The sequence below is a fragment of the Schistocerca serialis genome, chromosome 7 (assembly GCF_023864345.2).
Source record: "Schistocerca serialis cubense isolate TAMUIC-IGC-003099 chromosome 7, iqSchSeri2.2, whole genome shotgun sequence".
NCBI lineage: Eukaryota > Metazoa > Arthropoda > Insecta > Orthoptera > Acrididae > Schistocerca > Schistocerca serialis.
Window position 1 is genome coordinate 314,213,029 of NC_064644.1, and position 144,179 is coordinate 314,357,207.

At 42.2% G+C, this 144,179-nt stretch overlaps 1 protein-coding gene and 1 non-coding gene across 2 annotated transcripts; one reads left to right on the plus strand and one right to left on the minus strand.

The window, feature by feature from the left end:
• Nucleotides 1-10,336: 10,336 nt before the first annotated feature.
• Nucleotides 10,337-68,469, minus strand: LOC126412248 (epoxide hydrolase 4-like). The gene is made up of 6 exons (XM_050081746.1): nt 68,249-68,469; nt 34,489-34,613; nt 32,534-32,646; nt 25,199-25,367; nt 24,946-25,097; nt 10,337-10,977 (listed from the first exon to the last, which is right to left on the minus strand). Exons 1-6 carry the CDS (start codon nt 68,444-68,446, stop codon nt 10,703-10,705), a joined length of 1,032 nt encoding a protein of 343 aa, XP_049937703.1. The 5' UTR covers nt 68,447-68,469; the 3' UTR covers nt 10,337-10,702.
• Nucleotides 68,470-90,614: 22,145 nt separating this feature from the next.
• Trnat-ugu (transfer RNA threonine (anticodon UGU)) lies at nt 90,615-90,688 on the plus strand. Its single transcript has one exon. It is a non-coding gene; the product is annotated as a tRNA-Thr (tRNA).
• The last annotated feature ends 53,491 nt before the right edge of the window (nt 90,689-144,179 follow it).

Sequence of the window (144,179 nt, forward strand, 5' to 3'; positions counted from 1 at the left end):
GTTGGCTTCAGTCCTGAGACTGGTTTGATGCAGCTCTCCATGCTACACTATCCTGTGCAAGCTTCTTCATATCTCAGTACCTACTGCAACCTACATCCTTCTGAATCTGTTTAGTGTATTCATCTCTTGGTCTCCCTCTACGATTTTTACCCTCCACGCTGCTTACTAGAACAAGCAAAGTAACAATCACCAAATAAAGCCACTTGGACATATAATCCTCGTTTTACTTTCAAATTTCCACCCTGTATCCCTCTTTTCTGTCCAATCACACAGTCGCTCGTTCACCTGACGTCCTTACTTCAGCAATGTCTCCGACCGCTCCGCTTGTTGTCATACCCAGTGATTTTTAATACAATACTTTATCCAGTGAACATTTAATTGCTTATCAACCTTGTACGATCTCTGCTTTAATCCTTGCATTTATACCCAGCAAATTCCGAATTCAACAGTGACACTAGAACTGCTAAATACTAGGTTTTGATGAACTGTCTGTGAGGGATCGGCTGATGTCAATTTCTTTACCGCTAAGCCGTCAGTTCTGTTGGTATCTTGCTCCCATATGGTGAAATTTCTACGACAGCATCCGAAAGAATGCCTGGTAAGCTCTCAAGCAGGCAACGTTGGGAAAACCTCTAACAGTACATATATTTCTTATGTGATTGTGTTTGTTGCTAATTATCGGTCTAGTAATCTTTTAATCCAGAATTCGGAAATACAGAAATACAAGACACTTAGGAATTAAATAAATAGGAAGTGCAGGGAAGCTAAGGCGAAATGAATAAATCGAATAAGAAATGAAGAAGTGACTGTCGGAAAGACTGACTCAGCACATAGAAAAGTCAAAACAACCTTCGGTGGCCAGAATGAAACTTTCTCTCTGCAGCGAAGTGTGCGCTGATACACAACTTCCTGGCTGATTAAAACTGTGTGCCGGACCGAGACTCGAGCTCGGGACCTATGCCATTCAGGGGAAAGTTCCCTAGAGTTCGAGTCTCGGTCTGGCACACAGTTTTAATCTGCCAGGAAGTTTCAACCCTTGGTGAAACTGAAAGCAAGGGTGGTAACACAGAGAGTGAAATAGGAATTCCACAGTTAAATGCAGAGGAGAGCGCGGATAGGTGGAAAGAATACACTGAAGGCCTTTATGAGGAGGGAAGACTTGTCTGATGTGAAGAAAATCAAGAAGAAACAGGGGTATAACAGAGATAGGGGGTCCAGTGTTAGAATTTAAAAGCGCTTTGAAATACTTAAGATCAAATAATAGAGAAGTGATAGATAACATTCCATCAGAATTTCTAAAATCACTGGGGAAATTGGCAACAAAACCACCATTCACGTTCGTGTGTAGAATGTATGGTTCAAAAATGGTTCAAATGGCTCTGAGCACTATGGGACTCAACTGCTGAGGTCATTAGTCCCCTAGAACTTAGAACTAGTTAAACCTAACTAACCTAAGGACATCACAAACATCCATGCCCGAGGCAGGATTCGAACCTGAGACCGTAGCGGTCTTGCGGTTCCTGACTGCAGCGCCTTTAACCGAACGGCCCATTCGGCCGGCGTAGAATGTATGACTCTGGCGATATACCATCTCATTTTTGGAAAAATGTCATCCACACAATTCATAAGACTGCAAGAGCTGACAAGTCCGAGAATCCTCGAAGAATCAGTTTCACAGCTCATGTATCCAAGTTGCTGACAAGAACAATATAGAGAAGAATGGAAACGAAAACGAAGATTTGTTAGGTGACGATCAGCTTAGCTTCAGGAAAGGTAAAGGCACCAGACAGGCAATTATGAGGTTGCGGTTGATAAGCAAAACTAAAGAAAAATCAAGACACGTTCATAGGACTTGTCGATCTGGTTTCGAAATTCTGAGGAAAATAGGGGTAAGCTGTAGGGAGAGACGGGTAATATACAACATGTACGAGAACTAAGAGGAAATAATAAGAATGGAAGACAAAGAACGAAGTACTCGGATTAAAAAGGGTGTAAGAGAGAGATGTAGCCTTTCGCCCTACTGTTCAATCAATACATCTAAGAAGCAATGACGGCAGTAAAAGAAAGGTTGAAGAGTTGAATTTAAATTCAAGGCGAAAGGATGTCAGTGGCTAAATTCACTGATGACATTGCTGTTTTCAATGAAAGAGAAGAAGAATTACAGGATCTGTTGAATGGAATGAACGGTCGAATGAGTAAAGAGGATAGATTGAGAGTAAATCGAAGAAAGACGAAAGTAATTAGAAATAACAGAAATGGGAAATGCAAGACAGTTAACATCAGAATTGATGGTCATGATGCAGTGAAGTTAAGGAATTCTGCTTCCTAGGCAGCAAAGCAACCCATGACAGACGGAGCAAGGGGAACATCTAAAGCAGGCTAGCGCTGACAAAACGGGCATTCCTGGTCAGGAGCAAGGACATCAAAAGCAAGCTAGAATTGGAAAAAAAGGCGTTTCTGGTTAAGACCAGCCTCGTAGTATCAAAAATTGCCCTTAACTTGAGGAAGAAATTTTTGAAAACGTACGTTTGCAGCACAGAATTAAATGGCAGTAAAACATGCACCATGGGAAAAACATAACAGAAGAGAATCGAAGCATTTGAGATGTGGTGCTACAAACGAATGTTGAAAATTAGGTGGACTGATAAAATAAGGAATGAAGAGGTATTGCGCAGAATCGAAGAGAAAAGGAATATAATCGTATGGAAAGCACCACTTGTTAGCACTAGAGGGAGCTGTAGAGAGTGAAAACTGTAGAGGAAGACAGAGGTTGGACTGCATCCAGCAAATAACGGAGGATGTAGGTTGCTAATGCTGCTCTGAGATGAAGAGGTTGGCACAGGAGAGTTAGAAGACTAATGGTTTGATTCTATGTAGGTCTCCATAGTTATTATTTCTACTCACATAACATGGAGCAGAAAGTAATTGGCAGTATTAGATGGTTGCTCACTTCCCGAGTGTTCGTACTGCTGTATACATAGTCAGTAGAAAACTTATGTTGGTTCTTTTCCCAGAGTATGATGATGGTAAAACGTTAAGTAGTGAGACTAAAACACCAAATTTTCTTTTACTGATTAATATCTAATGATACGATTAGTACTACTGGTCTAGGACGAAGTGAGCTGCAGTAGTTCGCAGCATAGCGATTAGACCTCAGAATCCTTATAGCACCATCTACAGCTTGCCTTTTGATACTCGTACACTGTGCCATGTAATCAAAATCTTTAATTGGCAGAGACCGTTAGTTACGCGAATTAGTTACCAGTTACTTAGCAAACACTTCACATGAAACTACAGTGCGTCCCATGGAACACTGCCTCGTTTTTTAAATAGCAATACACAAATTATTGTTCCCATCACAGAAATTTCAGAGTTGTCTGTGAAAGAATAGTCGCTTAACAGCGTGCAGTATATTTGGTGAACTAAAGTAATATAGATTTTCTGGCGAGAAAATTGTCTAAAAGGCATGTAATTAATATCTAACACTGGTTAAAACTAGAACGCTAAAACCGTTGTATAATAAACAAAAATTCTGTTGTATAGGATAAATAGAATGTAAAACATTAGACACGTTTAGGCAGGGTTGCCATAAGAGTGAAACTACCCTTATAGAGCAAAAAAAGCCACTAGGGGCTTGCCTTCTATGTTTTCTATTTTAAAATTTTGTGACTAAAGCTTTATCGCTTGGTATTTATTTTATACGTGGCATGCCAATTAAATGTTTAATTTCTGAGGAAGGTACTCTTAGTAGTGACCAAAACCTAGGTGAAAAAGACTTCATTTTTGCGACAGAGGGCTGTTATTGTTTTTATTTTATTTTGATATATGTAATGTTTATATTTTGACTCTACTGTACAGTAGCTATAGTACGACCCTTTTTCCGATAGGTATACAAATGGTCTCTATGCCAGGAGCTATCCAAAACACTTGACCCCTTATCTCTGTGATCAATGGAACCCGATATATGATTCCCTGATAAATAATACTTTCGCACGCGGTTTTTTGGAACGGGGAAATCACAAAATTCTCATTGAGCGCATAGTTTATTTTATTTGTAGTGTTCTATTACCTTTAAATCTATGATGTTATGTACACTATGTGATCAAACGTATCCGGACAGTCCCCAAAAAATACGTTTTACATATTAGGTGCATTGTGCAGTCAACTACTGCCAGGTACTCCATATCAGCGACCTCAGTAGTCATTAACCATAGTGAGAGAGCAGAATGGGGCGCTCCGCGGAACTCACGGACTTCTAACGTGGTCACGTGATTGGGTGTCACTTGTGTCATACGTCTGTAAGCGAGATTTCCATACTCCTAAACATCCTTAGGTCCACCGTTTCCGATGTGATAGTGAAGTGGAAACGTGAAGGGACACGTGCAGCACAAATGCGTACAGGCCGACCTCGTCTGTTGACTGACAGAGACCGCCGACAGTTGAAGAGGGTCGTAATGTGTAATAGGCAGACATCTATCCAGACCATCCGACAGGAATTCCAAACGGCATCAGGATCCACTGCAATTACTATGACAGTTAGGTGGGAGGTGAGAAAACGTGGATTTCATGGTCGAGCGGCTGCTCATAAGCCACACATCACGCCGGTAAATGCCTCGCTTGGTGTAAGGAGCGTCAAAATTGGACGACTGAACAGTGGAAAAAGGTTGTGTGGAGTGACGAATCACGGTACACAATGTAACCATCAGATGGGCGGGTGTGGGTATGGCAAATGCCCAGTGAATTACATCTGCCAGCCTGCGTAGTGCCAATAGTAAAATATGGAGGCGGTGGTGTTTGGTGTGGTCGTGTTTTTAATGGAAGGGGCTTGCACCCCTTGTTGTTTTGCGTGGCACTATCACAGCACAGGCCTACACTGATGTTTTAAGCACCTTCTTGCTTCCCACTATTGGTGAGCAATCCGGGTATGGCGATTGAAAATTACAACACGATCGAGCACCTGGGGCGGAGTGGTTACAGGACAATAACGTCCCCTGCACAGAGACCTGACCTGAATCCCATAGAACACCGTTGGGATGTTTTGGGACCCCGACTTCGTGCCAGGCCTCACCGACCGACATCGATACCTCTCCTCAGTGCAGCAGTCTACGTAGAATGGGCTGCCATTTCTCAAGAAACCTTCCAGCACCTGATTAGACGTATGCCTGATAGAGTGGAAGCTGTCATCAAGGCTAAGGGTGTGCCAACACCATACTGAATTCCAACATTACCGATGGAGGGCGCCACGAACTTGTAAGTCATTTTCAGTCAGGTGTCCGGACACTTTTCATCACATAGTGCACACACATATCATATTCCAGTACATGTTTTTAGCGGAGATTTGTATACAGTGTGGTCCATTGATCGTGACCGGGCCAAATATCTCACGAAATAAGGGTCAAATGAAAAAACAACAAAGAACGAAACTTTTCTAACTTGAAGAGGGAAACCAGATGGCACTATAGTTGGCCCGCTAGACGGCGCTGCCATAGGTCAAATGGATATCAACTGCGTTTTTTTAAATAGGAACCCACATTTTTATTACATATTCCTGTAGTACGTAAAGAAATATGAATGTTTTAGTTGGACCACTTTCTTCGCTTTGTGATAGGTGGCGCTGTAATAGTCACAAACATATGGCTCACAATTTTAGACGAACCGTTGGTAACAGCTAGGTTTTTTTGTGATACATGTAGCTTTGTGAACATATCTTTTCTAAGAACGCCTGCTGTTACAGCGATATTACCTGTAGATACTACATTAATGCAATAAATGCTCAAAATGATGCCCGTCAACCTCAGAGCATTTGGCAATACGTGTAACGACATTCCTCTTAACAGCGAGAAGTTTGCCTCCCGTAATGTTCGCACACGCATTGACAATGCGCTGACGCATGTTGTCAGCAAAGATCCTTCAACTTTCCCCACAGAAATAAATCCGGGGACGTCAGATCCGGTGAACGTGCAGGCCATGGTATGGTGCTTTGAAGACCGATCCAACTGTTATGAAATATGGTTACCAATACCGCTTCAAGCGCACGCGAGCTGTGTGCTGGACATCCATTATATTGGAAGTACATCGTCATTCGGTCATGCAGTGAAACATCTTGTAGTAACATCGGTAGAATATTATGTAGGGAATAAGCATAGATTGCCATCGATAAAATGGGGGCTAATTATCCTTCCTCCCATAATGCCGCAGCATACATTAACCCGCCAAGGTCACTGATGTTTCACTTGTCGCAGCCATCGTGGATTTTCCGTTGCCCAATAGCGCATATTATGCTGGTTTACGTTACCGCTGTTAGTGAATGACGCTTCGTCGCTAAATAGAACGCGTGCAAAAAATCTGTCATCGTCCCGTAATTTCTCTTGTACCCAGTGACAGAACGTTTTTGAGATTCCCGATTCTCGCGCAATTTGTCTGCTACTGATGTGCGGATTAGCCGCGACAGCTGCTAAAACACCTACTTGGGCATCATCATGTGTTACAGGTCGTGGTTGGCGTTTCACATGTGGCTGAACACTTCCTGTTTCCTTAAATAACGTAGCTATCCGGCCAACGGTCCAGACACTTGGATGATGTCGTCCAGGACACCGAGCAGCATACATAGAACACGCCCGTTGGGCATTTCGATCACAATAGCCATACATCAACACGATATCGACATTTTCCGCAATTGGTAAACGGTCCATTTTAACACGGGTAATGTATCACGAAGCAAATACCGTCCGCACTGGCAGAATGTTACGTGATACGACGTACTTATACGTTTGTGACTATTACAACTGCATCTATCACAAGGCGAAAACAGTGGTCTAACTATAACATTCATATTTCTTTACGTACTAGACGAATATGTAATAAAAATGGGCCTTCCTATTTTAAAAAAACGCAGTTGATATCCGTTTGACCTATGGCAACGGCATCTAGCGGGCGAACCATAGCGCCATCTGGTTTACCCCTTAAAGCTAGATGAGTTTCGTTCTTTGTAGTTTTTCCGTTTGATTCTTGTTTCGTGAGATATTTGGATCAATGGACCACCCTGCATAAATTAGTTCTTTCTTGACACAGGTTTCAGGTTGACATCAAAGGAATGGAACTGAAAATTGTTTTGGATCGATTCTGGCTTTACTGTCGATGCGCCAGTATACAGGGTGTTACAAAAAGGTACGGCCAAACTTTCAGGAAACATTCCTCACACACACATAAAGAAAAGATGTTATGTGGACATGTGTCCGGAAACGCTTAATTTCCATGTTAGAGCTCATTTTAGTTTCGTCAGTATGTACTGTACTTCCTCGATTCACCGCCATGGTTTCATACGGGATACTCTACCTGTGCTGCTAGAACATGTGCCTTTACAAGTACGACACAACATGTGGTTCAAGCACGATGGAGCTCCTGCACATTTCAGTCGAAGTGTTCGTACGCTTCTCAACAACAGATTCGGTGACTGATGGATTGGTAGAGGCGGACCAATTCCATGGCCTCCACGCTCTCCTGACCTCAACCCTCTTGACTTTCATTTATGGGGACATTTGAAAGCTCTTGTCTACGCAACCCCGGTACCAAATGTGGAGACTCTTCGTGCTCGTATTGTGGACGGTTGTGATACAATACGCCATTCTCCAGGGCTGCATCAGCGCATCAGGGATTCCACGCGACGGAGGGTGGGTGCATGTATCCTCACTAACGGAGGACATTTTGAACATTTCCTGTAAGAAAGTGTTTGAAGTCACGCTGGTACGTTCTATTGCTGTGTGTTTCTATTCCATGATTAATGTGATTTGAAGAGAAGTAATAAAATGAGCTCTAACGTGGAAAGTAAGCGTTTCTGGACACATGTCCACGTAACATATTTCCTTTCTTTGTGTGTGAGAAATGTTTCCTGAAAGTTTGGCCGTACCTTTTTGTAACACCCTGTATGTGTCTGTGAAAGAAATTATTTCAAGTCATTCCATGAACAAAATGTGTACTATTGTTTACAACAATACGATTTAAAGCTAGTACTGTGACCTCAATCATTACGTGATTTAATCTGATGTAAAATCAGAACAGCAATAGATAAAAAATAAGACGAATTGAAATGACGGGGAGTGGTAAACTGTTGTTATTGAATGTGTGTGCCGAGCATTTCATGACATTTGTATAACAAAAACTAATAGGTAACCGACGAATTCGTGGTTTTCAGTTTGACTACTATGTACAGATTGACCGTAAAAACAATTTTTGACGAATAAAATGGAGCATGTATCAGTCGAAGCAACAGAGTGATCGAAAAACCGTGTCACCTACCAGAATACTGAACAGTGTGAAATGTGGTTGTTGGTATAACCGGCAACACATTCAGTGTGCTGGGGATCCTTGTCTGTATAATATTAATAACTATGGCACCTAAGACAGTGTAAAGATGGTACTGGAGAAAGGAATTTTACCAGAACCTCTTAACATTATGTAGACTATAAAAATTACACTGCAAGACCTCTTTGTGAAAAATTCACGTAGCCTACATAGTTCCTGGTATTCTGTTTTGCAAGGTTCTAGCGTTGTGAAGTTCACTTCCTGTATCTTGGACCCTCATTGCAGGCAATGACAGGATATATGTGCATGGAAAGAAAAGGAAAGAAAAAGTGTCTGTCATACTGAAAACACTAGTCCTTAACGAGAGTCCTGTTTCGATAATATGTAAAAGCAGAATTTCAAAGCTGTATAATTACTAACATTTTGTGAATCACATTCTCAACCCTGATGGGTTTTCTCCGTTTTGGAACGTGTGAAACGTGGTTTTAAGGAAGATATATCAATTACTGTTTAAAATCTCGTCGCTTTGGAGATCTTTAAAATGCACTAGTCGGATGGTCGATATCGTAGCAAGAAAGAGGCCGTGGTCTGCTCGGAAACGAACCTGGCATTAGGTTGGAGTGTCTTATGATAAGTCAAGATGGGGGTTTTAACCGTTGTCTTCTGGAAATCGAGCCCAAACCATAAATGGATCACTTCTGCTCTATGTCATGTAACTTTGTGCGCTCAACTATGTAACAACCAAACCTATACAGAGTACTTTCCATCGTTAAGTAGTGGTCGTGTTGCTCCCATGTTGAGTTACTGTAATTATCTGTATACTGACAAGTGCTTATGCTGTAACCTACTGTCAGTTTCACTGTGATTATGGCATCAGCTGCCAGGGTACACCACACCGCTTCTTTGCGGTAATATACAATGCACTAGCCAACATAATTTTGGTAACGCTGAAAAGACGATTCATCCCAGTAATCCAGACAACGTCCCGAGAAGATGTTACAAAATTTAAAAACCTGCCCTCATTATTTTTTACTGTAGAATGTATCCAGATTAAATTACTTACCTATCACTAACATATGTTTCTAATTTGCTTGTCGCCAAATATATTCATCTCATTGTTTTAGGCATCTTCAATGGCATAAAACAGATATTGTATTATTGCTGTCATCATCTGCTCCTCACTTTACGCAGATAAACACGCTCTTCACATAAAAGAATCGTAAATATGTATTTAGAATGATATTATTATAATATGCACTTGGTGTTAATCAAATCAATTCCATGATACAGAAGAATGCTACTAATTATGACTATGTACATGAAGAATCTGAATTGACCCACCAGGGTAGCCGAGAGCATTAATGCGCTGCTTCCTGGACTCGGAAGTCCCATAGTGCTCAGAGTCATTTGAACCTGGAATCGGGTAGCGCGCTGCCCCAGATCGAATGCGCTCGGCGGATTAGCGCATGCTGGCCAGCCTGGATGTGGTTTTCAGGCGGTTTTCCACATCCTGATAGGTGAATACCGGGCTGGTCCCCACGTTCCGCCTCAGTCACACAACCCACAGATATGTGCAAACATTCTCAGTATTTCATAGCTTACACTAGACGCAGACAGCTGGGGGTACACTACTTATGTCTCATGGGGTTCAGGGTGGCGGCAGGAATGGCACCCGGCCACCCTCTGCCAGTAACACTGCCAAATCCGTCCTAACACGGCTGACCCCGCATTGAAGCGGGACAGGGGCCGAAAGAAAGAAAAAATATATGAAGGATCTGAATTCTGCTATTGTTGTGGCAATGTTTATATGTACACCACTGAAGACGGCTAAAATCATAGTTGAAGCAGCTGTAACTAAAAAAAATCTTTATCATATACATGTAGAACAATTACATTTACAAGGAAAAAAGTTATTTGGGGAATCTCTCTCTTTCTCCCCCTTCCCTCTTTCTCTCTGTCCCCATCTCTTTTATTTTGTTTTCAGTGAAAAGTGAGGAAGGTCGCAATATTCAGGCAAAGAATAATAAACAATAACTAGACCACCAAGACAACATACAGATACTATTTTATGAGAAGATATAAAAATTGAAATTGGTCATTTATATCTACCTGGGTTGTACACTGCCAGCATACAGTGAAAAGTGAACATTATGTAGCCATGTGCAGTACATCATTGTCTGAAAACGTTGTTTTATACTAACGAAAACTTTATGATTGTTTTTATTATGTGCGTTCACAATAATACTCAGCACAGTCACCCCATAATCACAAGGATCAGACAAAGACGACACGTCTCTCCATCAGTCTTAATTCGCAGTGTCCCTGCTGTACTGAGGCACAGATCTTTCCTGCTTTAATGGCACTGAAAAGGGAAACCTTTTGTAGGTGCATGTGCGAGACGTCAGCGAGCTCCCTGGCCGGACAGGAAGTCCCTGATGAGCCTGTTGACTTCCTCTGGGTTTTCCTGCTGCACGAAGTGTCCAGCCTCCTTGACGATGGCGGTGGGGACTCCTATCTGGTCCCTGGCGTGAGACAGGAAGTCGAAGGAGAGCGCGAACTCCTTCTCGCCGAAAAGGAAGAGTCCAGGGGGCAGCGGCTTTCCTCTCGGCGGTGACGGCTGGTGCCATGGCGCCTCCATAAGGGCCCGGTAGTAGTTGATGGGCGGCGTCAGCGCTCCTGAAAGTCACAGACAGTAACAGCACAGTACTGCACACAGCGTCACCGATAGGCGACGGCACGAGGATGACGTGTGTGTTCGAAGATAACTGGCCGAATCAAAAGCGATCCATACGTTCAGTGCATCCGTTAAGTAGTGGAAGATCTCATTAAAGTTCCTGATTCAACGGTCGTACTAATGCAAAAATGGCTGATATCCATGTGCCGGGGACGGAGAGGGGAGAGGGATATGAGAAACCAAATAAGAAATTCAGCACTGAGCAAGCGACTAATCTTAGGAGACAGACTGTAGAAAGGCAAATCTACTTTGTACGAGGTTCGCCCAGAAAGTAATGCACCACACTTTTTTTCTTCAACAGTTCGTTATCGAACATAGTGAGAATTACACACACGAAAGAATGCTGTTTTATCTACACGACCTATTTTTAAATGTAGTCTCCATGCCGGCCGCTGTGACCGAGCGGTTCTAGGCGCTACAGTACGGACCGCGCTGCTGCTACGGTCGCAGGTTCGAATCCTGCCTCGGGCATGGATGTGTGTGATGTCCTTAGGTTAGTTACGTTTGCGTAGTTCTAAATCTAGGGGACTGATGACCTCAGATGTTAAGTCCCATAGTGCTTAGAGCCATTTGAACCATTTTTGTGATCTCCATCCCGTTCTACGGCCTTCCTCCAGCTCAAAACAACGGCGTGTATGCCCTGTCGGTGCCAATTTTCGTCCTGGTGGCGGAGCCAGGGCTTCACTGTGTAAATCACCTCCTCATCGTTCTCAAAATGTCTTCCAGGAATGGAAAACTTTGAACATAGCTGCTAAGGTTGAGTGACCGTGTCAGAATTATATTAGAACAAATAAGCCCTCAGTCACAAATATTAAGTCAAATGTGACCAGTTTTCGACGCTACTATGAGCGTCGTCTTCAGAATTAAACTAACTGTTCTAAAACATATTAGGTATATAATACATTAATAAAATTAAAGTTTGTACTGACTGGAAAGAGATGCAGTACTTACAAGTCACATTTTAAAAAATCTAAGCCGGAAAGGCGACTTGTTCACTCAAGTACGAGCAGCCCTTAGCGGCTCGCCATCTTATTTACAACTATTCATGAAGTCACCTTTCCGGCTTAGATTTTTTAAAATGTGAGTTGTAAGTACTGCATCTCTTTCCAGTCAGTACAAACTTTAATTTTATTAATGTATTATATACCTAATAATGTTTCAGAACAGTTAGTTTAATTCTGAAGACGACGCTCATAGTAGCGTCGAAACCTGGTCAATTTTGACTTAATATTTGTGACCGAGGGCTTATTTGTTCTAATATAATTCCAGGAATGGTATCCTTCAATGGCCCAAGCAGTGCAAGTCCGAAGGCGCTAGGTCAGGGCTGTAGGGTGGACGAGGTAACGGTGTCCAACCCTGTTTCGCTACGTGTTCAGCAGTCCTCAGACTTGTATGGGGACGAGCGTTATCGTGTTGCAGCAAAACACCTCCCCGGTTACTGTGGCGCCGAAGTCGCCAGAATCGCGTATTGAGTTTTGTTAATGTGTTGGCATTTGCTTCTGAATTAATGATGCCGCCTTTTTCCATCACATCAATGAGAATCACACCTTCACAGCCCCAGAACAAGGTGATCATGACCTTACCGGTGGAAGCAATTGCTTTGAATTGTTTCTTCTGTGGGGTCGACTGTCGTTTTGTTTCGGGCTCAAAATGGTAAACCCACGTTTATCACCTGTCACAATCCTGGACAAGAAGGCCTTGCTCTCAGCTTCAAAACTTTGCAACAAATCAAGACAAATGTTTTTTCTGTGCGATATGTGAGCCACCGTTAGACACCGCAGGACCAATCTTGCACACACTTTTGAATATCCAAGAGTGCGGATAATTGTATCCACATTTCCTTTGCTGACTGACAGATGCAGCGTCAACTGCCGAGTCGTACTGCGTCTGTCCCCGCGAATGACATCAGCTCGCTGTAATATGTCAGCTGTGGTCTCCCCGAACGCTGCAAATCGTGGCACGCCGAACCGCCTTCTGATGAAGCACCCACTGTAGGAGCATGGTCACAATGCACTCTAAACTACACAGAACACCGTTATGACCACGTCGGAGACTTGCAGCGTATCGAGGGCATTTCGCAGGTGCCCAGCGAGTGACTGTACTTCTGTCGACAGCAGATAGTCCATAGACTTTGCACAAGCGTTTGTGAATATTTCCCAAAGTTTCATTCTCTGCGGTGAGAAATTCTATGACGACGCGTTGCTTGTAACGCACATCACCTGCAGACGCCATTTTGAAACTGTCCTGCAGCTACGCTATCTGTCGGAAGTGACGGAAACTTGGCGCGCTCACTCAGGAGACTTCAGATAATACAGGGTTATTACAAATGATTGAAGCGATTTCATAAATTCACTGTAGCTCCATTCATTGACATATGGTCACGACACACTACAGATACGTAGAAAAACTCATAAAATTTTGTTCGGCTGAAGCCGCACTTCAGGTTTCTGCCGCCAGAGCGCTCGAGAGCGCAGTGAGACAAAATGGCGACAGGAGCCGAGAAAGCGTATGTCGTGCTTGAAATGCACTCACATCAGTTATAACAGTGCAACGACACTTCAGGACGAAGTTCAACAAAGATCCACCAACTGCTAACTCCATTCGGCGATGGTATGCGCAGTTTAAAGCTTCTGGATGCCCGTGTGAGGGGAAATCAACGGGTCGGCCTGCAGTGAGCGAAGAAACGGTTGAACCCGTGCGGGCAAGTTTCATGCGTAGCCCGCGGAAGTCGACGGATAAAGCAAGCAGGGAGATAAACGTACCACAGCCGACGGTTTGGAAAATCTTACGGAAAAGGCTAAAGCAGAAGCATTTCTTAAACAGGAGATTGGAAAACCGATGGATCGGTCGTGGTGGAGATCATGATCAACAATTCATGTCATGGCCTCCATGCTCTCCCGACTTAACCCCATGCGATTTCTTTCTGTGGGGTTATGTGAAAGATTCAGTGTTTAAACCTCCTCTACCAAGAAACGTGCCAGAACTGCGAGCTCGCATCAACGATGCTTTCGAACTCATTGATTGGGACATGCTGCGCCGAGTGTGGGAGGAACTTTATTATCGGCTTGATGTCTGCCGAATCACTAAAGGGGCACATATCGAACATTTGTGAATGCCTGAAAAAACTTTTTGAATTTTTGTATGTGTGTGCAAAGCATTGTGAAAATATCTCAAATAATAAAGTTATTGTAGAGCTGTGAAATCGCTTCAATCATTTGTAATAACCCTGTACATACGTAGCGTTTCGCATTCGTAGCATTGTTTACGGCTGAGGAAAAAAATGCTGTGCGTTACTTTCAGGGCAACCTTCGTAGTACATGTAGATAGATTTTGACAACGTTGACTGGAATACACTCTTTGAAATTATGAAGGTAGCATAGATAAAATACAAAGAGCAAAAAGTTATCTACAACTTTTACAGACATTTATTTATTTCTCAAGTCAAGCCCTGCTGCCTGTTATTATAGAACAGGTCGCAAATTATACAGACACCAGGTTACTATTACATGGTTGATTTCACAGCAGCACCGTAAAGTTCGTGAGACGCCATGAGCAGAGGTTGTCCGGTAATATCGGCCGACAGTTTGGTCACAGTGTGCTCGATCTCCTTCATCAGTTTTTGGCGGGATCAAGTAGGTTAAGTTAGGATGGAATCTGTTCTATGTATGAAGTAGGTTAGGTTTCAACTGACAAAGGGTGGGAGGGCTATGAGGACGCCTCTACGCTTAGGGGAGAGTACTGCAATGCTGTTTGCTATTAAAAAGACGCTGTATGCATTTGAATGAGCTATGTATGTCTCAAAAAGAACATGGCGAGTACTTTACACAGTCCTCGGTTACTGGAATTAGCAGGCAAGATTTACAAATATACGAGAGGAAGAGAGAAAAGTTGTATGTTGTATTATACGCTCGATGTGATTCGTGGTGACCTTGAAAAACAAGATTACAAACACTTCATGTAATAGAATCACTGCCCTACTGGCATACAAGCCCAGTAAGTAGTAATAATAATTTGTAAACAATGCCCACATACCATAACCCCAAAAGATTCACTACAGTAACTTTAAGCAAAAGATACTCTAGAATTCTCATTTTAGCTAATTATTTTTTGAGGCTATAATTTATTGCGGCTTGCAATAATCCTACAATTCAGTCCATAGATTACGAACTGTATCTCTGTTATGATATTTTTGATTCTTTGGATGCCACAAACTCTTCTGTAACTTCGATTGTCAGTTTCTCACAGAGCATATTTCGTATCGTGTCAGCCGATATGACCTAAGGAAACAAACTGATGTGAATTTCAGCGATTGTCGTCCGAAGTCTGGTGCAAAGAGATTTAATAATGTTGAATTCCGAGACTAACTGTCATACCTCTGATTTTCCATATAATTATCTGGTTTACGGTATCAATTACGTCCAGTTGAAAACAAAAATGAAACATCCAATGCAGTTATATGGGAAATGGGACCTGAAAAAATTCTTTTCTAAAGATTATGTATATTTTGTTGCACTGAATACAATTTTTGCTTTCAACGATTGTACGCATCACTTGAAAGGAAGAGATGTATGTGGTAGAAGGTTTTTTTGGTGCACTGAAATACGACAAAACCTTGATGTTATGCGAATAAGAAATTGTGCGTAAAAGTGTATGGAGGTTCTCAGAAAAAATGAAAGGGCAGAGAAAGCCGGGAAAGAAACCAGACTGGCAAGAAAAATAATCTGGGCCAAATAATTATGGGTAGGGCATGTTTTATAGCGTGTATTTCAATATAATGTTATTTCGTAAATTTTTCTTTAAATGCTTTTGTGCGCGACCAAATTTACCGTGCCTTTTCTCATGTTTTACTTATCAGAATTATATAAAATTTTCAGATTAGCTCATGTTGCTGCCATATGTCACGTAGCGAACGAGTTTTGTGAGATTTGACAGCGCTAAGAGAAAAAAAAATTGAAGGTGAGCAATATCTATTAATAACGTGTTTCTAAAATCATAAAATCAGAATTACTTAAAGAATATTGGTAACAATTTTGTTTAATTGCGCTATGTCTACGAATTTTTCTGACTAAATCTTAAGGGCTACCGTTCTCTTGTTAATTCCTTTTACCAAAGGGACATACGGCAATTCAACGTTCAGAAGCTTAATATTTTGCACTGAATTGTTATTGTTAATTAAGTTCTTATCTTTGTAATATTTGAATGAAGTTCTACAAAAAGTTGTAAGAAAATTTGTGAGATAATTAATCCTAAATGTATTGGAACAGCCGGCCGGTGTGGCCGAGCGGTTCTAGGCGCTACAGTCTGGAACCGCGCGACCACTACGGTCGCAGGTTCGAATCCTGCCTCGGGCATGGATGTGTGTGATGTCCTTAGGTTAGTTAGGTTTAAGTAGTTCTAAGTTCTAGGGGACTGATGACCTCAGATGTTAAGTCCCATAGTGCTCAGAGCCATTTGAACCATTTTTTTGTATTGGAACAGTCATGTTCAGAACTAGATTAATGCCCCCTTAAGTGATACATTCATCACAGTATATTTTTAGCTTGTATTTCTACACACTCTAGCTAAATATATTTTGTTCCAAACTACCTATATATTTCATACGGCTTTAATTAACGTTTCTAGCGTTTTTTTCGATGTTCGTTTGTTTGTAATTTGCAAATGGATGCATGTGACAACATAATGAAATGCTTGCATACGTATATCAGGTTTTTGTTTTATTTAATCTCCTTCCCGGATTTTACTGACAAAGCGGGGCCACGCCGTTTGTATCACAGATTTACTTCAAACTTTGTACACCTTTAGTAGTCCATTAAAACAACATAATGTGCAAGTAGTAAGGTGCACTTCTCGGGCAATTTCGAGAAAATCGCAAGAGAAGTTTTACGTGTATATTGTGTAATGAATGTATCTGTGCCTAGGTGCCCGATGTCAGAGTTCATTGTGGGCAAGTGGTTAGCGTTCAAGCAACGTTAAGACGACCGTGTATGAGGCGACGGTTCGATCCCCGCTATACATTTTTTCATCACTGGTCTTATTATTTAGTTTATGTGACATTTGAGAGGTTATATAATTAAAGAAAACCACGTGTATTTCCCTTAAGTTTTAGGGAATTTCATGTTATTTAACTAATATTTTTAATTAAATTTTATTATTACAACAAACATACACTGTTGTTGTTGTTGTTGTGGTCTTCAGTCCTGAGACTGGTTTGATGCAGCTCTCCATGCTACTCTATCCTGTGCAAGCTTCTTCATCTCCCAGTACCTACTGCAGCCTACATCCTTCTGAATCTGCTTAGTGTATTCATCTCTTGGTCTCCCTCTACGATTTTTACCCTCCACGCTGCCCTCCAGTACTAAATTGGTGATCCCTTGATGCCTCAGAACATGTCCTACGAACCGATCCCTTCTTCTAGTCAAGTTGTGCCACAAACTCCTCTTCTCCCCAATTCTGTTCAATACCTCCTCATTAGTTATGTGATCTACCCATCTAATCTTCAGCATTCTTCTGTAGCACCACATTTCGAAAGCTTCTATTCTCTTCTGGTCTAGACTATTTATCGTCCATGTTTCACTCCCACACAAATACTTTCAGAAACGACTTCCTGACTCTTAAATCCATACTCGATGTTAACAAATTTCTCTTCTTCAGAAACGCTTTCCATGCCAATGCCAGTCTACATTTTATATCCTCTCTACTTCGACCATCATCAGTTATTTTGCTCCCCAAATAGCAAAACTCCTTTACTACTTTAAGTGTCTCTTTTCCTAATTCAATTCCGGCAGCATCACCCGACTTAATTCGACTGCATTCCATTATCCTCGTTTTGCTTTTGTTGATGTTCTTCTTATATCCTCCTTTGAAGACAGTGTCCATTCCTTTCAACTGATCTTCCAAGTCCTTTTCTGTCTCTGACAGAATTACAATGTCATCGGAGAACCTCAAAGTTTTTATTCCTTCTCTTTCGATTTGTATTCCTACTCCGAATTTTTCTTTTGTTTCCTTCACTGCATGCTCAATATACAGATTGAATAACATTGGGGATAGACTACATCTCTGTCTCACTCCCTTTCCAAGCACTGCTTCCGCGCGACCGCTACGGTCGCAGGTTCGAATCCTGCTTCGGGCACGGATGTGTGTGATGTCCATAGGTTAGTTAGGTTGAAGTAGTTCTAAGTTCTAGGGGACTAACGACCTCAGCAGTTAAGTCCCATAGGGCTCAGAGCCATTTGAACAATATGAGCACTGCTTCCCTTTCACGCCCCTCGACTCATAACTGCCATCTGGTTTCTGTACAAATTGTAAATAGCCTTCGCTCCCTGTATTTTACCCCTGCCACCTTCAGAATTTGAAAGAGAGTATTCCAGTCAACATTGTCAAAAGCTTTCTCTAAGTCTGCAAATGCTAGAAACGTAGGTTTGCCTTTCCTTAATCTTTCTTCTAAGATAAGTAGTAGGGTCAGTATTGCCTCACGCGTTCCAAACTGATCTTCCCCGAGGTCGGCTTCTAACAGTTTTTCCATTCGTCTGTAAAGAATTTGCGTTAGTATTTTGCAGCTGTGACTTATTAAACAGATAGTTCGGTAATTTTCACATCCGTCAACACCTGCTTTCTTTATGATTTGAATTATTATATTCTTCTTGGGAATTTCGCCTGTCTCATACATCTTGCTCACCAGATGGTACAGTTTTGTCAGGACTGGCTCTCCCAAGGCTGTCAGTAGTTCTAATGGAATGTTGTCTACTCCCGGGGCCTTGTTTCGACTTAGGTCTTTCAGTGCTCTGTCAAACTCTTCACGCAGTATCATATCTCCCATTTCATCTTCATCTACCTTCTCTTCCATTTCCATATTATTGTCCTCAAGAACATCGCCCCTGTATAGACCCTCTATATACTCCTTCCACCTTTCTGCTTTCCCTTCTTTGCTTAGAACTGGGTTTCCATCTTAGATCTTGATATTCATGCAAGTGGTACTCTTTTCTCGAAAGGTCCCCTATAATTTTCCCGGTTGGTCATGGTTTATGTTCTTCTAGATTATTTTGTTTGTCTAATATTATTTATGAACGTTTAGGTAGACGAAGAATATTAAGGCAGTATCTATCTTACCCCTCATGAGATAAGCCTCTACATCCTTATATTTGTCCTCCAGCCATCCCTGCTTAGCCATTTTGCACTTCCTGTCGATCTCATTTTTGAGACGTTTGTATTCCATTTTGCCTGCTTCACTTGTTGCATTTTTGTATTTTCTCCTTTCATCAATTAAATTCAGTATCTCTTCTGTTACCCAAGGATTTCAACTAGCCCTCGTCTTTTTACCTACTTGATCATCTGCTGCCTTCACTATTTCATTCCTCAAAGCTATCCATTCTTCTTCTACTGTATTTGTTTCCCCCATTCCTGTCAATTGTTCCCTTATGCTCTCACTGGAACTCTGTACAGCCTCTGGTTCTTTCAGTTTGTCCAGGTCCCATCTCCTTAAATTTCCACCTTTTTGCAGTTTCTTCAGTTTTAATCTACAGTTCATAACCAATAGATTGTGGTCAGAATCCACATCTGCCCCTGGAAATGTCTTACAATTTAAAATCTGGTTCCTAAATCTCTGTCTTACCATTATAAAGTCTGTCTGATACCTTTTAGTATCTCCAGGGTTCTTGCATGTATACAACCTTCTTTCATGATTCTTGAACCAAGTGTTAGCTATGATTAAGTCACGAAGCTCTCCTGTTCTGCCCATTCTGCTATTACTATTTGTCGATCCACAGCACACAACTCCCCGCCTCTTATACACTACTGGCCATTAAAATTGCCACACCACGAAGATGACGTGCTACAGACGCGAAATTTAACCGACGGGAAGAAAATGCTGTGATATGCAAATGATTAGCTTTTCAGAACATTCACACAAGGTTGGCGCCGGTGGCGACATCTACAACGTGCTGACATGAGGATAGTTTCCAACCGATTTCTCATACACAAACAGCAGTTGACCGGCGTTGCCTGGTGAAACGTTGTTGTGGTGCCACGTGTAAGGAGGAGAAATGCGTACCATCACGTTTCCGACTTTGATAAAGGTCGGATTGTAGCCTATTGCGATTGCGGTTTATCGTATAGCGACATTGCTGCTCGCGTTGGTCGAGATTAAATGACTGTGGCAGAATATGGAATCCATGGGTTCAGGAGGGTAATACGGAACGCCGTGCTGGATCCCAATGGCCTCGTATCACTATCAGTCGAGGTGACAGGCATGTTATCCGCATGGCTGTAACGGATCGTGCAGCCACATCTCGATCCCTGAGTCAACAGATGGGGTCGTTTGCAAGACGACAACCATCTGCACGAACAGTTCGACGACGTTTGCAGTAGCATCGACTATCAGCTCGGAGACCATGGCTGCGGTTACCCTTGACGCTGCATCACAGACAGGAGCGCCTGCGATGGTGTACTCAACGGCGAACCTGGGTGCACGAATGGCAAAACGTCATTTTTTCGGATGAATCCAGGTTCTGTTTACAGCATAATGATGGTCGCATCCGTGTTTGGCGACATCACAGTGAACGCAGATTGGAAGCGTGTATTCGTCATCGCCATACTGGCGTATCACCCGGCGTGATGGTATGGGGTGCCATTGGTTACACGTCTCGGTCACCTCTTGCTCGCATTGACAGCACTTTGAACAGTGGACGTTACATTTCAGATGTGTTACCATCCGTAGGGGACTGATGACCATTGATGTTAAGTCCCATAGTGCTCAGAGCCAGCCATTGTTACCATCCGTGGCTCTACCCTTCATTCGAATCCTGCGAAACTCTACATTTCAGCAGGATAATGCACGACCGCACGTTGCAGGTCCTGTACGGGCTTTTCTGGATACAGAAAATGTTCGACTGCTGCCCTGGTCAGCACATGCTCCAGATCTCTCACCAACTGAAAACGTCTGGTCAATGGTGGCTTAGCAACTGGCTCGTTACAATACGCCAGTCACTACTCTTGATGAACTGTGGTATCGTGTTGAAGCTGCATGGCCAGCTGTACCTGTACCAGCTATCCAAGCTCTGTTTGACTCTATGCCCATGCGTGTCAAGGCCGTTATTACGGCCAGAGGTGGTTGTTCTGGGTACTGATTTCTCAGGACCTATGCACCCAAATTGCGTGAAAATGTAATCACATGTCAATTCTAGTATAACATATTTGTCCAATGAATGCCCGTTTATCATCTGCATTTCTTCTTGGTGTAGCAATTTTAATGGCCAGTAGTGTATTTATAACTATCGAGAACTAAATGAAGAAACGCACAGAATTTTCCTGGATATGTATGCCTGACGTGATTTGCGAAATCCCTTATACATGCCACCTGGTAGGATAGTCGGAACTACTTTGCACCACGACTCTGCGAGCTGCGGACAGGGAGGCAGGCCTCATTTGGCAGCGTAGCGCTGAGATGCTGCTAATTTGCCAAGAACGAATGGTCTAGTTGCAAATTTTTTGATTATCAATGACTTTACACTTGTACTACATAAATGAAGGTTTGAGCGAGAATCGAACCGCCGCCTCATACACGTTCGTCTGAAGAGACTCGAACGCTATCCACCTGCCCTGCATGAATTCTAACGTCTGGCACCTACGCCAAGATACATCCGTTACATAACTTCTCTTGCGATTTTCTCGGAATTGCCAGAGTAGTGCACCTTACTACTTCCACGTTATGTTGTTTTAATGGCCTACTAAAGGTGTACAAAGTTTTAAGTCAGTTGTGCTCCCAAAGTTGTGGCCTTCCCTTGAGAGACAATTATGTTGCTGGGCCATTGCTGTACGGACCTGATGATCATAGTTTGACTTCTTGCACACCCCAAGAAACCCGAAAACCCAAATAAGAATGTCATGATAATTTAAAGTAGGGAACAGTGTTATCCTGACTGGTACAACAACTTTGACAATAATAGAACACCTTCAAGTTTTGATGAACACCAATTTCAATCATTACTGAGTATGTCATGATATAAAGGTAGAAAGAAAGAAAGGTTATTTTTAATTAGCTATCAAACATTTCAGTAATAACTGAAAATCAGTACCACGTAAGTTAAGTCCAAAGTAATATTTCGGTCAGAGATAACATTTATTGTGAAAGAGAGTTGTAAACGCAGCGAAAAGGAAATTCAATGCGTCTACAATGCTCGATCATGGATATGTTAGTCGCTTGCTAACTTGCTTACTATCGCCGGCCGGGGTGGCCGAGCTGTTCTAGGCGCTGCAGTCTGGAACCGCGCGACCGCTACAATCGCAGGTTCGAATCCTGCCTCGGGCATGGATGTGTGTGATGTCCTTAGGTTAGTTAGGTTTAAGTAGTTCTAAGTTCTAGGGGACTGATGACCTTAAAAGATAAGTCCCATAGTGCTCAGAGCCATTTGAACCATTTGCTTGCTATCAAGTCGAGAGAAAGCACCGTTTGTTACACTACTACAAACGGAACGCTACGAGATTGTTTCTGTTTATTAAAAAAAAGTAATATTGTGTGATAGAGATGCGCGGACTTTGTTCTCAGTTATTCTGACTTGAGAACTTGAACTTGAGTGATCTTCTGATAGTGTACGATGAGTCAATCGAAGGGTTCAATACTTGATTAGCCTGGAGTAGGAAACATTAATACGAACACACGAAGATAATACAATTACGCCGATTGTAAAAGTTATCGTAATTGTCACGATCACCGAATTGAAAAGAATCGTAATTGATCTGATCCATCGGTGTGCGTGTGGTGTGATGATTATAAACTAATTGCTATGAAGGAACAATAAAATTGTTCGTCAGTAATGGCAATCTCAAGTGTTGGCTCCATCAGTAATTGAACTGTGTGATAGTTGATGGTCAAAATTAATTAGCTGTACACATTTTAAATGAAAGAATGACTTGATGAACATTGAGTACTGAAAGGAGTGTTTTGCCGAAATAATATCACGATGCACGAAAGCAAGATAGCATTATAGATTATCTCTGGATTTGCGTCGTGCCTTAGTAAACAATTCTGCCTAGCAACGTAACAACTACTACTGATACTGAACCGCATATGGATTTTTCCTCGCTTCAGTGGTGAGAAACGACGCCGGTGATGAACGATTAACTCAATACTGCAATAACTAACTAACCGGGCATCGCAAATCATCATAAAACCATAACAGACAATTAAAATCAGCAGTTCGCATCGCTGAGAAGACTGTGCGGACTCGCAAACGGACTTTCATACATTACGCGAGGAACAATTTTCTTTAGAGATTTTCAGGTGCTGTTCCACGTTATCCGACGGGTACAACCATCACTGCGAGTCGCGTCTCCATTCCACCTACCGAGCTGTAGCAGTAGCGGGTCAACATCAACAGCGACAACAAAAGGGGAGAGGGGACGTCACAGTTCCAATGAGCATTAAGGGGAAAATGTATCAAGCATTAGAAATAAAATTCTCTGTTACGCACGGTGTGGAAATAATTCTGAGTGAGCTCTTTTTTCGACATGAGTGTTTTACACGTATTGAGAACTGGCCATAACAGTGACGTTCAGTTAAACTACGAGAAATTAGCCCGTCCAAAACCATGATCTGAATCCAGCCCTGTATCTTTAGGAAGAGCCTCAACGATGTTCCTCGGCAGTATTAGATTACTTCGACCTTTTCGTCTCTGAGTGGCTGTTGCACCCTATGTCCATAATTATTTGCAGGATGTGCTACAGATGTTACTCTCTACAGCTACAAACCGTTTGTAGAAAAGCTGCAAATACGGCTGAAGGTAGCACCAAATACAAGTGTGTCGAAACTAAGTGGATAATCATCAAAGAAAGAACACACTTTGATAGCGCCGGCAGTGGTACAAAAATTGCTAGGGCCGTGTGGTGGTTAGTCGATACACAGGGTGTTTCAGATAAAGTGTTTTTCTCTGTAAACTGCAATGTAGAAAGTGAAAGCAATATTTATTTAAATATGTAAAAATTAGAAATGTTACTTTTTCTGCAGAGTTATGAACACGGTTATTTAATTACTTTCCAGAGAGATACAGCACGACTTATAATATTTTTTAAACAGAACATATTTTTTTCAATCATGTAACTGATGTGTTCAAGCCAACTACGTAAAAATCAGTTTTAGTTTGAGAGCTAGAGACATTTAAACGTCGCAACAAAGATGTTTGTCGCTTCGGGACAACTTCACAACTCGCCCGTAGGTTGCTTAGGAGGTACACTAAATTGTGCATACACGAAAATGGGCAGTGGTTTGAACACCAAACTTAAATGAACAAACCGCCACAATATCCACCTGATCAGCGCCAGTTAGAGCGTTTAGAGCGTGTTGCATGTGCCCCTGTAACTTTCAACGTTTCTAGCTGCGTAACTAAAAAAGATAAAATTTTGAAATAAATTGATTTGTACATATTTGTTTTAAATACATGGGCTATGTGATAGAAAAAAAACATTTTATATAAAAAATTATAGCTCGTTGCTGTAACTCTTAGGAAAATAACCAAGTAAACTATGTTCTAACTTCAGCGAAATTTTTTTAAGTTTACCTATCTAAAAATACATTCATTTCCCCCATTATTTTGTTAGTCAGAGAGAAAAACCCCTTACCAGAAACTCCCTGTATATTGGGTGCCGTTTACGTAAAGCACACCATTATTCTGCAACAATTCCAATAAACATTGGAAATTTCAACAGAGAGCTGAGCTAAGAAGTAAATAAAAGTTAAATCCAACTTGTTCACTTATTACTACAATCTGATTACTTTTAAAGTGCTTGGTCATGAACCAGTGTACTGAAGTGACGTTTATAATCAACTAAAACTAATAATTACGTAACGTAAAAAACAATTGTCTTCAGCCTACAAAATTCCAAGTAATTTTAGAAGCAAAGTGACAAAAATGTCAAGTTACCTGGCTTTCCAAAAGTATATTTATATGCTTCAATTTCTTCTTTTTTTATTGGAACCTTGGCATACATGCGAAAAAGCGTATCAAAGATGTCGAAGTCATCCAGGCGTAGAGCGAATTCAGGAAGAAACGGCAGTTGATAGAAAAACACATACCTGTAACGAAATAAGTCTTTGCTATAGTAAAATTTTTTAATGTCATTTAATGATATTTCTGATGTTTTACATTAAATTAAACCATTAAGACTGACACCTACCAAGATTTTAAGAACTGATCCTTGTCCGAAAATACCATATTCGACCAAGCATCTGGGAAAGGAGCGTCGAGGATGATGTAGTTGTTCAGCATGTGGTAGTATTTAAACACAAAAGCCCAGCCAACCACGCCTCCCCAGTCGTGTGCGACGAGGGTGAACTTTTCTCGGCCTGAAACAAAGCCACAATTACATCAGTCCTGGCCGAAGTACCTTTGCCTCCGAACGTGGTACATCCCACTGTGAGCTTCACGCTGCACGCGACTAGCTAGCAGAAAACTAACTGGCATCTTACCTTGCTGACGCACAGTTTGTGCTGAAACCGACCATTCGTATGACGCAGAAACCGCGTGAGGTGTCCCAGGCCTTAGCAATCTCAACACGCATTGCATACGAGTGGGCGTCAACTCACTATCAGGTCATAAACATTCAGATTTCCCCGAGTCGACTAAGGTGAAAGTCGGAATGTTTCTCTTGATGGTGAGGGCATGACTGATATCCTGTTTTTCTGTCATCAATGTTCTGACTGGTTTGAATCGGCTCCCCAACAGTTCCTCTTGTGTCACTGGTCAATCCGAGATAGAGCTCGTTTTATAACAACCCAGTCGTCTATGAGACATTGCTCCATTATCTTCCTTGTTTCTTGCCTGGACCCAGGAATCTCTCTCTGGACGTGATACTACGACTATTACGTAACTTACATAAAGTAGAAACTAAATTTTGAAATATTTTCCATTTATCTATTCAACCTGATCAGATTAGGACCTTCGGAACTTCTCTTACACTAAAGCAGGGTTATTCACATAGAGTACTTACACACCACGGTTACTAAAGAAATGACAGTAATGTTAATGAATAGCAGTAAAATGAAATTAACAGAACAAAAGTGACTGCAGTACAAGCAGAAAAAAACCACATTCGTCACGTCTGTCTTTAGCTCAGAAAGGGGCGAATAGTGCTGCTCCCAATAACGTTCGTTATTTACTCGAGGGTATTAAATGGTTAACTGATGGCAAAGCTAAATTTAAAAGCAATTCCTTCTAGACAATTCCTATTCCACTGGAGAATTTTTATACAGAACTTGTTTCCAGAGCCTTTCTTGACTCTGCAGCAGGGAGTGCGTTGCCTTGAACGCTAGAATTGTGTGCCGGATTGGGACTCGATCCCGCAACCTTTGTTTTCGCGGGCAAATTCTATACCTGCTGAGGTACTATTCACGAAGTTTACAAAGTAGAGGGTCTCGCGGAAGTAAGGCTATGGAGGCGGGTTGTGCCTGGATAGCTCATCCCCAGTAACTCCGCACCCTCCCCTCCCCTCCCCTGAAAAATGTGTTACGGGCAGAATTAATACTAAAGAGGTAATAAATTAAAACCTCACGCCTAATACTATACGAACAGCGAAAATATAAGCGTTAAACCTTGTTTTCCTTTCGTCATTTTGCCGAGGCACATACTTGGTGGTTTACACTAGCACTACGTATACAAAGCGCAAACAGGTTGCTTGTCGTAATATACACTTGATTACAAAGCTCTGATCGTGAATGACAAAATTCGATCTTGCCGCCAGAATGAAATTGCCGGTACTTGTATTATTTGTCAAAATACATAGGATTTCGAGTACAAAACACGCTTGGGACTATCGTCATAGCTTAATGGTTCTGTAGCAATAAAAAGATATTCGCTGATTATGGGTACTACTGATAATCAAAGTACGTATATGATTTTTCTACAACATTACAAAACAAACAAGGTGCTACTGTGGATCCAGCATACAGATTAAAGTGCACTTGACGATTTGAATAGTTCGTTTCTGTCATTTTCTCCTGATAGTGCTGCGTCTACGCTGACTGTATTATTTGCCAAAAAATTTGGCTAATTCTGAGATTAAGGTCATCTGTACATATAACGACCCTCCATGCTAGAGAATAAAATTTATTTTGCAGTACAAAACATATGATGTCTTCTGCTGATAATGCTATGTCTGAATCGTTCATATCATTTGTCAACAAACTGGTCTTAGCTTGGCTAAAAAACAGATATTAAAGCCATCCATACATTATAACAGGTGCAGCAAGTCGCTCCATGCATCGCTATGTTACAGAAAAGTGTCACAAACTACTCAACAATTCACATTCAAGTGCTTGGTATAGGGTTCACAGATGTCTCTCGACGATTCCACTCTTGAACAGCATGTGGGGAGGAAATGAACAAGTTAATCTCCGTGTGAGATCTGATTTCTCTTATTCTATTAAGGTGGCCATTTCTCCGAGTGTATGAGAGAGTAAAATATTTCTATACACAGCCGTAAGTCTGATGGTAAGCTGTAATCACGTATGCACACTAAGACCAAAGAACACATAATAATAACTGAATCTGATCTTTTTTTATTCCAACATCTCGACATAAATTAGGCAAGTTATTGGCACGAATCACTTAGAACTGAAGTGATAATTTACAGTTAATACTGATGGCACTAGCATTTAAGAGAATGGATCACTTCTATTTTTAAACACATTGCGTTATATTTATTTAAGTTCAGGGTCAGCTGAAAGTCCTTCATCGTCTGGTATAATCTTCCAGTGTTATTTACTACAGACAGTAACAACGCTATAACAACTCTTTGACACAAAACTGGGGCTACGTCTACCGATTTCATCCAGTTTTATTTCGCTATGATGTATAGGGAGCTCAAGCATGAATTAGACATGTACACTTGCAGTCTTAATTCGACTAAAACTGACACCATCATTACAGAACCCCCAACACTAGGATAAAAAAAGTGTATATCTTGCAGTACAAAACTTTGTCGTCTTCTGCTAACAATGCTAAGTCGAATTTGTCTGCATTTTTTGTCAAACACCCGTTTTAGCTCGCCTACAAACCGAAAGGTAAGTGTACAAATGTAATTTAGATGTACTGCACATGAAATATGTCGAAATCCGTAGGTTATTAATAAAATTACACGAGAAAATTGTTAAAACCAATTCATCAAGTCATCCTACTGTATTTCTGTTTTGCTTGCCTTAGATACGTGCTTATACACAATAAGACAAATTACAACTGTCTACAGCAGAAGAGAAAATGGTAGATAAAGTGACTAATTTTAGTGTATAGTTCAGCCAGAGTAAAAATGAGTGTATTAAAGAGCAAAATCCTTCTCTGCCATCCCTGATTGCTTCTAAAGTAGCTCTGCACTGTGCTGTCACCTTACAGGAAAATGTACTAATTAGTTCTGGTCCGTGGATGTGACACTAATTGTAAGCAATGTATAATTATTACTATACAGTCGACAATTGACATGAGGATGTAGTCTTAATGGGACTAATTAAATCTGTGCTACAAGTCTAAGCCTAGTGCAATTGTTTTAAGTGACAACTCTGCAGCTCAGGATTGTTTACTGACGTGATGTTCTGTAGTACCTAATTGTTTAATATTAGGTGTGTTGAAGAAAGATGAATTTTAAGAGAATTTCGCTTGACTGTAATCAAAGACGTAGTCTTCCTGTTTGCATGCAGTGCGCGACGACGATGCCGTCAGTAACAAGAGCGTTAGTTGTTCGTCGTTTCGTTGTGATACCGCATGTGCTGGCTGTCAGAATGCTGCACAATGAAGCGTCTCCGCCATCTAGAGTTACGCCGGGCGTTGTCAGACGATGTGCAGCAGTAGCGCCTAGCACAGGAGACTGCAGCGCAGTGTAAAGAAAGGTGCAGCCATCGCAGCTGCAGGCATGATGCATGCTGCAGCATCTAACACCCTCCCTACTACCCCTGGCAGTGTAGAACTTCATTCCATTCATTCCAGAAGCCAAATTATGCACACTCTTCAGTTATGTGAGACAGCATTTCCAACATCTGCTGGTTTTGGTATACAAACGGATGTCATCATTCTTGCACATGGAGAAAAATGTACAGTACTATCCTTCATGTATGTGGCACTGTTATGATCAACTGCGAGTGTGGAGAGAAGGTCAGAAGTCATTCCTTGTACTCCCTACGCATCTAGGCAGAAGATTGGCGGGCGTCTCGATGTGGAGTCAGGTCTGGTAGCATATGGCAGACTGTTACTGCAAAAGTCTGGGGAAAACTGTCACAGCAGACATCTTTGCATGGGGTCAGGGCTGGCAGACATATGGGGAGATTATAGCAGCAGCTGTCTGAGGGAGAATGTCGTGGATAAGGAGGCTGGCGGCAGACCGCAGTTGGGTTCTAACCTCGTAAGGCGTGGACACAACATCTGCAATCTACAGCAGTTGGTGCGGTCTCACAAGATCATTGTAATAACGTAATTGTAAGAACTCTTTTCATGTCTTGTGCGACCTGGAGCATATTTGTAACTTCCTGAAAATTAAGTGCTGCTACATACATGCCCTTAAAGGTGTTATTTGTTAGATTGCATTAAAATGTTCTTAAATGCTTGAATTATTATACCAAGCAACATGCTACTGTTCAAAACACGTCAAAAGAGCTATCTCACAATTTTAAGCTCGGATTTTTCGAAAAATTTGCCGGTATTTTTACACTGGACTATCTCCACTGATACATTATACAGTGCTGTGTTGGTGGATCTATACACAAACCATGGAGGTAGCCATCTTGGTTTGTGAAGTCATAAAGTTCGCCATCTTGGGTTTCATCCTTCTGATCCTGTGAACTTCTACCATCCTTGGATTTATATCTTGGGACAATCTGGCAACCATGCAGCCAAGCCTCGTATCCACAACCTACAGGATCTTTTTTTTTTCTTTTTAGCAATCACACTTACTCATCTGATGCGGACCATCACGAATTCTTCTCGTGTACCAATCGCTATGCCTCAGTGTTGCGCCGTGCCGAGTGGATGTGTGGTTTGAGGCGCCATGTGACGGATTGCGCGGCCCCTCCCGACGGAGGTTCGAGTCCTCCCTGGGGCATGGGTGTGTGTGTCGTTCTTATCATAAGTCAGTTTAAGTTAGTTTAAGTAGTGTGTAAGTCTAGGAACTGATGACTTCAGCAGTTTGGTCACTTAGGAATTCACACAATTGAACATTCAGTGTAGCACTTGCAACCTAAGTCCTCAATTATTTGATGGATGCATTCCAATTTCTGTCCCCCTCTACAGTTTTATGGTTCAAATGGCTCTGAGCACTGGTCATCAGTCCCCTAGAACTTAGAACTACTTAAACGTAACAAACCTAAGAACATCACACACATCCATGCCCGAGGCAGGATTCGAACCTGCAATCGTAACGGTCGCGCGGTTGCAGACTAAAGCGCCTAGAACCGCTCGGCCACACCGGCAGAACTACAGTTTTATGCTCTACAACTCTCTAGTACAATGGAATAATTAACAGATGTCTTATCATCTGTCCCTTCTTCTTGTCAGTGTTTTCCAAAACACTAATTTCCTCCCCGATTCTGTGGAGAACATCCTTATTCCTTCCCCTTTCAGTCTACCTAATTTTCAACATTCGTCTGTAGCACCATATCTCAGATGCTTTGATCCTCTAGTGTTCCGGTTTTCCTACAGTCCATGTTGTACTACTATACAATACTGTGTTGCAAACATACATTCCCAGGAATTTTTTCCTCAAATTAAGGTCTATGTTTGATGCTAGTAGACTTCTCTAGTTCAAGAATGCCCTTTTGCCAGTGCTAATCTGCATTTCACGTCCTCCTTTCTGCGTCCATCATCGTTTATTTTACTGCCTAGGTGGCAGAATTGCTTAACTTTGTCTAATTCAAGACCCCAAATACTGGTATCAAATTTTGCACTGTTAAGGTCGCTGATATTTCTCATTACTTTCGTATTTCTTCGATTTACTCCCGATCCATATTCTGTACACATTAGACTGTTCGTTCCAGTCGACTGTGGATAGCAATGTCATCAGTGAATCTATTCATTGATATCATCTTGAATTTTAATCGCACTCTTGAATCTTTCTTTTCTTCCCATATTTCTTTCATCGATGTATGAGTGTACGGTGAAAGCGAAAGAATACATCCCTGTCTTACACCCTTTTTAATCCGAGCACTTGGTCTTCTACTCTTACTTTTCCCTTTTGGTTCTTGTATGTGCTGTATATTATTCGCCTTTCCCTATAGCTTACCCCCCCCCCCCCCCCTCCTTCTCTCAAAATTTCGATCATCTTGCATAATTTTACATTTTCTAACGAGTTTTCTAGGTCGACAATTCTTAAGAACTTGCCTGATTTTTCCTTTGTGTTCTTCGATTATCAACCACAACATCAGAACTGTGCCTTTGCTACAGCTAAACTAATCGTCATCTAACAGATTCTCAGTTTTCTGTTCGATTCTCTTGTATGTTATTCTTGTCAGCAACTTGGATGCATGAGATGTTAAGCTGATTGTGGGCTAATACTCGCACTTGTCGGTTCTTGATATCTTCGGAATTGTGTAGATGATCTTTTAAACAACAGCCTACTCTTTATCATTACTGGATTGTGATATGAGTCTATATCTGCTACCATGTAACCTTAAAATACAAAATATGAATTCGGAATCAGTGTATGATCATAACGTAATCTAACTGGATGAAACCTAACGGGTACTCCGTCCCGTATCTCCTGACCTTTTCCAAGTATATCTCATCCTCTTGTGATTCTTGAACAGAGTATTCGCTGTTATTACTTGAAATTTGTCGTAGAACTCATTTGGTCTTTCTTCTCTCTCATTTCTACCACCAAGCCCACATTCTTCCGTAGCCCTTTGTTCTTCTCCTTCCCTAACAACCGCATTCCAATTCCCCATGACTACTAGATTTTCATCTGCTTTTACGTACTGCATTACTCGTCAGTGTATCCCTATACTTTTTCTCTCTCTTCTTCTTCTGCTTGCGACGCTGGCACTTATACATGTATACCTGAACTATTGTTGTCGGTGTTGGTTTTCTGTCGATTCTGATGAGAAATGCCGTATAGTATGCTGTGTATCCTTGTTTTGTGCTGGGCAATTAATGTGATAAACATTTCTGTAGACCCTTCAGATATATTGTTGTATCAATGTTATAATGAAATACGTTGAGATTTTTACTCTGCAGAGGAATGTTCGCTGATATGAAACTTCCTGGCAGATTAAAATTGTATGCCGGACCGAGACTCGAACTCGGAATCTTTGCCCGCGAAAGGCAAAGGTTCCGAATTCGAGCCTCTCGGTCCGGCACACAGTTTTAATCTGCCAGGAAGTTTCATTAAATACGTTGTTTGAAGCATTGTTTAGTGCTATCCTGGTAAGGCAAAGAATGAAAGACTTTTCTTACAACTAAAGACACAAGACGACGCAAAAGTAACAGAGGCAATTTGTGACGGCACAGCTTTGGAATAAAAAGCACTCCCATAGCTTACCTAGAGCTTGCACGAGGTTCCTTATATCCTCGACAAGCAGGTCGATCTTATAGTTCTGTTTACCCTCTGGCTTGTCGGAGTCTCCAAACCCTCTCATATCCATTGCAACTGTCCTGTTAGAGAAGAATACGGGGAGATTAGTCAAGAAGAAAACAACCAAAATCAAAGTTGTAGAGTAAAATTGCAAAACAAAATTGCTTTGGCTATTAGTTAAGTATTTCACAAAGAAAATTATATTTCTTGAGATTGTCGTATTTATATCTATTTACAACTAAATATACACACCCAAGGCCACAGTACAGTGCATAGTGGTAGATAAATAGTACTGATATTATCGACTTTCTTTTCTATTCGCATACTCTATGTGTCCTCACGTGTTTCATATTATTCTCATGATTGCTAGCCAGGTATACGACAGTGGCAGCACAATTGTCGCACAGTCTTCTTCAAATACAGGTTCACAAAATTTAGCCAGCAGGTCTTCCGGAGGACTGCGTCGTCTTTCTTTGAAGCATTTCCTCTTCGCTAATACTAATTTTACGTTATCGTCCCATTTTATATAACTTAACAGTATCACGTCTAAATACTTATACCATGTGAAGTGCTCGAGACGTTCACCACTAATCTTGTAATCACATACAGTCGGGTTCTTCCTCTTTGTTGTAGGCACTACCTTAACGGTGTCCAAATCTGATGAGAACTGCCACTGATAACTGTCGAAATTTTGTCCGAGTCTGTCTCCAGTTCCTTGCAATCGTCCAACGACTGCTTTCCTGTACATAACACCTTCGCCAGGAAACATTTAATAGTGCCGCTGATCCTCCCTGACGAATCGTTTGTGTAATTTAAAAATTTAGAGGTCCTATTCCGTTTTCTTGAGGCGCCCCTAATGCTACTTTCGTTTTGAGGGACATTCGCTGTCCAGTGTAACGTTCTGGGTTTCATTACGTAAATGTTCCTCGATCAAATGACACATTTACGAAGATATCCCATACGAGCGTATATTGGTTGGTAACATATAGGTGTGATAAAGTGTCGAAGGCCTTCCGGAAATGTAAGAAGCCGGAATCCATCTGTTCACCTATGTGTCTCGTTTGGAAGGTGTTGTTTACCAATACAAGAAACAGTGTTACGCAAGAGTGGTTTTATCTGAACCCTTGCTGATTGCTTGAGGGTTGCTGGTTTACCTTCCAGGATTCTATAACAGACTGAAGTCTGAGTTACTGTGTAATTCTGTGCGCTGATTTTTCACCCTTTTTGTAAACAGGGTGTGACTTGTCCTCTTTTCCAGTCGCAAAGAGCCGCAGAAAATTCTCAGTGATCTGGGAAGAGAGCTGTTTCTGCGGCGTATTCAACGTAAAATTTTACTGGAATTCCGTCGGGGCCTTGTGCATTGTTCGCTTTAAGTGGTGTGAATGACTTTTCAATACGATTCAAATTCAGTGGAATATCTGATGCAATACGTATTAATGAGGAAATCGATAATAATGTTTGCGTTTCTTACTGTCTAATTAGTCAAAACGAAGGAATTTTAGCAAGAGTTATTTAGAGGTAACTTTGTGTCACGGTTAGAGTAGAGTGGAGTGTCTGGCGATAAGCGCAATGGCTGTTTGGGATATTTCTGTTCTGTATCATAGATAAAGACACGTGCAGCTGATCTTAAGATAATCGTGAAGTATCTCCCCACTTCAGTCAGGTACGATGCACTACTGATACTATCACACACTTTTCTACACTTTTATTGTATTGAGAATAAATATTAGGGTTATTTTTAAAGGAAACTTTTACAGTAACAAGAAAATTCAATTCCTGCCCGTGCCTATAAAACCTTCTTTGATCTTGAACTGATAATACTGATAAACGTTTCTGAAATTCAAGAAGTTTTTCATTAACGTCTCAGGAACAACTCTGCAAAAAAATTCACCTATGGTGTCATAGTGATATTTTCACCTTACCAGTAGTCTCCCGAGAATTCCTTGATCTGATGTCTCCATGAGTACCAAAACTCTGGGTAGCCATGGACGAATAACATCAGCGGGTGCGATTTATCTCCTTTCTCAACGTAATGTATTTTCAAGTCCTGCAAAAGAAGATATTTATCAGCGTAAGAGAGCATCACGGAATAAAGTAGAATTATTAGGAGTTTTACATGTCTCGATCTGGGACGCAAGACAAAGGTATCCATAGTGGATTGTGTATTAAGTTTAGTTGGGAAACGTTTATACCAACTTGTAAGAAAGAATAGAGTGCTCAATATTTGTAGCATATATGTGACACCGTCGATCACGTAATATTCATGAAGGGCGTCATTGAATCGTAATTGTCGTTGTGGATCCAGGATGATGTATTTATGTTGAATCATTTGAAGACAATGGAACCCTATTTCTAAGTACCAATATTCTTGTTACCGTAAACCGGATATACTTCGATAGATTTTCAGATTGCCGGCTGGTGTAGCCGAGCGGTTCTAGGCGCTTCAGTTTGGAACCGCGCGACCGCAACGGTCGCAGGTTCGAATCCTGCCTCGGGCATGGATGTGTGTGATGTCCTTAGGTTAGTTAGGTTTAAGTAGTTCTAAGTTCTAGGGTACTGATGACCTCAGATGTTAAGTCCCATAGTGCTCAGAGCCATTTGAACCATTTGAACCATTTTCAGATTCAACTGTGATTATCGTGACTGTTTTTTTAACTTCTGTGATAGTTATGTTAGTGAACATTGGGGCTTGTGTGAAAGGATTACATACTAATTAATACAACATATTTTCTAAAATTCAGAGAAAGTAATAAAAATTATGGGTGGTCAAAGTTACCATAGATTTGGGGACACGTTGACTGGCCTATACTTTCACCACAAGTGTCAACTACTATTCCATTTGTGATTAATATTTCAAAAGCGTAATGAAACTTCGACCACCCAGAAACGAATATAGTGATCTAAAAATTTGTTAAGTGCTCTATTTAGCCTCATAAAAGCTTTCACCACAATTGTCAACTACGATTCCAATTGCTGTGAATATTTCAAAAACACAATGAAACTTTGAGGACCCAGAAATAAATACATTGATTTAAAATTTTCTTAAGTTCTCTATTAAGCCCCATAAAAGAAAAAAAACCTAGTACAGTACATAAATCAAAGAGTATGATCCATTATCAGAATTATAAGGATAATGAAAGATACTAGTATGGAGTACCACAGACATAGCTCCAATTTTAGTTGAGCATAATACCATCAGTTTCTTCCATCTTAATCCTAAATCCTCGTTTCAAAACATACGGTGCAATTAGAACTAAGGTTAACCATGCTGTACTTAATGAGTCAACATCTGGTTCTTGTGGGCCAAACAAACTTCATCACTTGTTTCTGGAGATATTTGACATTATATGTTATATTTGAATCACAACAGCTTGCAGTTTGAGCAATATATGACTGACATTTGTTTTGCTTAGTTGTAGGCATGTTAACGCTTACAAATGAGCCTTCGTCTGTACACCGACGGTTAATGTTTGTATTCCTTAATTCCACACTCATTAGCATCAACACAGTTTAATAAGCTGAGTATCTGTAATCCTGGGTAACAATGGCCAGTGGTCAAAGTAAGGTCAGAGTAACCCCAAAACAGAAAAATCACGCACATCACCACATAAATTGTAATACAGTGGCAGATATATGCATGCGAACAAATAACTAATCAGTGGTCTACTTTCAAAACTGATCTAGTAACATACGTGATATAGTTGAAAACACCGAAGGCTTTGCAGTTAAATGATATCGGTGCATTTTGCACACCCAAGTTTTAATAGACTGTTTCATGTACAATTTTAAGTCTTAAAACAGGTTCGCCAACTACAGTGCAAGATAATCGGCCCTACATGGAGCCGTCTAGCGTATACTGATGGAACTTTATCACAAATTAAACACCCAACTGAGAGTCACCAGATAGCTGTAAAACCTCTGGTGTATAAGTGGTCAAAGTGACCACGGTGGACAAAGTACACCCTGCTTACGGCACTCTTCTTTCCAAATGAAAATAATTGAAATCTGCTTTCGCAGGACGGAGAGGATCAGGTTATGGTTGTGGAAAAGGACCAAAATCAGTTACTGTTAGTTGCACAAAACACACAAACTTTATTTTCCTAAAAACACTTAATCACACATGCCCTTAAAAGGATTCAAAACAATATGGCTGAAATCCCGAACACAAGCTATTAAAATTGCTTTAAGAAATACATGCGGCTGAGGCCTTTCCTAAAACAAAAAACAGTTACGTAAATACTCGGCTGAAGGCCGCACACTGGATATAGAGCAAAAATTTCTTAAAAAATTAGTTTAAACAAAGAATCTTTAGAATGTGGCTGAAGGCCTTATCTAAAAAAAAATATTTCACGTAAAAGCTCGGCTGAAGACCATATACTGAACACCGAACAACTCAATGCTTAAGGCCTGGATAATAAAGATTTCAAATGGAACGAAATCTCCTTTTTAAAATTACTTTTAAACAAACCAATCTTGAAAGCTTAGTTTAAGTCGGCTGAAGGCCTTATTTTAAAATTAAACCAACTAAATTGATAGGCAGCTGAAGGCCTCGCACAGTACTTGAGACAAAAAAATCACCATCTAAAAACAACAGAACAGTGGTATTCAGAAGTGTTCCAAGGGTCGGCCTGAGGAGGCAGCTCTAACATAAGTTTAAGTGAGACAGGCAGCCAAGAATAAGATTAAGTAATCAGATGGCAACCCGATCCAGGGACGACTGGAGGACCGACCAACAACCTAATAAATTCGCTTCCGCCGACCAACGGCACGAAAACAGAAAATATCAGTCGAGGACGAAGATATTGGCAACACTACGTCTTCAAAATTGGCGTCTAAAAACAGCCAAGACACAGTAACCACTCAAAAATATGAACAACACTAAAGGCTGTCGAACTACTCGCATCAACACGGCGAGGAAAAACACACTGCGGAACACTACGCTAATGACCTCGCTGTGGAGACTTCCTCGCTGCTCTGTCCCAACCTACCGACTGTCTACCCCAGTACGCAGACAGCATTAACATAACTGCTCAGTCGAAATTACACAAGCTAGACACAGTTCCACGAGAACACTTCCACAAGAACTCGAACAATCGTAAAAGCAATCACTGTGTAACAACAAGGGCGAATGACAAGTCGACACACACAGAGAAGCCGAAGCGGTCGGCGACTGAATATACGTCGTCTGATGCGACGACCGACCGAACGATCGAGCAAGGTCGTCGCCACTCAAGTCATGTGTGGCATCAACGGTCGGGCGAGTTTTGGGCTGTCCGGACCTCACTGCAGCTCCATCCCGACTCAACTCCATGTCTGTTCGGAACTCGGAGACACGGCGACTCGGGCACACTGGCTCGGACCCAACGATGCAGAGGGAACACTTGCCTGTTGGCCACCCGTCATCTCTGCACAAGGAAGGAACCGACCCACGTCCGGCAAGACGACCAACTGACGAGGCCCAGAAACGGTAAGAAGACCAAATACACGTCACCCGATGAGACGACCGACCGAACGATCAACCAACGGTCGTTCCCGCTTCAGTCTCCTTCCGTCGGACAGTTCATGTGTGTCGCCAGCGGTCGGCGAGTACCGGCTTTCCGCACCGCACTGGCGCTTCGTCCCGACTCACCTCCCGACACACGACGGGCCGGAAATACTAGCGGCAGTGCTCTTATCGATACGCACTGCTGCTGCCACTCAAGGGCAGGCAAGCCAGAAAATTAGTGACGCCAGTAAATCGAATAAGAAACGAGGCGACAGTTCCGTAAAGACAAGCTGTCAAGCAAGAAACGGCATGAACACGAGCCGCGCACGGCTCGATAATTGCATCTACTGTTCTTATTCTAGGAATCCTCACAGGACTTTCGCGACGTGTACTGCAGCCTACCTAGTACAGACGTTCTTCACTTGGAAAAGGCATGACAAAGTTTCTTACCGATATTTTGAGGTTTATTTCTGCCCTTCTCAAAAATGGCTCTGAGCACTATGGGACTTAACATCTTAGGTCATCAGTCCCCTAGAACTTAGAACTAAGTAAACCTAACTAACCTAAGGACAGCACACAACACCCAGCCATCACGAGGCAGAGAAAATCCCTGACCCCGCCGGGAATCGAACCCGCGAACCCGGGCGTGGGAAACAAGAACGCTACCGCACGACCACGAGATGCGGGCTCTGCCCTTCTCCATTCTTTCTTTGTCGCATTTATGAAAAAGAGTATATTTTCAATGATGCTTTTTTTCCTGAATGTGCGGTTCTGGCTTAATAAATTTACTTTGCTCCGAACCACGGTATGTGGCCATGGTGGTCTAGTGGGTAGCGCACTAGACTCCAGTCCTGGAGGTCCACAGTTCAAACTCGGGTCGGCGGCGGGCATTTTCCCTCGTTCCACTCCCTGCAGTACGGCCTCAGGTCCATTCAGCCTGCTATGAAAATGAATGTGGGGGATGTTTTCCTGGGGAAAACAGAACCGGGAGAGGCACCCGCCACTGCTCCGCCTCCTAGTGCCACGGCGGATATAAGGGCTGCAGTCTGGCTGATACTCTGCTATCACACTTGCGCCACAGACCTCGCCTTTACCTTTCGGGCGACGGCACTACAGGGTGTTTCTCAAATACATGTAAAACATGAGAAGGTCGTAACAGGCAACTATCACATAGCAACCCACGCCCGCAATCTTTAACATGCGGCGTTAGGCGTCATTTAACAGCGTCGCACGCTGCCGGGAAGATAGGCAAACAAGCTGCCATCCCTTTTGACATGGTATGAAGCCTAAAGGCCACCTTCTTCAATTTCTTTGTGACATAAAGGTAAATAGTGAGGTGGGGTTGATGCTTCGTAATATTTATTTGCAAACAAGAAAACTGCTCGAAATTACGCCTTCCTGCTTCAACGCACGCCATGTATTGCCACCTGAGTGATTGTTGCACTCTTTCAAACATCCGTGACGAAGTGGGGATTGCATCAGAGGCTACCATAAATCGCGCTGTCAGCTCTTCATCCGTCTCGATAGGTGTTTAATCAACAAAATACTTCAGGTGTTCCCAGACGAAAAATCAAGGGGCGTCAAGTCGGGGGAACGTGCAGCCTATGCCACCATATCATCGCTCCCTATCCAGTTTTCACCAAAGATCTAATCCAAATGATTTCGCATCGCATATGCGAAGAGCGCATATGCAGCAGCATCTTAGTACCATATGCACTGTCACACATTGAGTGGAATGTGTTCCAGTAACCCTGGCAGTGTTTCCGTTAAGAAGAATAATTTTCTGTTTGGGTTCAGTCGTCCGGGGAGTATCTACGGACCAGTCAGATTACTGCCTACCAAACCAAGCCCTGGCGTTGACTGCGAGGTGTGGATTTTCCGTTGCTCGCGTTTGTTGACTGTAGCTGTTGAACATACCTACCATTGTAAAGGATATGTCATCCGTTAAAGAGGACGACGGTTCAATCCTGCGTCCGGCCATCCTGATTTAGGTTTTCCGTGATTTCCCTAAATCGCTCCAGGCAAATGCCGCGATGGTTCCTTTGAAAGGGCACGGCCGACTTCCTTCCCTAATCCGATGAGACCGATGACCTTGCTGTTTGGTCTCTTCCCCCCAAACAATCCAATCATCCGTTAAAAGTACAAAGTGCAGGAGTGGAATGGCACACTTGTACAAAACCCGTCGGCAGAAGTCAATGCGACGTGGAAAATCTTCTGAGTTCAGGCTGAAGGTGATAAGCGTGCAAATCATCTTCATTTGAATGGCTCACAGCCATTGCTTCAGCAACACTCCGCGAGCTTGTTGAGGGCGCGTTTTGCAGCAGTGCCAACTCGTCCTCTTCAAACTCTGGCGTACGCACTGCGCGTGGACGACCATGTCCGTCCGGTTTTCATAATTATATCACGAAAAAAATGCATCGGTTTTCGACTTCGGCCTTAAATGCACATATGCCTTTACGATACCTTGTCAATGGACAACTCACGCCAACTACACCTGTCTCTCTTATGGATCTGTGGATGGCAGTAAACTTGCATGGATCTGGATCTCGACAATTCGGAAAGCGCTGAACGTACAACCGTTGAGCAGCGAGAGCATTTCCATTCCGCCGCTCCGTCAGCACAGTACATGTCTGACCTTTCCTCCCAAGAAAAGTGCTCCATTTCCCGTTCGCTCCGCACAGTACCAAACAAGTGTGTCTGCGTTTGTTGATACACTGACGCAGAGCGGACCAGACTCTGCAGTGTGCACAGGTGCCGCCCTCTCTCCGACATCGTATCAAAGAGATATTTGCACTGCCGAACATGTTCGAGTCCCAACAAATGCCGGCAGAAACTCCGTGGTGTTCTCCCGCCCGCAATACCTACTACCATTTCAAGTCGGTTGGCACCACGGCCTACCTTCCCGGCGGGGCCGTGACGCTGTTAAATGACGCCTAGTGCCGAATGCTTAGGGATGCAAATATTGGTTTTATATTCATTTTAGGAACATTTTCAAGAATTAATACAGCTGCATCTTATACCATCTGCAAGAAACGATATCAGATTTTATGATGCTGTAACCAAGAGCAACTGTTTTAGCAGTACCAGTACTCTTAGCAGTGGTACTGTAAGTGTGAAGACCAATGTCTGTACAGTGGTTATAGTAACGCTGCGATTAGTATATGAGTGAGCTGAAAAACGGTGAAATGAAATAACTGTATAGCGTCAGTTTTCGGATCCCAGCTTCTCCTTGGGCTGTCATTCAAAACATAGCTCCTCTACCGTGCTCGGTGTAATCCTGTGGTAAATGTCTGCAAAACAGCTTGTACAGATAAATTACTCACTCCCTTGAGACACCTGGATGATAACGTGTATCCTTCGTAAGGCTTCAGTTCAGTGAGTAAGCGAGTCTACATTCACGCCATATATAACTGAAGCCACCATTGATCATTACACACAGTAGACGTTCAAACTGGGGGAACGTTGATTGATAAACTTCACCTCATGTTCCAAATAGTCCCATTTTCTATGGGTAGGGCACGAAAACCTTGGGAAAACGATGACGAGAAAAATAAAGCGAAATTGGCAGTTTTGAACGAAATAGCGAGAAATCATCGATTTTTGCGATATATGAAGAAATCGGCGTTTCTTACGATATATCGCGGAATTTGTCAATTCCTGTCTAAAAACAGTTGTAAATCTGAGGACGCTACTTTACGAATATTCGTAAATAATAGTTATTGACGGAAAAATAAACACCGAATTTGGAAAGAAAAGAACAACGACTTTGGCAAAAAGAAACACAAAATTTGGCTAAAAATACCGAATTTAAAAAAAGGCAATACCGAATTTGGCAAAAAACAATAACAACATGGAATTAAAAAGCAGTACAGCATTTGAAAAAAAAAGAACATCGAATTTGGAAAAAAACAGCACGGAATTTGGCAAAAAACAACACTGAATCTAGGAAAAGGAACACCAAATTTGTCAAAAACAACACCGATTTTTGTAAAAACAAAGCCGAATTTGTGAAGAAACAGTAACTCAGAATTCGGCCAAAAATTGCAAATCAGTATCTGGCAAAAACATAGCACTTGGCAAAAATAAAGGAACTCCGAATTTGGCAATGAGACTAACTGCGAATTTTGGTATAAAAAAAAACAGTAGCTTCGATTTTGGCAGAAATCTGAACTCCGAATCTGGCAAAAAGAGCAACTCAGAAATTGTAGTAAATTCAAATTCGGCAAAAACAGTTGCTCCGAATTCAGCAAAAACAGTAATTCCAAACGCGGCAGAAACAGTAGCATCGAATTTGGTAAAGATATTATAACCGAATTTTGCAATGATATTAACACCAATTTTGGCAAAATTACAAGGCGTACTAGTTTGCTTCCGCCGTTTGCCGTTAGGTGCCGACAACGGTAAGTAGCGGTCGAAAGATCGCAGACGTCAGGCAATTAGCTTGGACCTCGGTCAACATAACCTCATTAAAACGTTAGTCGACCTGCGTCTGCATCATAAAGTTGTTCTTGATTGAAAATGTGAGTTTACGAGCCTAATTCTCGTCATTTGCAGGAGGTGTTACTGTTTTGTTTACATATGAAGAAAACAGCGGTTGAGTCTCATCGAATGGTCTCACGAACGTATGGTAAGGACGCTATTAGTGAAAGAACGTGTCGTAAGTGGTTTCAACGCTTCATGAACAGTGATTTTAACGTCGTAGACCGGCATAGTGGTGGAAGAGAGAATGTTTTCGAAGATGCAGAATTGGAGACATTGCTGAGTGAAGACTCGCGTCAAACTCAAGAAGAACTGTCACGATTAGTGGAAGTGACACAGTAAGCCTTTTCAAAACGTCTCAAGGCTGTGAGCATGATTCAGAACGAAGGAACTTCGGTCCCGTGTGAGCTGAAACCAAAGACGTTGAACGGCCTTTGTGTGTTTGTGAACAATTGCTTCAGAGGCAAAAACAGAAGGGATTTCCGCATCGCATTGTGACCGGGGACGAAAAATGGGTTCATTACGATAACCCTAAACGCAAAAAATCATGTGGATATCCCGGACATGCTTCCACGTCGACGGCCAAACCGAATATTCACGCCTCCAAGATCATGCTCTGCATTTGGTGGGACCAGCTCGGCGTCGTGTACTAAGAGGTGTTAAAACCAAGTGAAACAATCACAGCTGCTCGTTATCGAATGCAACTAATGCGTTTGAGCAGAGCATTAAAAGACAAACGGCCGCAATATAGCGAGAGTCACGATAAAGTTATTTTGCAGCACGACAACGCTCGACCCCACGTTGCAAAAGAGGTCAAAACGTACATGGAAACGTTCAAATGGGAAGTCCTACCCCACCCGCCGTATTCTTCAGACATTGCTCCCTCTGACTATCGCCTGTTTAGATCAATGGCTGACCAATACTTCCGATCTCATGAAGAAGTCACAAATTGGATCGATTCGGATCGCTTCACAAGATGAACAATTTTTTCGATGCGGGATTCGCACACTGCCCAAAAGATGGGAGGAAGCAGTGGCCAGTGATGGAAAATACACTACTGGCCATCAAAACTGCTTCACCAAGAGGAAATGCAGATGATAAACGGGTATTCATTGGACAAATATATTATACAAGAACTGACATGTGTTTACATTTACACCCAATTTGGGTGCATAGAGCCTGAGAAATCAGTACCCACAACAACCACCGCTGGCCGTAATAACGGCCTTGATACGCCTGGGCTTTGAGTCAAACAGAGCTTGGATGGCGTGTACAAGTACAGCTGCCCATGCAGCTTCAACACGATACCACAGATTATCAAGAGTAGTGACTGGCGTATTGTGACGAGCCAGTTGCTCGGCCACCATTGACCAAGCGTTTTCAATTGGTGAGATATGTGGAGAATGTGCTGGCCAGGACAGCAGTCGAACATTTTCTGTATCCAGAAATGCCCGTACAGGACCTACAACATGCGGTCGTGCATTATCCTGCTGAAATGTAATGTTTCGCAGAGATCGAATGAAGGATAGAGCCACGGGTCGTAACACATCTGAAATGTAACGTCCACTGTTCAAAGTGCCGTCAGTGCGAACAAGAGGTGACCGAGACGTGTAGCCAATGGCACCCCATACCATCACGCCGGGTGATACGCCAGAATGGCGATGACGAATACACGCTTCCAATTTACGTACACCGATGTCGCCAAACACGAATGCGACCATCATGATGCTGTAAGCAGAACCTGGATTCATACGAAAAAATGACGTTTTGCCATTCGTGAACCTAGGTTCGTCGTTGAGTACACCATCGCAGGCGCTCCTGCAGCGTCAAGGGTAACCGCAGCCACGGTCTCCGAGCTGATAGTCGATGCTGCTGCAAACATCGTGGAACTGTTCGTGCAGATGGTTGAAGTCTTGCAAACGTCCCCATCTGTTGACTCAGGGATCGAGACGTGGCTGCACGATCCGTTACAGCCATGCTGATAAGATGCCTGTCATCTCGACTGCTAGTGATACGAGGCCGTTGGGATCCAGCACGTCGTTCCGTATTACCCTGCTGAATCCACCGATTCCATATTCTGCTTACAGTCATTGGATCTCGACCAACGCGAGCAGCAATGTCGCGATAAGATAAACCGCAATCGCGATAGGCTACAATCCAATCGCTATCAAAGTCGGAAACGTGATGGTACGCATTTCTCCTCCTTACACGAGGCATCGCAACAACGTTTCACCAGGCAACGCCGGTCAACTGCTGTTTGTGTATGTGAAATCGGTTGCAAACTTTCCTCATGTCCGCGCCCACGTTGTGTGAATGCTCTGAAAAGCTTATCAATTGCATATCACAGCTTCTTCTTCCTGTCGGTTAAATTTCGCGTCTGTAGCACGTCATCTTCGTGCTGTAGCAATTTTAATGGCCAGTAGTGTACTTTGAATAATACATGTGTAACCAATTTGTTTCATTGAAGCCTCAAATGTTGGGGAAGAAACGGCGGAAGCAAAATTGTACACTTTGTAATAACACTTAGTTTGTCATTAAGCCTAACACCCCGACTTTGGGGATAAATTAATATTGAATTTTGCAAGACGAAACATCAAATTTAGCAAAAAATATCACCGAATTCGGCAAAAAATATCACCAAAAGTGGCCATAAAATAAAACTATTGTTTCCCATCCCTGTCTATGGGATTAGGGTGAGGTGATTTCGCGCGCCAGTCGAGGTGCGGTGCGATGCAGCCCTGGAACCACGGCGTTTGGCCTCTTGGGAGACCAGTGTGCCCAAAGCGTTCTCATCATGAAGACGTAAAATAAAGGGCATCACTTAGTCACCGATAACGTCTAAATAAATATTCTGGTTCGTATTCACGATACCCTGAATGAGTGTGTCCATGGTACGCAAAAAATACATCACAGTACTACCTGCGGCCTGAAGTATATGCTCTGCATACTGCGGGATAAATGATTGCCGTCACCTAATGACCAGTTTCTGTGTTGTACGGCCCTTTGAAGACGTGCAGCTTTATGTACCGCCATTGGCAATATCCTTCTGCGAGGCACTCGATTCCAAAAATCCACTGCGTGCAGTTCTGTTCGCGAAGTTCACTTGGAAACTGCGTGAGGCAGACATGCAATCAATGACAGCAGCAGTTATTGTCGAGTTTGAAATCGATTGTCATTGATAAGGCGTGGCATTAGCTTACAGTCTCTGCCATCTACGATTTTTTTGCGACGGTTTTTTCTGTTACCCCGTGTTGGGTGGCTGTGGGTGACACGCTATTCCTTGTATGCACGTTGCAGAATCAGCGTGGATAAACCCACAAATCGTGCAACTTCATTCTCGATGTGTTCGTGAGTACGCAATACACGGTAGCTCGTATCAATCATTATGTCACGCTCCCATGTCGACCCACCGTAGTGTGCTGATTCAATTCAGACGACTGGCACAAACAAATCAATTTACTGCCATGACTTGTGAGCGGTGGAGAACCTCATGTCCGCCTGCTAGCAGTTCTACACTATCTGCTGCGTTCTAAAGCGACCCGTTTGTTCTTTAACCCTATGACTATCATCGGAACATATGGGCACCACGATAGGTTATCAGAGATCAGAGAATCAGTGGCGATTTGCTGCATGTTATTCCTACGTACCTGTGTGACCTCGTAAATGGAAGCCTGTTAATGGTTTGCAGAATTCTTATAATTACAGATTACGCCTGTAGTTTGTGCAGTCCTCAAGTTTCAGTTACCCATCGACTCCGTATTGTTGCATAAAATTAGTTCGCACCTGTAGATAGCCAACCCAATTACTGTCAATGAACTGTAAGCACTCACTGACCTTTGCCACATTACAAAAAAATTGGTTCAAATGGATCTGAGCACTATGGGACTTTATATCTGAGGTTATCAGTCCCCTAGACTTAGAACTACTTTAACCTAACTAACCTAAGGACAACACACACATCCATGTCCGACGCAAGATTCGAACCTGTGAGCGTAGCAGCCGCGTGGTTCCAGACAAGCGCCTAGAACCGCAAGGCCACAGCGGCCGGCTTCCACATTAAAAATGGAGCACATGTAAAGCAATATGAGTTACAGACTCGGACACATGCTCTGTCCACTGACGTATGTCTGTTTTCTTTATGTCCAGTAGTTTTAGCGCGGTCCATCTTCTGAAACCCTGGAGGTACTTACGAAGAATCCTGTATGTCCTATTCCTCCCTGTTTTGCAAAGTGGAACAGTGGGAAATATTCGTTTCGTATTGTTACTTCAGGCTGCGACACGATAAAATAACCGTACATAACATCTTCAGGTTCGAATCCTGCCTCGGGCATGGATGGGTGTGATCTCCTTAGGTTCGTTAGGTTTAAGTAGTTCTAAGTTCTAGGGGACCGATGACCTCAGATGTTAAGTCCTATAGTGCTCAGAGCCTTTTGAACCAACCATTTTCCTTCTCACAATGTCTGTTGTCTGTCAAAAATTTACTCTGAATCAGCCTCTTCTATGATGGTACTTGTAACTGTGTAATACAACATTAGTACTTGAAACAAAATTCCAGTAAATATATTGTAGAGATGCAGGGTATTTTTGAAGAAGAAATTTCAATTTAATATCAAGTTTTAATCAGTTCCGTTTGATTTCAATGTTTGCGTTCTTACCGGACGGTGGACGTAAGGAACAAGGTGTTACAATCTCCAAAATTAATGTTGTCTTATTGTGAAAATATGGAGCTGCAGGGCTTTTGTTGTGTGCTATGTGTACCATCGAAAATTTTTTAAATCTTTTCTTACCCTGCGAAACGTTGAAGGTCATGACGGTATTTAAGTGCTTATGTTAGCTAAAACTTCACTTTCCCGGTTTCAACCAAGTCGTTTCGCTAGGCTTGCCAACAAAAGTTTACAAGCGGGAAGCCATAATGGAGTCAGCATTGGCTTTTCTTACTTTGTGCACAAATACGTGATTGTTGCAAATTCGTTCACTTTGTCTTTTCGAATAACTACAGGTTACACGTGACCGCTTACTCTCCACGGCACAAGACCTGCTTTGCAGGCTGTGTTTATGTAACTGACAACCTACCTTTGTGGACACAACGACGCATTGTTAAGAAACAGTGAGTGAACATTTCTACAGTAACTATCGAATATAGTTCACTCTATAAGACGAACTTTCTTGTTGCCACAAAGCTTTGTGCTAAAATTGGTGTATCAACACAACAATCGGTGAATATTTTCTTTCATTTCTATAAATACTATGTTTCTGCTTCGTTTCTCGTCCTATAGCTCAGCGCCATGTCATGGATCGCGCGGCCCCTCCCGCCGGAGGTTCGAGTACTCCCTCGGGCATGGGTGTGTGTGCTGTTCTTAGCATAAGTTAGTTTAACTAGTGTGTAAGTCTAGGGACCGATGCCTCAGCAGTTTAGTCCCTTCGGAATTCACACACATTTTTATAGCTCAGCACAAAATATAAGACTATTGTTGGATTAATCTACGGGTAATGGTGGTTTAGTTATTCCTAAGGCTTTTCTTTTTTGTGGTTTTCATTCAGAGAAAGTGTATGAATTTCTGGATGCTTGGTCCCTTGGGGGCTTTATGTAATTTCTCGATGAAATTTCCTCTGTTATAATAACTGGTTGGGCTCCCGACAGTAATTTTCCTTTCTCGCGTATTTAGAGATTGGGAAAGTCAACAATGCTTTTAGAGACTAATATTGTTGTAGGGTACTACTAATGTACTTCGCGGAAATGAAACAGAAGCAAGTAGATTTCAATGTCCCTGGCTAGGATACAAGAGGATACAAGATGACTTGGACAGGATTTGTGATTGGTGTAAAGAATGGCAGCTAACTCTAAATATAGATACATGTAAATTAATGCAGATGAATAGGAAAAAGAATCTTGTAATGTTTGAATACTCCATTAGTAGTGTAGCGCTTGACACAGTCACGTCGATTAAATATTTGGGCGTAACACTGCAGAGCGATATGAAGTGGGACAAGCATGTGATGGCAGTTGTGGGGAAGGCGGATAGTCGTCTTCGGTTCATTGGTAGAATTTTGGGAAGATGTGGTTCATCTGTAAAGGAGACCGCTTATAAAACACTAATACGACCTATCCTTGAGTCGTGCTCGAGCGTTTGGGATCCCTATTAGGTCGGATTGAGGGAGGACATAGAAGCAATTCAGAGGCGGGCTGCTAGATTTGTTACTGGTAGGTTTGATCATCACGCGAGTGTTACGGAAATGCTTCAGGAACTCGGGTGGGATTCTCTAAAGGAGGCGCTGTTTTCGTGAATCGCTACTGACGAAATTTAGAGAACCAGCATTTGAGACTGACTGCACTACAATTTTACTGCCGCCAACGTACATTTCGTGGAAAGACCACAATGATAAGAGAGATTAGGGCTCGTACAGAGGCATATAGGCAGTCATTTTTCCCTCGTTCTGTTTGGCAGTGGAACAGGGAGAGAAGATGCTAGTTGTGGTACGAGGTACCCTCCGCCACGCACCGTATAGTGGATTGCGGAGTATGTTTGTAGATGTAGATGTAGATGTACCACTATTTTTATGACAAGACTCTGTCTGCGAAACACTGGTTGGTGAAAAACCATATCCATTTCTTCACTTTCATTTGTCAGTAGTAATGTGTGTCTATAGCACAGATCAATAATCATTACTACCAGTAAAACTAATGTCTGCACTAATGCTAAACCGTGATAAACTCTCTCTTTAACTGGTAATGTTTTGTATTTAAAATTTACAGCATTGTCCTTTCAAGCTTCTTAAATGACTACCATTCCAATTGTATACATATTTTACGGCAAATAGTTGTGAGACATAGTAAGTAAATTTTCACACTGTTCATATGTGGTCTTTAGTAGCTGAAAAATTACCTTCATCTGTTCCTCAAATTAAATTTTTTTCATTTTAGTTGATTTACGGATGGTCAGCTGATACCTATACAAACTGTACTCGAAACGAGCTATGTTGGGAAAATATTTCTACAGCCGCGTAATTCCTGATATCTGTATCAGTTGACACAGATAAATGTGAGATAGCGACTCATACTTTGATATCAACTAGAGGACGTCGTCGAGCTCGAGAATTCTTACACACTTAGTCACAAATGTGTGAAGTCCACCAGCGCATAGGCTCACCTCTACTCACGCAATACTCACACATGATGTCTGTATTGAAGCAAGAATATACCTGACTTATAGCTGGTGTTTCGCTTACATAAATACAGATAAAAGAAAATTTAAAATATCTGATGCATCTCCTTTGTTATTAATCAGTTCCTATTGTCAGAGACCGAAAATCTAATTTCACTGTGGAATCTCGAGGTACTGACTCCGAATGAAATTTTGACGGGTATTAGCAACGTGGTCTTTGAGTATGATGTTGATTTTGTCATTCTAAATGAAAGAAAACCGGTTGACAACTTTCTTTCTAGAGACTGACTTTTTTCATTCTCTTGTTTCCATGGAAAAGGTGAAACAGTTCTTAAAACAATTGTCACACTCATTCTAGTCACTCCGAGATGCGACGAACCTATCTACGGAAGGGAATATGAATGGATCAGAAAATGGACAACGTGACCTATGAAAGCATACGTCTTGTGCGGTGCTTGTTTGCACTGCTACCAGCTGGTAATTATTCTGACTAGTTGTGTGACAACTGGCAAGTATTGTAACTCGAATATTTGAATGAATATCACAGCGAATTTTTCCATTCCTAATAACAACTGACGTGTAGTGGGCTTGGTTACGAAATATCATTTCCGATAACACGAATTTTAGTCTCTTAACAGCGGATGGAAACTACAGAGCCTGGGAATGAAATGAGGCAAAATGATGACTACTAGAAAGTTTGAACTATTTATTTTCGGATCACTGTTCTCTGGCATCTAGTAAGACACTTTTCGTAATTTGAAGTGACCAGTGAATGTGCAGTGCAAATTTTAGAATTTATCCTATGCTGAGAGCGAAAAGACCGTCTGTCATCAGGAAATATGAAAGAATACGACAAGCACTGTGAAAAACTTTCAACGAATATCACATTCAGAAGCAAGTTTCTTTAACCGTCAAGCAATCGAATGATCAAAAACAGCAATGTATTTGAAATGTTTACAATAAAACAGTGCACTTTCTCGATAAAACATAACGCTTATGGTAAATTTCTTTTCTACAAGTTACAGCACACTTAGGGCGAAAGAAAGAAAAATAGTGATTCTTATAGGTACTTCTCTGGAAAATGGCCACCAAAAGAGGATATTAAAGCAAATTGTTTCAGTAGACTGATACTTAGATTTTGGGTACTGCTCTGTCGGAGTTGTTGCCCAGGCAGAAAGAAGAAAAGCATTGGAAATAAACTTATTGTGTCTGTGGCTCAAGGCTTCTATCGCCCAATTTCACCTCTGAGAGTTTCTTGCCAATATCGCAGATTATTTATTCAAGCGGCTCCATATCTGACCACGCGGGACTGTGAGTACTCACTTCCAGAAATATCTGAAGGAATCAGCGGCAGCAGAGCCCGAAGCTCTGCACGAGAAGTAAAGGGACGCTGACTGCTATACGAAGTAACTATCGGCTGCTGCTGGAACAGTGTGTGACTTCAGCGTTCTTCAACCTTTATACAAGCGTTGTCAACAACCGTATCTATTGCGATTATTTTCTGTTTACTTGCGTCCATAGTTGTGCAATATTTTAGAAAAGACAGAATTTACCGCCAGGACCTACATCTGTACTCTTCAAACCGCTGTAAAGTGTTATTACAGTTTCTTCCCCTTCCATTCACGTATGGAGCGCCGGAAGAATGATCCCTTAAATACCTCTGTCCTCACGATCCCTATCTGAGCCATATATCGGGGTTTGTTGGATATTCCTAGAGTCATCAATTATAGGTGGTTCTAGAAACTTTGTAAGTAGGTTTTTTCGGGATAGTTTAGGTCTGAGTCAAGAGTCTGCCTGTTCAGTTCTTTCAGGATATCTGTGACTCTCTCCCACGGGTCAAACACACCTGTGACTGTTCACTGTATACGTTCGCTATCCACTATTAGTCCTATTTGGTACGGGTCGCATACAGTTGAGCAATATTCTAGAATGTATTGCACGAATGATTTGTAGGCAGTCCCTTTCGTAGACAGATTGCATTTCCCCAGTATTCCACCAATAAACGGAAGTATACCATCTGTTTTACCTGCACTGTTATTTCAGCCTATTATGCCATTATCACGTGACAACTTACTATGAAGTGCGTCAATGTCAATGCATATGGTTCCTTTTAAGAGGACGCTTAGCTTGTGTCAGACACACTTATACACTGCATGTTTGTAAAGAAAGGCTTCTTCTTCGTTTATATAACGTAAGTAAAAAGAGATGTGGGGTGAGATATGTACAGAAAGGGATGCTAATGTTAAATTCAGTATAGCCTACAGTAAATTTGTGTCGATATTTGAGATTAGCTTTATAAAATGTTATCCAGAACGTCGATTAAAATAGGCAAGCAATGGATAACGAAAACAATTGAAATTCCATGTAAGAGGGAGAGGGAAATTTAAATAAAGGCCAGAATAAGCCAAGGTCCAACGTTACTGGCTTTCTGCAAAAAAATAATGTAATGTTTTAAGGAAATTGATTCAAATGTCCAAAATACGCACGTCCTGACGAAAAATGAATAACTGCTTCATGTGTGGATCCACAGTCCGACGCAGTTTGTAAATGATGAATTCATTAAAAAAAAACAGTAGGCTGTCAAATTCTGTTATGCAAGATGATCTATTTTGCACCGTTTATATATTATAGGACATTGCTGGACGGTTTCCGCCTGTGGCCGTTTTCAAATATATTTGTGTGGGAGCGTCAGCGATGTTTGCGTCATATTTAAAACCTGTCTAGTGCTACATGCGAACAAACACTTGTTCCCTTCCCCTCACATACGTGGAAACTCTATATATATATATGGCCTTGCTCGTCGACTGCTTATAAGCACTCACTTTATAACCCACAAATAAACAAAATACTCTTAAGAAAAATGGTTCAAATGGCTCTGAGCACTATGGGACTCAACTTCTGAGGTCATTAGTCCCCAAGAACTTAGAACTAGTTAAACCTAACTAACCTAAGGACATCACAAGCATCCATGCCCGAGGCAGGATTCGAACCTGCGACCGTAGCAGTCTTGCGGTTCCAGACTGCAGCGCCTTTAACCGCACGGCCACTTCGGCCGGCATACTCTTAAGAAGCGACTGCCAAGTTGTTGTCAAATGCATATGTTGTGTATCACAGTGTGGTTTACCGTTGAAATTCAGAGAGCGTACGTGTCTGGAAGGGTCAGTTAATCTTCTCTACACATATCTCGCCAAAAGATCTTGAAATTAAAATTTGAGCGACTCAGTTTCTCTCGGTGGCTTACTGACACTCGTTCTTCGCATGCAGCATTCGGGACTGGGACAGATAATGGTGGAAGTGACAGTGGTATGCAAAGTACCCTCCGCCATACATCATAAGGTGGCTTGCAGAGGATAAATGTAGATGGTAGAGACGTCCGAACAACGAGCATTGGTTCCCTTAGAGGAGACATCCACACGACATTGTCTTTTACCAAACCCTATCGATTCCTTCAGGGAACATGCAGTATTCGTTCTGAGTATGCTGGACAAGGAAGGCGTGGTGGGAGAACATCAGGTTTTGGGGATGCTGTGATAGAGTGATGCGCCTTCAACCAGTGTGTGTTGTGCGGTATGAGCTAAGGGCACACGCAGCATATCCGTTTGTTAGATATTTCAGCAATAAATTCTATACGTGTACCACTTTAGGTCTGAGCACTAGGACAACCCAATTTTGCGTCAAGCATGGAGTCAATGTCGCGACTTCTGGAGTGAAATTCTGCCAATGGCGTCTTTTAGGTAAGTGTGTTATTCATAGACGATGGTTATTTTAACAGAACTCAGTCACCTGGCAGGGCTGAGAGGACTCACTGAGATTGCTGTTAGATCTCTTCAGTAATGATTTTCGATGAACATTTGGGTGGGAAAAGTTGGTATTCATTTTACAGGACATGTACTTTTGACAGCACGGTTAAATTAAGTGATCATCAGTTTCCAAATGGGGCACTTATGAAGCTTCCAGGTCCCACTAGGGGAACCACGGATATCATCGGACGCCTAAGCTTTTTAGAATTTATTATATTTTTTTGAAAACTATATTGTAAAATTCTTTAAAATAAACAATACTATGAAAAAGTTGCGCAATAAACTTACAAAACTCAAGGTCATATGCATGTACATTCATTAATTTTGTATATTTTTCTAATCTTTGCATTCTGGTCGTTTAAATTTGTGGAGTGTTATATCGAACACGAAACTGCAATGTATAAAAGGTTTTCGTTTCAAACTGTTTTAATTGGGTCGCAAATGGTTGTGTAGTTGAACTTGTCCGTCAGCTCACCTAGTTTGTCAAAGAAGCTGTCAACTTGTTCCTTGCTGAAACTTGCTCCTCACAGCAGACTTTTGTGTTCGGCTGTCTCCAGCCTTAAGTCTTCATATTTTTTCATAAAGTCATAATAAGTCTTTTACCTACTTTCATTTTTGTTTTATTGAACCAATGTTTTATTTCCAGTTGCTCAGTAAATTACGTTTCAGAACTCGTAAGTTACTCAAAGGTACATACTGGCTGTCTAATTTTTAACGTGGTCATATGCTTGTTCATCACTGAATCTGCTCGGAAAAAACTTATTTCCTAAAACAGATTTGATGACAATTTCTTTATTTTCCAGTAAATCTTTAAAGTCTATTACAGCTGTTGCTTCGATATGAATATTTCTCACTCGCTTCCTTGATTCTCATTTCAAAAAGTCTGACTTTTTTTTTAGGGATTCCTTCATATTTATTTCATTCCATTTATGCCCTGTCTTTTCCAACTTCACCTTCTAAAGAAAAAAAAGTAAAAAAGGTGCTATCTTTTTTTTTTCGGTACAACCCAAAATTGCTTTGTTCGATATAATTCGAACGAACTGCTGTACTAGTGTAACATACTCTTTGTTATCAGTTCGGTTAGACGTTGTCACAGCCTACTGTATGGAGAATAATATCAGTTAATCGAAATTTATTTATTTACCCGTGTCAGTAGCTTCAACACCATAATAACAACAAAGGATGGATAAAATTTACAAATGGTAACATCTTGAAACTACAAACTATTTATGAACAAACATGTAGTATGTAATATTATAGACTTAACACTTTAGACCAAAAGGTGACAATGTGCAGCGCATTTAGGGTTGCCTTCATTAGCTCCTCAACAATGCAGGTGTTTGGGTATAGTTCGCATTTCATAAAGAGGGTCGTAGTCTGTTCTCATACAGCACCGTTTGGTCTTATAAACCGCATATATTCGTGTTGCTTCTGGCTCTTTCAACTCCGGAACATACTCTGGTCAAGGTCTCCATATGTTCCACTCCTCTGTGTGTCCTAGGGGAAGTTCTTCCCTTCTAGTCTCGGAGATGGGTTTTTTCTTGCCTCCTTTCTACTCTTGTTTGTTGCGATGATTAGTGAGATTTTCTTTTGTATGTGGGAAACTCCACATCGTTTTAAATTTGCGGCGGGCTGGTTGGCATCCAGAAAGGTGGTGTGCGATGTGCATTCCATTTCGCTTCATATGTAAAGGGGAGCCATACAGCATGGGTAGTGTAGCTTATCAGTTAGTGTTGATCTCAAACAGCCTGTCGTGATACGGCATGTTTCATTGAGTGGTATGTCCACTTGTTTGGCATGGCTAAAGTTACACCACTCAGGACATGCATACTCCGCAGCCGAGTAGCACAAAACTTGGAGTTCTTACTGTCTTGGGTTGCGCTTGCTAGTTTGTACACATTGTTGCCTTTATAGATGCTAATGTGACACCGAAGTATTTTGGGGTTGCTGTATCGCTACGTGTAGTGTCTTTGACACCTGGTTGTTCTTCAGGTAAAAAGCACAGGTGTGAGTATTCGAGGCATTATGTTTGTGTTGGTTTTCCTTGTAGTAGACAACCAGCTGGTTCATGAGCTTCTGATTTTCGATGATATCAGAGTTAAGTGCTTGAGCTGTGAATTAAAGTCTTCTGCGTATATAAAACTTAAAATGCCTTGTGAGAGTGGCTGGTCATGGATGTAGATACTGAAAAAGAACGGAGACAGCACGCTACCCTGCGAGAGGCGCCTCTTTTGTGTTCTCCACCGACTTCATTGCCCTTGAAAATTGACAAAGAATCTTCTGTTTTAGAGGAGATCTCCAATCCTTTGAGCCATGCAATAATCTTAGTGTGTACGCTTTTAAGAATAGCAGTCCTACGTTGACTGTGTCGTAAGAATTTAATAAGTGTGTAAAAACAGTCCCGGTGACATCTCTTTCCTCGATGTGTTGCGTTAATTGCAGTACATGCAATGAGCAACATATGGCTGTTCTGAAACCAGCTTGTTGTGGGATCAAATGAGACTGCCTACTTCTGACTGAGTACCAGTCTTTCGAAAATTTTATAAATATGGCTTAGTAATGAAATGTTAATTACATGTGAACAAAATAAAACACTCGAAAGTTAACTTTGTGCACGGTAAAACTCACAAGGAACTGATACATTGTTGTCTCTTCGAAGCAAAACGGTGTGCGTGGTCCTCTTCCTCCGTAGTTCACAGTACAGTGGTGTTACAGGTGCTGTCACTAGTGGTAGATTTTTGATACACTTCTTACCCGAAACCATCCGCTGTTCAGTACTACCTGACTTTTCCCTAACACTTGCTGTGTGAAAGAAGAACATGACATTTTAGTGCTGATGCAGCACAACTTTGAGGAACACTGGATAGGTGTGGCAGTGTCTGCTGCATGACCATCGCGGTCGCCTGTTTTTGTTTCTTTGATGATTGCTTTGGGAGCATTTCGAGAGTGTAGCGTGCATTTCTCCAATTCTCACTAGAGCTGTGTTGATTGTCCCAATCAGTGGTGCGTTTCGTGACGTCAAACAGGATCCTTGCGTGCTCGACACAGTTTGACACTCGTTGTTTTCGAAAGTATCCAGTATGTCTTATTTATGCACTATTCAGTCACTTCTTGGTAGAACAATTCCATATTTAAGGCTGGATAACAAGCAAACTGGTTTTGTTCCACTGATTTTTGTTTATTTCTAACTAGTTTTCAGACGCAAAGATACAATTCGCTTTCACAGAATGATGTGCACTGAATTTGTTTTTTAACTCTGTAAATTACACTTTACACGCAACGGTCAACATTAAGCACAGTGCATCGTGTATTTTAATCGTGTACTGTGTCCGCCCCGATAGCTGCGTGGTCAGCGTAACGGATTGCCGTCCTACGGGACCAGGTTCGAGTTCCGGCTGGATCAGGGATTTTCTCCTCTCAGGGACTGGGTGTTGTGCTGTCTTCATCATTTCATCCCCATACGGTGCGCAGGTCGCCCAATGTGGCGTACAATGTAATAAGACCTGCACCAAGGGAGGGCCGGACCTGCCCCGCAAGGGGCCTCCCGACCAATGGAGCCAAACGCTCATTTCATTTCATCGTATACTGTGGTTAATATTGTCCTTTGCGTAAGCTGTAATTGACAATGTAAAACAAGTTTGCTGCACAACTTAAATGACTGGTGCCCAATTGGACAGTTCTCAACCAATGTCACGATCTCACAAACTATAACACATCGCCAAATAACCTGTAATATTGTGTAGTTTTTTATCTATTGCGTTTAATATTGTTATTGCGCAAAGTGCAATTTACAACGTTAAAAAACAAGTTTGGTGTACATCATTCTGTAGAAGTGGATTGTATTTTTGCTTATAATGTTTGGTTATGGGTACCTAAGACCTAGAGCCCTTTGCGGAGGATAGTCAGATGTTTCCTGAGGATGGTCCAGAAAACCGAAAACCAGTTAGAAATAAACAAAAATTAGTAAACGAAAAATAGTTCACTTGTTATTCAACCTTAAGCATCCAATATGTAACAAGACTTAGAACAGACATTTTAACACCTATTGTAAATTTTTTGGAGCATCGCTTTAAAATGTAGTTTTCTATATAAGTGTTGCTACCCAGTCTAAGGGTTGTCTCATATACGCAATGCATAAAGGACGAAAAGAGGATGTAGTCACTGAAAAAAGAAAAACTGATTCTCTGCGCTTGACCTGCAGTCCCAAAAGCCTGAGATGCTCAATTATTAAATTGTATTGATTGGCGACTCCATGGCGTGTTGTGTGCACCACGACAAAATAGTGGATAGAAATGGAAGGAAAAGCAGTATTGGCCGCATTTTGTTGTTTTATTGTCAGCAACATCGATTTTCGGTCACTTAGTGACCATCCTCAGTGCTGTAATATACAGTTAAAATTGGTAGGCACTGGTATCAAGCTATAACCACAAGCATAAAGCGATCACAAAACACAAGTCATCGCACATAAACATAAGTTTATGTGATCGCTCTAAGCTTGTGGTTATAGCTTGATACCAGTACCTACCAATTTTAATTGTATATTACAGCACTGAAGATGGTCACTAAGCGACCGACAATCGATTTTGCTGACAATAAAACAACAAAATACGACCAATGCTGACTTTCCTTCCAATTCTATGAATTATCAAATATTCCAGATTCGTAAATGGATTACTCTTGACATTAGCCAATAATTTTAAAAAGGTGGAAATAATAAACATGATTATTTACGCCCTCAGACTAACGAAAATTCTGTTTAAACTCGGGAGAAGTATTGCACAACATTCATGTACATGTATAACAGTCTAATCTGAAGAGCAGATTTTAAAAGACAGTGAGGGTAGGAAAATAAAGTACAGGGTTTTTAAAAATAGGTGTCACATATTCCTACAAGAGGTAATCAAAACTAGAAGTAAAGTTCCTATAATGATAATCCGAAAATCAGTAAGTAAACTGTTGAGATATGAGCCAATCTGTCCTCTCATTGCCATCTGTCTGCTACGTAGACGTATACAACATGTTACGAATTATTACATATGCGTTCCTCGAATCCTGACGAATTCTTCAGAATTTCTTCGCAGTGTATCACACACTTTTTCAAATTCACCTGGCTCAAAGTCGGATTGCGCTACATATGTTGGTCACACGCTACTGTAACGTTTCATATTGTCGGTGGGTTGGGCGTACGCCAATGTCTTTAAATGCTCCCATAGCGAGAAATCAACGGATTCGTGTCCTGTGAACGGCGAGGCCATTCTACCGGGCCTCCTCGATCAATCTGTTGCACAGGAAACGTTGCGGTGAGGTAGTGTCGCAAGATCCGTAGAAAAAAAGAGTGGTATCCTGTGGTGCATAAGCCACAGTCCTTGTCTTCCTGCAAGAGGAACGTTCTCCAGAAGCGCTGGCAATTCATCGCACAGTAACCGGCGATACACAGCACCCCTTAATCTTTTTGCTAAAGTACATGGCCCTGTGAGTCTATCGCCGGTAATTCCTGTCCATGCATTGATACTGAAGTGATCGTTATGACTCACCTACACGACTGCTCCAAGATTTGTACCTGCCCGTATTGTGGTAACTGACTATGCCATCTATTATGACGGCTTACACTACCGAATACTACACATTACTCGTCATATGTAAAACAGTCCACATCTCAACAGGTACAATTTTAGGAACTTTTCGAGCGGTCAAAGGCGCTGCAGTCATGGACTGTGCGGCTGGTCCCGGCGGAGGTTCGAGTCCTCCCTCGGGCATGGTTGTGTGTGTTTGTCCTTAGGATAATTTAGGCTAAGTAGTGTGTAAGCTTAGTGACTGATGACCCTAGCAGTTAAGTCCCATAAGATTTCACACACATTTCTAAAAAGAAAGAAAGAAAAGAAAAAGAAACTTTTCTCCTAGTTTTGACTAAATATTACCTCCTCTAGGAATATGTGGCACTCCTTTTTAACATGCATGTGTTCCACTGCAGAGCATGGAAGACAGGATGACTTGCCTGTAAGGCTTACGGACATGACTGAAGTTTATGCAGTTTCTGTGGCATCCATTCTGTGCATACCGTGACATATGACAGAAAGCTGCCTTTTAAAGCGTACTTCAACCTCATTTCCTCGAAGGGCCGCTAGCGATAACGTAGGAACTGAATCTATTAACAGCGAACTTTGGACTGCTTATCGTTACGGGTAACTCACTGCTCACCAAAGTGCTCTTCAGACCTAGTTCAGAAGCCCAGTTCTGTAAGCTTTTCTTTATGATGACATTTGCTTGAATAACACCTTTGGACTCTGGTTTAGCAGGTACAGCATATCCTGCCAAGACTTATAAAACTTTTTCACTCTGCAGCGGTGTGTGCTCTGATACGAAACTTCCTGGCAGATTGAAACTGTGTGCCGGACCAGGACTCGAAGCCGGGAGCTTTACTTTTCGCTAACAGTTACTCTACCAATATGAAAAAAGAAAGTGGATTTGTCAGACAGTTTACTGTCATGAAAAAGAGACAAAAAAGTTAAATCTATGTAAGTTCTTATAACACTGCTTACCATATGATGCTGTATGTACAAAAGTCAGATGACTTAGAGAGAACGGATGATGAAAAAGATTTTTTCATAGTTTTATAAGTAAAGTAGGCCAACATCCGATGTAAAAGAATATATTAAATAATGAACAAAGAAAAAAAGTAAACGTTAGAAATAAGGAACTTCATTTGTGTTTAATGAATATCACAGGAGTCATGTTTCGGTCCTAAATATTTTTTGTTTCTCTAAAAAAGTTCTACTGCTGCCTTAATAAAATCTATGCGAGAAGCATACACCATCTACGACCGTCATAACTTAGCGAAAGTTCTTTCCGAAAAACCGAGAAAATTGTGGCTCTATTTGTTTATTTGCTATTTTCTTTTAGTCTGTTATCTAGATACAAGAACAGACAAAATGTTGCACATGAATTGGCGTGAATATAGCACATAATATTTTAACGTAACTTCAAATGTGTTAGTGTACCTAAGCGTTATGTTATTATGTTTAAGGGAAAAATCTACATAAAATACCTACATAAAAACAGAAAAAAATCCCTAAGCGGGTCTAAGGCTTCCATGCAGTCATTTTCTGACCAGTCTGGTGTTGGAATAGCTAAAGGAAAGCCGAAGTTTTAAATTTCGCGTTTACGAAATCGTTAACGCAAGAGAATCACACAAACACACCGTCGTTTGGCCGTCGCACAGACTCCCATGTGGAGGTTATAGTAAAAAGCATCGCTGGCATAAAGAAACAACTCAAAGAGTTGAAAGCAAATAAGTCGCCTGGTCCTGATGGACTCCCAATTCGGTTTTGCAAAGAATGCAGTACGGTACTATCACCCTACTTGGCTTTCATTTATCGCGAATCTCTCGCCAATCGCGAAGTCCAGAGTTCTGGAAAAAGTGCAGGTGACTCCTGTACGAAAGAAAGGTAAAAGAACGTAGCAGCAAAATTACAGACAAATATCCTTAACATCGATTTGCTACACAATTCTTGAATATAGTTTCAGTTGGAATGTAATAAATTTCCTTGAGGCGAAAAGTTTCTGGCTGCGAGTCAGCGCGTTTTAGAAAACATCACTCGTGCGAAACTCAACCTGCCCTTTTCTCACACGATGTCCTGCGAGCCATGGATGAAGGGCAGCAGGCAAATTCCACATTCTTAGACTTCCGAAAAGCACTTGAAACTGTTCCCCACTGCATACTGCTAACGAAGGTACGGGCAAAAGGAATAGGTTCCCAGATATGTGCGTGGCTCGAAGACTTCATAAGTAACTGAACCCAGTACGTTGTCTTCGATTGCGAGTGTTAATCAGAGGCAAGGGTAACGTCAGGAGTGCTGCAGGGAAGTCTGATAGGACCGCTGTTACATTCTACAAACATAAATGATCTGGCGGATGATGATGATGCTGTGGTGTACGGGTAGGTGACGAAGTTAACTGGCTGTAGGAAGATACAAGATGACTCAGCAAAATTTCTAGTTGGCGTGATGAATGGCAGTGTGGATGTGTTGTGTTGTAGTGCAAAGTGACATAGCGAAAGATGGCACGTAATTTGTCTCTGTCGGATCCATGATGGGAGTGAAAGTGTCTTCATATGATATACTGCTTCACACCCTAACTAGAAATTCTTCTTTCTCATGGAGATATCAAACTGATATAAATAAAAAAAAGTTACGTGTTTTCCTGTGTAGCGCACAGATTTTCATGTTCTGTAATAATTTACGTAGGTATTGGGTGTGATGAAAAAACACAAGTGGTGCAGTGCTTTATTACTTAAATCATTATCGATACGTTTTCTTGCTTTCAAAAACATCATGTGTGATGGATGAAATTAAGACAGCAAACTGTTTGAGACAGTAAGCAGTTCTGCTGAACCTAACGTTAATTTGGTTCCACATATATTGAAGAAGAGGTAAATCTCCATTTAAAGCATTAAATTTTGTAGATCCACAGAAAGATTTTGACGGTACGAGGAATAAAAGGAGTGGAAGGTTATATGAAACCTGAACGCTTACAGCAGCAATAGGAGTCGAAGTACATGAAAGCGAAGCAGTAGATGAAAGAGGATGGAGGCAGGTTTGGTATCCTCAGTGTTATTCAGGCTGTGCATTAATCAAGCAGAAAAACAAACCAAGGAGAAATGTAAAAAGGGAGTTAAATGTAGCGGAGAATACATTAAAAGTTTGGGGTTTGCCAATGACAATGTAATTTTGTCAGAGACGGCAAAGGACTTGCAAGGACAGTTGAACGGAATGGATGATAACCGGGGAAGAGATGATATGATAAACTTTAACAAAAGTAAAATAAGAATGATGGATGTAGTCGAATTAAATCAGGAGATGCTGAAGGAATTAGATTAGGAAATAAGACACTAAAAGTAGTAGATGAGTTTTGCTATTTGAGCAGCAAGATAACTGATGATGCTAGAAGTAGAGGGGGTATAAAGTGCAGACCGGCAGTAACAAGAAAGGCATTTTTGAAAAGAAAAAGGTAAATTTATTAATATCGAAGATAAATGTAAGTGTAAGGAAATATTTTCTCTAGCTACTTATCTGGAACGTACGGAAGTGAAACGTGGACAATAAACACCACAGACACGAAGAGAATAGAAGCTTTTGAAAAGTAGTGATACACAAGAATGTTGCTGATTGGATGAGTGATGAAATAACTTATGAGAGGGTACTGAATGGCATGGGAGAAAGAAAGAAAAAATTATGGCAGAACTTAGATAAAAGAAAGGATCAGTTTATAGGACACGTCCTGAAGCATCAAGGACTGTCGGTTTCGTAATAGAGGGTGTAAGGTGCCAGGACATGGGCACTTACACGTTAGCTTACCAATATTAGTATTAATAATAAAGGGACTGGTAAGGGCATCAGATCATGGTTCTATTGAATTATGATAAATATGTGGCACTCTCGAGCAGTACTTCCTGCATGTCTGCAGGATTGAGCCATTAACTTAAAGCGTTGGTGAAAAGCGTCGGAAGTTGAGAACTGTGGAATGTAAAGTCTGCAGATGGCCGTAGCTCGCCGGGCCGCCGTGGGCGGCAGGTAGCATTCACCGGAAACGTGGGACAATACGGCGCTTTTGGGAGTAGCCCGGCATCCGGAGCCACCTGTGCTGGGCAACACGTGGCGAAGACGGGAAGTTCGTTTGCCTAGAGCGTTATGACCTACTCGATCGTTGGGTAGGTCTCAGTGGAGGGATTTCGGCGATGATAGAGCGTTCGACATTGGCCGAAACTGCGTATCTTTCCCCGGCCGCGGTGGTTGTGCGGTTCTGGCGCTGCAGTCCGGAACCGCGGGACTACTACGGTCGCAGGTTCGAATCCTGCCTCGGGCATGGGTGTGTGTTATGTCCTTAGGTTAGTTAGGTTTAAGTAGTTCTAAGTTCTAGGGGACTTATGACCTAAGATGTTGAGTCCCATAGTGCTCAGAGCCATTTGAACCATTTTTGAGTATCTTCCGCCGCGTTTTCGTACGCGTGGGAGACGAGAGAATTGTGGAAGGACTTCGCCTTCAGCCATCGAGCGGTACGGACTTGGAGACGGCGTCTTGGCCATCGTCTTCGAAGGGAGATATACGGTCTGTATCGCAGCATTGCACCAACGCGTGTTCCGTGCAGAGTCCTGCGGTTAGAACTCTTTGTGTGCTCAGAAGCGAGATTTTCACCAACGCCTAACCATTTCCAACAACTTGCCCAATGTTCTCGATCTAGAAGCTATCCTTGCGAGGTGCCGAGTATTTATCAACGCAGCTGCCGGTAGTAGGGGCGCGTAATTGGAAATTGTTAATATGCAATTCTCAGGAGTGCGTGGGTGGGCAAAGAGATTCACACTTTTTTTTGTAAATTTTGTCAGTTGTGGGGAATATCAAATTAAAATGCCAATATTACGATCGAATTATCGACTTCATTGTAGCTAGTATTTACCCTGTCCCAGTAAGCTTTAAATGTACTCTAGTCACTGCACAGCTTGCCTGGACGCGAAGGAAAGAAGGTTTGCAGTCTTCTACGTCAGCGGCGGACAGATAAGCTTACAAGGGAAGCATATGGGCTGACGGGGGCGGGGGGGAGGGGAGGGGGGAGCTGAAGTTGTAGAGGGAGACAAAGGCTTGAATACAGCAAGCAGGTTCAAATGAGTGTAGGTTGTAGCAGTTATGTAGAGATGAAGAAGGAAGGGAGATTGCGATTTAGTCCCGTCGAAAACAAGGTTATTAGAGACGAGGCACAAGCTTGGATTGTTTTGTTAGAGAGCAGGAAATTAGCTGTGTGCTTTCAAAGGCATACCAGCTTTTCCCTGAAAGTGATTTGGGGAATTCACGGAAATCCTAAATCTGGACTACCAGATGTGGATTTGAACCGTCGTCCTCCCGAATGTCGTGATGAATAGGCTTACACAGGGTACATTAAAGTGGAGAGCTGCATCATACCAGTCTTCGGACGGAAGACAACGTTCCACAGATGGTGCATGAATTAAATCACAGCCAGTGTGTTTAGTTTTACGCTACAGTCTAATGCAATGCTTATGCAACGGTGGTTATGTTCTCTGGAATTTCTTACTACTATGATTACAAATAGTCTCCCGTGATAAAGTTTTGAGAAACCTTGCGACAGTCTTGTAATGCACGGCTCTTAATTGAATTGACTCTCTTCAGATTAGACTTGGATCTACACTCAACACTTCATTGACGAAAAGAATTATAAACAACGCATTGTATGCACTTGTTGCAATCTCTCTATGAGGATTTGAACCCTGTAAGTTTTCTCCGTTTCAAAACATATTCGTTACCGGATGAGCTACTAGCATACCTACAGGTTGGTCAGAAACAGACTGAAAAGATTATAAGGGTGCTACAGGGTAGATAGTGCTGAGTAATCATTGTTAAGAAAACTATTCGATACGTTGCGCCGCTTCCGAGTTAATTAGCCCTGACATTAGTCGATCAGGACGTTACACGCGCAAATTCAAGCAGCTCGCCATTGTCGGTGACGCCAAAGGTGTTGTTCGTTTGGTTTTCTAAAACCGAACAGCAGAGCGATACAAAAATTAGACATGGGACGGTAGTAAGGCTCGAATCGAAGCCAAAGGCTGAGCAGTCTCGTACTATGAGAACAACTGACCCTTGCTACCTGTATCTCCGGCGGTCCGCTTGAATTTGCGAGCGCATCGACCTGATTGGCTATCTTTACTACTAATTAATTCGGAAACGGTACAATGTATCGAATTTATTTCTTAACAACTGTCTCTCAGCACAACGTACCCTGCAGCAGCCTTACGAGCTTTTCACATTGTTTCTGTTTATACAGTATGTCCCAGGAGGAACGGTCTGTATTCACTGATATGACAGGAACGATCATTCGAAGCAAAAAATGTTTAGAAAACATTGGCTCTAAAATGCATACCTTAAGAGCTATGAACACTTCTCTATCTTCGCTACTGTGAAACACGTCTCTTCTACAGAAAAAGTTCTAGGAGCTCTTAACGTATGCATTTTTGAGACTGTGTTTAGTACACTTTTTTGCTCCGTATGAGCATTCTTGTTATATAGCTGAATATGGACCATTCCTCTTGGGACATACTATGTTTAAGTTACTGCCATCATCATAAGAAATCAGTACTCACAATTAAACATTGTAGTCATTCTTAAATTCCATAGCTATGCGTACCAAGTATAACAGTCTGCAAACTTTTGTGGTGCTTTATTTGCCTTGGCCTCAACTGGCATAAGCAGAATGCTGCGTCAGCGACCCTGAACTAGTCTTCTGTCCATGAAAAGCGAAGATGCAATACCTTCTTTCAGTTTTTTTTTTTTTTTTTTTTTTTTTGTAAAAACGGTTTATTATGATGTAGTAGTATATCGTTCCCCTTCGCTCTGTCAAGAAGCATGGGACTTCATTTACAGCAGTATATTCTAAAAGCTTATTTTTTATAAAACATCACAGAACTTGGCTTATATGAAACATTTAATCATCTACTACCATTGCATTTCGTCCTCGCAGCTAACAGCGTTATGCTATGGAGGCATAATTTATTTCCTCCACACTGCAGACGTCTGCACTACAGAACATCCCTCCTCTACTTTTCATATTCCGTCTAAAGTTGTTCAGAAGAGCCGCCGGCCGCGGTGGCCGAGCGGTTCTAGGCGCTTCAGTCCGGAACCGCGCGACTGCTACGGTCGCAGGTTCGAATCCTGCCTTGGGCTTGGATGTGTGTGATGTCCTTAGGTTAGTTAGGTTTAAGAAGTTATAGGGGACTGATGACCTCGGATGTTAAGTCCCATAGTGCCCAGAGACATTTGAACCATTTGTTCAGAAGAGCCGAGTATATTTTATCTATTTGTACTGACTCTCCTCTCTTTTCCTTTACAGTTGGTGCTGTTGATTCCTATCTCTGCCATGAGTAGTGATTCGTCAGAGGTATTACACAGTATTGCATAACTTGAAAGTATCAGAAGTTTTCGTTGTGGTAAACAGTGTAAAAAATGGTTCAAACGGCTCTGAGCACTATGGGACTTAACATCTGTGGTCATCAGTCCCCTAGAACTTAGAACTACTTAAACCTAACTAACCTAAGGACATCACACACATCCATGCCCGAGGCAGGATTCGAACCTGCGACCGTAGCAGTCGCGCGGTTCCGGACTGCGCGCCTAGAACCGCTAGACCACCGCGGCCGGCGTAAACAGTGTACATATCTGTTATTTGGTCAGCAAGGAGGAAGACTGTTTCGATGCACCGATTTAAATCTGGAATCTCTCTGCACTTCCTCTTAGAATGAATGGGTGTGGCATTGGCAAAGATGATCAGCCCATCTGTGTGAAAACATCAAATTTGTCAGTCCTCTTGTTGCTTTCTGAAAGGAAAGGAACATGTGCTGGCATCAGGCTCCGTTCTCTCTATTTCTTTCACTCCACAAAATTCCAAGTCAACACGAGGACAGCGCCACATTAGATAATGTCTTTTCGTGGCCATATGATAGGAATCGGCACTTATCACTTCATAACATTTCGTCGAGATAACAGCATATCACATGTATATCTTGTCCATGACAGCAATGTGGAATTCCTATATCGTCTCCAATGATCATAACTGACAGAGACAGTGCATTAATTAAGAAACTGGACTTTTATTCACAGTAGTAACAGAAGTAAATGTATATTTGGTTATCCATAGTTTCGTGAGAAGATTTCAAGCTAATGTTGTGATAGTTCATAAAGAAAAGCTGCAGCCAGTTTTTTCATTCATCCTGGTCGAACTGAGTTTGTGCTTCGTATATAGTGACTTCGCTGTCTAGCGACTGCCAAACCCTAACCCGAAGGCATATCATGCTTCCATGAGGCGTATAAGTTGATTTTACTTCGTGTAGCGCTAGAACAATTTACAGTGGCGCCGATTTTTGGAGAATACGGAGGATATCCTTAACATGCCATCATCATTTAGGTATTCTGTGCATTGTCAATGACACTGAACTCGCTAGCTCAGATGATTTCTTCAGTAAGCAGCAAACTCAATCGAGACGAGAATGCCTTCATGAGCAGTTGTCTTGGCCGTTGGGGAAAAATCTGAGCTGTGTGGTCATGATCCATGAAAGTCTTTTGTTCGTGATGTTTTCATCCAGATCTGCGTTGGGCATCATCGTAGGTGCTCCTTATTTGGCTGAGTGTGGTCAGTTTGCAAAACGGCAGAAACATGAGTACCTCTGAAGATGTCCAACACAGCTCTGAACAAGACGTCAGGAGCAAAAAAGTTTCATAGACCACGACCATACTGTCCAGAAGTTCCATTAGCAGTAGTGGTCAACCGCTGGTCTCTTAATTAGGAGCGTTGCGGTTACGCTTTCTATCATTGCTTGGTTCACTTTGTCCATTTATGCTTGTTTGTCTTTTTTGACATCATCAGCAAAATGCTGTTGTGTAGCCTTTCTCCTTTTCTCTTTTCCTATATTTGGAGCTAGTGTCAAATGTTCAGCAGCCACTAGATTGACTGGATGTTAAATTATAACTCTCGTCCCTCCTCCTTTGTCTGACCATTGCACTCCATTTTTCATATTGCACTCCATTTTTCATATTCTGTGTTTTGATTGTCTCCAATTCATGGATGCGACCACATATCTGTCAAGATAATGCTTTGAGCTTCCGCCCGTCAGAGTTTATCAAGTGATAATTGATTGGCATGAGAATTTTTATCAGATAGTTCAAATGATTGTAAAGAGGAAGAAAGCTGCAATTTGGCGTACCTTCAGTTGAGCATAGCGATGCTCCCCGAGGGCGGGGTCGCTGAGCACAGCAGGCGGCGTCGGCCGCTTGGCCACCCTCCAGAAGAAGTTGGTGGGGTTCTTCAGCCAGCGCCAGAGGTTGCGCGCCAGGAAGTGCGCGCCGTACACGCAGGCGATGAGCAAGGTGGCTACCCTGGTCAGCAGCGTGACGAAGTCCATCGCGGCGACTGAGGAAGACGGCGCAACGGGCCCTAGTGCCGGCTGTTATTGCCGCTCGGCGCAGTGGCAGCTGACACACGCGGCGCGTCGGGCTGCGCTCGGCCAAGGTCGCGCGCCTCAGCCAATGGCGAGCCGGCGGCCCATGACGTAGCAGCGCGCCGAGGAGCAAAGGTAACAGCGAGCGGACGTGTTCGCCTCTGCCGCACACAGGAGATTAGTGACCGTGCCATGGAGGTAGAATAAGGGGAGATGGCGCTACAGACTTACGCTGTACGATGTTTTGAAGCCAGTGGGTGGGGCCTGCCGCCATCTTGGATCCCCCAAAACATTAGCAGACGAGTGTTTACAATTCTTTCGTGTTCGTTATTTCTGTCGTGTGCACGCGATATTTATTTTATATAGTAAATGTTACACTGTTTTAGTGAACAACACAGCATAAGGAATGCAACTTCAAACGTTTTTCTGGTCTTAAATGCATATTCGATGCAGTAATACGACACCAAAATATGAAGCTTCTGGCCTCAGTACTGTAATTCCTTTTTGTTTATACAACGAATAACCGAGAAGAGAAGTATTTGCTGTGAAAAGCGTGCTTTCATAATCCATTTCTGTTCACTTTCATTGTGTGTGTGCCGATAATTGATAAAGCCAGAACTCCAAAACAATGATTGATAGTTTACAGGCACCGATTTGTATTCGTTGCATTTTCAAATGTTCAGGTTTGCAAGAAACTTGCCTTATTTCCTTTGGTGTCCCATAGATGTATGCAGGGACGATATAAACAAGCCAGCTGTCATGCCAACAAAGTGAAAGGTTCGTTAAATTACGAAGGAAAAGAATGGAATTTAAGATTGTCAGGCCCATCGTAGTTTACACATCTACTTTGTTTTTAAATTGTACCTACCAAGTGACATTCAGTGTGGCAAATAACAGCAATTTACAGGTTAACACGACAACACAGTGATTAATATAATGATCTAAGTAGCCTGGACATTGATAGGGAACTTTGCTTTAACAAATATGTAAACCTTAAGTACTCATAATTTAACCACTGTAACATGTGTTCCACAGATTTTGCTGAAGATTTAATTAACTACATGAAGTTACACTACTTTTATATTAAATTATCGCATTTTAAAACATTAGTCTACATTTCCAGGATATTTATTGCCAGGACTTTTCATTTACTTGGGAATAACCAAACAATGAAAACCAAGTGTATTGCTCACCTCCAGAGAGTTCTTCGCATTGGACTGATAGGAAATCTAAAGTCAAATCACAGAAATAAAACCATACTGTATTACTTCACAGTGCATCAGAATTTCAAGTATATATAAGAAAATAGCGATTAAATAAGTCCACTTAGGGATGAAATATGATTTGTTTAAACTTTAGACTACAATCAGAACCATTAGTACACCAGTAAGCGACGCAAGCCGGCATTTTTTATCAAAACACTTCACGACTACACGAAATCAAACTACCAGAAGCGAATGTTTTGGGGTAGCTAACATGGCGGATCTTGACTTGGGTCGGCTTCAAGTTTGTGACGTCATGACAACTCCTCTTATTTTTACCTCCATGGACCGTGCACATTTTGTGGCTGGTTATGCTGACGAAACTTTTATTGTGTGGTGAAATGTCTTTAACGGGAGAAGCGGAATGTCGCAATCTATCCTCTTTCAGACACGCGCTTCCACTCGCAAACTTCGCAAGCCGTCGTGCGTTACATTGCGGAGAGCACAGAGCATCTCGTGGTTTCAGTACTGGGGAAGGCTACGAATCTGTTATCAGTGTGGTCAACTATCAAGTGCCGCCGAGTTCTACCGACTTCCTAGTCTTCTGTCCACTTACGGCTCAAAATACGTGTGTTTGGCAGTCGTATCTTACGTACACGTAACGAAAACCTTCAAAATGCACCTCAGTAAGCTGGAAAGACTAGACCAGTGGTTCGCAACCTGGGGAAATTACCCCTTGAGGGGTAAAATGAAATTTTCTGAGGGGTGAAAGCTAAACTATTCGATTCTGTTTCAATCACGGAACTAAATTATTTTCAAAAAATCATTACTATTATCACAATTTAATACTCTAATACTGTTTATTAATAAGTTATCAATAATTACTTATTCTCAATTAGTAGCATTAATGAGATGGAACTTACAGGTTCCTCACACAGTCCACTCACTACGCACACGTTTTTTGTCGTACATCACTGGCGATAAAAGTGATACATATACATAAAAAATGCTAAATATCACAAGAAAATGTCTTCTCCAAGTTGTAGACAGTGCCTACAGAAGTCCACAAATTGCTACATTACTCGCTTCGAAACAGATAAATCAATTAATTGACGGCACAACACAGCAGTAACTACACAAGCAGTAACTACATAATTGCTGAACAGAGTATTAGTATTATTATTTTATTATTACGATTGCTATTAGTGGCTCTGGTCAGACACAAAGAATTAACAGCCTGAAGTCCTCCAATTTTTGTCAGTTCAGAGGTAAGGAGTGCAGCAATCAAGTGATTTACGAACAGTAAGTAAAGTTCTCGCACCTTAATCTGGTTGCGGCAGTGGAGAAGAGTAATGGAGGTGAAGTATGTGTTGTAACAAGTGTCTACCATCACTGTTGATAGTTAACTTTTTTACCTGAAGAGGAGCACTTGCGATGCACCACTAATTCCTTCATCAGTCATTCCAAAACACACGTACACATACACAAACTAAATACCATTCCTCTTTCATCATTTTAAAAATAAAAGTATTCCAAGAAAAGTCTTTCATTCTACTGTTTAGTTAGATGCTAAGGTTGGTGATAATTTGGGGGAATTGGGGGGAGGGCAATAGATGCTGGAGGGGGTAGGCAGGGGTACTAGCTAACGTCTAATTGCGCTCAGGGGTAATTTTGTAAGAAACGTTGGGAACCACTGGACAAAACTGTTTGAGGAAAATGACGCAGCTATTACAAAATGAAATGCACTATGTAAAAAAGAAAATGATGTCTTTATTTGAATCTTTTTGCCGTGAACGACAAAGAGAAACAAAGAAAACTGGTAGTACAGTTTTCCTAAAAGAGATGTTATTTTCGAAAATTTTAGAGCCTACAAATTTCAATAACAATTCGAAATCTGAAGCTTTCGTTAGGGAAATAATTATGTAATAGCCCATGTTCGAATTGAGCTTTCAGGTCACTCAGTAATTTTGTCCCACCTACTGCTCTCTGCTTTTTAAAAGAGACCCACGCCCACCAGCGTCGTTATCTGGTCGCTAGTGCATCTGCGTTCGGCTTCCTAACCACAACAAACGGAGCTAACGCCTGATCTGAAAGGCCGGCCGGAGTGGCCGAGCGGCTCTATACGCTACAGTTTGGAGCCGCGCGACCGCTACGCTAGCAGGTTCGAATCCTGCCTCGGGCATGGATGTGTGTGATGTCCTTAGATTAGTTAGGTTTAGGTAGTTCTAAGTTCTAGGGGATTGATGACCTCGGAAGTTAAGTCCCATAGTGCTCAGAGCCATTTGAACCATTTTGATCTGAAAGCTGAATTCGAATATGGGATACTACATAATTTTCTTCCTAACTAAAGCTCCAGATTTCGAATTGTTATTGAATTTTAGAAGCACTAAAGTTTCCAAACTTTTAGGAGATCTGTTCCTGCTGTAGAAAGTTAGTAGTCGCTCCAAGTTTTATTTCTCTTTGTCATTCACGGCGAAAAGATGCGAATAAAGACACCATTTCTTTCTCACATGCTCCCTACCACTTTCTAATAGCTGAGATATTTCCCTCTAAGAGTCTAGTCTTTCAGTTTGTTCTTATACTCAGTGTGTTTGACTGACAGGTTTTGCTTTTTAATTTAACAGCCAACTAATGCACTTCAAACTGTAAATTCCAGAGTTTCTAATGACGCTCCTGTTAAATCAAATAGCGAAACCAGTCAATAAAACATTGAAAGGTCTCTGTTGGATTCCTTTCATGTTTAATTTCTTAAATCTGTTGTCATTTACGGCATAAATTCCTCTTCTAAATTTACTGTGGCGTTTCTGACTATCTGGGAGGAGACTGAGTAGTGGAACGTGTTACTTTTACACATAAACAAGAACGATCTGTCACACTACTACACTTTAAAACACAGTTTATGTGTAATTCATGTCACACAGTCTCATACGGAACCTACATCCGCTTTCTTTTATATACTGTATACGCTAAGATACTGTCATCCCCCTTCTCTTCTGTGTGAGAGGATGAATGAGCAAATGTATTTCTAGTTGCATGCTTGAGGGTAGCAGACAAGCCTGTCTGCTAAAGAACAGTAGGACCAATGTCGGAACAGGTAGCTACGCTTTCTAAAAGCAGAGAGGTTTCCATTCTTAGTATGGTCCTGTCTGTCCCTTGTCATGTTGGTATAGGAAGCTGCCCCTCTGGCCACTTCCGTTTGTATTTGTGAGGCACCCCTCAGGTAGGAACCACGGCAGTCTGTCCGTGGCGAGCGTCTGAAGTGGTAAGATCTCCGGCTAAGCGCGTGTCTGCTAAGTCCGTAGGACAATGGATTTCTTAAGTTCAGCCTAACTGAAAATTTAATCACTTTTATTTCAGGTTTAGCTCTAAAATATCTAATGTTATCTTAAATTGCAGCGCAGTGTAATTCTCGTGTGAAGTTCAGATTATTTTCCGGTAGTTGCTTTGTCACTACTTTGTGAGTAAAGTGGAACCACGTGTTGATCAGTAACTCTAACTAAGATCAATCTTAAATGCGAATGCTTGTGTGATTATAACGTCTCGTCTTGACAATATTTTTCAATATAGCAACTTTTCTTTATGTTCAACCCACGTGGGGTGTACTTTGCGAGACCAGTACCACGTGCTTATATAACTGTTTGACCCATCAGGTTAATAGTAAGACTTAGTAACCAGTTCGAGGTTTTTCTTTTGTAAATTGCTTTTCGATCTAATTTATTTTAATTATCAAAATTATTGTGGAGTTATACGCTTTGTGTAAACCAAGTTGACCACGTGAAGCATGTGGTGTAATCATCAAAGTAGCCCTCAGCTATTCTTTTTGGGAAGATTTCACAGAGAGTTAGTATGAATTTAGTATACCAGTGTGTGGTAATTACATGACGGACAGGATTGTGCTACGAACGTAATTTCTTTGGGTGAAAATTGAATCGGTTGGTTGTGGTTAATTTCCTCTTGCATATGTTTCAACGTTCTTCGTGTGTTATTTTATGAATGCAGTGTTGTATGCAGTCTCCCAATCTTGGCTCCATATTTGATGTGTTCCGTAAGATTACAATCTCACATTTTCACAGTCCTAAATAAGGCACCAGCTTAGTTATGAATCGAGTTTAATATGCTGAAATTTCAATGATCAATCTTAAAATAAATTTCCAAATATAAACTGATTTCTTTCTTTTTATTTAAATTCTCTTTTTTATATATATATTACCGGTTGTTGTATGACTATTACAAGATTATAATTAATGTTAGTCTGTTTGGGAATTTGGTAAACCTGGACTAGATACCTGGTGAAACAGTTGCACAGTGTTGCACGGTTAACTTCCCCAGACAGCTCACAGCTTTTAACCCGCTTTTATTGTCTATCAGTACCGCTTTCATAGCAAAATAAAGCAACAACCTTACAACATGTTAAGTGCGACTTGTGGCTGTCCTCAAATGCTTAAATACACATCCTTTGTAGAGACATAACAAATCGCTATTGAACTAACGAACGTATGACCTGGCGTTCACACGGAGACGGATCCCTACGTCAAGGAACACCCGACACTCTGTTGTTACCGCAGACCGAACCGCAATCAAGGCTAACCGCTTCATTGGCTCCGATTTGCTGTCCGTACGCACTAAGAATATCTCGACCAATGAAACTGGTGGCTGTCGTTCGTTGGCCTTGTGTGTACGCGCCCTTATCAAGTGAAGGCCGTTATCATGCAAGGAATTTGTTACAACTGAAAGTAGCGACACATGTTTTGTAGCTTTATTTCACTTCGTGAAATTCTCGCTAGGTGGTGGCACTTATTTTACCGTATTCTACCGCACTCTAGAGAGACATCGAGAAACTAAGAAAGTAAGAACTAAGAAAGTAAGAAAACTAAGAAAAGACAGAATTACAAATGCTAGAAACAAAAACAAAAAAGACAAAAAATATACCTTTATCACTACCAAAACAATAAAATTAAGCTTTCATTGATGATACACCAAAGCATAGTAACAGATGAAGAGACAGGGATTCGAGCTTGACGGTTGCAGCAGAACGTGAAACTCACGTGGAAGTTGGAGTGACTCTTCCAGGCTCAGTTAACTGAGGCTTCTGGAAGCCCTTAATAGTTGTAGTCCGTGGAAGCCACGCTTCCAAAACCCTGCTACAAGCAGCTGAGCAGCGTTTCAGTACGCAACATTAGGACTGGCTATTATGTTTGGAAAACATCACTTGATACCAACAGTTCTAAAACCTTTATCATTGTGTAAATCTGCGTGGAAAATATTCGAAAGGTTTCCCGACAATTTAAATTCTGCAGAACGTGACAGCAAAAACATACCAATATTAGCCGCTCCATCTCACATTGCATCTGCCGTAAAAAGAGAAGAAAAATATTTACCTCTGGCAGGCAGGACCCGTGCTTTGGGGTCATTTCTGTGTGGAGGGGGGGGGGGGCACTTTAAGGACAGAAGGAAAAAAGGAAGTGGGGAGAGGAATAGTGAGGGAGGAGGTGGGAGAGGAAGAAGAACAAGAAAGATTGGCGGAGACTAAAGTAGGGAGGGGGGGGGGGGGAGATGTATAAAGGATAATCATGGGGAGACGGATTGGACTGTGTTGGGCAACGGTTGCATACGATCTGGTACAGAGGCGCTTATTTCTTGCCTCAGGATATTATACGGGGGCACTCTCGTTGTTCCAAGTAAGCCAACGCAACGAAGGCGTAGACAGAATATGATATTTCAGTTTGTTACGCCCTTGTATTGATCGGTAATGTATCACTGGAAGAGGAATCCCGTTATTATTTCAAACAATGAGTTGTTCCATCTTTTATTTGTGTCACATAAAAATAATTATTGAGTTTAGTATCATTTACCTCATTGCAAAGTCGTGTTGTTCCTATTAATCGAATAAACACGCTAAACAGCGGTGAAGACTGAGGAGATGTCGTCAGATGGAAGGGGAGGGGGAGGTGTGGCGCAAATTCGAAGTTCGCCCCGAGCGCCAGTTACCCTTATTACGCCAGAGACTCCGTGTTTCTGTTATCGCTTCAAGGGAAGTTCACACTTGTTAGTAATTTAATCAGGTGACCAGTAGTTTAGTAAATTAACTCGTGTGGGCAACGTTATTAGGTCAAGTAGTTTAGTAAAATGGTTTACTGAGAGCATTCCAGCAATCTGGAAAATATCCCACGAGTTCCACATCTACATCTGCATATATACTCTGGAAGCCACTGTACGGTGCAAGGCGGAGGCTACATCGTTCCAATATTATCGATTTATTTTTTTTCTATTTCATCGAGAATTCAGCGAGTGAATAATGACTTTCTATGTGCCTCTATAAACGCCTTAATCTCTCTTATGCTCAAGATCGCTTCCACTGCCCTAATGATAAATACAGGCCTTAGCGCAGAAATGTCGGGAACACAATCAGCTGTTTGAGAGAGTCGGTGGATTGTGCAGAGCAGTGTGTGTTTCTACGAAGCTTCATCTTCTTTTCTATTGGTATAATGCACAGAAGCTGTTGTGTGATTGGCTGTAAACCTAATTATTACGAAGAAAATACGTGCCTGTTTTTCCATTTCCTTCTGATGAAGGAAAGAGAAAGATGTGGATAAATAATCCAGAGAGAAAGTCTGGTAGTTACAAGTAACACAGGAATTTGCATCTTACATTTTCCTGTAGCTCAAATTATTCGGGAAATCAGAGCATCTCGAACTGATGATAAGTAGTTGTTATTATTATTATTATTATTATTTATATTTTATGGTCGTCATTGGACCACTTTTCTCAGATATACAAAGGTTTGTACAGGACGTTGTTATTCAGTAACACAACACAGTTCAATAATAATTCAATAAGACGATTCATTAGTGAAGTGGTTATATAGGGATTTTTGCTCTTCTGTCTGCCCAATACTTCTTCATTCTTTCAGATATTTTCTTTCTTTCTCTGTCTGAGATCACTCTTCCTGTAGTTCTTTCATTGATCTTCGTTTGTAACCTCGTTTGTGTGACTTGCAGTATCGTGGTTTTCTCTGTTTTGTTTTTTAAGTCATCTACTGTAATTTTGAGTTCTGTTATATCTTCCTTGCTTTGTTCAAAAATGTTCAAATGTGTGTGAAATCTTATGGGACTTAACTGCTAAGGTCATCAGTCCCTAAGCTTACACACTACTTAACCTAAATTATACTAAGGACAAACACGCACCCATGCCCGAAGGAGGACTCGAACCTCCACCGGGACCAGCCTCGCAGTCCATGACTGCAGCGCCTTAGACCGTCCTTACTTTCTGTGATCCATTTAATAATGTTGCTCTTGCTATTCCACAATTTTTCCATTATTCCCTTTCTAATTGTGTTTCCTCGTGTTCTCATCAGAAATTCAAAGCATGAGATACGTTTCTTCCTGATCATGCTCATTACTGGTTAGGGTGATAGACAGTCACCTTGTCTTAGGCCTGCTTTTATAAGGAATGGTTCAGAAACTTCTCCTCTGAACTTCACTTCCGATTTGGTGTTGGTTAGAGTGAGTGCTATTAATTTAATTCGTTTTGGATGGAGTGCCTGATTTCTTAAAATTTTTAGTACCGAAGGTCATGCAGACAGTCATATGCCTTCTTAAAATCTACAAATGTTATTGAGAGAGGGTTGTTTTGTTTCAAGTAGTATGTCATAATAAGTTTTAATGATCTCTTCAGTACAGCTTCTCCATCATCTGAAACCTCCCTTGTGATTCTTAATAGCTTACAAAATACACTCCTGGAAATGGAAAAAAGAACACATTGACACCGGTGTGTCAGACCCACCATACTTGCTCCGGACACTGCGAGAGGGCTGTACAAGCAATGATCACACGCACGGCACAGCGGACACACCAGGAACCGCGGTGTTGGCCGTCGAATGGCGCTAGCTGCGCAGCATTTGTGCACCGCCGCCGTCAGTGTCAGCCAGTTTGCCGTGGCATACGGAGCTCCATCGCAGTCTTTAACACTGGTAGCATGCCGCGACAGCGTGGACGTGAACCGTATGTGCAGTTGACGGACTTTGAGCGAGGGCGTATAGTGGGCATGCGGGAGGCCGGGTGGACGTACCGCCGAATTGCTCAACACGTGGGGCGTGAGGTCTCCACAGTACATCGATGTTGTCGCCAGTGGTCGGCGGAAGGTGCACGTGCCCGTCGACCTGGGACCGGACCGCAGCGACGCACGGATGCACGCCAAGACCGTAGGATCCTACGCAGTGCCGTAGGGGACCGCACCGCCACTTCCCAGCAAATTAGGGACACTGTTGCTCCTGGGGTATCGGCGAGGACCATTCGCAACCGTCTCCATGAAGCTGGGCTACGGTCCCGCACACCGTTAGGCCGTCTTCCGCTCACGCCCCAACATCGTGCAGCCCGCCTCCAGTGGTGTTGCGACAGGCGTGAATGGAGGGACGAATGGAGACGTGTCGTCTTCAGCGATGAGAGTCGCTTCTGCCTTGGTGCCAATGATGGTCGTATGCGTGTTTGGCGCCGTGCAGGTGAGCGCCACAGTCAGGACTGCATACGACCGAGCCACACAGGGCCAACACCCGGCATCATGGTGTGGGGAGCGATCTCCTACACTGGCCGTACACCACTGGTGATCGTCGAGGGGACACTGAATAGTGCACGGTACATCCAAACCGTCATCTACATCTACATCTACATTGATACTCCGCAAGCCACCCAACGGTGTGTGGCGGAGGGCACTTTACGTGGCACTGTCATTACCTCCCTTTCCTGTTCCAGTCGCGTATGGTTCGCGGGAAGAACGACTGTCTGAAAGCCTCCGTGCGCGCTCTAATCTCTCTAATTTTACATTCGTGATCTCCTCGGGAAGTATAAGTAGGGGGAAGCAGTATATTCGATACCTCATCCAGAAACGCACCCTCTCGAAACCTGGCGAGCAAGCTACACCGCGATGCAGAGCGCCTCTCTTGCAGAGTCTGCCACTTGAGTTTATTAAACATCTCCGTAACGCTATCACGGTTACCAAATAACCCAGTGACGAAACGCGCCGCTCTTCTTTGGATCTTCTCTATCTCCTCCGTCAACCCGACCTGGTACGGATCCCACACTGATGAGCAATACTCAAGTATAGGTCGAACGAGTGTTTTGTAAGCCACCTCCTTTGTTGACGGACTACATTTTCTAAGCACTCTCCCAATGAATCTCAACCTGGTACCCGCCTTACCAACAATTAGTTTTATATGATCATTCCACTTCAAATCGTTCCGTACGCATACTCCCAGATATTTTACAGAAGTAACTGCTACCAGTGTTTGTTCCGCTATCATATAATCATACAATAAAGGATCCTTCTTTCTATGTATTCGCAATACATTACATTTGTCTATGTTAAGGGTCAGTTGCCACTCACTGCACCACTGTCATCGAACCCATCGTTCTACCATTCCTAGACCGGCAAGGGAACTTGCTGTTCCAACAGGACAATGCACGTCCGCATGTATCCCGTGCCACCCAACGTGCTCTAGAAGGTGTAAGTCAACTACCCTGGCCAGCAAGATCTCCGGATCTGTCCCCCATTGAGCATGTTTGGGACTGGATGAAGCGTCGTCTCACGCGGTCTGCACGTCCAGCACGAACGCTGGTCCAACTGAGGCGCCAGGTGAAAATGGCATGGCAAGCCGTTCCACATGACTACATCCAGCATCTCTACGATCGTCTCCATGGGAGAATAGCAGCCTGCATTGCTGCGAAAGGTGGATATACACTGTACTAGTGCCGACATTGTGCATGCTCTGTTGCCTGTGTCTATGTGCCTGTGGTTCTGTCAGTGTGATCATGTGATGTATCTGACCCCAGGAATGTGTCAATGAAGTTTCCCCTTCCTGGGACAATGAATTCACGGTGTTCTTATTTCAATTTCCAGGAGTGTATTTTACTAGGGACAAGAAGCACTTAAGTATTTGTTCTCTTTGGTGACGTCAGGAAGGGCATCCAGCCACCAGCTGTCACTAACATTACCAAAAACCGTACAATGATGCCGACTCGGTGGGGTTCACGATAGAAGATAAGGAGGAAGAAGAGTCGATGATGTAGTACACTGTCGAGCACCTTTCGGAAACCTAGGAAGATTGCCTGTCAAAATGAACGTAGCAAACAAGTTATTTAACACGAGTAACTCTTTTTTTCTGAATATGTGCCCTACAGAAGCTTGTTTTCTTACAGTAAGTTCGTAAAGTGTGAACTTAGAATAAGGGCTAAGTTTCTACACGAGACGAAAATCAGCCCAACTCGCCTACCACCTACCAGGTATGTAGTCTGGCCTCGATGTTCTACAGCCTGTGCATGGAGCAAGCAGTAAACCAAGGAGAAATTTCGTAATGGTATTACGGTTCTAAGAGAAGAAAAAAAGGGCTCTTAGGTCTGCCGACGACATTGTAATTCTGCCAGAAATGACAAAGGACTCGGCAGAGCAGTTGAATGAAACAGGTAGCGTCTTGAAAAGAGGTTATAAGATAGTAGTAGGGTAGTGGGGTCACCATCCCAATTTTGACATCAAATTGATATGCAAATTGATTAAATTGATCAATTAATCATCCTTAACCCCCGACCCTGCATGACGTCATGTGTTTTTCTAAGCCTGCACGAGTTCCTCAGGCCCCTCTCCCTCCCCACCTTCCTCCTTCTCCAACCTACCTATCGACTGAAATTTCGAATTTTGGCGGGAATTTGGAATTTTGGTGGAAATATCGAATTTTGGCAAGAATTTCCGATTTTGATGGGAATTTCTTTGTCCCAGGGCTGTGCTGACGTCCCAACCCACCTCCAAGCCAGGAACTGGAGGGAAAATATAATTGGCTGTACCCTTTCCAGGACTCGAACCCTGGTTCTCCTGGACGGAAAGCCCAATTGAACCCCCCATAACACAATTATACCACCAGTGGTGCTTGACATTGGCAGTAGCCAATAGGAACGCAGCATCTGATCACAATGGGGATATAAGGTGGAGCAACAACTCTGCAGCCTCAGTTGCAGTCAGTCACTCAGAATGAAGTGTCAGTCGAAATCGTCCAGTGCCGTCTAGCCACTGCAGAAACAGAACAGGAAGAAGCCACAGAAGAGTAAGTACCCCCTGCTTAATGTCTGTGTTTAATGAAGTGTGAGTGGCTTTCTACTTTTATCATCGCTTGTAACCGTTTTTCTTCTCTGCCCATCAGCGGATGCGACCTCTTCTAGCTTGATGGTGTCTGTAGCAGCGACATGTCCCCCCTCGGGACCCACAGCAGTGGCAGCATTCTGCGGTCATGTCGCGCATCTAGTCAGCTAGATGGAAGCGGGACAATCAGTTGTTATTGTTTGTTGAAGACACCCAGCCAGCCCCTGAATCGCTGAAGTGCACCGAGGCTCCTGATCAGCATGACGCAGGTCGGTACTGACCATCTAACGCGCCATCGTAGAATATTCCAGTGATACTGCATGGACAAAGTGTGGATGTAGTGGATGAGAAGATACCAATTAGGCCCTGTGCACCACTATTCTTCTCTTCAATGTATAATTTAACAGCTAGTGGTTCGAAACGTTTACATATTGGCATAGAAGCAACCACAGGCAGAGAATGGCGTGTTGTGATAGAGATCGAGAATGCAGCTAAAAGTGTTAAAGTGCAGTTTACGGAGGTGAATGGGATGAACTGTGTAGTGCAAAAGCGTATATCAAGCAGCAGTTGACCTCCGAGTATCATCCGAGCCGTCCTCCTCCGGACATTTACTGAGCTGTTCTGACTCTATTCATTACAACCGTGAAATCAGGTGACACATCCATTTATCTACAGCACTCCACCGTTCAAAACTTTTTCAATCTACCGATGGTGCTATCCATTGTGTTGGAAAGAATGAATACATTGGAGGCCTTGTGTTAAAGCTGTGTATAGAGACATTGCAGAGTGTCTAAGTATGAACAGCGTGCATGTAGATGACCTCGAACAGCTGGTCAATATGGTGCCGGCGAAAACTAATGCACTGCCAATAAGTTTGAGATAAATACATGGTGAATTCTTCGCTTACAAGAAGGCTTCATTTTCCATATTCTGTGCTGGCGTTAAGATAAAGAAAGAACTAGTTGATGTAATGCATCCTGTGTATGATTACTGAATTACAAAAAAAGGATAAAACCTTGCATGTGATTTTTATTTCTTACCTCTTATTATATTGCAAGTAGTAAAGCTATTGCCCCAGTTTTTTCACTGGAAACATGCAATAGCAGGAAATTATGTCATTTAACTAAATTCTCCGTAAAAGCCCATTGCACGCCAGTACCTAAAAAGGTCGATATCATGGAAGGGAATAGTGTTCATTATTTTCTATAAAAACCCATTGCACGCCAGTACCTGACGTAGTAGGTATCATAGCAGGGTGGGTGAAGCATCAAGACTTCGTTGTAAACGTCTGGAGCTGTAACGGTGTGCAAGAAGACCGGAAGAAGATGAATGGCTTACTCCTTCCCGACAAAATACGTGCGATAATTGTAGGTCCATCCAACTGTGGAAAGACAAATGTTCTCATGTCACCTCTAACACATCCGGATGGAATCCGCTTTGAGCATGTATGTGTATTTTTAAAAACACTTTTAGCCCAAATACCAACTATCACATGGGATACTGCAAGGTGTAGATGGTGTGACATTCAGTGAGAGCAGTGATATCCCTCCACCAAAAAAAGTAAAGCCAAACACAGGATTCATATTTGAAAGTGTTGCTGTGAAAAACCAAGATCAAATCTGGCGATATTTCTGTTTCGGTCCCCATATGACTGTTAATGTATTTTATCTGAGTAAGACATATTCCAGGATCCCAAACCAGCTAGTGAGGGCCGGCCGCGGTGACCGAGTGGTTCTAGGCGCTTCAGTCCGGAACCGCGCGACTGCTACTGTCGCAGGTTCGAATCCTGCCTCGGGCATGGATGTGTGTGATGTCCTAAGGTTAGTTGGGTTTAAGCAGTTCTAAGTTCTAGGGGACTGATGACCTCAGATGTTAAGTCCCATAGTGCACAGAGCCATTTTTGAGCTAGTGAGGGATAATGCAAACCTAATTACAACATTCAAACATGACAATCTGAATTTAAAACGCATTTACCAGGCACATGAAGGAACCGACAGTTCATTCAATGATCTGTAGATAAAAAAAGAAAACTGAGCGATGGCCGGTATAGAAGTAACTTTCAGGAATTCCTATATATATATATATATATATATATATATATATATATATATATAGTCATGCAAATAGGTGAGTACATCAGTATACGCATCACCATAGACAAATTCGCACGCATGCCGGGAGCTCAGTTTGATAGGATGGGTGTGCACAGACAAAACATTGGCTTATATGTGGACGCGAAAATTCAAACTCTCGAATATGAAGTTGGAGGCGTACGCAAGGAACTAGAGACGTATTGTCAACCCCTTCTGAGACTGAAAAATACACTGACTGATAGAGCTAATGCAATCGAGAGGCGGCCGCTGTGGACGAGCGGTTCTAGGCGCTTCAGTCCGGAACCGCGCTGCTGCTACGGTCGCAGCTTCGAATCCTGCCTCGGGCATGGCTCAAATGGCTCTGAACACTATGGGACTTAACAGCTGAGGTCATCAGTCCCCTAGAACCTAGAACTACCCAAACCCAACTAACCTAAGGACATCACACACATCCATGCCCGAGGCAGGATTCGAACCTGCGACCGTAGCAGTTGCGCGTATCCGGACTGAAGCGCCTAGAACCGCTCTGCCATCGCGGTCGGCGCCTCGGGCATGGATGTGTGTGATGTCCTTAGGTTGGTTAGGTGACCTCAGATGTTAAGTCCCATAATGCTTAAGAGCCATTTGCAATCGGGAAGAAAGTAAACGGCTTACCTGAAGGGGGAATAGCTATTCTTGAGAACGGGATATTGTACGTTGGGTTAACGCAATTGGAAAGAAAATAGGCAACTTAACTGAAGGGAAAATAGCTGTTACCGAGAAGGGGAGCAGCATGAGAAGAAGAAGAGCGGTTATATAAAACCTCACGCTGCACAGAAGTCCGATTAGTATACACCGAGATGTCGACTAAGCATCAAGTCATCGAGGCTTGGAGGGCGGTTCGCGAGAAGTTACTGTTGCTGACGTTAGGGAATTTGAAGAGGCAGCAGACACTGCGAGAAACCTTTAAACCAGTTACTGAATCTTTCGATGAACTCTCAACGAAATTCCGCAACGACAAAGATGACGTTATTGCCAATTTTTTAACCATCAAAGCGACGTTAGGGTAGACAAAACATTCGGTGTCAGTTGTGAGAAACCATACATGTTCGACACACGGCCTTTAACTTTGAAAAAACAATAAAGATCGGCGATAAATAGGTTCAAAGAACATCCGATCTACTGAACCTTATTTTCCTAAGACTCACAAAAACTGTAAATTATTCGCCTAAAGATCTGGAAATGTATCGTGAAATATTGCTTTTAACTGACTTCCGTAAGAATGCACAAAATCGAAGCAATGTGAAATACAAATCCATTATAAAACCTATTTTAGACGGTGAAAAAATAGCAGTGGTGATGGTATTGGCATTCAGCATAAAAGAGTGAGCAATCGACTCCTGCAGTATACAGGGTGATCCATTGATAATGACCGGGCCAAACATCTCACGAAATAAGCGTCAAACGAAAAAACTACAAAGAACGAAACTCGTCTAGCTTGAAGGGGGAAACCAGATGGCGCTATGGGTGGCCCGCTAGATGGTGCTGCCATAGGTCAAATGGATATCAACTGCGTTTTTAAAAATAGGAACCCCCATTTTTTATTACATATTCGTGTAGTACGTAAAGAAATATGAACGTTTTAGTTGGACTACTTCTTTCACTTTGTGATAGATGGCGCTGTAATAGTCACAAACGTATAAGTGCGCGGTATCACGTAACATTCCACCAGTGCGGACGGTATTTGCTTCGTGATACATTACCCGTGTTAAAATGGACCATTTACCAATTGCGGAAAAGGTCGATATCGTGTTGATGTATGGCTACTGTGATCAAAATGCCGAACGGGGGTGTGCTATGTATGCTGCTCGTTATCCTGGACATCATCGAAGTGTCCGGACTATTCGATGATAGTTATTTAAGGAAACAGGAAGTGTTCAGCCACATGTGATACGTCAACCACGACCTGCAACAAATGATGATGCCCAAGTAGGTGTTTTAGCTGCTGTCACGGCTAATCCGCACATCAGTAGCAGACAAATTGCGCTAGAATCGGGAATCTCAAAAACGTCGATGTTGAGAATGCTACATCAACATCGATTGCACCCGTACCATATGTCTATGCACCAGGAATTGCTTGGCGACGACTTTGAACGTCGTGTACAGTTCTGGCACTGGGCACAAGAGAAATTACGGCACGATGACAGATTTTTTGCACGCGATCTATTTAACGACGAAGCGTCATTCACCAACAGCGGTAACGTAAACCGACATAATCTGCACTATTGGGCAACGGAAAATCCACGATGGCTGCGGCATGTAGAACATCAGCGGAGGGGTTAATGTATGGTGCGGCATTATGGGAGGAAGGATAATTGGCCCCCATTTTACCGATGGCAATCTAAATGGTGCAGTGTATGCTGATTTCCTATGTAATGTTCTACCGATGTTACTACAAAATGTTTCACTGCATGACAGAATGACGATGTACTTCCGAACATGATGGATGTCCGGCACATAGCTCGCGTGCGGTTGAAGCTGTATTGAATAGCATATTTCAAGACAGGTGGATTGGTCGTCGAAGCACCATACCATGGCCCGAACGTTCACTGGATCTGACGTCCCCGGATTTCTTTCTGTGGGGAAAGTTGAAGGATGTTTGCTATCGTGGTCCACCGAAAACGCCTGACAACATGCGTCAGCGCATTGTCAATGCATATGTGAACATTACGTAAGGCGAATTACTCGCTGTTGAGAGGAATGTTGTCACACGTATTACCAAACGCATATAGGTTGACGGACATCATTTTGAGCATTTGTTGCATTAATGTGGTATTTACAGGTAATCACACTGTAACAGCATGCGTTCTCAGAAGTGATAAGTTCACAAAGGTACATGTATCACATTGGAACAACCGAAATAAAATGTTCAAACGCACCTACGTTCTGTATTTTAATTTAAAAAAACCTACCTGTTACCAACTGCTCGTCTAAAATTGTGAGCCATATGTTTGTGACTATTACAGCGCCATCTATCACAAAGCGAAAAAAGTGGTTCAACTGAAACATTCATATTTCTGTACGTACTACACGAATATGTAATAAAAACGCTGGTTCCTATTTTAAAAAAAACGCAGTTGATATCCGCTTGACCTATGGCAGCGCCATCTAGCGGGCCAACCATAGCGCCATCTGGTTTCCCCCTTTAAGCTGGACAAGTTTCGTTCTTTGTAGTTTTTTCGTTTGACGCTTATTTCGCGAGATATTTGGCCCGGTGACGATCAATGGACCACCCTGTATATATTACGACGACCCCATTGAGCTATTAGACCCACTACGACTGCTCTTGGCATCAGCTGCCGCTGGTAATACAGCCGATTCGAATAAAGTTGTTTCAATAATTCCTGAGCTTAGAGAGAGAGGGGAATCATCGAATAAGTATGTAGACTGTACTTCGAGAATGGCGCAAGTCAGCACACAAGACATACCCTAGAAGATATGTTATGATTAAAGGTTTGGACAACCTGTGGCAGGCGGATCTTGTCGACATGAGGAAATATTCATATGTGAATAACAGATTCAAACATGTCTCAGTGGTCATTGATACTTGTTCTAAATATGCCTGGCCATTACACGTGAAAGCTTAAACTCCGCGCGGGGTAGCCGCGCGGTCTACGGCGTCTTGTCAAGGTTCACACGGCTCACCCCGTCGGAGGTTCGTATCCTCCCTCGGGCATGGGTATGTGTGTTGTCAGCAGCGTAAGTTAGTTTAAGTTACGTTAAGTAGTGCGTAAGTTAGGGACGGATGACCTTAGCAGTTTGGTCCTATAAGACCTTACCACAAATTACCAAAGAATGCGAAAACGGGTAAGGAAGTCGCGCATGTGTTTGATGGACGTTCACCTACCTGAAGACGAGTATCGTGGAACGCCTGAATAGAACACTGAAAACCCATATGTAGATGCAATTCAGTTTTCGTGGCTCACACAAATGGATGATTTCCTCCCGCAAATAATTGCACAGTATAATAGAACCCAACATCGCACAATAAAAGTGAGACCAATCGATGTTCCTGATAATAGACTTCTAGATACAGTATACAAACGTATTAAAATGTTAGATCCGCGCAAACAGTTATTTAATGTAGGTGATTTAGTACGCATTTCAAAACACAAGACAGCATTTGAGAAGTCATATATGCCAAACTTGTCAACCGAGATATTCACAGTTTCAAAATTGCTGAGAACGAATCCTAGTAGCCGGCCGCGGTGGTCTAGCGGTTCTAGGCGCTCAGTCCGGAACCGCGGGAGTGCTACGGTCGCAAGTTCGAATCCTGCCTCGGGCATGGATGTGTGTGATGTCCTTAGGTTAGTTAGGTTTAAGTAGTTCTAAGTTCTAGGGGACTGATGACCACAGATGTTAAGTCCCATAGTACTCAGAGCCATTTGAACCATTTTTGAACGAATCCTAGAACCTACCTTTTAAAGGACAGCAGTGGTACTGAAATTGCAGGATGCTCTTACACACAAGATTTACAGAAGAGCCTAGAACCGGATGTGTATGTATTTCGTAGAGAGGGTAATACGGTGTCGAAGGAATAGAGCGTTGATTAAATGGCTTGGTTTTCCCGCATCACAAAACAGCTGGATCAACGCTACGGTTTGTTATGTAACAGGGAGTGGTGACCGCAAGCACCTCAGTAGCATAACATGCATGATAGGAGATGTATTAGAGGAGGACGCGGTATTATCGACAAACTACCAGTCGAATTACACATTTCTGGATATAAGTACTGTGGATCTAATCGACGATTAAGTATGCATGTAACACGGCTTCGCTTATGCTGCAAATAAAGATCGTCACACCGACGATCAATTTGTGCTGATAAAGCTGTGGCAATACGTACGAGAAACGATATTGGTATAGGTCAACATATTGCAGTACCCGCAGTTGATAAAACTATGATTGGTTATGTTGGGCGTGGTTGTAAAGAAGTTTAGCTCAAATTATGAGCGCTGCATTTAGAGCGCTAAGAAAGAAGATGAAATACAAAGGGTGCATGAAATTCTGTAGCCTGTGTCCTGACGGCGTTGTATGCAGCTAAAAGCGTCCTGAAGCAGAAAGGAGTGAGAAAAAAAGATAGATTAAACCACCAGGGTTCTACCAATATCCAAGACGTCTGGTGGAATTATTTATTTCCTCATTCCCGCCTTAGCCGGTCTCTCAGCGGTGGGTTCACTGGCTGGGGGTTGTTTCGGTTATTGCAAGGACAATCAAAAATGCAAAAAGCTCTCAGGAGCAACTGCAGGAGGCACGGAGACATAACTGCATGATGGAAGCAGTAGCCATCGAAAAATCGCTATACTTGAAACCCTACAAGAAAGGACTGGGCCTCTTCACAAAAAGGAAAGAAAAAAAAAAGCCCCCTAGTAGTCGTACCAGACATGGCGCTTACAAATACAGGTCTGTTTAGCTTTGTTACAAAGAAATTCAACATGCCGAGGTGTGTTTATGCGGAATACATTACAGAAGACTATGTAGAAAGCAGGAGAATGCGGAAATATGAATCTGGATGTAGCAGGAGGAGAGGCATATGTTAAAAAATGAAATACAAATAACGTCTACTATTTCAACTCATTCGGCAACCTGCAACACCCAGAAGAATTACAACGATACTTCACAGGCAGAGGACATGTGTTCTACAATTTTCGACGCTACCAGGACTTGAATACATTCCTGTGTGGTCATCAATGATATATGATGATGAGGTCCCATACTCCGAGGAGCGTAAGGGACGATGCGGGAGACCCGCACTGCTGTACTAGGCAAGATCCTAGAGGAGATGGTTTGCCATTGCCTTCCTCCTAACGTAATGGGGATGAATGATGATGATGAAGTCGACACAATAACACACAGTCATCTCGAAGCAGGAAAAATCCCTGACCCCGCCGGGAATCGAAACCGGGACCCCGTGCGCGCGAAGCGAGAAATCTACCTCGAGACCACGAGCTGCGGAAAATGATATATAAGACCGGGTATTAAGCACCCATTCACCAGTCGATATTTAGATGCAATGTCGTAGACTCTGACATTAAAAGAACAGTCATCTGTACTACGTACGAATTACTTCCCACCAATTGATTTAAGTGTTGGAGATTGGAGCATCGCGTTGATGGGACTGGAAACATACAACACCATCCCAAATATCAAAGAGGCTAACAACAAACTGCATCTGGAAGTTAATGGTAAAAACCAAATTGTAGAAACTGAACCTAGTGCATATGATATTGACGATTCAAACGAAGTTTTGAAACTGTCTGGAAAAGGGTTTGAGCTCTGTGGAAACATCAGTACATCTAAACTTGAAATAAGGACGGTGAATGCATCAACTGACTTTAAGCAGAACGGTAGAATAAGCGCACTATTGGGTTTCACAAAGGGACAGGTTTTGAAGACGGATCCCAATAAATTTTGCAAACCTGATCAGACAGTGCATATTCTCCCTGTCAGTACAATCCGTGTTGAGTGTAACATTACAGCGGACTCATACCTCAACTATAGATTGGTTCATTCAATTTACGAATTTTTCCCATCAGTTGGAACACTCCTACCACCGCTTTATACCTTCCAGTGTCAGTTCAAATACTGGACTATCTGGAGCTGCGTATTGTGGATCAGAATAACCAACTTGTTGACATTCGTGGTGAGGAAATCATCGTACGACTACATGTACGACAAGATGGGCGTAAGGTATAAAACCGATGCACACAGCGCACCGCACAGAACTTGGCAGCAGAACCACAAGGTGATAACATGTGCGAACTAAGAGTTTATATATACGAAGGCAGTAATTTGTTCTCGAAAGAACAGTTACTGTTGATGACCGTGCAGCTTATCCCTGTAATAAATGATGACTAACTGACAACCTCAGCTGCCGACAGGTGTTGTTGATATACCTCGATGTGGACAGCTGAAAATGTGTGCCCCGACCGGGACTCGAACCCGGGATCTCCTGTTTACATGGCAGACGCTCTATGCATCTGAGCCACCGAGGACACAGATGAATAGCGCGACTGCAGGAACTTATCCCTTGCACGCTTCCCGTGAGACTCACATTCCCAACTGTTCACAATTCTACATGTATTGTACCTTATAGACATTTGCCCATCCACTCATTACTCGCGCACGCTTTGGCGATTCCCGTAAGAGTTTGGGCAACCTGTGCGCATTCGCACAGACGAAGGTCAATGGCTGGGTAGGCTTTAACTACATATACGAAGACAGTAATTTGTTCTCGAAAGAACAGTTACTGTTGATGACCGTGCAGCTTATCCCTGTAATAAATGGTGACTGACAACCTCAGCTGCCGACAGGTGTTGTTGATAGACCTCGATGTGGACAGCTGAAAATGAGTGCCCCGAGCGGGACTCGAACCCGGATCTCCTGCTTACATGGCAGACGCTCTATCCATCTGAGCCACCGAGGACACAGATGAATAGTGCGACTGCAGGGACTGATCGCTTGCACGCTTCCCGTGAGACTCACATTCCCAACTGTTCACAATTCTACATGTATTGTACCTTCTCTTACGGGAATCGCCAAAGCGTGCGCGAGTAATGAGTGGGTGGGCAAATGTCTATAAGGCACAATACATGTAGAATTGCGAACAGTTGGGAATGTGAGTCTCACGGGAAGCGTGCAAGGGATAAGTCCCTGCAGTCGCGCTATTCATCTGTGTCCTCGGTGGCTCAGATGGATAGAGTGTCTGCCATGTAAGCAGGAGATCCCGGGTTCGAGTCCCGGTCGGGGCACGCATTTTCAGCTGTCCACATCGAGGTATATCAACAACACCTGTCGGCAGCTGAGGTTGTCAGTTAGTCATCATTTATTAACTAAGAGTTTCTTAAATCAGTAGGCCTGAAACCTAGAAATGACGTCGTCGCTCAGTGTATCTCAGCCAGTGGAAAATGATGAGCGAATCATACGCCAGGAATACTTCTCGCATAAACCTTACGCTTCAACGGAATTTAACGATAACGATGAAATTAGGATTGTAATCCAGCACCAAGACGCTTTAACTCTTCCGTGTAAGAGTTTCATGTATTTGGATGGATCCTTTAAGAAAAAGTAGTGTTTTGGAATTCCTGTTTCAGGAAATGAGTTATGAACTAAAGGGGGTAGAGATTGATCTTACACGTACTGTTGCCATAGCATCATCGCCCCTTAAAAAATATATCTCATCACCACCCTCGTATTTGAATGGCTTAGAAAATGCAGGATGGTTGACAGACGAGCCTGTGGACAGAGCAGCAGAAGAAAACCGCCGATTTACTGTTTGCATGCCTCTAAAAATGCTTATGGGATACTTTGAGGACATGCAGCGAATTATTATGAATGCTAAGAGAGCTTATTCTGGTACGGAGCGCGACGGATAGCAACTCATACATTCAAGGAGCTCAAGAAGAGAATCAGATCATCATGAATAAAATTATATGGAAAATGCCGCACATCACTGCGGCAGACAAGGAGTGTTTGAAGCTTTTAAAACTTCTGAATACCGGTACATGTCTGCCATTAACTTTCCGCTCATGGGAGGTTTTTGAGTACCCGGTGCTACCGACAGCGAGCAGATAAACATGGGCTATTAAAACCTCAGTGCAGCTGGAAACACACAAGATTCATCATATTAGCATTCCAGAGTAATAGAAGTGGGAATTTAGCAAATGATTCCACAGTATTTGACAACTGTAATGGAACTAATGCCAGAGACTACTTGAATTCGAATTCTATCCGTATGACAGTTTACTGCTATAGTGGGATCAGAATGTATATAGTCTAGAATTTGACGTATGCGCAATGTTCCGTGCGTCTTTCTATGAAGGTGTTGAAGAGAAAGGATGCAAAATGGTTCAAATGGCTCTGAGCACTATGGGACTCAACTGCTGTGGTCATAAGTCCCCTAGAACTTAGAACTACTTAAACCTAACTAACCTAAGGACAGCACACAACACCCAGCCATCACGAGGCAGAGAAAATCCCTGACCCCGCCGGGAATCGAACCCGGGAACCCGGGCGTGGGAAGCGAGAACGCTACCGCACGACCACGAGATGCGGGCAGAAAGGATGCATCGTCATCATCATCATCAGTTATCTGCTATATTAGCAGGTCCTTTGCCTCTCCATTTTCTGCGATCCATTGCTTCCTTCTTAAGGCACTGTATGTTGTACCGTTCATCATGTCATCCAGTATCTGGAGTCTCTTCCTTCCTCGCTTCCTTTTCCCTTCTACATAACCTTCTAAAACTGTTTTTATCAGTCCGTCATTCTTTCTTAATATATGTCATCTAATGCCTACTCCACTGAAATTCAAGGAGCTGGCACCAATCATCGTGATAGAGTCATCTAAGTAGAATGAGATAATTAAATCCAGACCAACAGATGTACGAATCGAATTTGAATTCTTATCAAATTTCCCAGAACACACTGCAGCATATCCTCTCGTTCTACGTGACCATATGATTACTGCTGTTGTGCAGAGTGCTGTGTAAATGACCAAGTGCTGTGACATGCATAGAACATTTCACAATGACAACTTGCAGTGTGAACGTCGTCGCCGACATTCAAGGTCTCTGTGATGATGAGTGTAGACAATTCACGTTGAAAGATGTTGCACTCATAGCACACTGAAGATGCTGGTACAATAGAGACATTCTCAGCAAGAATTGCTTCACCGAGGCCTTTCAGGGATGTGAACTGTGCTAAAACACAGAAGAGTGCAAAATGGTTAACACTTTTCTTTCATGGACTCCACTGGGCCGATCCTGGTATACCTTATAAAGAAATGATGAGGTCACTTCGAATATTCGATCATCCCGAGATCATCATCTACGTCAAAGGCGAGGAGAAGATCACATGGATGCAGCGAATCTTTAAGTTTGCATCTATTCAAGACCTGGAATTTAACGGGTGTCCTTCTGTCCATAAGCTCAAGACGAAAAAGATTTGTGAAAATAGTGTTGTGTCTGCTTATGGAAATGTAAAACTGTTTTTAAGTTGGATTAATGAAAATATACCAATTTTTTACCTCACATTCTGCGTTTTTCTTTCTTTCTACCTACGTAGCTTCTGCTTAGATAGTATGTACCTTTGCCCAGATCCTATGTTTGTGGCTTTCTTCAAGCACAGGAGATATAATTTCAGCCATGTTTGCTATATGTCTTTGGAAGCGGACACATCCACGCACCACCTGTTCCCAAAAACCTATACATGCAGCATGATAGACGATATACCATGCAATCATTACATATATTTTGTTTTCCTCCATCTTAAACATCACCTTCCTCATGTTTTAAACTAATATCTTGTACATCTTGTATAATCTTTATATAATTTTGTATGGGTAGGATTTTGCGAAATAACAACAAAGACGTATTGTAACGAATAACAATTTTTTATTCTGACATAAATACTCACAGTAGTAATACAGTTTTACAACCATAAATCTTGTTCTTTTTACAATACACGAAGTAATACTGCTTTTAAATTCACAATTCTTGTTACTGTTCGAAATTTTTTTTTATTTTTAGTTCTTGGATATTAAAAATAATAGTACTGATTGAAATTTTTTTTGTACTTTAGATTGCAGTACTGTTTACAGCTATTGCAGAGGTATAGTCTCTCTTACACTATTACTAGTGAAATTCCACCCAAACAGAAGACTTAATTTACACTTTTAACTGGGTGGTTACAAACATTTGTCACCTCAAGCAGCTGAAATAATTTAATAATACACTAAAGCTGATCGCTCATCCCAAACAGATGCGCTAAAATGAACTGAGTGGAACTCACACTTAAAACTATTATGACTTGGATAGCTAACGGTAGGTGAAACATAAAAACTAGTCTATTTACAGATGCACTCATACAATCACACACACAAACACACATGAAGTGCAAATGCGAAACATAAAGCAAATTATTTCTTATCTTCATTTACGATTTTTTAACTTTTTTGATGATTTTGGTTCAAATTTTTTAATCTTTTGCATAAATACAACGCGCATTTTTAATTTTTAAAATAATTTTTATAATTTTTTTCCAGCACACACTGCTTATACAGGGCGTCCCAGCTAACTTGTCCACCCAAAATATCTCTGGAACAATAGCAGCTATTGGAAAACGGCTTTCACCGGTATCAATGTAGGTCTGGGGCCCATGAATGTACATATCTGGAAACATTCTAAAACGAAAGCATATGTGTTTTTAACACAAACTTACGTTTTTTTAAATGGACCTCCTATGTTTTTTCTTCAGCAATCCATAGCATGACAAAGCACATACACAATGGCGTTGATTGCATCGCAATATTCTCATTACATCCCGAGATATTAAGACGCGAAGTTGACGCTTGAAACACCCGACATGCGCTGCTAGCGCACGTCCTGAGGCTCAGGCGTGAACCCCATGCTGCCCGTAATCGCGATGTGATTGACATGCGTAATCACACTTCCATACTTATCAAGAGGTCCGAAACGATTAATACGGTCTGCTGCCATCCTACATTAACATCGTACATTCCAGCAGGTATTTATCCCATAGGCTAGGGGTGATGCGGTTCTGTAACATATCTGTGTACCACAACGTCAGTCACAAAGTTAACTTCGCTTATCGTTAATCCGTTACTAAAAAGGTATTGCCGTTCAACGTTAAAACTTTACTTTACTGTAGATCTAGCGCAAGTGACAGTTAATCATTCACTCGTAATAGTAAAATTCATGTTGATGGTTTTAGTGAAACAAGCAAGTGGACTAAAAGTTTTACCGTTGTTTAGGTAAAAATGTTTTGATTATGGGAAGTTCAGGTAGGACACAGAAGATGAATGTAAACATGTTTAACCAATTAGTTTTATTATCACATAATTATCTAATGCGTTAAATGACAAATTGTTGCAAACAAATGTTCCTTAACATCACTGGGTAAAATGGCCCTTTGTAGAAACTTCCACTGTGATACCAGTACTACATACTAAACATAGCGTTCACGTCTCATGCTCAAAGTGATGCCCATTGGCTTGCATACATAGGGTCACTCTGCGGATGAAGGATGCCCTACTTCGTGCTACTGTTTCCTCTTTGATGGCTGTACAAGCATCAATAATGCGTTGCTTCATGTCCTCTGGTGTTGTTGGTTCATGTTGGTAAACAGCATCCTTCACTGCTCCCCAAAGAAAATAATCCAGCGGTGTAAGGTCCGGAGATCGGGCAGGCCACCTAACTGGGCCACCTCGTCCAATCCACCTACCAGGGAACTTACGGTTCAGAAGTCGTCGTGCTCGTAAGGCGTTATGTGCAGGGCATCCGTCATGGTGATACCACATGACCATTCTCCGGTTCAGAGGTACGGTGTCCAAGAGAACAGGAAGATTGTGTCGTATAAATCTGGAGTATTGTCTGCCATTTTGGATGCCATTTATAAAGAAAGGTCCGATAATGGTATCTCCAATAATCCCACACCAAACATTAACTTTCCACGGACGTTGATGCTCTACCTGACGGAGTCATTTTGGATTGTCTGCGGACCAATAATGCATATTCCTCATATTGACAATTTCTTTGTTGGAGAATGATGCCTCGTCGGTAAAGAGAACATCTGCAAAAAAAGTTGGATTAGTCAGAAGTTTTTGCTGAGCCCACCGACAAAATGTTATCCTATTGCGGAAGTCATTTCCATGAACATCCTGGTGTAAATGAACATGGTAAGGATGACATTTATGACGTTTAAGAATACGCTGTGCACTTGATTTCGACACACCAACTTCACGTTCAATTTGACGCGTGCTGATTTGAGGATTCACAGCTATGGTAGCGAGCACAGCAACTTCAGCACGTTCATCTGTGCGTGTTCTAGGACGATGTCGAGGTCTTGGATTTAAGCTTCCCGTTTCACGTAGACGAGATGTGAGACGACCAAACATCCGGCGCGAAGGCGATGGCTTGTCAGGGAATCGTCTTCTGTACAGTCGTTCTGCCTGAACAGCATTTCGTCCACCTACAACAGGGTACAGTACAGGTATGTAGAGTAGGGTAGAAAACAGACATATTAACTTAATAATCATAATGTTCGCTGACAGTACTATCAACAAACAAGCAATCTCATAACGTATTTCCCGTCAACGTACATTCTCTATACATCAGCAGCATTTCTACCATATCTTCATGTGTGTACATTATACTGTACAGTATAAGTTCCACAACACAATGTTTATTCACAATGTGTAGTACCTCCGTGCCGTCACTAGATTACTCTGATGCACGACTACACTGGCAAGCGGTGTACTGCACGCCAAAGCAACAACAAATGGGATGCTCGGAGGGTGGTGGAGTACAGGAGATTGCATGGGTCACAAATCATAAACAAGGCGAAGTGGTAACTGTGGCAGTAGTGGGAACTACGTTGGACACTTGACTAGGAAGAGCCAGGCCCTGCGCGACAGGCACAATGGGTCATAACGCATTACATAAACCTTATTTTGGGTGTGGAGGATAAATAAGACAACCTGACGGGTGTACACCGATCGGTACTGGTTCATATTGTGTACGTAGATACGTAAAACGTGCAAGAGGGAAACCATTATGTGCTTATGAGAGTTAATGGCAGCAGACCCTATTATTCGTTTCGGACCTCTTGATGAGTACGGAGGTGTGATTACACATGTCAATCACATCGCGATTACGGGCAGCATGGGGTTTACGCCTGAGCCTCAGGACGTGCGCTAGCAGCGCATGTCGGGTGTTTCAAGCGTCAACTTCGCGTCTCAATATCTCGGGATGTAATGGGAATATTGCGATGCAATCAACGCCATTGTGTATGTGCTTTGTCATGCTATGGATTGCTGGAGAAAAAATGTAGGAGGTCCATTTAAAAAACGTAAGTTTGTGTTAAAAAACACATATACTTTAGTTTTAGAATGTTTACAAATATGTACATTCATGGGCCCCAGCCCTACATTGATACCGGTGAAAGTCGTTTTCCAATAGATGTTATTGTTCCAGAGATATTTTGGGTGGACAAGATAACTGGGACACCCTGTATATTCGTGCCTAGATACTATGCTACTTATTTAGGAAAAAAGAAAAAACCGAATATATTTACACACCGGCGTACATATTAAGACAGACGTCCACACTTCTCCTACTCACAAGCAGACACACATAAGCACTCATACATGCAGGCACATCATACATCACACATACAATATTAAACTGTGATAAAAGAGACGTACTACACACATCAAAAAAGTTGTACATCACCCCGGTTCTCAGAACTCCTGAAGACACAGTCCCTTTGACTGTTCAGAGACGTCGCTAAACCCGCCCAAAGATGTAAACAACCGTGCATGAGCCGCGCCAATTAGACGGACGTGGTCCGACAGCCGATCAGTTCCAGTCATTCCACCAGGAAGGAGGTATACGGCTCGTGTTGCCTGTAGTTCAACCTTCAGAAGGGTAAAGGTTTCGCTGCTATGGCGTGGGGCTCCAATATAAGCTTCACAGCACCCTGTTCTTTGGAACCATATTTTTCTTTATGGAATAGTAGAGTATAGATGCTTGATAGTAGCGAAATTTTTGTGACATACCACGCATTCACATTTATGAAGTCAGATAAAGCGATTAGTTCTTGTTAGTGTAGTGTGTTGATCCCCAATTGATCACTTTGTTAACCATAGAACGCATGTTATGGAAAGCATTTGTCAAATAAAAATGTTCGTGTGGCGTTTCTTTAGCCATCTTTTGTCATGTGATGTTAAGAATGAATGTATTTACTGTTATTTGGACCACAACTCCTCCCAGTGTTCTGATTAACGTTACCTTTGCCGTTTTATTAAAGTCTTGATTGCAATTGAGAATCGGAAGCTTGCAATTGGCGAACCCCTGCCAGGATCTAGGTACTCGGCACTTCTGTCATGCTGTCATTTAGCGTTCTTGCCAAACAGGTCCACATTATGTTGAAGTGAAAAAGAAAAATATTGATCAGTAGTATGTTGTAGATACTTGTTTGTCTGATTGTGTTGTTTATGTATATATTTGTTGGTGTACTTATAGTGCATTTGTGGCAGTGACTTTCGTTTCACTTGTTGACCATTTTCCCGTTGTTGCTAACGGAGTTGTCGCATTTTTTTGGTGTTTATTATTGTATTTTTTGTATTTGGTTGTTTCTTGATTCTGGATCTCGTGTACTGTTGTCGTAGTTTCGGACTGCATACTGCTTTGCTAATTTTTTTGACTTCATTGTATTGTACTGCGTATATCTTGTTAGATAATACGGTTGGCCACGTGTTCCACGGATAATTAAAGTTTGTTGTTGATAGAAAATTTGGATGATAACGAGAAGTAGGACACGGAAACAAGTAGACTGGAGCGGGAAAATAAACTGTACGTCATGGAGGAAGAGCGCAATGAAACGTGGAGGCACGGTTTGAACGTAGGGAGGAGTTACTATTGAACATATGTTTTTTATTCCAGTCTCTGATCACAATATCAATTCTTTAGACGATGACCGGTTTCAGTCCGTAATGACCATCCTCAGATCTTTTTTACAGCATGTCCTAAAGTGATAAGGCCATAATGGCATCGTCAAAACATATAAATATAATCAGCACAGCATCGTCACATGGATCTAAAATAAGGTGTAGAATAGGCCACATCGTCCACATAGTGATTATTGCAACTGGCTACGAGTAGGACATGGTGTAAAAAAGATCTGAGGATGGTCATTACGGACTGAATCCAGTCATCTTCTGAAGAATTGCTATTGTGATCAGAGACTGGAATAAAAAACATTTGACAGTATTGGATCACTGTTTGTGTACGCGATTATGTCGCAGTTTGTGTTTCTATTGAACGGTGTTAGCAACAACGATGTCGTGCAGCAAGGAAATCAGGGAGACGAAAGCGATATGGCTTTTCTTGATGGGACAGACAGTGTCAGATCGCGTGTGATAGAAGATGTGAGCGTACCACAACATATCGAAGCAAAGGTGATTATTAGAAATCTGGACAGAGAAGACAGAGAGGTATCAGAACGCAATGACGCGGAAGCAACACCGCAGAAATCAAGTATCAGTTCGGTCGATCACAATACTGAGGAAAAGAAAAGGACTTTAGTATGGAGGCAGTTAATGGGAATGGAGAAGAAAATGGATGGACTCAAGGGAATGGAGGCTGGAGTAAAAGAAATGGAGGGGAAAATAAATAACATAAAAGGAATGGAGGAGAAAATTAATGAGTTAGTACGAGATAATAACGAGACAAAGACGAACATCAAAAATATCAGTGCCCAGGTAGGTCAGATGCGAGAGGGACACAAGTCGTGGGCAAATAAACTCCAGTGAAACCTACGTAAAATAAACAACAAAGCAATCAAAACTTTAAATATTGCACATGATGCTAACAAGACGGCAGAGGGTGCCAGAGCAGTAGCAAATTCCGCAAGGAGTGGCAGCTGAAGCATTGAAAACGAGTAAACGCAAAGAACTGCAAGGACGAGAGGCAGTGATCAATTTGAAGCGTGGAAAAGCGGAGCAGCGCATCGAGACGAAAATACGTGAAGCCACGGATCTTCATGCGACAGCGGCCAGGGACAAATTAGAGTCTGAACTGCGCAAATTAGGGACTGATGAAGACGTGACAACTACAACTCCAGTGAGCGAGACTGAAGAGTCCGGACTCTTCTTTCGTTCCAATCTCAACAGGAAGCTATCAACACGCCTATGGAGAAGAAATTGAAGGAGGCGCTAAGGAAACAACTTCAAATAGGGCCAAGCGTGAACGTAATAGGACCGGAAACAACTTTTGACGGGAAGGATAACAGCATACCGTTAGCAGCTAGCAGAGGACATGGTGGGATGATCGTTACATTTTCTCGAAGTCGTGGAGGCAGCGCAAATAAGGGGACGTCGAACGAGGACTCCAAAGAACTGATATTTTCCGTAGGACAGAAGTTGTCCACGAAACGTCACTTGATTTTCAACTCTTCTTACAAGTCCGAAAATTCGAAATTTTCCGAGATGAGAGTAATTTTACTCACCCACGCACTTGGATATCGCAATCTGACCTCTCTTTAACTCCAAATTGGCCTTTAAAATACAAATTAGACTTTATTTGCGGACACTTACAAGGGTCACATGCGAAGAAAATGCTTGGAATATCAGCGACGTGTAGAAGTTACCAGGACTTCAAGGGCAGTTTCCTAAATTTCTACTGGTCCAAGCAGACGCAAGAGGGCACGAAGTGCGAGATGATTGTTGGAAAAGATTTCGAGAGTTCAGGTTACAAATGCCCAGTCAAGTTCCTTGATGCAATGATTGGCAAGAACCAGGATCTTGACGTACCATGCTCTACGGGTGAAATCAAACCTCACTGTTACACAAAACCTTCGTCAGAATATCAACAGGTATTAGCCTGCAGGTGTAATGTGGAGCTCAGTACGTTCCGTAACACCCTTTACGAATTAGAGTACGCATTCCGAGCAAAGAACATCAGGGAACACAAAAGAAACTCTGAGAGATACGTCGCAGGCCCTATGTCGCGTTGACAACATAAAAATTATAATAGTAGGAACGGAAATTACGAAATGGAAAGCCTTACGGAAACTATTCACAGTTGGGAAGTTGAACAACGAAGACACTGGAATGGGAACCGCAATAGTTAGGTATTAAGCAGCAGAGGCTGAAATGGAAGGAGGAATGAAGGCTACGGACCACAAAACAACATATGGCGAAACCATGGACCCGGTTTCATTGACAATGGAAGATATGAACGAATGAACAACCGAGGAAACCTAAGTGGAGGTCAGGCTGAGAAAATTGAGGTTCGGGGATCGAACCAAGGACGAGGGGCACGAGGAAATGACAACCAACGTCAATGACTAGTTGAAAATGCGTAAGAAGCACAAAACGCATCTGAAACTGAACTCGGACCAAGTCTCATCAACGGTATCAGGTACGACGATCTTGAAGAAACTTTGCTGGAAGTTTGCTATTCTGAACAAGTCACAGGTAGTTGAATGGTCGGTGACAGCCGAACATAAGCACAGTGGCATAAGTTTTGTTCAATCAGAATAGTGTTTAAGATAACAATCATTTATTTAGATTTTTTTGTGATTCACTATGGTAATTAGCATAGGAACTTCTCCCATCACTGCTAATCGTAAGTGTTAGGCATTGTTAGAAATTCAGTGTACAAATATTTCTTCGTAACGTTAATCAAGTTTATAGATGTACAGATGGTCATCCCAGAGCTGACTAATTACAGTTGTTGAGAGTAGAAACGTGTACGACTGATACAAGTGAATATTATTGGTTAAAACAGTTGTTTATATTATTAGGGTTAAAATATAAATTTCCGATTTCACTACGAAACCTAGTTGCTTATTTGAGTCCCATTTCGTGTGAATTAATATGTTCTCATAGCAGTTTTGCAATTTGCACGGAACGACAGAATCAGATGTCACAACAACGATAGAATTTCATGTCTTCTAGTCCGAAACAAGTGCACGAGTATTGGGGAGGGAATTCTTCTCGTAACATCTTGGAGTTCAGCTGCAATCAAATGTCTTCTGTTTATTGTGTGTGCATTGCAGTAAACGCCCTTGTACTATCCGAAATACAATTCGTAGCACAATGTGTGAGAGGGGCATTGGTGAGATTAGTTTGCGAGAGCCATGGAGGTTTTTTGCAGGATGGTCGTGTATTGTCCACGCGAGAGGTGTGTTGACTTTCTTGTGTGTTTTCCTCGTGGTTTGTGACCATTGCCCAGCACAGTGTGTCTTAGCTGTGGGCTGATTATTGTCATTGCCAGTGGCGCGATGCATTTATGGTGTGTTTTTCGTCTAGGGATGTCGCCTTTGGTGCGATATTTCTCGCGAATGGGATATTTTATTCGAGTGTGGCTACACAGATAAGCTATCACGTCTTATGTGACTGTTGTTCACTGTGGTATTCGCTTGTGATATTCGCATGTGGTCTTCTGCACAATTGTGCTATGATATTCGTGTGGGCTTTCGTGAGTGTATCGCAAGCACCTGAATGGTAGATCTTGGACGATAGTTTGTACTATGTGGCGTGAGCACGGTATGTGCGAGTGACTTTGGTATGTTTTTGCAGAGCGAGCGAGGCACACCATCAGTTTGTGAGAAAGAGAAACACAGAAGAAATGTAGCTTTGCAGTGAAATGCCGCTAATATCTTGTGCGTTTTTTTATGTATGCTTCAGCAGCTGGAGTGGAAAATTTGTACACCAACCTGGGAAATTTTTGTGTCAGTTTCAGCAAAAAAGAGAATTTAGCAGCAGTTGTTTTGTCCACATAGCACAGAGAACAGACTGGCGACGTTGGCACTCATCGAGATTCGCGCGATACAACAGCGTAAGTATCACCATAACGACTACGTAATGGGGGAAGTAATCTCTAATACCTTCAGTAGTTCACATATCTTTTATAGTAGTTGCGTTGCATGAAGTTTTAGACTTAGGTGGTGTGAGAGTGACTAAAGTGAATGTGAAGTCTAAGCTGGCTTAGTACTTTGAGTTGCATGAAAGGTTCTCGGAAATTAACACTACACTATCTTACATTACAACATCATGATCTCACCACTACTTCAGCTTATAAAGATTTAGACACAGAATAAATATTTAGACACAGAAAAACGCAGATTCGGACGTGCCACTGTGTGCCAGGAGCTGTCAACAACGGCTGGAGCCCTGGCGGCAGCAAGCGCTTTCGCCTCCGCCTCTGGCTTCCGAGGTCCCGTGGGACCTACCGCTGAATGGAAGAGTGAGCATCGCCAAAGGGGCGAAGCTGCGGAGCGCTGAATGGAGGTACTAATGTCTCTGGAGACACGGGACGACGAAGATGGCAATGGCAGGTGGTGATTCACCTCAAACCTGTTTCTATATGCTGCCCGTCTCATCCCATGAACGTCTTCGACAACGGCAACACATTGCTGACTTTAAGAACTTTCAGCATTGCAGCGCGTCAGCAATCTAAGTATCGAAATAATTATGAAAAATCCGCCTCGATTGCACAAACTACCTGGTGCTTACCTAGGTTTCAGCGTGGGTAACCACGCCGTCTTCAGAACAAATATAAAACAGCTTGCCTAAATAGGGATAGTCAAAGGCTAAAATAAAACCTACAGCGGCAAGACCCCATAAAAGATGTTTACAAATACGCGGTTCATATGTACCAAGTCAATGATATTACTTATCTCAGCCCTGTGTGTGCTGCCTCGCCCCAGCCAACGTACGATGGTCAGAGGCTCTCTACTGAAGTGAAGCACCGGAGGCTGCTCACATGCGTGGCTAGCGAAATCACTGCGCATGCGCGCGCCCAGGAAACGCTCTTCTAATGCATGGGAGCGGGATTACCAAGTTAACACGGATCGGGAGCCAACTGACAGCCAAAAGTTGTCGCACAAATAGCAAATTGAGCAAATGATAAAAGCGATGATGCGGGAATTAAGACATATTTAACAGCAACGCAAGACAAACTTTGTGCACGGATGGTAATTCTTCACATTAAGTTGCATGACGTGGAAGTTGGTTGATGCACGTGCACGATGTTGATTGTTCACGGATGGTAACGACGTCACCCCCCCATTTTGGTGCGTTTTCCCTCCTACTGTGTTGAGGGTTTGGTTAGCCAAGAAGAATACCATTTGTATTTTCTTATTGCTGCGCGCTTTTAGGAGATATTTTATGTATCTCCGTTGGCTTCTATGTAATTATAAGATCATGGAGCCAAGGTATGTTATAGATCTTTAATGTCTTCTGATTACGGCCTGGTCGGGCGCTTAGTATTATGGTGATGTAGCGACTATGGTTGTTTCTGCTGCAGATATTATTAATGCGATTTTATTCGTGAACAATAACGTCCTTAGCATAGCTATCTTTTTTAGTTTAGTTGTAATTTCTGCCTAATTCTAGGGCCTCCATATTAGCTTGTGGCTGATTTACCATCCGTGCACAAAGTTTGCCGTGCGTTGCTATTAAATATGTCTTAATTCCCGCATCATCGCTTTTATCATTTGCTCAATTTGCTATTTGTGCGACAACTTTTGGCAATCAGTTAGGTCCCGACCCGTGTTAACTTTGTAATCCCGCTCCCATGCATAAGAAGAGCGTTTCCCGGCCGCGCGCATGCGCAGTGATTTCGATAGCCGCGCATGTGAGCAGCCGGCGGTGCCTCCGGTGGAGAGCCTCTGACCATCGTACGTTGGCTGGGGCGAGGCAGCACACACAGGGTTGAGATAAGTAATATTATTGACTTGGTACATATGTACCATGTATTTGTAAAATTTTTTTGTGGGGTCTTGCCGCTGTAGTTGTTGATTTTAGCCTTTGACTATGCCTATTTAGGCAAGTTGTTTTATATTTGTTCTGAAGAAGGCGTGGTTACCCACGCTGAAACCTAGGTAAGCACCAGGTAGTTTGTGCAATCGAGGCGGATTTTTCATAATTATTTACACTGCTGACGTCATCCAGGACAATCATTAATCAAGACGCCAGTGATTGCTGCCCATATACAAGGAGGAAATCCTGCCACACCAATGCTGCTGCCTGTACTCTACATGCTGAGTAAAAGTGGTAACCCATTTTGGTAAACTCATCCCCCATAACTGCCACATCTGAACTATTACATGACATGTGTAATGCTGTGTCTATTTGTGTGACAACTGTAAATTAAAAAAAAAATGGGGTCCCTGAAGACCTTTAAGTAGGGAACTATAGGAAGTATTTGTTGTTTTCAATTAATTCGATTTATATGTGACTTACTGTTTCCATTTCTACAAGATTACATGTATTTTTTTGTGTTTTCTTCCGAAGTTTTATTTTCTCTGAATGAACTCATGTATGTTGCTTGTTGTGTTGACACATCTTTGTACTAATCGAACAGACCGACACATGTTAAAGAAATAAGCTAAACAGATGACACATGCCACATGAACACTAAGATTCTTTTGTATTGGGTGAATGTGAGAACATTTGTGATCGATGTTCTGTCAAGGAATGAATGCAGCCATGTGTATAATTGAACAGGGGTAGTTATTTTCTATGGGGCAGAGAATCGTCAAGACAACAATATTATATTCTGGTTAGGGAAATAACTTCCTCTGGCCCCAATTTCAGGATGATTGAGTAGATAAATGTCTGCATGACCATATAACCGTTTAGTAATTGTCATCTAAGTCTGGGTGTACAAGAATATGACCCAATGGTACACCCATCACATTTCTGTTTCTCATTTTAATTTTGTAGGCATGCAGCAGAGAGTGTGTGTATGACACCTGGTTGATTGTAGTAAAGACAGGGTATAACATTGTGCTGGGGTTGGTGGTGAACAAAGATTGATTCATGTTTTGCTTCTTTGATAACGACCCATCTAAAGGGTCACAATTTATTCTGTTCCATGTCACACTAACCAAATTTAAAGTGTGACACTCCCCAAGAATAAATCTGAGAGGAACACGGAGGTTGTGAGAGACTGCAGGGCACTCTCTCTTTTGATACACTGTCATGTTGCTTAATGTTCATAGGCAACGTGATCTTTATTACTTGGTTCCTATATTTCTTACGATCTGACTTCATTTATATTATGAAATGGTTGGCAGTAGTTAATGCTCTTGCTTGTGTGCTCTAGTGAAGGCATAGTCGTAGGCTTTACCTGCATTCGAAGGAAGGAGGTGCCGAGTTGATTGACGGCAGTAAAAGTGTATGGCAGTTGAGGGCTGAGAAGAGCTTTTTTTTGTGGAACCTTGTGAAAATGTTTGCCGATAGCCAAGGCCCTGTCTCGTTATGCAGACACATTATGTGGCGCCGGTTGGTCGACGAGCACGTCCAGGTAGGCTGACTAGTGCCGAGGAGTTGCTGCAGCTATGAGAAGAGCATTGTATATCTGATGACCAGCAGTAAAGCAGAGGATGGCCCTTTGTTAGGTAGAAAGCGGATGAGACAGATGTGAGCTTCTGCGAATTTCCGTGGGACAGGGCAGTGGCATCCAGGTGTCCAGACTATGCTACAAAACATATTTGTGAAGGCAAAAGACTTTTAGCAAGTTTATGGCCGTTATTTGGAAAGTTTGAAATGCACGCAACAGAAGATACAGCGATCTTTTTATGGAGGGCTGTGATTTAATCCAAGTCATGCTTTTAGCAAAGACACGGTGTAAACGCTTGGGAAAGAGGGTGCGAAGCTGAATCTTTTTTACTTTTCTCCCAATAAATTTTTAAACTCGCTGGTTGGTCAAATCTGTGTATGTAGAGCAAGGGGGTGGCCTCCCAGCTTCGAATGCCAGGCTCCAGCACCTGATTGGCTTGTGCTGAAGTGGGTGTTGTCTAAGCATGCAAATGTGATACGCTACCGAGCTGTGGAGGTAAGCTGTACAGAAAGAAAAGATCTCACTCTTGTAATGGTGCTTCGCTAGTAAAGAATGGCAGGTCTTTACCTAGATGGTGAGACTTAAGTCTTTTGCTAGTGTGCCACTTAGAGCCTGTGCCTGTCACCATCTGAGCCATCAGGGGTACGGCTTCTTGCATCATGTACACAACGAGTTATGCATGGGTGTACTTATTTGTTTTGAGTCAGCTGTCTAATCGATTGACATATTCCATCATGCATAGTCATGTCATGGAGTCCAATTGGTTTGGCAGACCAGCAAACAGGATCACTTGCACACTGGAATCGACCGGAGTTTCAGAGGCTTATAGGGAAGTATCTATGTTCTAAATCAGCTGAACACAAGACTGCGTGCTTGTATATTTCCGGGTGTGCACCATTACTAACACATTGCCTGTGTCTGTAACTGCAGTTGGCGAGTGTCGTGCTGTGCCGCCCTCACTTGCTGAAGGGTAAAATTTTCGCTGCTATGACGTAGGGCTCCAATACAAGCTTCTCAGCACCCTGTTGTTTGCAACCACATTTTTTCTTTATGGAATAGTAAAGTATAGATCCTTGATAGTAGTGAAGTTTTTGGGTCATACCACGGATTCATATTTATGAAGTCAAATAAAGCGATTAGTTCAGGTTAGTGTGGTGTGTTGATCCCCAGTTGATCACTTTGTTGACCATAGACCACACGTTTTTGAAAGCGTTTCTCAAATAAAAATGTTTGTGTGGCATTTATTTACCCTTATTTTGTCGTGTGATGTTGAGAATGAACAGATCTACTGTTATTTAGACCACAAATTCTCCCAGTGTTCTGATTAACATTGCCTTTGCCACTTTATTGAAGTCTTGAATCCAACTGAAAGAGTCCAAAACTTGCAGTAGCACAACTTTTTCCTCCTGCTGGATACTTTCAGCTTCCAGATGGCGTTTAGTTCCATCAACATTTTGGGAATAAATGCTACTGTTGCTGTTGTGGTCTTCAGTCCTGAGACTGTTCTGATGCAGCTCTCCATACTACCCTATCCTGTGCAAGCTTCTTCATCTCTTAGTACTTACTGAATCTGCTTAGTGTATTCATCTCTTAGTGTCTCCCTCTGCGATTTTTACCCTCCACGCTGCCCTCCAATGCTAAATTTGTGATCCCTTGATGCCTCAAAACATGTCCTACCAACCGATCCCTTCTTCAAGTTGTGCCACAAACTCCTCTTCTCCCCAATTCTATTCAATACCTCCTCATTAGTTACGTGATATACCCATCTAATCTTCAGCATTTTTCTGTAGCACCACATTTCGAAATCTTCTATTCTCTTCTTGTCCAAACTATTTATCGTCCATGTTTCACTTCCATACATGGCTACAATCCATACAAATACTTTCAGAAACGACTTCCTGACACTTAAATCTATACTCGATGTTAAAAAATTTCTCTTCTTCAGAAACGTTTTCCTTGCCATTGCCAGTCTACAGTTTATATCTTCTCTACTTCGACCACCATCAGTTATTTTGCTCCCCAAATAGCAAAACTCCTTTACTACTTTAAGTGTCTATTTCCTAATCTAATTCCCTCAGCATCACCCAACTTAATTCGACTACATTCCATTATCCTCGTTTTGCTTTTGTTGATGTTCATCTTATATCCTCCTTTCAAGACACTGTCCATTCCGTTCAACTGCTCTTCCAAGTCCTTTGCTGTCTCTGACAGAATTACAATGTCATCAGCGAACCTCAAAGTTTTTATTTCTTCTCCATGGGTTTTAATACCTACTCCGAATTTTTCTTTTGTTTCCTTCACTGCTTGCTCAATATACAGATTGAATAACATCGGGGAGAGGCTACAACCCTGTCTCACTCCCTTCCCAACCACTGCTTCCCTTTCATGTCCCTCGACTCTTATAACTGCAATCTGGTTTCTGTACAAATTGTAAATAGCCTTTCGCTCCCTGTATTTTACCCTTGCCACCTTTATAATTTGAAAGAGAGTATTGCAGTCAACATTGTCAAAAGCTTTCTCTAAGTCTAAAAATGCTAGAAACGTAGGTTTGCCTTTCCTTAATCTAGATTCTAAGATAAGTCGTAGGGTCAGTATTGCAAAACCTGTTCCAACATTTCTACGGAATTCAAACTGATCTTCCCCAGGTCGGCTTCTACCAGTTTTTCTATTCGTCTGTAAAGAATTCGTGTTAGTATTTTGCAGCTGTAACTTATTAAACTGATAGTTCGGTAATTTTCACATCTGTCAACACCTACTTTCTTTGGGATTGGAATTATTATATTCTTCTTGAAGTCTGAGGGTATTTCACCTGTCTCATACATCTTGCTCACCAGATGGTAGAGTTTTGTCAGGACTGGCTCTCCCAAGGCCATCAGTAGTTCTAATGGAATGTTGTCTACTCTCGGGGCCTTGTTTCGACTCGGGTCTTTCAGTGCTCTGTCAAGCTCTTCACGCAGTATCATATCTCCCATTTCATCTTGATCTACATCCTCTTCCATTTCCATAATATTGTCCTCAAGAACATCGACATTGTATAGACCCTCTATATACTCCTTCCACCTTTCTGCTTTCCCTTCTTTGCTTAGAACTGGGTTTCCATCTGAGCTCTTGATATTCATACAAGTGGTTCTCTTTTCTCCAAAGGTCTGTTTAATTTTCCTGTAGGCAGTATCGATCTTACCCCTAGTGAGATAAGCCTCTACAACCTTACATTTGTCCTCTAGCCATCCCTGCTTAGCGATTTTGCACTCCCTGTCGATCTCATTTTTGAGACGTCTGTATTCCTTTTTGCCTGCTTTATTTACTGCATTTTTATATTTTCTCCTTTCAACAATTAAATTCAATATTTCTTCTGTTACTAGCACTCGTCTTTTTACCTACTTGATCCTTTGCTGTCTTCACTACTTCATCTCTCAGAGCTACCCATTCTTCTTCTACTGTGCTTCTTTCCCCCATTCGTGTCAATTGTTCCCTTATGCTCTCCCTGAAACTCTGTACAACCTCTTGTTTAGTCAGTTTCTCGAGGTCCCATCTTCTTAAATTCCCACCTTTTTGCTGTTTCTTCAGTTTTAATCTACAGTTCACAACCAATAGAATGTGGTCAGAGTCCACATCTGCCCCTGGAAATGTCTTACAATTTAGTACTTGGTTCCTAAATCTCTGTCTTACCATTATATAATCTATCTGATACCTTTTAGTATCTCCAGGATTCTTCCATGTATACAACCTTCTTTCATGATTCTTGAACCAAGTGTGAGCTACGACTAAGTTATGCTCTGTGCAAAATTCTACCAGGCGGTTTCCTGTTTCAATTCTTAGCCCCAATCCATATTCACTATTATGTTTCCTTCTCTCCCTTTTCCTACTCTCGAATTCCAGTCACCCATGACTATTAAATTTTCCTCTCCCTTCACTACCTGAATAATTTCTCTTATCTCTTCATACATTTCATCAATTTCTTCATCATATGCAGAGCTAGTTGGAATATAAACATGTACTACTGTAGTAGGCGTGGGCTTCGTGTCTATCTTGGCCACAATAATGCGTTCACTATGCTGTTTGTAGTAGCTTACCCGCACTCCTATTTTTTTATTCATTATTAAACCTACTCCTGCATTACCCCTATTTGATTCTGTATGCTATAATAGAAGAAAAAAGATATTATAACCACTTGTTATGAAAATGTATCTCGAAAAATCTGAATACTTTGGTATGAAATTTTGTAACTGTCGCAATTTGTACTCATAATTATTTTTATGAACACTTACATGGCAACTGACTCATATTTGGCCGTTTCCCACCACTACTACCACTGGCATATTGTTGGCTGACCGTTTCATGTTGCAGGAATCACACTGACACAACTAGGAGCTGTCAAAGAGTGATGATGATTGTGGTGAGGGTTGGGCTTAATTTAGCTTCAGACTCCATACTCTATTTTGTAGAGGACCAATAGGAACTCAGAGTGAGATACCAGCAAGTTATAGCTTATGTTCGTTTTTCTTCAAGCAGGCTTGGTGCAGCTGTTTGAGGAAAATGTCACAACTGTGGGGGGAGGAAAAAAAGATATGAGACAAACAGACTTTGTTTGCTTGCAAGTGGCTGGAATACTGGGTGCAGCTGCTAGCTTTAGAAAAACACTCTTTGTTTGTTCTGTAGGGAAGATAGCTTGATATTTCTGACATCAGCTGCACCCTTCAAAATACATGTTGGTGTTAGTCAGGGTATAGCTGTCGTGTGAGGATGCTAACCCTGTTTTTTTTTTTTTATTTTGGGTCAGGCAGTTGCTGTGGGAGGGAAAAAATAATGTGAAACAAGTAGAGGTCCCTTTCTGAAAACATTCTTTGTTTGTCAGAAAATGGATGGAAAATTGTACACACCAGCCATTTTTAGAAAAGTACCGTATGTTTAGTCTGAGAAAGACATTTACAAGGGGCAGTCTCCCTCCCTGCCAGTGACACCTTGCGCACAAAATAGCGCAATTAGGCTAGGAGTATATGACCGAAAATCACGTGACCGGAAGTGCAGTCATCTTGGGTCTTTAGAGTATAAAGGAAGACTTGTCAGCAGCAATTGATCAGTCTCCCGCAGTAGTTGAAAGTGTCCACATGGATTCCTCCCAAGTGCTGAACACCCCTCAGCTATTAGGGAGGAGGACAAGCCCAAAGGCTAAACGCTTCGGTTTGTGGTTATTAAAACAGAACCTGGGTATTCTGGCTACTGATATTGGCAACATAAATTACACCAAAAATAGTTCACTAGTTAACGAGAAGAATGTGAATGTGCTTACACCTATTACAGAACCGTCTTGCGATAATATTATGGTGATTTAATTCTGTGACCAAGTGGACTGACAAGAATAGTTAGAAAGAGGACGGTATGTAATGTTAAAGAAGGAGATTGCATGGGGCTTAATTAAAAAGAAAGGACTAATATTAATGAATAAATGCAATAATTTTAGTAGCTGTGTGACCGGTTACGAAGTCTCGGAACCGGTTGGCCCTGACTAGTATTAGCACGCAATCTGACTGTATAAAATAAAAATAAATTTCCATTAACACAATTGATAATTAAGTCCCCTGCAACTATAAAAACTACGAAACAACACAGCACAAGTGTAACTGTTCTGTGTGTGGTAGTGTAACTCAATGTACATGCATCTGGCTCGGTTCTTTCTCAATTCGACAAAATGTTTTAAACACCATTTACAATGAACTAATTGAAAAACCAGAAATACTATAATCGCACGTAGAAACCAGAGTTACAAGTCTAATAAATGAACATGAGCCACATGCTTTGTTGACTGTACCTGTGAGCAAGGTGGGATTGTCATTAAAGAAAACTAATACCTTTTTACCTCGTTATATATTGATGAAAATATTCCATTACACCAGCTTCATAAATCAAAAGCCCATCTCCTTTCTCAAATATATTCTGACAATTGCAACTTATTCCATCTATACATTACACCAACCGAACAGCGTCTACTCTCTCGCCCAACAGAACAACAACTGCCCTCGACATCCTCTGAACTACTACTGCCCAGTGGAGGCGGTGGAATAATAGCCTTTGGCGCAATCTCTGGCGCTGTGACTCAGTGTAGCCACCTTTCAAGATGTGTGGCTCATTTAACTATTATCTACGTAGTAAATTCTCCAATTTCGTCACTGCAAGATACGGTGTCAATGTGAAGCTGCCTTTTCTCCTACATGGGAACAACGGTGTCACAGCAAGAGGGATACGGGAAAAAACCGGTAAGGAAGCGTCGGAAACTATTTCGAAGAAATATAAAAATCCTGTAGTTATACCATATAAAGTAGAATTATCAGACGTTAAAATGGATTTTCTAATGGAAGAGTTCTCTGGAATATTACAATACCTACGTGAAGACGACTATTACCTTTTGGATTTGGACATAACGCAAGATTTCACCAGAAGTTTTAACAAAATGGAGATGTGCGACTGCTTAATATCAACCCAGGACTTCTGCATGGAAGGAGATTACCAGGGCAGCAGCAGTGTGACTCTGGACAACGATAAGACAGTTGTAATAGACTGTCTAACGTGGGTAATCTCCAACTGTAGAGTAAATATATATATAATAAATTTATATGTCAGATCACAAGTCCAGGAGTGAACAAAGATATTGGTAACCACATTATAGATTTTATAAAGAGTACAGACATCCGACTATGAGAAACTTTTAGGTCTTTCTTGGCTAAACAGCATGGCATTACCAGGTTGGAGGCTACAATATACAACTACAGAATGGATCGTGCATTCGACCGTGTGCACGACTTTATACGTGTATTAGACACCAATAAACAGTATTTACAATGTGCTCCGGTTTACCCTGTGCCACTTGCTCCCATGTGGCGTCAATTAACGGATAACGTAAAGAATAACTGTTATGTTGTGTTTAATAGCGTTCTGCAGTTTGTGTACTGGGGTAATAAGAATACCTGAAAATAGAAAGGTGTACAAGTAAGGCTTCCAGATACTCCAGACAGAGGAAAGCTAATCAGCTATGTTCTGTCTGCATAAAGTTTTAATTGTCTACATGTAAACTATGTGGAGACTCTTAACTCTGACTCGAATAAAGGCAATATAAGTATTATACAGAAGTGTTATGTTAAAACAGGAGAAACTTATTTTTCTCAGTCTAGAACACTGTTCTCCACAGCTGAATTAAGACTGGTTGACACGAGCAACGTTATTCCACAAGTCCTAAGAAAAAGAATAAATGTATCAAACAGACTTCAACGATTTCCCATTAGAGAAATTATACCTTTAAGTGCAGATAATGTGTTATGTGCACGGAAAAGAAAACTGGAAACACAAGAGACCGAAGTATAGAAAAGAAAGCTAGAGTATACAGAGAAGACAACTGATATAAAGGAAGAATATAAGCTGCAAATTGAAAAGTAAGAGGCTATAGCGGATGTGCGGGCCACGTTTACATATGGCTTTAAACACAGTGTATGGAGAAATATAGCTACGACTGGGGAATACAAGATAATAGCGTTTACTGTAAAGAGTAGTGGTAAGTGGTCATATGTTGGAATACTGGCCGAAAACGACGGACTGGAGCATGTTCACTATGTTAAAGGACACAGGAAAAATCTGTTTATCAAACTCCATTCCTCCTTAGAGCTGCTTAAAAAGGATGGATACATTGTATCGAAATGTGGTGGGCTCAATGTCATACACTTAGCAACAGAACAGCCGTTTTCAGAGCTTAAAACCAACGGAATAACAACCTTTAATGGCAATTAGTTTGCAAAAGTTGTAAGCTTAAAGTTCTACAACGAAATACCGCACGAATGTGCAGCAGGAGAACTTGAAGCTTACACCCAGGAGAATGTGGAGTGTTACAACAGTGTCATGCAGGAAATAAGAGGAAATGTTAAAGTCCCCAAATGCTCTCATCTAGATTTGCCAGAAGAAACAGAACTATTTACTAAAGCCATAAAAGAGGTAGTTTACAGGAAAAAAAATTAGATATATACTGGAGTTCGGAAACATACCTTCTCTGAATTTGTCAGATTACTGGCGGGAGAAAGAAAAAGATGATTCAGATGTGGCTTTAAGTTATAAGTTAAAAATTAAATAGGACATTATTAAAGCTACACCTACCAAAAATAAGGCAAGAGTTGTTTTTTGTACATAAATGTAGATGCAAAGTTAATAAAGATTTGTTATCAGAAAATTAGCTTGTCTTATTCGCTAACCTACAAAACTTCGTAATACATTTCCTATATACAGTGATACATGTACATGTATTTTGGTTGTGGAAAGTGGGAAGTTGGACGACCTTGAAAAGTAGTTGAAACTAGGTAGTTGAAAGTATAGTGACCTCCTTTTCGTACCTATATGAGTGTTTATGCACAGCATTATCTCAGCTGTTTAAGTGTTGTGAGTGTGTTTGCAGATTATGTAAGGCGTCCAGATTTTATAGATTTTACATGAGCTCAGTCCATAACGACAGTACGATACAGTACGAAATCCTCAGAAAACTATATTATCAACAAAAAGAAATTGCAGTAATATCATGTTCCGAAAACAAACAAAACAATATCTTCCAATATAAGGACAGGACCATGCATGATAAGTTAAAGTGGAACACATTTTGAAGGCGAACTGAGCAGGTGGATAATGGTATTGGAAAACACCACTTAACAAGAGAACGCCAAGCTTCAGCACATTAAGGGATAAGGTCAGAACAACACATTATTCCTTTTAACGTAAATACGGCCGGGACCGATGGTAAGTGGCAGCATGGCTTTAACAGGGTTAGTGATGACCTGGCAAGGGAAATAAATATTCACCTCAAATGAGATGTCAGTTGGCTGAAGCCATACTGGGTGAAGCAAACGCGACATTGTGGGGAGATCTCCATTATATAAAAGCATTTTGAGAACTAAAACTTTCTATATCTCTTTCATCTTGTGGTGGACTACACAAGTGTGTGGAAAATAGAGAGGGCATTCAGAGCTTTGCATCTGCGAAGTTTGGACGATATGCTTCACATATCGTGGCGAAAGATAGCAAAGAATTAGTTAATTATTCCTGTCGAAATTTTTGTGTGCAATGAAATTGAGCACATTGCTCCAACCCTTAGCGAGTGTGCAGTAGTCATTATTTCGACTAGGGAAACATTAACATTCTATGGAATGCAGGAAAATTGAGAATGAGTGAATTCAGCCAAGGCCGGCGTAGGGAATTAGCGTTTCAGATCCAGTACAGAGACAACGCCGTTGCAGATCCCGATTGGTAAAGTACCATCGCGCATTAGGCCACAGTAAATGTTGAGGCCAGATTTTGCTCACATCAACGTGTGTACGCTCTGACCATTGAATATCAAAAGCTAGGATACTAAATTAGTCTCACATTGAGTATATGATATTTTTTCATGGTTTAAAAGGTAAAATTATTCTCCACCAACTTAGTTCATTGACCAGCTACGATATCGTAGAAGTAAATTTAATAGATGAAAATTTTTGATCACTCTTGCCTGTGATAACATTTTCATTTGTAGAGATAATGATTTAATAATCGCCAATTCAATATTTCCAAGAGTTAAATATTTTGGTATTGAGTGTTGAAAGCAATTGAACATGAGTGTTGTGTATCACTTGACCCCTTAAAGCACAGTTAATAAATTGTATGTAGAATGAAAAGGGTAACAGCTGTTTTGTCTTTCTAGAATAGATCCCAAATTTTCACTTTTATTAATTCATGAATTCTAGTTACGTGACAGTAGCGTTTATAATTAATTTGTTGCAACCTACACCTAATATTAGCTACCTTACAGGGCCAGATTCATATTTATATAGAATGACTGTTTAACACTCTGGTCTTGAGAAGACACTTCAGATGTTTTATGCATTTGCACGCTTATCTTACAAATGTCGACGTCTTCAAGGATGCGAAATTACAGTATTCTGATGGATTTCGGGTTTGTTTTTGATACGTACAAAATACATAATCCTCCCAAACAATAAGCTGACGCAAATTGGAAAAAACTGTAAATGTAAATGTGACTCAACTGTGTAGGAAGTGTAGACAGAATTGTATTCATGTATTTCTTATTTGCTGGCGCAATACGTCGTTGAACTGGGTTGTGTTGAGTTCTGTCTCAACTCCAGTACTATAAAATACAAGGACACGAGTTGAAGAGAGGACCGTGGATAATATTTTGGGGTAGAATCAAGGATTATTATCAGATGTTAACGCGTAGTCCGGTTCGAAAATTGCGAACAGCAACGCTTAGAAGAACGCTCAAAAATGGCAGAAATTAATAGATTAAGACTAAGAGAAGTCATGGAAGATCTTGATAGGATCGAGTCGGACATCCAACAGGTAGATCAGCGTGAACAACACAAGACAAAATACGTAGAAATACGGAATGAGACCGAAAATGCAACACACGATGTTCAATATGGTCCAAAGAATGGAGATGAGAACGGGGTTGCTAATGAATCAGACGCTGAGTCTGTAGATAGTGATTTACAGCATATTGAACCAAACGTAATCATATTGAGTCAGGCTTGCAGTTGCATGAAAGAATTAGTCTTAGTTCTCCTACACTAGGTTCGGAAGTGAAGGAAACGGTTCACGAAAAACGAGATAGGGAATGGTTGCATCAGATGGCAACTTTCTAAAACGATGTAGATGATAACGCCAACATGTTTGGAATGTTGCAACAATCTCAGGAATCAGACAGGCGTATAGAAGTGCGCATAACACAAAGGCTAAAACAGTTAGTTGGGCGCATAACATTGAGACTGAAAGAAACTAACAAGGAAACACAAAAAAACGAGTGATAATATTCAAGGCCAATTAGATAAATTACCAACTGAAGCTAAGGAAGCACAAATCACGCTTCAAATGCTCGTTACAGGGTACAAACAATTGAGAACAGGCATTGCCCTGTCCAAACAGACATGATTACGTTACGTGAAGTTAAGCAACAAAGTGTTAATAAAAAGTTTAAACAACAGGTCGGCGCTTTTACCATGAAAGCGACGACGAAAGCGAAACATGTTATTGCTGAGACGACGTATCACATAAGAACGACCAAAGCAGCATTAAAGAAACTCGATGCTCGTACTTTAAAAATACAGGAAGAAAACGAACATCAGTTTCAACGGCTGAAAAAATGGTTCAAATGGCTCTAAGCACAATGGGACTTAAGAGCGGAGGTCATCAATCCCCTAGAACTTAGAAGTACTTAAACCTAACTAACTTAAGGACAGCACACACATCCATGTCCGAGGCAGGATTCGTACCTGCGACCGTAGCGGTCGCGCGGTTCCAGACAGAAGCGCCTAGAACCGCTCGGCCACACCGGCCAGCTTCATCGGCTGAGATCGGAGATTTTACGTTCGATTGAAAGTCGGGAGTCGCAGACGACGACAGAATCCACTTTAGTGTCGGCAGATACTACTGTGAATACTGCAAAATCAACAGTTGTCGATAATACGACAGAAAGGGTACCCGAAATTAAGTGTGACGTAAGACGGAAAGGCACATGTGGATCTTAGTCCGAAACCGCAAACTGAGAACGGGAAATTAGTCCAAACCAGCGTGTGACAGAACATCACGGTTACCGTAGGGAACAGTGTGGACTGCGACCACTTGTTAAAGAAACAATAACAGGTCAATCGGGAATACAAGAGTGTGTTTTGCAGCAAGGTTCAGTACGTCAAACACAAAGCGTGACACACGCTGATCAAACCATAGAGGCGCGTTACGCAACTCCACAACCTGTAGGACGAATATCGACGGGTTACAGTACGGCGTCTAACGAGCCAGAATTGCTTACGTGTCAGATACAGAGCCGGAAGCAGGCGTTATGCACGCATATTGCGCAATGAGATCTGCAAGTGATTCTACGGCACATGACACAGAATGATCCAAGTTACACACGTTTACTTAGATTTGATGCAATCCTAGGACAGAATTCCTTCTTCAAAACCCAGAAGTTACATTACAGAGAGAAGCGAGAGGTTTTGATGATAACCACTTTCTTACAGTGCGGAAATACCAGCACTATAAGGAAGATGCAAATATTCTCCATCCCCGCACATTTATTGAACAGTTTAAAGTAGGAATACCGACACATTGGACATTGAAACATAAGTTGGATTTCATTTGTGCACATATGGAGGGAAGTGTTACTGAAACTATACAGAAGATAGCGGAAACTTGCGATTCGTATGATTCGTTCGGAGCTGCCTTTATAGCAACATTTTGGTCACCTGAGGCTCAGATGAGAATAAAATATGGATTATTACAAAATATCTCATTCGAAAATTCGCGTGAGAAAACCGCAGTTAAATTCTTTGAGAATATGGATAAAGGGAAGCAATACTTGGATAACCCATATAACGACGGAGAATTGATTCAAATATGCAAAACGAAACTGCCAATGAAGAATCAACAAGCCTTGATAGGACAAAGGGGACGATAATGTAGAAACTTTCAAAGGTGTTTTGAGAGATGTAGAATTCATGTGTGAAAACGACGTTCAAAGACGTGGCGATTCAGGACAGAATAATTTTGAAAGAACACGTAATAGTAAAGAGAATAATAACAATGGTAGCAATGGTAGGACTGTATTGGGATTGAATTCTGGACGCAATGGGAATAATTACAGAAATGAGTGTTGTGGAAACACTAGACCACAGTGTAATGGATATGGTTTTAATAATGGTTGGAACACGCGGAATATATATGAAAATAAGAATGGAAACTGGAGAATTCGGGATAACCGATAGACTAATTTTAATCAGCGATCGCCACATCTATGGAGAGAACGCAGATGGGGAGATGGTACGAGAACGCAGCCATAGGCAAATACTTATGGTAATTACTGGAGAAACGAACCACAGACTGAGGTTGAATTACGACCACCAAATCATGGAAAGCGTGAGGATTGACTGACGTTAGTTACTGCAGGAGTTCAAGCAGATAATACACTTTCTGCAGAAATGTATGACAAGGCGACCGCAGCAATAAATAGGTTAAGGTGTGATGTACAAGAATCGGAACTGGGAACAACAACGACAGAAAGATTATCAAAGGTATCCGTACACATACTACGAATAGGGAGGAAGTCACAACTGAAGTGTTGGGACGAGATAGAGTGGATTGACACTGACGATGAGGATGAACTCCGAGCATTACCTAGTTGTGAACCAGTTGATTATGACGAAGCATTATTGTATATGGTGCAGATGTTTGGTTCTGCACAGACAAAAAATGATTTTCAGCAGGATAATACAAATCCTACTGTAACCGGGAACGCTACGATTGATCAAGACGATAGGATTAACCGACAAAATACGGCTAATATAGGTCGTAGAAAAAATAGGGAAGTACGCATAAGTACATCTGATCAAAAGTTCGACACGCTACTACAAGGTCAACTAAAATCCTTCCACAAAACTTTGGAAGAAAAGCAGAAAGAGTCTGAGGTATTGTGGATAGAGGGAATCGAACAAAATCGGGCTCGCGGGATTAGCTGAGCGGTCTCAGGCGCTGCAGTCATGGACTGAGTGGCTGATCCCCGTGGAGGTTCGAGTCCTCCCTCGGGCATGGGTGTGTGTGTTTGTCCTTGGGATAATTTAGGTTAAGTAGTGTTTAAGCTTAGGGACTGATGACATTAGCAGTTAAGTCCCATAAGATTTCGCACACATTTGAACACTTTTTTTTTTTTTGGACAAAATCGGGGAGAACAAGTCGATAATGGAGAGAAAAACAACAGGGCAAATATTTCGTCTGGATCGGAAAATGAACCAGATAATTAAGTACGTGAACAGTCTGCTAAATCAGATTCAAAGGTATACAATTTTGGCACATATGAGGACATAGTACGGCAGTATTACCTAGACTGTGTAATCATCACACAAGACACAGAAAACAGCGTCGTTATAAATGACGACACAGCTGAAAATTTGAATCTGCAACTCTCAGTGGCAGAAAATAAATACGATAACGAGTTGAATCATGGTGCGATTACAGACACAATTAACACAGAATCTGACAAATCCCCATAATCTAAGTGTGAAGTTCTGTCACACTTAAAGAATACCTGTCAGGCTCTAAAATCCAAATTAAATACGATCACGTGGATGTGTGACGAGGACACAAACTCAAAGGAAGTAGTAAGGTGTGAAAATGAGGATTTGAAATTTACACTCCTGGAAATTGAAATAAGAACACCGTGAATTCATTGTCCCAGGAAGGGGAAACTTTATTGACACATTCCTGGGGTCAGATACATCACATGATCACACTGACAGAACCACAGGCACATAGACACAGGCAACAGAGCATGCACAATGTCGGCACTAGTACAGTGTATATCCACCTTTCGCAGCAATGCAGGCTGCTATTCTCCCATGGAGACGATCGTAGAGATGCTGGATGTAGTCCTCTGGAACGGCTTGCCATGCCATTTCCACCTGGCGCCTCAGTTGGACCAGCGTTCGTGCTGGACGTGCAGACCGCGTGAGACGACGCTTCATCCAGTCCCAAACATGCTCAATGGGGGACAGATCCGGAGATCTTGCTGGCCAGGGTAGTTGACTTACACCTTCTAGAGCACGTTGGGTGGCACGGGATACATGCGGACGTGCATTGTCCTGTTGGAACAGCAAGTTCCCTTGCCGGTCTAGGAATGTTAGAACGATGGGTTCGATGACGGTTTGGATGTACCGTGCACTATTCTGTGTCCCCTCGACGATCACCAGTGGTGTACGGCCAGTGTAGGAGATCGCTCCCCACACCATGATGCCGGGTGTTGGCCCTGTGTGCCTCGGTCGTATGCAGTCCTGATTGTGGCGCTCACCTGCACGGCGCCAAACACGCATACGACCATCATTGGCACCAAGGCAGAAGCGACTCTCATCGCTGAAGACGACACGTCTCCATTCGTCCCTCCATTCACGCCTGTCGCGACACCACTGGAGGCGGGCTGCACGATGTTGGGGCGTGAGCGGAAGACGGCCTAACGGTGTGCGGGACCGTAGCCCAGCTTCATGGAGACGGTTGCGAATGGTCCTCGCCGATACCCCAGGAGCAACAGTGTCCCTAATTTGCTGGGAAGTGGCGGTGCGGTCCTCTACGGCACTGCGTAGGATCCTACGGTCTTGGCGTGCATCCGTGCGTCGCTGCGGTCCGGTCCCAGGTCGACGGGCACGTGCACCTTCCGCCGACCACTGGCGACAACATCGATGTACTGTGGAGACCTCACTCCCCACGTGTTGAGCAATTCGGCGGTACGTCCACCCGGCCTCCCGCATGCCCACTATACGCCCTCGCTCAAAGTCCGTCAACTGCACATACGGTTCACGTCCACGCTGTCGCGGCATGCTACCAGTGTTAAAGACTGCGATGGAGCTCCGTATGCCACGGCAAACTGGCTGACACTGACGGCGGCGGTGCACAAATGCTGCGCAGCTAGCGCCATTCGACGGCCAACACCGCGGTTCCTGGTGTGTCCGCTGTGCCGTGCGTGTGATCATTGCTTGTACAGCCCTCTCGCAGTGCCCGGAGCAAGTATGGTGGGTCTGACACACCGGTGTAAATGTGTTCTTTTTTCCATTTCCAGGAGTGTAGATTGGTTACGGTATAAGCTGAGCTAGAAGCAGCGAGACTAAAGTTGGACAATTTAAAAAAAGGAAATTCTTCGCCCCAACCTCTCGATGAAGACCATCAAATGTTGATGGAAAATGTCGCGACTATGGATGCCCATAAACAACCAGCTGTGATAGAACAAACACTCATACATAGGTATAGAGGACATATTAATGGAGGAAGTCGAAGGCGAGCGTACTTCATAGATAAGTCCGATACATCGTGTAACAGTCAAGGGTATTGTCGTTAAGACAATTGTAGATAGTGGGAGTGAATTCTATGGCGATATCAGAGCCGTTATTCAATCGCTGCAATAGTGACAATGACGTATTAGTGTTACAAGGCGAAAGGTCAAAGTACTCGGACCAATTATGGGACGTTCGTCGAACGTAAAAAGGCAGACAAGAGTTGCATTTGACTGCCAGAGTCATGTAATAGAAACGAGTTTTGTCATAGTACCAAAGATGTCAATCGATATGTTTACTGGAGCTGACTTCCTCAATATGGATATGGGCTGAGGAAGTGTCACTTTAGGAGAAATCACCTTAAAATTCGAGGAAAACCTGAAATATGAAGAATTGTGTGGAAATTATACACAGTTAAAAATGCACGTAGATGGAGATTTTTCTTGTCAGGAAAATCCACGATATCTAAGGACGAACGAATCAGGGCATAACGGATTTGGGAATACTCGAAGACATTTACACAGAGATCGAGAAAAAAATACGAAGTCTAGAGGGTTAACAGATCAGTAAAGGTTGGAATAGATGGAATACTACGCAAGGATGCGATTGTATTCGAACCGAAACCTGGAGCAATGAAAGATTTACAATATAGGTTCCAGGTTAAGGACCATAAGCCTTTTAGATTAGCTCCATATAACATGCATTGAGTTACCGACGAGCTGTATTGTTGGAGTTAAATAAGATGGAACAAGATGGTGTTATTGAACAAGCACCGTCAACTTACAACAGCCAATTACGTGTTGTGGAAAAGAAGGATGGAACGATATGTTTGGTGTTAGATTCAAGACAAATTAACACAATCATAGTTCCAGAAACACCAAAAGACTAGAAGATTTGGTCCAAAAATTAAAAAAAAATGTTTAAAATGGCTCTGAGCACTATGGGACTTAACATCTGTGGTCATAAGTCCCCTAGAACTTATAACTACTTAAACCTAACCTAAGGACATCACAGACATCCATGCCCGAGACAGGATTCGAACCTGCGACCGTAGCGGTCACGCGGTTCCAGACTGAAGCGCCTAGAACCGCACGGCCACAGCGCCGGCCAAAAGTTTTCATAATGTAAAAGTATTCTCATCACTCGATTTACGAAGTAGCTTTTGGCAAATTGAAGTAGCTCCAGAATGCAGGAAATTTACTCCATTTACTGCCTTTGGAACGAGTTATAGGTTTAAAAGAGTCCCCTTCGGATTGAAGATTTCATCCACAGCTTTTAGTCGAGCTCTAGGAAGTATTTTACCTAAGGAGTTACAGGAGCGATTGACATGTTAAGTGTATGAGACCCTCATAGCAGATTCATCGTGGGAGAAATATAACGAAATTTTGGATACTTTACTGAAAACACTGATATAACTTGGACTGTAAACCTGGAAAAACCCAAATTTGGAACACAACACATAAACTTCCTCGGACATGTCCTATCTGCACAGGGAATAAAACCGAAACCATAAAAATTAGAGGTAATAAGAAATTTTGAAACACCAGATAATAGGAATACAGTCAGAGGGATCCTGGGATTATTAACCTTTTTTAAAAGATTCATCTGTATTGACACTCTACCTACACCCAGATTAGGCAGTTTAACTGGTAAAAAACACTCCATGGATATGGGGTGTTACTGCAGAACAAGAGTTTTAGAAGTTGAAAAAGGCGTTAGCGGAAGCATCGATACTGTCACGCCGGCCGTGGTGGCCAAGCGGTTAAAGACGCTACAGTCTGGACCCGCGCGGCCGCTACGCTCGCAGGTTCGAATCCTGCCTCGGGCATGGATGTGTGTGATGTCCTTAGATTAGTTAGGTTTAAGTAGTTCTAAGTTCTAGGAGACTGATGACCTTAGAAGTTAAGTCCCATAGTGCTCAGAGCCATTTGAACCATTTTTTTGATACTGTCACACCCTGATCTTACGCAAGATTTTTTTATGGCAACAGACTGCGCCAAGACTGGGGTTCAATACTACGAACAAGATGAATAGATAACGCATAAAACCATTGCATTTGCGAGTCGGATCTTATCAAAAAGCGAGAAAAATTATTCCATTACAGAGTTGGAAGTTTTAGCGGTAGTCTGGGGTTTCCGAAAGTTTAGATATTTTCTATTCGGGAGGAAAACTATTGTGTATACAGATCATAAAGCTCTCGAGTTTTTACTCACAGCAAAGTTGACACATGCTAGGGTAGTAAGATGGATTTTAATCTTACAAGAGTATGATTTCTGTGTAAAACATATCCCAGGACCGGCAAACTCCTTGGCACATTTTCTTTCCCGGTGCCCACTTGGTGCAGATGAAAACCAAATTGGTATATATTATATAAGAGGAGTCCCTTTTGAAAACTATATAACAACAGCTTTCTTAAACATTTCAAACGAACAGAACAAAGATCCAGAAGTGTTAAGCATCAAACATAAGTGGAAAGACAAGAACTCGGTTGACATTTGTCAGCATTATTTGCTGAAGAATGATGTGCTGTTCTACAGACGAGACTCAAGTACAAGTTTATGGACAGTATGTGTTTCTGATGAACTCGTAAACAAGTATATATGGTACACTCACTTAAGTAATGGGCACTCTGGGGCGAAGAAATGTTTTATGAAACTTAAAGAGATCGCACACTTCCCGAACATGAAAAGACGTATTCGACAAGTACTCAAAACATGTAACGTTAGCCATACACGTTACATTTCAGACTAGACCACCATTATCACCCATAATAGCGATAAAACTAAAACATCTAGCAGCAACAGATTTTATGGGACAATTACGGACAAGGAATGGGAACACGTTTATCTTTGTAGTTTTAGAGTTAACATCAAAGAATGTCACTTTGACCCATTTGAAACGTGTAACTGGTGTTACGATCAGTAAGGCACTACAACGTGATTTCCTCAAGCAGTTAGGGCACGTAGAAAGGTTGATTTCAGATAATGGGCACCAATATAGAACTAGACCTTGGTTGGCAACTTTAAAAAGACGTAAAATTAAACCCATCTTCATATCCAGGCACAAACCAACCGCCAATTGTGCAGAACGAACGATGAAGGATACTGGGACATGGTGTCATCTGGACTGTAGTTTACGACGTACCACATGGGATGCCAATTTGCATCATTTACAGACTATTATTTACGAAACGCCGCACAGAACTACACGTTTACCACCAGTCACAGATCTCCATTATATAAAAGCATTTTTAGAACTAAAAATTACTAGATATTTCTCATCTCGCGGTGGACTGCACAAGTGTGTGGAAAATAGCGAGGGCGTTGAAAGCTTTGCATCTGTGAAGTGTGGACGATATGCTTCACATATCGTGCCAACAGATAGCAAAGAGGTAGTTAATTATTCCTGCGCGAATTTTTGTGGACAATGAAATTGTGCACGTTCCTCCAACCCTTAACTAGTTTACAACAGCCATTATTTCGTCTAGGGAAACATTAACGTTCTATGGAACGCAGAAAAGTTGAGACTGAGTGAATTCATTCAAGGCCAGAGTACGGAATTAGGGTTTCAGATCCAGCACGGAGACAACGCCATTGCGGATCCTGATTGGTAAAGTATCATGGCGCAATAGGCCACAGTAAATGCTGAGTCTGAAAAATATGCAGTAAATTCTGATATTAACCTACCCTCGTACTGAGTACATGAGAGTTTTTTCATGGTTTAAAAGGTAAAATTATACTCCACCAATTTAGTGCACTGACCAGCTACAGTATCGTAGAAGTAAATTTAATAGAGGAAAATGTTTGATCATTCTTGCCTGTGATGACATTTTCATTTGTAGAGATAATGATTTAATAATTGTCAGTTCAGTATGTACAAGAGTTAAATATTTTGGTATTGAGTGTTGAAAGTAATTGAATATGATTGTTGCGTATCACTTGACGCCTGAGAGCACAGTTAATAAATTATATGTAGAATGAAAAGGGGAACAGCTGTTTTGTCTTTCTCTTTCTTTCACTTTTATTAGTTCATGCATTCTAGTCACATGACAGCAACATTTATAATTAATTTGTTATGATCCGCACCTAATATTAGCTACCTTACAGGGCCAGATTCGTATTTATATAGAATGACTGTTCAACACCCTTGGCTTGAGAAGACAGTTTAGATGTTTTATTCATTTGCGCACATAACTTACAAGTGCGATACATGCATTATATTCATAATTTTATGCATAGTGAAGGTGTCTGCACATCAGAGCTCTGCATTATTTTGTGAACATGTCTGTAGGCTCAGCAATGCATTGTTTCGGTAATTTACGAGTTGTTTTTCGTGACTGTGCATCAGTGTGCTGCATTATTTCGGTGATTTCCAGTAGTTTCCAGGTCTGTAAACTGCATGTTGTGGCCCCAAGCACGCCAGGGCTAGTGTTTTTTATCAATGTAATAAATAACCTATGTGTAATCTGTTCCTAAGTAAATTGTTTCAAAAATAAATAAAGTACACTCCTCCCTCTCTCCAGCAGCCTAGAACAGGCTGAGTCCTTTTCCCGCCAGTTTACCCTCTAGACCACCAGGAGGGGTGGGGGGGGGGAGGCGGGGGGGGGGGGAAGGGGTGAGGAGGGGGGGCACACATGCAGCTGGGAGACCACGTGGCGTCATCTGGGGTTGGGGGGTGATTAATTGATCAATTTAATTAATTTGCATATCAACTTGATATCAAAAGTGTGCTCGATCCCACTACTCTACGACTGATGATTGTTGTGAGCACATTCTTCCCGATGATCAGTGACAGATTTGGGAGCACCTCATGTGACCCATCCACTGAATAGAAAAACCAGTATGTCGAGAATGAAAATAGATATCATTCCATTCCCAACTTTAAATGCAATTTCGGCATGTTGAGTACATTTCATACCCCATCATATATGACCTAAAATGAACTGCAGCAGAAATCCGCTAATTCAGCAGGTAAACAATGAATGACCCAAGACCAGCCTTTGATGGTTTGTCGGAGGTTTTCTGCTACCATTAGAGAGATAAAAAGTGTAGGATACTATTTTAGAGAACACATGAAAAAACTTTATTGCATACATCCTTTAATGTAACTTTAAGATTTTATGTTAAGTTAGGGAGAGTACAGTATTATACTCTTCACTAGTACTGCGTGTGTTTTATACTACAGTTCATACAGTATTTCTATATTTTATTCATTTGAAATAAAGCCTAAAGTCATTTTGCTTTTTTGTGTCCGATTTTTTCTTCAAATTTCCTTATAGTACACAAATTTACAAGTTCTGCAATGTTGTATGATCTGCTGCTTCCAAGGAATCTATAAATGTACCAAAAGCGACAATAGCTTCATTCCAGGTAAGTGGAGATGTTGAGTTTGTTGCATCAGCCCCTTCTTCTTAATCAGATTCGGTATCTAGTGGTTGAAGTCCTTGTTGTGGCCTTATCATACTTTCTGTTATTGGTTTGTCCGATATTTCTTCGACTACAAGTCTTTTATTGCCAGTGCCTGTCCAGTCTAAACAAATTTCTCATCTCATTTTGAGCAACACTTAGGAGTTTAAGAAAGAATCTCTGCAAAAACGTTGAAATTTTGAAAAACTTCCTGTTCCATTCGTTGAATCAGGGAAGTAATTTTGCTAGAAGATACGTAGCGGGTATATTCCCTGAAATCAATTCAGACACTGGATGGTGAGGCTGTTCAGTTATCTAGTAACAGTCAACCTCGCTCTCTTCAGGGAGACCGAGGTTTTCTTAAGTTGCCTCCCACAGATTGTACGGAATTATGGAAAACCAGTCCTTAAACAATCCTCAAGTCATCCACGCATTAGAATGAACATTAATAAATGGGAAAATTAAAGTACCTTCAAAAGCCTTTCGATTTTTCTACTCGCCAGTAACATAAGGAGTCAACTTGAGTCATTTGAACACAATAAAACTGTCAACTGATCCTTGCTTTTGTTAAAACCTTTTGACATACTTTTCATCTTTATCTGCCGAAGCTGAACTAGGGAGAATGTCAGAAGTTTGAAAGTGGTAGGAAACCTAAAAATCTGAAAAGGCATATGCAAAGGCTCAATCTAACTGTGGTGAAGGTAGTGAAATGAAATGGAAGCAAGATAGGGATTTCTACTCAGACGAATAAGGTAGGAGCCGACGGTGTAACGGGAGAAGTATTCGTTGTCAATAGGAAAGTAGGGCAGAGAGTGGGTATCATGAAAAGCTCCGTGATAGGGTTGTCAGATTCGACACCAAACCATCGCCGACGACGATGATTCAGGTATACAATATAACACCGCATGCACCAGTTCAGGAGATATGGTAATACTGAACGGGTAAGTGAGCATGTAAAGTGAGATGAAAATCTAGTAGTCATAGGGGATTGGAACGCAGTTGTAGAAGAGAATGCTTAAGGGAGAATATGGACTTCGCAGTAGGAATCAGAGAGGAGAAAGCCTAATCGAGTTGTGCAATACATTTTAGATGGGCGATAGCGAATATACTGTTCAAGAATTACTAGAGGAGGAGGTATACTTGGAGAGGACTCGGAGACACGGGAAGGTTACATCTGGATTATACCATGGTCAGACAGAGTTTCCGAAACCAGATACTGGATTGAAAGGCTACTCAGGTGCAGATATAGACTCAGACCACAATTTAGTATGGTGAAGAACAGATTGAAGTTTAAGAGAATCTTCTGAAGGATTCAAGATGCAGCGATGTGGCGTACCGAAGTACTAACGAATGACGAGAAGCGTTTGAAGTTAGCTAAGGATGTGGATACTGCAATAAGGGACACCATAGTAGTTAGTTGAGTTGAAGAGGACTGAACATCTCTAAAAAAAGGCAATTACGGATTCTGGACAGACAAACAAATGTACAAGGAAATGACCTGCAAAGAAACTTTAGATAACAGAAGAAATACTTCAGCTGATTGACGAAAGAAGAGGTAGAATAATGTTCAGGGGAAGACAGGAACACAGAAATAAAAATTCTTTAGGAATGAAGTAAATAGCAAGTTCGTGGAAGCCAAGGCGAAATGGCTACAGGAAAGATGTGAAGAAATAGAAAAAGAAATGATTCTTGGGAAGACTGACTCGGCATACATAAAAGTCAAAACAGCCTATGCTGAAATTAAAAGCGAGGGTGGTAAAAATTGAAGGTTCAATGGGATTCCAACGTTAAACGCAAAAAAGAGGGCGTATGGGTAGAAAGAGTACACTGAAGGCCACTATGAGGGGGTGGCGTTGTCTGATGACGTATTAGAAGAAAGGGATCCAGTTTCAGAGTCAAAACTGACAATAGCTCCGGAAGAATTGAGACCAAGTCGGGCAGAAAAGATAGATAACATTCTATCGGAATTTCTAAAATCATTGAGGGAAGTGGCAACCAAACTACTATTCACGATGATGCGTAGCATCTATGAGAATGGCGTCGTATGATTATACAATTATACATTCAGGAAGAATATCATCCACACAATTCCGAAGACAGAAAGGGCAGGTAAGTGCTAGAGATATCGCATATACAGTTCAACAGGCCATACATCCAAGCTGCTGACAAGAATAACATACAAAAGAATGGAAAGAAAATTGAGGATCTGTTAGGTGCTCATCAGTTAGGAAAGGTAAAGGCAGTGGAGAGGCAGTTCTGGCGTTGCGCTTGATAAGAAGAAAGACCGAAGGAAAATCGAGACTCACCCATACGATTTGTTGACCTAAAAAATCGTTCGACAATATAAAATGGTGCAATATGTTCGAAATTCTGAGAAAAAAAGAAATAAGCTATGGAGAAAGATAGACGGTATACAAAATGCACAAGAACGAACAGGTAGGAATAAGGTTGGAACACCAGGAACATACTATTTGGTTTAAAAATATATAGGGAAGAAGTCTTTTGCCCCTACTGTTCAATCTGTACGTCAAGGAAGCGTTGGCGGAAGAAAGGAAGGTTCAAGAGTCGGATTGAATTCAGGCTTAAAGGGCACCAGTGATAAGATTCGCTAATGACATTTCCATCCTCAGTAAAAGTAAACAAGAATTACAGGATTTGTTGAAAGGAATGAACAGTCTAAAGGGTATAGAATATTGAAAGAGAATAGACCGAAGTAAGGCAAAAGTAATGAGAAGTAGTAGAAACTTAACGTCAAAATTGGTGATCACGAAGTTCAGGAAATCTAGTACCTTGGAAGCAAAGTAACCAATGACGGACGAACCAAGGATGACACAAGAAGCAGACTGGCACAAGCAAAGGGGGCGTTACTGATCAACATAGATCTGCTGGTGTCAAACACAGACCTTAATTTGAGGAAGAAATTTCTGAGAACGTACGCTTAGAGTACAGAACTGTATGCTAATTAATCACGGACAGTGGGAAAACCGGAACAGAAGAGAATAGAAGCGTTTGGGACGTGGTGATACGGAAGAGTGTTGTACATTAGGTAGACCGATAAGATAAACAGTGTGGAGGTTCTTCGCGGAATCGGCGAAGGAAGGAACACATGCAAAAGTCTGACAGTTAGAAGGGGCATGCTGATAGGTACTAGACTCAGTTGTAGAGTGTGAAAACTGTAGAATAAGACAGAGATTGGAATACATTCAATAATTAATTGGGGGTCTCTGGGTTAGCACAGTAAAGGAATTCGTGGTGGGCCCCATCAAGCCAGTCAGAAAACTGATTACTCAAATAAAACATGATCCATTTAGTCCCGTGTACTGCCAGGACCACGAGGCAAAATCAGCTGCAGAACTGCGTTACCGCTGCGAGGAAAACCGACACGTTTCCCCCTGGCAACAGGTTTTCCATTACACCGCGACAACAACGGTACGCACGTAATCCGCAATGCTGGTGGCAATAGCTTGTTCATGGTGTCACCAGAGTAGTTGGTGTCGTGTTTCACTGTTTGTGTCATCAACGCGGAAACACGACGTATTTTACATACGAGATGAGCTACGTTGTTCTGGTTCCCTTTTGCCTGTTTTTGTGAAATGCTTCCGGGTGCATACACTGACGGCGTGCTGTAATACCACATACTCACTTTGAAAGAAATCGGAGCAACAAGGTGTAACCACGAACTATGCCATAATAAACGCTCCAAACTCGGTAACACTTGGCCATCAAAAGTTGAAATTTACTGCACAGAATGACTCTGAAGTCGACGTGAAGCTGTAATACGGAATGTGCGTGCCTTCCTTTTTAGTCTGTATCCGTAGGCTCTGGACCTAGCTCGTAGTCCTAATACCGAGATGGATTTCTTACGGTTGTAAACAGCGCTGTTACTTTCTGGTGTTCATTCATTCCAATCAAGGTACTTCAAGCGTAGATTATATGAAAAACTGTATTAGAATACATTCGAAATATAAGTTCGATACAATTTTACACCGGTTTACTTGAACAATGTTTTTTTTTCCTTTTTTTCCTACCAACTGAAACTCGCTGGTTAATGTAGACACTATTGCCTCAGTCTCTGGATCAGTTCCTTCATTAGACCATCGGTAATGGATTGATGGACAACGTTGAGCCCGCAAGACGTAAACATGTGACTTGGCGCCTCCAGCGGACCACATGAAACAGAAACTTACAGGTTCAATTTGACGTACTGTAGTCACATTTTTAATAAAATTTACTTATTCCTCCTAACAACAAATGTTTTAATGAGTTTGTATGTTTCTCTTTAATTTGTATAGTTGTAAACGTTTCTGCATGTAACGTATTCGTGGTATCATTACTGTTCAATCTGTGCATCTGAGAAGCAAACGTTCAGTAGTAGGTTTTAAATCGTGGTGAAACGATATCAATGGCTAGATTCGTGACGACATTGCTATCCTCAGTGAAACTGAGGAAGAATTGCAAGACCTGTTGAAGGTACTGGACAGTCTATGAGTACAGAATGTGCAACGAGAATAAACCGGAAAACGGCAAAGGTAACGAGAAGTGGCAGAAATGAGTTAGCTATGAACTTATTATCTGATTTGGAAATCATGAAGTAGATGAAGGAGTATGGCAACCTTGGAAGCAAAATTACGCTTGAGGGACAAAACATTAGCTGGACTGATGATGTACGAGCAGAGTAATATATGGAAAAGATTGACAAGATGAGAGGACATGTGTTAAGGCGTCAGAGAATAATTTACATCATACTAGAGGGTTTTCATTTTTCAGACCAAGAATGGAGCTCGGCAAGGCAGTTCACTGTTCAAAATATTGTTCATCACTGTTGCCGCGCAGTCTCGGGTGCCTTGACACGGCCCGCGCGGCTCCCCCCGTCGGAGGTTCGAGTCCTACCTCGGGCATGGGTTTGGGTGTTGTCCTTGGAGTCAGTTTAAGTTAGATTAAGTAGTGCGTGAGCTTAGGGACCGATGACATCACCAGTTTGGTCCCATAAGACCTTACCACAAATTACCAAATTTCATCACTTTTATCGGTGATATAACAAAAAAACATCAAGAAAGTTCTTAGTGAACTTAACGCAGTTACCTTTGCTGATGATATAACCTGGGGTGAAACGGAACAGGAAGTTCAGACTCAATGTGTGAAAATCCCAGTTACAGGAATGCAGCTGCCGCATCAGTGAGACCAAGACAGTGGGGATGGCAGTCATCAGAGATGGTCACCCCGAAAGTGTGAAACTTGGCCACCATCAGTTAGAGTGTGTGGACAGTTTTGCGCACCTAGGAAGTATAGTATGCTGGGATAGCTTGATTAGACAAGACATAAGCAACAGAGAGCAAAGGGGGTCTGATTTCTACCAGCTAGTGGTAACCAGTACACGGAAGGACATGATTCCATGAACAGCAAAATCAGTGATTTTCAACAGCTGCTTCTTACCAGTATTGACGTCTGATATCGAAGCGTGCACAATCATAAGGAGAGCATCATCGAAACTTCTGGCATTAGAAGTGAAATTTCTAAAGTCCACCAACAAGAAACTTATTTCTGAAATTTAGCTTAACTATAATGGGTATAGATATACTACATAAAGTGATATTTGTCAATTTGTGCCGTACCGAGACTCTAAACCAGATTTCCTGCTCAGTGTGAGCAGTTATCTTACCACTTACGCTACCCGAGCACGCTTCCCAGACCGACCTAAGTTTCTGTTGCCAAACACTCATCTATTTCTTCTCACAGATTATTAATTCATTTATCTACACTTGAATATTTCGTGATTCCCACGCAGATTTTAGAATCAACACAAAGAGAAGGCATAGCGTATCACTGTCACTTTGGTGGCAAACTACAATTTCAAATAACGAAATTTATTCCTGAAATTCAGGTTAACTGTAATAATCTATGAGAAGAAATAGATAGATGTGTAAAGTGACATATGGAAGATTAGGTCGGTCGGACTGCCTAAATGGTAAGGTGACAGCTCGTGATTAGTGGGAAATGGGGGTTCGAATTACCCTCCGGCACAAATTTTCATATGCCGCTTTATGTAGTTTATGTACACATTTTATAGTTATATTGAATTTCAGGAACAAACTTTAATATTTGAAAGTGTAGTTCATCACCTGATATCCCTTTCAGACCGGATCAGCATATGGAGACTGCAGCGGTATAGACATGTAATGAGGACGGAGCCTACAAGAACAGCCTGAATAAATGTGTTCAAACTAGTCATAAAGCTGACGACAAGAAAAGGAAACCTTCTAATATTTTCTTTCAAACAGTTTTCTGATTTGAACCTGCACATAATGGCTGATAACTATTACCCATTTGTAAAAGCTTCCAGGATCTGTGACACTGAAATATATAAAACTTTAAAAAGTTCTGAAACATTAAAACTAATATTAATAACACTGCAGTCACGAACTGTGCGGCTGGTCCCGGTGGAGGTTCGAGTCCTCCCTCGGGAATGGGTGTGTGTGTTTGTCCTTAGGATAATTTAGGTGAAGTAGTGTGTAAGCTTAGGGACTGATGACCTCAGCAGTTAAGTCCCATAAGACTTCACACACATTTGAACGTTTTGAACATTAATAACAGACGGTGTTAGTTACGTACTAAAAGCTACTTATCCAGGAGCACCAGTACTTCAATTTAATTCAGTGCTGTAAGGTTATGCAATATTTACAATGGAAAAACAGGTTTTAATTTCAGGTCTGCGTTGCTCTCAAAAATGATATGAAGCCCAGTTCATAAAAGGAAAGTATCAGTATGCATAACAAGTGAGCCAAAAATTTGGTGGCCAAAATCACTCTTTGTAGACGATGCAGATGTTTGTACAGTCGCTGAGACCAGAAGGGAAAGGGCCCCGCACATTTAAAACACCAACTATTCGTTAAAATTATTAAGTCGACAAACCACATCCCTGCGTTTCACTTACGTATGTGTATGTGTGTGTGTGTGTGTGTGTGTGTGTGTGTGTGTGTGTGTGTGTGTGGACGGTTCTTAATAAAAGTTTCGCTTCAGTTCAGAGCGAATAAAGAAAGAGTGTCTTCCTTCCTCCGACTCACCTGGGAATATTAATTGTTTTTATAGTCTGCAGCATATTATAACTTGTGTTTAAAGCAAAAATAACATGGAGGGACGTACCAGCTCATGACTGTCCGGCACAACATACCTTGTTCGAGCTGATCAGGAGACAAACACCGCTCCCACGAGATACTTTTCCGCGAAGACTCGTGACCTTCAGATGCATCATAAGTTTGTCTCTGATCATTTCATAGGTAGTTCACTGCATCTGGTGAGACGTTGTATTCTGTTTGCTTTGTTACTGTTGTGTTTGTTTTCCAACAATTTGTGACCTGTTACGATCTAGTGTACTTAATATTAGATTACGAAAGGGGTAGTGCTTAAGTGACGTTGTTCGCGGAAAGGAACCTTAGGATGACTGGAATAGTTTTAGTAAAATCAATGTCCAATCTTCAGTTCACCCAGAATTCGTTATTCTGGGTTGGGAGCCCAGTGCCGACGTTTTTCTAGGCCTTCCTGATGTTTTATATGCGATGCGATAGCGGCCTCTGTTGTGCAAAGAGTATTAATTGTGTATGTGCAGCATGAAGCAGATATTGGGCCTCTGGCTTCCAGAGGTTGCGGATTCCACACACACTATCACTACACGACACACAAACTTATACTGTGGCAATGCTTTTGACTCTGTCAGTTTTTCACGTCGTACTGCAATACGTTTGGAGTAACGCTGTTATTGATGTCAGTAGGGGACAATTCGTTTAGAGAAGCTGTGTCATCATGCTGATTTGCGCAACCGCAGAATATATTCCTGGTGTCCTCCTCTTCCTTAGGCGCATACAGCAGTGATGGTGGAAGCCCGATGTGCTGTAGATATTCCCTGCAGCATCTGTTATTGAATCGCAGGTGTTCAGCTTGCGACGGTAACGGCTACTGCTGAGTAATTGCCATTTTAAACGGCGTCCCACACGAGCAAACCAGTTGTTTATTTACGTGTTGTTACCCGTACCTTAGGCATCTTGGCTAAGCACGGCTTTGTTTAAAAACAACAGCTCGATGTAGCTATAGGATCTAACCGCGCACGTCCACATTCAGGCCCTGCAGCTAATTAGCTGCAAATAATAACATATAACGGTGATGCTGCAGTCAAACAGTCTATGCATTGGCTAGAATTGCGAGTTAATAAGATACAAACAAATACAACATAATAGTTAAATGAATAATTCAATAACAAGGACTCTATTCTAACGTCTGTAAATGATGTAGACGACAGAGACTTAAGTTGAATAAAGTTTAATCAAGAAAGGACATCTCAAATAAACTGAAAGTGGTGCTACGATATTCAGTTAAAATACAGACAAGAAAATATCCTTATCAAATGCAGTGAAGTTATGTTGAAAGCGTTACGAGAATGGTAGCAAACTAAACAAACTAATTTGTAATCAAAGACATGCGAAAACTAAGTCCGTTTCGTGATCACAATATACGAAATATTCATCAGCTCAAAATAGTCCACAGCTCAACAGGATGATTCAAAAATAGACATAAGCGATACAAAGAATAGTAGGTTTGTGTGTCCCCAATTCTGTAATACAAGCGGATAAAGTTAGGGTTCTACTCTAGAGCACATTCAGACATCTCTAAATATAAAGCCCGTTTAGAAGATAAAGTATCATAGCTGCCGTCCACCGCCCGGAACCAAAAGTCCCCACAATCGAATACCACTCGTTAGCGCAGGCAGGTCTGTCTCCTTCGAGAACTTTCTTAAAAATGTCCCGAATCACTCCCTTGAGCTCTTCACTCGAGAAGTCCCAGTCTCCACTTGACTCCCGTTAGTGTTCCGTTACTCTCTGCTTTTCCATCAGCTGATGGCCGTCCCCACCAGAAATAGGTTGTTCTTAAGCTGTGCAGACACGTCTTCTTCCCGAACTAAACTAATATATTACGACATTGTTTAAATAAAGTAATGTTATAAATATTCGATCACACTCAGATCATCCAAAATAATTACAAATAAAGGTTTGTCCATAAATAGGTAAGCTAATGTTCTTGCACAAATGCGTTCGCGTTAAATGAACACGAATTGTTATTTATGCCTTCTTGACAGAAGCGTCTTTGTTCTCTTTTCGATTGTGGTTCCCGCTAACATATGCGACTCATCATTTTTAAATTGGCACAGATTTTTAATAGCACTTGCAATCGACAATGAATAAAGTTCCTGGCGAAACAGTAAACTGTTCACTAAATAAATTCACAAATATGACAAAATATGAGGTATTCATGCTGTAATCATTTCCTGTGCATGTTAGGACAATACGTTGTTCTGATAAATGTTTCCATAATAAAATTTTATAAAAGATATCATAAGTCAATATATAAAATATAAACAAATGCGTAACTTTCAGAGATTATAGCCATAGTGCAATGCTATGATTTGAGATATCGTATGCTGAATTGTGTGAAGTGTTTAAAAGTTCACTGTGGAAATGTTTATTCGCTGTGAAATACGCTGAAGTGCCGAAAAACTGGCACAGGCATGCGTATTCAAACACAATGTTAACAGGGAAAATATGGAGCTGCTGTCGGCAACGCCTATATAAGAGAACAAGTGTCTGGCGCATTTGTTGGATCGGCTACTACTGCTACAGTGGCAGGTTATCAAGATTTACGTGAATTTGAACGTGGTGTTATAGTCGGCGAACGAGCGATGGGACACAGCATCTCCGAGGTAGCGATGAAGTGGGGATTTTCCAGTATGATCACTTCACGAGCGTACCGTGAATATCAGGAATCCGGCAAAACATCAGATCTCTGACCTTCGCTGCGTCTGGTGAAAGATCAAGAACGGGACCAACGACGACTGAAGATAATCGTTCAGCGTGACAGAGGTGCAACTCTTCCGCAAATTGCGGCAGATTTCAATGCTGGGCCATCAACAAGTGTCAGTGTGCTAACCATTCAATTAAACATCATCGATATGGGCTTTCGGAGCCGAAGGCCCACTCGTGTACCCTTGATGACTGCACGACACAAAGCTTTACGCCTCGCCTGGGCCCTTCATCACCGACACTTGATATTGATTACTGCAGACATGTTGCCTGGTCGGACAAGTCTCGTTTCAAATTGTACCGAGCAGATGAACGTGTACGGGTATGGAGACAATCTCTTGAATCCATGGACCCTGCATGTCAGTAGGGGACTGTTCAAGCTGATAGAGGCTCTGTAATGGCGTGGGGCGTGTGCAGTTGGAGTGATATGGGATCCTTGATAGTCTAGACACGACTCTGATAGGTGACACGTACGTAAGCACCCTTACTGACCACTTGCATCCATTCATGTCCATTGTGCATTCCGACGGACTTTGGCAAGTCCAGCAGGACAATGCGACATCCCACAATTCCGCAATTGCTCTTCTGAGTTTAAGCACTTCGTCTGTCAACCACACTCCCCCATACGTGAACATTACTGAGCGTATTGGAATGCCTTGCAACGTGCTGTTCAGAAAAGATCTCCTCTCCCTCGTACTCTTACGGATTTGTGGACAGGCCTGCAAAATTCATGGTGTCATTTCCCTCCAGCACTACTTCAGACATTAGTCGAGTCCATGCCACGTCGTGTTGCGCCACTTCTGCGTGCTCAAATGGTTCAAATGGCTCTGAGCACTATGCGACTCAACTTCTGAGGTCATCAGTCGCCTAGAACTTAGAACTAATTAAACGTAACTAACCTAAGGACATCACACACATCCATGCCCGAGGCAGGATTCGAACCTGCGACCGTAGTGGTCGCTCGGTTCCAGACTCTAGCGCCTAGAACGGCACGGCCACTCCGGCCGGCCTCTGCGTGCTCGCGGGGGCCCTACACGATATTAGGCAGGTGTACCAGTTTCTTTGGCTCTGCAGTGTATTAACTTCTGTAGCTTTAAAGACATTGAAATATTGTTGTGCCATTGAATGGGCCCTGTTTTTCTGAGATTGCAGATGTATTCAAATTGGCTTTAATATTTGGCTGAAAATTTTTATAGATTCTCGAAGAGCTGTGAGAAACCATCTTTCAGCTAGTGTGACGCTCCACCATTTTTAGTGCATCCCCTGCACAAAGGCTACAATAGCGGTTCAAATTCCCAGCTTGAGATTTACCCGTTTCCAACGCGCTACTCGTCTCTGCAGCCACCCGGCCAGTACCGGTTGCTGTGGCTTGCCCAGCAGCGGCGCTTTGGCTGGGGCGGCCGCGCTGCTTCCTGAGCCCCGGGCCCCCACAAGAAAATTTACTTTACCTCCTACCAGCTCATAGTGGCCAAAACGGTTGCCCACATTCGCGTAACGTTACAAACGGTAGTTTCGAAGCAATATTACCATGTAAGTGACGCACTAGTAGCGAATGGTGTGTCTGGGGAATTCCTGCCATTCTTGGCCCAACACTTCTATGGCTAAAGCACTGACTCTGCCAATTAGTAGCTGGCAGTCCACAGCGATTAATTTCTTCTTCACCAAAATATATTCTATTCAGTTTCCCTTAATGCCACAAAATATCGTTATCTAGATGAGGCTGAAATTCTATTGAAGATATTGGAATTATTTTAGTTATGCCTATTTGTCGTACTCTATGTGCATGATTAAGTGTTCTCCTGTATAAGCGCTGAGATGAATTTTAATAATTCGATATTAATTAATTCTAGCTGCTTATAAGCACACTAAACAGCTGTTAGAATAATAATTTATGGTGGAAGCACAAATTTTCCTTTGTTTTTGGTAATAGGCTCATCAGTCAAAATATCCATCTTCCCCAATAAAAGAGCAAAGAGGTCGCTTTGGAGTGCTGTAAATACTATAGGACCGTAAGGCGTGAATCCAAGGGAGGGGAGGGGGGGGGGGGAGGGTCTTGTGGACCATAATCATTCTGAAACACGTTACCAAAAGCGTTTATACACTCCTGGAAATTGAAATAAGAACACCGTGAATTCATTGTCCCAGGAAGGGGAAACTTTATTGACACATTCCTGGGGTCAGATGCATCACATGATCACACTGACAGAACCACAGGCACATAGACACAGGCAACAGAGCATGCACAATGTCGGCACTAGTGCAGTGTATATCCACCTTTCGCAGCAATGCAGGCTGCTATTCTCCCATGGAGACGATCGTAGAGATGCTGGATGTAGTCCTGTGGAACGGCTTGCCATGCCATTTCCACCTGGCGCCTCAGTTGGACCAGCGTTCGTGCTGGACGTGCAGACCGCGTGAGACGACGCTTCATCCAGTCCCAAACATGCTCAATGGGGGACAGATCCGGAGATCTTGCTGGCCAGGGTAGTTGACTTACACCTTCTAGAGCACGTTGGGTGGCACGGGATGCATGCGGACGTGCATTGTCCTGTTGGAACAGCAAGTTCCCTTGCCGGTCTAGGAATGGTAGAACGATGGGTTCGATGACGGTTTGGATGTACCGTGCACTATTCAGTGTCCCCTCGACGATCACCAGTGGTGTACGGCCAGTGTAGGAGATCGCTCCCCACACCATGATGCCGGGTGTTGGCCCTGTGTGCCTCGGTCGTATGCAGTCCTGATTGTGGCGCTCACCTGCACGGCGCCAAACACGCATACGACCATCATTGGCACCAAGGCAGAAGCGACTCTCTTCGCTGAAGACGACACGCCTCCATTCGTCCCTCCATTCACGCCTGTCGCGACACCACTGGAGGCGGGCTGCACGATGTTGGGGCGTGAGCGGAAGACGGCCTAACGGTGTGCGGGACCGTAGCCCAGCTTCATGGAGACGGTTGCGAATGGTCCTCGCCGATACCCCAGGAGCGACAGTGTCCCTAATTTGCTGGGAAGTGGCGGTGCGGTCCCCTACGGCACTGCGTAGGGTCCTACGGTCTTGGCGTGCATCCGTGCGTCGCTGCGGTCCGGTCCCAGGTCGACGGGCACGTGCACCTTCCGCCGACCACTGGCGACAACATCGATGTACTGTGGAGACCTCACGCCCCACGTGTTGAGCAATTCGGCGGTACGTCCACCCGGCCTCCCGCATGCCCACTATACGCCCTCGCTCAAAGTCCGTCAACTGCACATACGGTTCACGTCCACGCTGTCGCGGCATGCTACCAGTGTTAAAGACTGCGATGGAGCTCCGTATGCCACGGCAAACTGGCTGACACTGACGGCGGCGGTGCACAAATGCTGCGCAGCTAGCGCCATTCGACGGCCAACACCGCGGTTCCTGGTGTGTCCGCTGTGCCGTGCGTGTGATCATTGCTTGTACAGCCCTCATGCAGTGTCCGGAGCAAGTATGGTGGGTCTGACACACCGGTGTCAATGTGTTCTTTTTTCCATTTCCAGGAGTGTATATTCTTCTTCTTCCCCTCCTTCTCTCTTAATGGATTAGGCGATTTCACCTGTTCCGGTCGACAAGGTCAAGCCTTCTATTCTGTTTCTCCCTCCATCTTGTGCTTCTAGTGAGCGACTTGGAAATACGGTTTATCTACAATATGGACAAGAACCAAGAGGGAACAATAAGATAAGCGCTTGGATTAAAAATAGTGTAAGGCAGAGGCGCCTATTTCGCCCCTACTGTTCAGTCTGTACGTCGAAGAAGCAGTGATAGATATGAAAGAAAGGTTCAAGAGTGTGAACAAAATTCAAAATTACAGGATGTCAATGATTCAGTGAAGACATTGATATCCTCAGAGAAAGTGAAGAAGAATTGCAGGACCTCTTGAATGGAATGAACAGTTTAATGAGTACATAATATGAACTGAGAATAAACCGAAGAACGACGGGAGTAATGATTACGAGCAGAAATGAGAATAACGAGAAACTTAACATCACGAAGTAGGCAATACGAAGAAATTCAGCTACCATGGAAGCAAAATAACCCATGACGGGCGAACCAAGAAGGACATAAGAAACAGACTAGCATAGCCAAAGAGAGCATTCCTGGCCAAGAGAAGTATACTGGTATCAAACATAGGCTTTAATTTGAAGCAGAAATTCCTCGGAAGGTACGTTTGGGACACAGCATTGTGTGACAATGAATCGTGGACAGTGGGGAACCCGGAATAGAAGAGAATCTATGCGTTTTAGATGCCGTGCTATAGAAGAACGGTGAAAAACAAGTGGACTTACAAGATAAAAAATGAGGAGGTTCTCCGTAGCATCGGGCAAGAAAGGAACATAACGGAAAACACTGACAAGAAAAAGGTTCAAAAATAGTTCAAATGGTTCAAATGGCTCTGAGCACTATGGGACTCAACTGCTGTGGTCATTAGTCCCCTAGAACTTAGAACTACTTAAACCTAACTAACCTAAGGACATCACACACATCCATGCCCGATGCAGGATTCGAACCTGCGACCGTAGCAGCAGCGTGGTTCCGGACTGAAGCGCCTAGAACCGCTAGGTCACAGCTCCCGGCCAAGAAGAAGGGACAGGATGATAACACATGTGTTAAGACATCAGGCAACGACATCCTTGGTACTAGAGGGAACTGTAGAGGGTAAAAACTGTAGAGGAAGGGAGGGACTGGAATACATCCAGCAAATAACGGAGGACGTAGGGTGCAAGTGTTACTGTTAAATGAAGAGGTTGGGGTAAGAGAGTAATTCTTGGCGAAACGCACCCTGTTCATCTTCTTTTGTGTGGGAACCCGAGTTTCTGATCCACGTAGCGTAATAAGTACTGCCATGTGTGTCTCTTCTGTGCTTTTTTTTCGAATGTATAATTGCTCCACAGACTACGTTAAACTTTGGCATATTGTTTTCAATTTCACTGTTGAATTTTGCTCTATGTCACTGCCGAGATACAGAAAATAGTTTTCCTTTCCAGTATTACATAATTCATTATAACTACAGATATTATGGGTGATTTTCCATTGGGTGCTATATATTTTATTAGTGGAATGGAAATAAGGTCCCATGGTTCTTGACAGAGCGTAGGGGAACGATGCGACAGACCCGCACCGCCTTACTGGGCAAAGTCCTAATGGGGGAAGTTTGCCGTCGAGGCTAGGCGCAAATTGAGACGCGTATAGCGCGTGTGCCGCGACGCAGCGCAGCGCGCGTTTTTGTAACATCACAGATTCAAATAGGACCGCGCAAATTGCGACGCGACGCGACTGGGACGCGACACGTGCCTGCGCCAGGTCGCGCGGCGTTGTGGTTGAGGCACAGTTTCTCGCGCCGCGAGTCGCGCTTGCCACGCTAGCTAGCATCGTGGGAAATTTAAGGAGGGGAGCGGAAAAGTAGCCCGGCCATATGCTCACATCGGAACGGCGCATATCAGCAGTGGTAGTATTGCCAATACGATAAATTTTGCCTTACTGTGTACTGAATTTTATTGCCTTTGGGTAGTGTTTCGTTTTTCGCCATTTAAACGCTCCAGCTTTCTTCGTTAGCACGTTATACTTTTCTGTTATTTATATCTGCATAGTTTTGTTTTGTTTTTCTTCTATCAAGAAAAATGTATACTTCAGTAACTGATGAGCCATTGGCCGCTGGAATTGCACCATATGCCTCCGTGATGTTTTCAGATCGCAAGAAGGGACAGAGGGTAGTGAATAAGGAAGCAAGGAATATTATATAATCATGTGATTAAGAATCAAGGCAGGGAAGCAAGGTTATATTCTCGCTGCCTAGTAAGCTAGCGTATCTGTGCGATCTGTTACAAATATTTAGAAAGGGATAATCTCCACAGGTGTGATCCCTTTGTTCCTGTGGTAAAAAGCGTCCAAGATCTGAAGCATAGAAGTTTCACTGTGATTACTCTGATATGTATGTAATAATGTAATACGACACACTGTACTACATGCATGTGAACAACATATTTCCACTGCAAGCTAGAAACAGTCGGAAAGCAGCCACAAATAACAATGTTTTAATTGGTTCGCCGTGATGAGAAAAAGTATTTCAATTGTTGCATGGACATTATCAGCATTAATAAACTAATTATACAACAACAGGCTACACAAATGAAGAAAATGGTCGGTATTATTACGAAAGTAGGAATATCCTAAAAGAGTGTTATGATTAGATATATTTTATTTGTTGAAATGTGCTGCTGACAAAGGCAGATCCACTTTCATGACAATGTTTTTCGAACTCCATCTCACAAGGCACACATGGCTAGCTTGTGCATTCCTGTCGCGCACATTATCCTTCGCTGCTGACAATACACTGACCATTGTGTTGTGCGACAGACCAACTGTTTATTTTTCTCAATAACAACTATTTTATTCGCGATCACGCATTGTCAATTTGGCAAGCCCTAGGTGAGTAAACAGTATCTGGCATGTGCCTATCATTCCGCCTGAAGGAACGCTCGTCATTATTTTAATACTGCTCAGATCAAGAGAAGGAATAAAATCCTTTGGTAAGTTTCCATTCCCGTCGCTCAGTGTTAAAAATACGATGGATTACGGGGATTCCACCAAAATTCCAATAGAATTGTTTTTGTGTGAGTTGTTAACCTTTTCTCATTCGAAGAAGCATCACCATTTATGAGTAAAGGCCACATTTCTCTTGCTAACTGGTTTAATTGTACTTCCTTTGTCACAATGTAATTTGCCAAACTCATCTCACAGCAGCTATTGACACAGAATTCCGAAACGCAGGGCCTCATTAAACAAGTCATTGGCAATTACAGAGCTCAATAGCTTACGAAAAACCTCATAGTATCGGTTTGCAGTAACATAAAAGAAGAAATTTCGTGTTTATTTTCATACTAGGAAGCTCTTGTTTCGCTAGCTGTCGATAACTCTTAAAAAATTACAGTCACTGGATTGAAATAAATAAAAAAAGAAGTATAAGTAGTGATATATCGCCATAGATAAGAAAGTTCCGTGTGTTTAATAATTGGCAAAACACTCTCCTCCTTGTGTGCTATCATTCGCCAAACTTTCGTTTCGATGCCTCGAGCGGTTTAGGAGATACGAGAGATGTTGCGAGTATTTCGTTCTCGCGAGCGTGAGATCGGAAGTGAGCGCGCTACATGGGATCCATTTTCTCGAGATCGGAGGCAGATAGAGATCTCCTCCCAAGTCTAAACAAAAATTCAGCGTGTTAGCTAAATTTCATACGCAGCAACATATGGTGTAATACGCACCAAACGCAAAATCATA

Excerpts from the sequence above, each read along its gene's own strand:
- LOC126412248 (XM_050081746.1), bottom strand. The coding sequence starts at position 68,446 with ATGGACTTCGTCACGCTGCTGACCAGGGTAGCCACCTTGCTCATCGCC. Across the intron at positions 32,647-34,488 it reads GAATTCTCGGGAGACTACTG|GACAGTTGCAATGGATATGA; the intron begins GTAAGGTGAAAA and ends CTTCTCTAACAG. Across the intron at positions 10,978-24,945 it reads ATATACTTTTGGAAAGCCAG|GAGCGCTGACGCCGCCCATC; the intron begins GTAACTTGACAT and ends TGTGACTTTCAG.